The following is a 144,179-nucleotide window of genomic DNA, read 5'->3' on the forward strand; positions in this document are numbered from 1 at the left end:
AAGTATAAACATCTATTACTGTAGAGTATAAAAAAATAGCCACTATTGATACTCTCTCTCTATTGAAGTCTCTTCTGTCTTAGACCTCTTCCATCCATGTTGGCAAAGAACAACACAGACGCTGCACCTTTAAGGCCTGCAGACTGATTGCTAATTGAAGATTTGTGTGAAGGAGTGTCAAACAGGTGCTTCAGTGATTTCATACGTATGTATGTAGTTTCTAATAGTTAGGAACAGATGGTTTCTGTTTGGTTACCATAGCTAAAACAATGGAGTTTGGACTGCTTGAATGACATCCGTGTTAACTGTTCTGCAAAAGAGTTGCAAAAATTCGAGTGACAGCAGGAGGGTTGGGTATGTTCGATGTGGGGTGTTTTCTATTTTAAATGTGTTTTGAATCTATGTACATTGTAAAATTCAATAAAAAAAACTATGAAAGAAAAAAAAGGGCAACGACCTTTTAAACATTTAAACGGATTATCACCCAGTTGGTGCTTACTGGGTTTGTTCTAACTGTGTGTGTGCAAGTGTGTGTGCTTTTTTTTCACGCACTGACTCAGGTGAAGGACTTGACAATGTGTGTGTGTGTGTGTGTGTGTGTGTGTGTGTGTGTGTGTGTGTGTGTTTTAGGTGAATATGGTATGAGATGATCACAGAGATTTGTAAGTAGACAGAAGCCACAGTCATGTTAACAAGGTCTACATGTACCGTGCAGCATGGTGGGCTGTCTAATGAAAAGCAGACTAGTGTGTGTGTGTGTGTGTGTGTGTGTGTGTGTGTGTGTGTGTGTGTGTGTGTGTGTGTGTGTGCCGGTTAAGCTGTGTACCTTAGTGAGAAGGTGTGACACTATAATGCTTATTATTCCCCAATAAACACAAGGCACTTCCTGTTTACAGACTTCATAGCAGGAAACTTTGAGGAGCTGCTGCTATCTTGTCCAGGGTTACACTGATGATTTGAAAGTTGTTAGTTATTAATGTCAGCAAATACACTTCCAATGTTTGATAGAATATAAATGATGATACAAAATATATACAACTAGTATCTTTTTTGAGAAAGCTGGACTTGCATCCTTAATTATTCTGTTAAGCACTAGCATCAGAATCAGGAAAAGCTTTATTGCCAAGTACAGTTTTTACACATACAAGGTATTTGTTTTGGTGTTGTAGGTGCATGTCACACATTCTCCTAATATAAGAAGGTTAAGAAACTCAAGTATTCAAATATAAACAATATAAGTATAAATATACAGTATATATACACAGTATGTATTAAAAATAAAAATAAAAAGAGCTGCACAGCAGAGTAAGTACAGTGGCATGTAGAGCCAGAGGTGGAGTGTGGAGAGAGTCAGGGTGGGTTCTGGGCCTTGTTAATAAGGCTAGTGGCGGATGGGAAAAAACTGTTCTTGTGGCGTGAGGTTTTGGTCCTGATGGACCTCAGCCTCCTGCCAGAGGGGAGTGACTCAAAGAGTTTGTGGCTGGGGTGGGAGGGATCAGCCACAATCTTTCCAGCACGCTACAGAGTCCTGGTGGCGTACAGGTCCTGGAGCGGCGGCAGATTACAGCCAATCACCTTCTCTGCAGACCGAATGACACGCAGTCTGCCGTTGTCCTTGGCAGTGATAGCAGCGTACCAGATGGTGATGGAGGATGGACTCGATGATGGCTGTGAAGTGCACCATCATTGTCTTTGGCAGGTTGAATTTCTTCAGCTGCTGCAGGAAGTACATGCTCTGTTGTGCTTTCTTGATGAGGGAGCTGATATTCAGCTCTCACTTGAGATCCTGGGAGATGATAGTTCCCAGGAAGTGGAAAGACTCCACAGTGTCAATTGTGGAGTCACAGAGGGTGATGGGGGCAGGTGGGGCTGAGTTCTTCCTGAAGTCCACAACCATCTCCACTGTCTTTAGAGCGTTGAGCTCTAGGTTGTTTTGATTACACCAGGTCACCAGGTGGTCAGCCTCCCACCTGTAGGTGGACTCGTCACCATCAGAGATGAGTCAGATGAGGGAGGTGTCGTCCGCGAACTTCAGAAGCTTGACGGACTGATGACTGGAGGTGCAGCTGTTGTGTACAGGGAGAAGAGCAGAGGAGAAAGACGTGTTTCCCCAGCTTCACATGCTGCTTCCTGTCAGACAGGAAGTCAGTGATCCACCTGCAGGTGGAGTCAGGCACACCTAGCTGGGAGAGCTTCTCTTGAAGCAGAGCCGGGATGATGGTATTAAAGGCAGAGCTGAAATCCACAAACAGGATCCTGACGTAGGTTCCTGCGGAGTCCAGGTGCTGGAGGATGTAGTGGAGGGACAAGTTGACTGCATCGTCTACAGACCTATTGGCTCTGTAGGCAAAATTCAGGGGGTCGAGGAGGGGGTCGTGATGTCTTTGAGGTGTGAAAGCACCTGATCTGCATTTTGTTTACTATATTGACACATTTGAATCACAGTCTTAAAGCTGCAAAGCTGTAGCTCTGTAGAGCATGGTTTCAAAATGTCCTTAATGTCACTCCACACATCCTTTAAAAATAAACGTTGGGTTCAGTGTCTTGCTCAAGGATACTTTGAAATCTAAACGGTGTAAAGTGAGTGTTAAAAGAGAAAGAACACAGATAGGACGTAATGGTACATTCAATTACAGTTGGTAAGCTGGTGGTGCATATATTGTTATTGATAAAATACCTTTTTGTCATCTAGTGGTTCTTTTTGTTGTGTAACTGTAATTGACTGGTAAAACAAGTTTTGTTACACGTGTTACATTTTAAATAAATAATTTTTATTTGACCATATGGTCTTAGCTATAAACAAGATGTGCTCCAACACCATTTTAAAAGTATCGTTTTAGGATAAAAACGAAACAATACCCAACCCTACTCTTGGTCCTCCACATGGTGACTAGACACCAGTCCTATAAAGCGAATGAGGAAATAGGAGAATTGTTTCCCGACTCTGACATCTGACATTTTTTGTTTTGTTTTTAATGTCGTGATACAGGTCTTAAATTTAATTTATAATGGTCTTAAAAAGTCTTAAATTTGACACGGTGAAACCTGCAGAAACCCTGTTTTTGCAGCATTATGATCAGGGAGGACTCCACACCATATTAGTGTGGGTCGGACAACAAGACAAACATAAAGGTCTAAACCTGGTAAGAAGATGCTGAATAGGAATCTAAAACTGTCCAGTGATTTCTCCTGTTTACTGGCAGGAACAGGAGGAAGGGGCATACATGAGTTTCCCTCCCCAGGTAACCTTACCTGACCCTGAGGAGGGAGCTCTCCTCCTTCCCTGCCCATGCACCACACACTAGCTTCTCCATTAGCTACAGCAATAGTCCTCCAGCATCGCTCCTGCCATTTGTTGGCCCTTTTGTTGTGATACCTACTTAAAATTTCAAAGCGGACAGAGCCTTCAATGAGACATCTGAAAACTGAATACTGGTTTTATGTGTCAATGCAATGCACCTCCCCCATTTGGCATGCCATTCATACGCTCTCCATCTCTCTCTCCCTCTCTCTTTGGCCCCAGCTCGCTTGCTCTGTGTAGGTATCTGAAAAAGGGAGAGAGTAAAGCAGGCGTAGGGTGGGACATGAATGGTTGACATGGTTGGGACCAGAACAATAAGTGGAGTCGGGAAATCAAAGGCTTTAATACAGGGAACCAGGTCAAAGGCATTGCCATGCTATTAGTGCGTGTGTGTGTGTGTGTGTGTGTGTGTGTGTGTGTGTGTGTGTGTGTGTGCGTGCGTGCGTGCGTGCGCGTGCGTGCGTGTGTGTGTGTGTGTGTGTGTGTGTGTGTGTGTGTGTGTAAAACAGTTAAACTCTGAGGTGTCATGTGCATTTGACTTGTTTATGGAGGACTCTTTCTGTTCTAAGACTCTAAATTGTTGTCATTGTTATCTACCATTGAGAACCTTGGGTACAAATGCAAGCTCATTGTGCTAGTGTTTGGTAGTCTAGGTCATGTACATAGGCTGGCGATCCGTGGACTTTGCATTGGGTAGCTATCTAAAACAGGGGCCAAACAGTTGGCAAAGTACTGTTCAATCTCAGCAACTATAGAAAGCATGTTTATTTGGAAAAGGCGATGTTTCCTGTACCCTTAGAATTGTATAATTCATAACAATGTGCTAATCTGTTTTAATCTGTTGGATCATTCAGGAAATTTGAATCCTAATGAAATTTGACTTGAATCAAATAAAGTGTGTATATATATATATATATATATATATATATATATATATATATATATATATATATATATATATATATTAGGGCTGTCAAACGATAAAAAAAATTTAATCGTGATTAATCGCTGAATTTCTATAGTTGATCGCGATTAATCGCATATTTTATCACATGATTAAAATTCTATTATTTTTCATTTCAGAACAGGTTTTAAGTACATATTAACAATCGAAAGCAATTTTTACCAGTGTATCTTGATTGGGAATCAAATGAATGCAAAGAAAGTTGCTTTATGAACTTGATTTTAAGATTTGTAATTATTCATTTACTGTAAACAAAAGAAAAATGTGTGAATCTGTCATTATTGCACAATTCCTCCAAGTACCTAACTAAAAAACTAAAAATCCCTATCCTTACCAGAGTCAATATAGTGTTTAGTAACTCCTAAATAATTTTGATTACTCACTGGCGTCCAGTGATCACTGGTTAATGAGACAGTGTTTGCAGCACTTTGCAGCTGTTTCAGTTAGGCTGCTTTCTCCGTGTCGTACAGGCTGTGTATCCGTGAAAACTACTGTCCCCCATGACAGCAACAAGACAGGTCAGAACATGCCAACCGTAGTACGTCTTTAACACCTGAGTCCTCTACGATGCTGACAGGTCTGCAGTTAGTTGCCACCGGTTTTGCAAGAGCTGTAGTAATTTTTTGGGATTTGATTTCATCCACAGGTCGGCAAGTAGCACTCTCCAAAATAGTGCTTTGCCTGAGTGGGTAGCATGCTAGCGGCTAGCATCAACGTTAACTGTACTACTATGCTTAGCTCCGTAGGTGGTAGCTCAAGCTTGACATGCTACGGTGATATTTTAATTCGGCTTTACACAATGTGCATATGGCTTTCGACTTGTCTACGAGCCGTCCGGGAGTTTTGGAAAATAAAAAGCGCCATTCTAGATTTCATTGCTGCTGTCTTTCTCCATCATGCCTGCAGCCTGCAGCAGCAGGATGTGTTACGAGGAAGTGGCAGCTTGATGATAAGTAACGGTGCTGCAAAGGGTCAAAATAGTAGCCTGTTAGGCCGAGTGAAGTGTAAAATAAATTAATAAATGCCGGCATGCGATTAATGCGATTAAAAAAATTAATCGCATTGCGTCGGCCCTTAATCGCATCACGATTAACGCGTCAACGCTGACAGCCCTAATATATATATATAAAAATGTGTGTGTGTGTGTGTGTGTGTGTGTGTGTGTGTGTGTGTGTGTGTGCGTGTGTGTGTGTGTGTGTGTGTGTGTTTGTGTGTCTGGGCCAATCATTGCTTTCACAGAGCAGCTATGTGTACCAGATCGTCCTGACTACTTCCTCTGGCTGATTACTGACCAGACACAGCCTCAACTGCCATGTGTGTGTGTGTGTGTGTGTGTGTGTGTGTGTGTGTGTGTGTGTGTGTGTGTGTGTGTGTGTGATTAGGGGGAAGACTTTTTAAGGCCTGAGGCTATTCACAATGCCACGGAAGGCTGACATCAGTTTCAAATGTGTGCATGTGTGTGTTCCATCATCTTGGCCTCCCCCTCCAGCCATTTTCTTCCTTAGCCCTCTGTGAAACTCATGCTCTGCTCATCCACTGGGCCACATAATGAAAAAAGACCCCAAAAAATCCATGCAAATTGGTGGAAACAATCTATATGTGTGATTTGTCCATTCTGTGTTTCAGCTTATCTTACAGTGCACATCTTACATACATCTTAAGGTCTCAGCATGGTCTCTGTACTAAACCGTCACCTCTGGGACTATGAGCTCACTGTCCACAACAATTATTGTGTACATACGTGCGCATGTCACGCTTGTGGGAGTTGCCACTCTGAACAAATCTACAGCAACCACACAATAAGGCCGCCCTTAAAGTCAACGTAAGCAACAAAAGTCGCACATGGTTTCTATTTGTTAAAACTTTCACAATGACTGCATGTTCACAGCACATTCTTCTACTTGCTTCCTCAGGCTGCATTCACATAGCATCTGGTAGCTCCGGTGATTTGCCGCAGGGTTGTGCAGCGGTGTGAGTGTCACTGAAACGGCCCATTTTTAATGACGTCCTGTTGCGTTATTTAACCCCCCAATGTGACACAAGTAGACTTTATATATTTAACAATTATTGTTTTGCGTCAGTTTGTTTTTATGAAATCGACATTTTGAAGGCAGCTTCATTTCACAAAGAAATTGAGAAAAAATAGAGAAGGGACTGTGCTTTGTGCTGGAGCGTGTTGCAGGAAACAGTCAGTTGTTCCACAAACCCCTGGCAGTTCAGAGCTTGTGTTTGGTGTTTTAAAACATTCATGTGGCAGTGATAGAGGCAGTGATGTTTCCTGTTTCCTGTTTCCTGTACAGGACTCTCACAACGCCCCAAACCACACTGACACGGCTGATCCATGCTTACATGATTGGCCACTGAAGTGTGACCTAGCGTTTCTCCAAAAGGTGAATCCGTCTCATCTTTTCGATGCAGGCCACTGCGTTTTTTCCAGCACCCCCCTTGCCCCCCCTACTGCTGCAACCTAAACACATTACCCCCATTCCAAATAAATTGGAAGACTTGTGTTTTCGCCAGACCGCCAGAGGAACGTCTGCCACTATGTGAAACATCTATGCATATTTATAACATAATATGTAGAATTCAAATTCTTTGCACTGAAATGTCAAGAGTTGGACCTGAATCGACCAACAACACTTCTGAATACCCATTGGTTTTCAGCTAAAAGAAGTGGTTTGGGGGTTTAATTACTCTTTAAAATGGTGAAACCGCTCAGTGTCAAGATCACTTTTTGTGTGTGTAGTGTTGGGCAAGTTAATTGAAAACAGTTTACTACTCATTACACCAGAGTGCGATTTGTGATCTGAAAGCAGATATCATGGATAGTGCCACTCGGCGAACCATGCCAAAACACTTATTTTTTAACTTTAATATCCACTGAAAAATTATCTCAAACTGAAATAGCACAACATAAAACACAGCGCTTTCAAGACGGAGAGCAGAGTTCACCTCGCTGCGAAAACAGAATAGGCCTACTTTCAACCAAGGAGCGCTTGTTCGTTCCTCGGAAGTGTTTTAATCCAAACCACAAACTTTATCCTAAATTGAACTGTCATCGCTGTATGACGCTCCCTTTTTCTGGCGAAACTCCACTACTACGGCCCTGAAAGGACCGCCATCTGGCATTGCCTGTAGCCGGCTCAAAGTCACCTATTTGCGGCTAAACAACTGCTGCTGATACGTTTATGTATTGTAAACATATTCTCCCCTTCTGGTCTACATATCTAGACTGATATATTCTCCAAAATAACCTCAAATGTACCATATGCTAACATTTATTCCTGTCTTAAAATTAGGTTTATTTTAGGAGATTTGCTAAAATAAAATCGCATTTCTTTTTAAAAGCCTGTAATTATCTGATGGTGGCTGCACTCTTACAGCTGCCCCTGTGATTCTCTGAATGAGTTGATAGTATATCACATTACATGGTCAAGCTATGTTTGAGACGTTGAGATGTTAACAGATACCGTTAAATTGAATATCTTGTAAAAACCATTTGATTCTGCTGGTAAAATCGTATTTACACAAAGATCTCCTGTTTTTGAAGCATTTAAAAAAATAATTCTAATTGTAATCCCCTCTCACACACTCTTACAACACACTTTTATAAGACATCCATTCATTTTTCATATAATGTATTTGGATTATTTTACTTTGTAATTTAAACAATTTGCCTTTATAGTAGTTTATATCCACGACGTTCCACTTCCGGGATTGCTCCGGTGCCGCAGGAAATTCCGCCCGATGTCACTCTTTTCGGCCGGATGTCCGTTACCTTCCGCTTTCTTTGTGTTGGCATTTTAAACTCCGGTGGATTTATGAGGACTATGGTTAACTGCTCCTCAGATCTCTGCAGGGTAAATCCAGACAGCTAGCTAGACTATCTGTCCAATCCGAGTTTTCTGTTGCACAACTAGCACAAACCTTTAAATGTAATGTATGTAATGTTCCCAAGATGATTGTGATTGGTTTAAAGAAATGCCAATAAACCACAGCACGTTTTTCTTCCATCCCAGAATGCTGTGTGGACTAGCCAGACCTTCCTCTGCAGCGCTGTTTAGGAATGGTAGTATAATGGTGGCAGTCATGTTCTCTGATGTATTGTAATGAACTGATATCATGTTCTACATATGTTTGTTTGAACTTTTGCATTTGATACAGTGGGAAAAGATTGATTTAATATATAAAAAATAAAAAGCTACTTGTTTCTTTACATTTCAGCGGTGTAATCAGACGCACGCAGGCGTTAGTGTATAAGATGGCTTTCAAGTACACATGTTGAGCTGCATAGAGCTCCATTTGCAAAGGTGTTTTATGAATGCCGGCTGGCATATTAAAGCTAAACTAAAACATTGAATGGCAGGGAAAAAAGGGGAATCGGCTGTCTGTGTTGATCGCGTGCGGAATGTTTTGTTTTCTTTGCTGTGGTGGTAAAGATGTTCAGCGGCTCCAGTCAAAAACAGAATGCTCTTTTCTTCCTCTTTGGAAGTTTTGGCAGTGCCTTTCCTGGTGCACTGTGCTGATTACCATACAGCACCACTAGTTACACATGACAGAAAGAAGTATGACATTACTGAAACACATTACTGGTAATGCTTTACAATATTTATATGTCATGTTCTGATTTTGTTAAGTTCTGTTTGGGAGAAATTTAGGTTGAAAAGAGGTGTCAACACATTTGTTTTGACCACAGGTGTCTTGCCCTATCACACTTAGCTGTGGTGGTTGTTGCTTGCTTCTCCCATCTCAGGTAATTATTTGAAGTAATTCAATGGCAGTTCTCTGGTTTATCAGTGCTACACTGCAGACTGGAGATTTGTCTGACCTGTGACAACCAGAGTGACAGCTGTATGGGTTAAAGGCGGTCACACTGGAGTAGACCCACATCCTACTCGTGTGTGAAAAGGAGTTTTGCTCAATAAAAAGTAATCAAAATGTGTAGGGTGATATATCTAAATGCGCTTTATCTAAACGCGCTTGGTCGGGACTATTGGCGTCACTTTTGACGCAGTTAGATTTAGGAAAAGATGGTGGGTGGGCTTATAAAAGGTATGTTTACGTGGCACGTGGGACAAGAACGGGACAGTTGGGTTTAGGAAAAGAAGAACGGGACAAGAATGGGACAATTGGGTTTAGGAAATGAAGAATGTGACAGTTGGGTTTAGGAAAAAGTGACACGCGGGACAAGAACTCTGGGCGCGCCCAGGTTCAATTGGCTACCCTACATATCTAAAGCTACAAGCTATTATGGCTAGCTTGACATGGAAAGGATGTCATGTCCGCTAACTAACCATGGCCAGATTTAATATTACATATCCACAGCCCTGGCTCTCGCTGTCTATCGAGGTTTAACTTAACCAACTAGATAATTTCTGCTTCCAACAAATGTTGATGAAACTGCAAATCCAATCTTCCTTGAAATACCCCCCCCTTTATTTAGTGTTTAACAACGCTTTAGTTAAGTGTGTGAATAAAGCTTTAATTACAACTCTGGGAGTTAACATGAATCTAAAGATCTCCATTTGATCTCCAGTTGATCTAAGTTGATAAGGAACCAGCATCAAGGTATTCACTCAGCTTGTACACTGCTAATCCCTCTGTATTATCCTGGCTTTGTGTGTGTGTGTGTGTGTGTGTGTGTGTGTGTGTGTGTGTGTGTGTGTGTGTGTGTGTGTGTGTGTGTGTCTGTGATGTGGTTGTTCCTTCTCTATTAAAATGTGTTTCTAAAGTCTGCAACATAACGAGTGTATGGTAGTACATTGACAACAAAAGCAAGCACAAAACAAAATCTGCAAGTCAACATTTAAGAGCACACAGGGTACATCAGAGCAGAGTTAGATATCAGCGTGCAATCCCAATCACTCATGTGCGTTTCTGAGTCTGCTCACTCTGTTTTATCCAGCTGTTTTGGCTTCTGAGCACTTGAGATCACAAAAGGTTTGCTTGCCAACCACTTTGACTAGCAAGCTGCAACAAGACATGTCTTTTTCAAAGGCTTTTGAAGATTTTTAATGCTCTGTAAGGGCGATTGGCGACCATATGACTATAAAGGACAACATGTGATTTACATAATTTGTTAGAAATGTTAAGGATGATTTTCATTTGCACTCCTGCCACCTAAAAATATGCAAAAATTGCCTGATGTTACTATTTGTTACACGTTACACAACATAGGTAGGGTAGAAATTTAGGGTGAACAACATTACTAATCTTGAAACCTATTTTTGTTATAGTATGCTCTATTAGAGTTCACAGAATAACCTTGAGAGACATTAATAACATTAACATTGTGGAAAAGGGCCATGCCTTATCTCACAATGTTAAATCAGTGCAGCTTTTCCCAGTCGAGAACTAATTTTTGCAATTATTCCAACACCATATAAATGCAGCACAAACGCCCCATCTCGCAATGTTAACTGTAGTTAATAGTTAGTAATTTGTGTATCCGCCCCGTGATATAGATACACTCAAAAATATAAGGCTCTCTCATAGACATTTTGAGCTATTCATGCACACTTTCCATAAGTCTGCATTTCATAGCGTTGTTGCGTTGAAACAAAAGGGTTACCAGAGGGAAGTCCAAAAGTGTTAAAAAAAAATAAAAAAAAGATAAACAAGGAGGACTGACATGTTCATCCTGGCATATTAAATTTATACAGAAACACTACATGAACAATGATTTAAGATGGTTCATAAAAACACATTCAAATCAGAGGAATAGCATAGGCTATATTTCACACCTAGTTTATTCATCAACCATTTCTTTTTAATTTTGGTTGATGATGCTGTTTTGACAAAACGAGTAAATAGATTTTAGATTAAGATTATTTGACAATTATCTTTCGCCCACTCTGTTAGGCAAGAGCCTGGAAGACGTTCAAATCTGGTGGCTCAAAATGGTATAATTAAGAATGGGATAGCACTTTGCAGCGACATATCACTTTACCTTGATGGCGCTAAAACATGTTGCGTATAACTGTGGGTTTGGACTTTTTACTTTATGTACTTCATGTTTTATAACTTTCTTCATGGCCAAAGCACTTAAGGTATCTACCCCTGGTAACACTGTGTTTTAACATCACAACACTATGAATTGTGGTTCATTCCCTCAGGCCAAGTCTGCAGAGATGCAGACTTATGAAAAAGGATGCATAAATGGCTCAAAATGTCTGCGGGAGAGCCCTCATGCACTTACAAGTGTGATAATCCCTGTTGCTGGCTAAAATGTAGTTCAGCCTGTTCTTATGAAACACAAAGTCACCTATTTTCGGGTAACTGAACAACCAACTACCGCTGATACAACGGAGGTCTGTAGCCGGCGCCACCTGTAACGAAGCTCTGTAGCGGCTTAAACAACTAGCAACTGCCGCTCGTCGTCATGGAGCGCGTAGCTAGCCGGCGTCACGTGACCACCCGGTGTCACTGACCACCCAGAGTCACGTGACCACTCTGCGTCACGTGACCATCGGGCGGTCTTCTGATTTCGTAGGATATCATACGTTTTGGTGTGCATACATTTCCCATACGATATCATACGGACCCGTTCATGAGAATGCGTTGTGTAGTTACACCATTCCTCTTGCCTGTTATGTAATCTGTTATGCTCATGATTCTGTCCTCCCTCATGCACAAATCTAATTCTGCTCTCTCAAATCCGTGCACTCTCAAAGTTCACGCTCAAATTTGTTTTGTGCTCTCTGAAATCGTTTGTCGTCAAAATACTTCCATACTGGTTGTGCTCTGTGTGCAAAAGAGTGTGTTTGTGTGTTTTTCATGCTTATGTGTCTATGTGTTTGTGTGTGCATGACAGTGCTTTGTGTGGACGTTCATGTCCTTCTTGACAGTTTCCTGTTCCATTTTAGACCACATCTGACTCCTTTTTCCTTTAGAGAAAACATTCTGCCTCTTTGAAACTGATTTGAAAGGATGTGTTCGTTTGTTTTTTTGGGTGCCACCAATATACTGTCTGATACAGTAATGATAGCTACCAATATCTTTGATATCTATCTAATATCTATTTCTACATTTGTGTTAATATAAAGATCTCTAGCTATATTTACATTTGCACCTTGTCAGTTTTTTCTCACTTAAAGTAAGTTTAAGTTTAACGTAAGTACATTTAAAGTAAGTAAAGTTTCTTTGACAGTACTTAGACTACAAAAACGTATTCTTGAGCCTACAAATAGAATATCTAATAACATAATTATCACAACAAACCATTCTGTATGTATGCACCCTTTTGTGAAATTAAATCTTTTTTTCAGAATCACTTCTACTTTGAGTTTTTCCGTAAACAACCAAATTGGTGTTGATTGACTAATTGATTACTTAATCAATTGAATGGCATCATCTACAGTATGTCTGATCTTGGTTTGAAGTGGTGAATATACATAGTGAACATCAGATTTATTTTCACATTCATGAGCTACTAACTATTGACATGTAAAAAACCCATATATGTATGCTCCCTCACTTTGAATATAGAGAAGTAGCTGATAAGGTTGCAAACTGGAAACATTGTTTATTTGTTATTGATGTGTCTTAAGGACAGAGTGTGATTGAAACAAAGTAGTTTGTATGAAATATCGTTTAAAGGCAAAAGAGTTTTCAGGCTGTCGTAAAAAGGCAAGACATGCTAATGGGGATAATAGTGCACTCTTCAGCTCAGAAGCAATCATGGTGTCACATTTGGTTGCACACACAAAAAGTGACATAAGTTCGATATGATACAACTTTATTGTCAGTTTACACTAAAATTCATTTTGCACCTTAGGCTGTTCCATTCAGGAAATGTACACACAGGTTGAACATACCAGTTACACATAAGGCAGCTGTACACATACAAAGACACGCCACATCAAACAAGAACACATCAAACAGTACATACCACACAGCGATTTGGGTTAAGAGACATGATAGCCTGGTGCGTTTAAATGGAAGGACTCTGAATCGCCTCTTGGAGTGGGTATCCTCTGTTTTAAAAATGCAACAGGTTGGCCAATAATCTTTGTACAAATCTACATTCATAAACTATTTCCACTGCCATAAATCATCCATTTCTTCCATTTTTGAATGAAAACATTCACTTACTCTTAGCTGGTAAATAATTTTTCATCATTTCATCATTTCTAAACATTATTTTAATAGTCGGGGGTTCAATCTTGAGCCAGTTTCTTGTAATTGCTTTTTTACTTTATATCATTGATTATATAGTTAAGTTTTAAGTTTCACTTGTACTGCAGTACACCATGACACTGAATCACTGATTTCAGGAACAAAAAATAATCTGGCTACTGGCTCCAAAAGATCTGAGTCTATGAAGAAAATAAATGCACTGCTGTACTTTCTTTCAGATAAATTCTTTGAGGAGTCCATGATAGAGTGGCATCTATCGTAGTCTATATCCTTAACGTTCCACTTCCGGGATAGCTCCGGTGCCACATGAAATTCCGCCGGATGCATGAATTTTCGCAGATTTCCGTTTTCTTCCGCTTTCTTTGATTTATGATGACTATGGTTAACTGCTCCACAGATCTCTGCATGGTAAATTGAGACATCTAGCTAGACTATCTGTCTAATCTGAGTTTTCTCTCGCACAACTAGTCCAGTTGGCTTTAGAACGTTAAAAATCCACAGAAGTACCTTTACATGTGTTTAAGTAATGTAATTAGTGTGGTAATCTGTGGTGTTTAATATACTATGGGGCTTTGTCATTCATTAGCATTATACTAACGTAGTTCCACAGGGATTTATGCTTTTACTTTTCTAATCTGTACAGAACAACTTGTTTGCTAACTATTGCTAAGGTCCTAAGGGGTATGACTGTTGATGGTTTATTGTTGATTTTGTTTAGATGTACCAAATTGTAATTTTATAAGTGATTATTGGTCGGACTGTTTAGCTAAAGCTATGCTAGCAGCAGCTGTCACTTGTTGCCAAAGCAACTCCAAACATCCTGGGCTGTAGCTGTTTAAAGCCAGAGAAATTAAACAAGCTCGTTTTTTTGTTTATGATTAATGCTTTGTTTTTCATTGATGGGAATAAATGTTCTTTTTTCAATTTTTTGTTCATTTAAGCAAAAAATTATAATAAATGTTTTATGATAATAAAGAGGCATGGTTTACTTTGTAGGCTGTGAACCTGCGTATCTGGGTCACATAACAGTGATATATAACAAAAGATGTATCCTGGGATTCATTTAAACTTTAATTTATTTGAAAAAGTTATAAATAAATAAAAATGTATTATTTCACTAAAAGAGACAATTATATTGTTAATCACAATTATTTCAGAGACAATTAATTTGGAATTGTTACAGGCCTAATTATATCCAAGTGACAGACAAAGACACAGATAAACAGCTGACATTTCTGTGTGAAAGAGTATTGATTAAATGGAAAATAAGAGGCTCTGTGTAGTGATGGGCTGGGCTTATGAGGTCTTATCCCAGAGGTCTGCTCTCGCCACCAAGTGCACAGTGGGACGGTTCAGACTGCAGTCAGGGTGGTTTGCAGGGTTTCAATTAGTGAAGCAGCAGGGAGGGCCTGTAACTTAACATGACACTGTTTGACCATCAAACACTTCTGATCTTGTGCCACAATGAACCTTGCTTCCCTTCTTCCCTTTTTTCCCATTATTGTATTAACGCCATAATGTAGTTAGTGACAAGGCAGAGATTCACGTATTACATAGTTTTTTATTGTGATGGTTGTAACAGATTTAAAAATGTGTCTAAACTGTGGAAAAAGGCAGGAGCGGTGTCTGTACGTCTTAATACATCTGGATGATGGTAATGTCTTTGATAACATCTAAGCTTCCCTCGAGAGCTTGAGAAGTTGGTGAAGAAAAGCTGTTAAGTACTGTATGAGGTTATGTTTTCAGCCCTGTTTGCAGGTTATGTCATTTAAAAAACTAAATCTTTTTTACGTGAATTTGTCCTGAAATTCTCCTTGCCCACCCCACTCTGAACTGCAGTCCTTACCACTGCTAACTCTACTGTTGACCTGTGGACATAGACTGTATAAAACATGTGGAGGACTGCAGGACATGTACCTATGACACATGATGTCACCAGACGTTTCTTTTTACATGCTAATGAGAAGCTTTACCTGGAGGGAAGCTATTACCGGATTCCCACCCATGAAATGCATGATGAAGCTGAAGGTACTGATACCTGGAATTAACCCTCTGGAATCGAGCGCTCTGCCGGCGTCAACAGGATAAAAATACACATGTATTTAGATTAATAGCTTCACATGTTTTTTAATGAAAATATTGACAGAATCCTTATATGTTACACTTTCCAATGTGTCCACTGACAAATAATGTTATTTCTTAAAATGATGTGAATTAGATAAAACAAAACTTTTCACAAAACATAGCAGGTAACATTCCATAGGGAGAGTGCAAACCTGGCCCCCCGTATTTGCATCTCTTTTCACATGCCCATTAGTTTAATGCCATGCAGCATAATTCATTTGGATACAAAGTTGCATTTTGGAAGATGGACGGCATTCTGGACAGAGATGTCTGCGCTCCACACAAGTGGGCAGATGACAACTAATGTTATACTGCCAGTACTTAATACCAACCTGTCCAGCAGGCATAAACATGTAGAAGGCGATATTTCAATCTGCTCCGTCTGCATGCAGTCTCTCTTTTTTTTTAAAGATTATTTTTTTTGGCTTTTTCTGACTTTCTTTTTTGACTGGACAGATAGGTGAGAAAGGGGAAAGAGAGGGGGAAGGCATGCAAGAAATCATCACAGGTTGGATTAGAACCCTGGACCTCTGCGTCGATGCATAACCCTCTCAATATATGTGCGCCTGCAAGATCCATTACCACTCCCATTGCCAACTGTTGGTCACAAAAAATAACAGGCATACTTTTTTTAAATTGCAAATTAATTGTATAAAACAATGGAGCAGATGTAATTGTTTCTGCTTGTTACATAACTAAGACTTCACACAATCACCTCAAGTGTCCAAAACACATTACATCACATTAGGGAATGTTTTTTACTACTCATTTTTACTGACTGTGTAAGACTAAAAGAGTCAATCAGATTAATGTCCAAAGAAAGAGGATCTCAGGTAACTACTTTTTACAACTATTTACCAGTTATTTAAAAAAAATACAATCATGAAATACATTCTACAAACGTACTTAGATTTTATTGTAGCTGAACTTGTGCTGAATAGAAAATCAAGTCATGGTACTTTATAAATACAGCTTAGATAACAATATCAGCGCATGACAAAATCATCTGTATGTCTGAAAATACCCTCAGACTTCAGAGGTTTAAAGCTTGCACTGTGATTCCAGGGTTGGTATTGCCAGATGATCTGTCCACCACTTTGGTCCAGACTAACATATCTCGAACACTGTTGAATTAATTGGTGATTTTTTCACAAACGTTCATGGAGGAGGAAGCCTACTGACTTTGGTGATCCCCAGACCTTTCACTGAGCGCCACCATCAGGTGGGCAATGTCGACTTCAAATGAAATGTCTTGACAACTACAGGATAAAATTTGGTTCTCACACTCATGTTCTCCTCATGAATTATAATAACTTAACTGTAATACCAGTCACTGCTATCCAACCCAGCCTCAACCTCCTTGCCCAGGGCTGTGAATTCTCATCTACCGGCACCTGCAGCGAATGTTGACGCTAAGTCCAAACACCACCACTCGCCACTTCGGCTACGGACAGCTATCTGTAATGGCTGCTGTCAGAATAGTGAGTAATTTTTTAATTGTCTGATGAATTTAGTTGTGAGGTTTATGGAAATTCCTAAGGGCATTACATATTGTTTCTTGGGGTCTACAGTTCTGGATGTTATGGAACATATCCCTGCTCTTATAGAGCACCGTCTGTCTGCTCACATAGTCATTGTCCATGTAGGTGTTAATGATATTAAAGGTCCCATGGCATGAAAATTTCACTTTATGAGGATTTTTAACATTAATATGAGTTCCCCCAGCCTGCCTATGGCCCCCCAGTGGCTAGAAATGGCTATAGGTGTAAACCAAGCCCTGGGTATCCTGCTCTGCCTTTGAGAAAATGAAAGCTCAGATGGGCCAATCTGGAATCTTCCCTTTATGATGTCATAAGTTGAAAGGTTACCCCCCCCCCCTTTCCCTGCTTTGCCCGCCCAGAGAATTTGGCCCGCCCATGAGAAATAGAGAGACATCATGGCTTGCAAACGAGCGAAGCATGGCAGTTGGTCAAGGCCACACCCCCACCCTCCGCCTTGCCCCCCCTCTCTCCTCCTCAATAGCATTTAAAGCTACAAACACAGAAATGGCACATCCTAAGGAAAGCTCATTGTGGGACTGGCTCTAGTGGCTGTAATGCTGCACCAAGGCTGAAGATACAGTATTAGGGGACCACTAAGGCCTATATAAAAGCATCCAAAAAGCAGCATGTAATAGGACCTTTAAACTGAAACAATCTATTACAGCTTTTTTTCGATTGCTAAACTGAAGTCACTGAACATTACGTTGGATGTCCTCTCTTGCCATGCACCTGGGGAAGAACCTTCTGGAGTGCCTTATCCATCCCTGGCAGTCCTCTGGACTCGTGTCCCGACATCCGGCACTCATAGCTTCCAAAAGAGAAATTTGGTCATGTAGTCATGTACACATTTCACCTACAGGCAGAGAAAAACTCCTCTATTGGGTTGAGGAAGGGGGAATATGGAGGCAGATACAACACCATAAATCTGCGATGTGCTGCAATCCACTCTGTGACAGCTGCAGAGAGAAAGCAACATTATCGCAGACAATCACAAAAATGTTGTTGTTTTTTTACTGGTTCCACCTGCTGGCACTAGCTGAGCGTAAAGTCTTTCTGTGTTGTATGGGCCAATGATTGGTTTGTTGCAGCACAAATGGTGATATTTTCCCCCCCCCTTTGGCCTGGAACCTCCACAGTGGCCTTCTGACCTATAACATTCCATAAATACAAATGAATGTGGTGTTTCCATTGCTTCCACCTCCTTTACGCTGTGAAAAACAGTAAGTGCACAGTTTACTGTAGTAAAGTTAGTGGTTTTCACATTTTATAGATGTATGTAACCTCATACATCATACTTGGATATATTGGTATCTTTGCTTTTTTACCCATTCACTGTTTCTCTCGAAAGGCAAGCAAAGGGTCAGTGTATCTTTTGGTGCTTCAATTTTCCTTTCATAAAACGGGTATTAAAAAAAAATATATATATATAAAATCACTAGAAAACAGAAATTTAAAAATGCCAGTCTTTTCATATTCTGAGACCGGATGTTGCATTTCCATGGCAATAGCACCAGTTTAGCCTACCAGTTTTGCTATAGCCCAAGCTGCAGTTGAGGGAAACTTGTAGCCTAACTTCCTGAGCGACTGATATTCCGTTTTCTGCACCTCTTTACATAAATATACATAAATTCGGCTATGAAATACATCATGAAATACATAATGAGGCAATACATATAAAAATATGCATTAGTCATTATAGTTCAATAGCCTAAATACATATGTTTTACTTTTATTTATTTCAGCGGACTTTTATTTTATATGTACACAGTTATTTCCGTCTCTGTTTATTTGCACGTTATATTCAAAGGAAGTTTGGTATCTCACAGACTCAGACTAAAATCAACTAGCAAGCCTGCTTGGCATCACTGCATCACAGCATATCACTATCCGCAAAAGGAAATATGAATAAAATATGAGCACGGCAGATTCGTCTGATTCCCAGCTTAGCTTGTGCGGGTACCGCCAGCTCTGCAGACGGACCAGAGTCAGTCAGCAGCAGGGACCATAGACTGTATATAGAATGGACCAACATATCCCGTTGCTCTGGACGGAGACCAGTGAAGGATATTAGAAGCACTTTTCCGGTGAGCGCTGAGCGTTACTGCGCAGCCTCCAACTGAGAGAGACGACGTAAATGTGACGTGAGCAACCTGTATGAAAGTTGTAAAGTTGTTGAAAGTCTTCTGGTAGCTGTGCCAAGAGAAATCTCAATCATTCCCAATCTTGCAGAGACGGAGAGCGTAAGGAGATAACATAGGCACAGGCTAATTATTGCTAACTAAAATGCTAGTTAACATTAGTAATTAAACTTAAACAGCTAATGTAAGTCGAAACTGCCTGTGAGCTTCTCCTGTACTATATGGTAATTCCTTTACTATGTGACAGTAAGTCCCGTGGTTATGACATAATCGTTAGCCTATTTTTACAAAAACGTCTACTACGGAGCCATAACGTGTGATACAAGGTAATGGAGCCTTTTATACATTGTCGTGTTTCTTTAGAAATAAACAATGGACAAATAAAGTCTTTAAACGCTTCAGATGTAAAGTTATTTGCTGTCAAAGTGACGTCAAAATGAATGGCAGTCAATGGGATCCTAACGGGGGGTGAGTGCTTGTTAGCATCAAAATGGCACCATAGGATCTATGCGTTCCGAGGAGAAGCTTACCCCCTTGCCAGGGACCCAGGTAACAACCTATGGTCACAGCGGGCTGGTGGCTAGCTGCTAGCTAGCTGCAGACAGAATTAAATTATATAATATATCATTATCAACCAGCAGTCTATCTTGAATCTCCTGCAGTTTTATTGCATTGTTGACAACAACCATGACAACAATAGCATTTTCATTAAAGATGCAACTGTAGATCTTTGCAGATTGGGTTGCACCCTCAACTCTGCCTCTCTAAATGAGAGACCATGATTCACAACATGGTCTATAAGTGTAGCCCTTATTTTATCGGAAATTACAGCTCTCTGTCTTCTTCTAGATCTTCCTCCACGCACCAGCACTCTCCCTGCCACTCTTCTCCCTCCACCAACCTGTCTATCTTGGTCTGTTTCCAGAATGTCTTTTTGAGTTTTCCCTTTCTGAGCTTTCCATATATATATATATATATATATATATATATAAATCCCCACTCTCCCCATCCTGGTTGGTACTTTCCTCTTCCTTAAAGCTTGGGTCCTGGGAGCCTGAGGGTTCTACATAGTATCTTAGCTTCTCAGATGTTGTTCCTGGAATTTGCTGGAGCCACTGTTCCAGTTTGGGTTTTACAGCCCTGAGTGCTTGATTACCACTGTAACCACTGTTGCTTTCACTTTCCATATATATATATATATATATTAGGGCTGTCAAACGATTACATTTTCTTAATCGCGATTAATCGTTGAATTTCTATAGTTAATCGCAATTAATCGCATATTTTATCACATGATTAAAATTCTATTATTTTGCATTTCAGAACTGTTTTTAAGTACATATTAACAATGGAAAGCCGTTCTTACCAGTGTATCTTGATTGGGAATCAAATGAATGCAAAGAAAGTGACTTTATGAACTTGATTTTAAGATTTGTATTTGTTTATTATATATTTAATCTAGTCACACATTTGAATTTAACAACAACTTTGAATGCACCATAAGGCTGTACATTACCAGTTTCATTGAACGCACCGTCTGTGTTTTTCCAACAACAGCAGCTGCAGATTGTGACATCCCGGAATCCTCTACAGTGAAATACAGAAAAACTTTAGGTAGGCTAACGTTAGCTGCTGTCGAGTATAGTGTTAACTAGCGTCATGTGCAGCGATGTTTCTGTTTCCTGTAACGTCCATTTTCAGAGCATCAGAGAGAAGTGCAGGCATATCAGTGGCACCGGAATGAGGCACTGAAATCCGCGTTGCTATTCCTGCAGGATGTGTTACGAGGAAGTATGGCAAAATAGTAGCCTGTTAGGCACGATGCAAAGCCGAGTGAAGTGAAAATAAATTAATAAATGGCGGCATGCGATTAATACGATTAAGAAAAATTAACGCATTATGCTTGACCCTTAATCGCATCGCGATTAACGCGTTAATGCTGACAGTCCTAATATATATATATATATATATGTGTGTATATATATATATATATGTGTGTGTGTGTGTGTGTGTGTGTGTGTGTGTGTGTGTGTGTGTGTGTGTGTGTGTGTATGTGTGTGTGTGTTCACTTACATGTCTGAAACAAGACAACTGCATAGGCTTGCAGCTGAAATTGCAATCAGCACTGTTTGAAATGCACCAGGCTGAAATCTATTCTGTTTTGAATGTGTGGTTAACAGTTTTGACAGCAGTGTGTTAGCACTGGAACAAAGTGCTGTAAATCCATAGTGTTGTGCAGATTGTGGTTAAAGCCATAGATAAGTGTGTAGACTTTTTAAAACTGTGTTCAAGCAATGAAAAACAAACTATAGTTGGGTGCATATGAACTGCTGCTGTGCAGACTGTGGTTAGAGTTTTGCACATCTTGCTCCAGTTGTGCCCACTGTCTTTTAGCAATCACGACAATTTTGTGTCATATCTGGACCCATTCCCACACTGAGGAAGTGTTGTGAGAAATTCCACCACTTATTCAGCCTGCAAAGCTGCTTGATGAACCTCTGCGCTGCTACTGCTGTAGGCTTCATCTGTAACTTTGATGCTTTTCGGACAAGAACAGACTTGTACAAAAAAGACGTAATTCATCCAAACGGAAAAGGCACTATGGCTGTTGACTTCCAATTTCACTTACTGCTTGATCATAGCAGGACTCGACTAATGCAAAAACCAGCTAGACCCTTCTAAACTCACCTGTTTAAAACTGACATTTTAGATGTAGATATTTGTAATAAACTGTACCTCTTTGCAATAGCAGGGTTCCTGCTGGAAATGCTTGTGATCGTTATAATTAAAAATGCAGTATACCAACCCAGAACAACCAGAAACCTGCTGGGGGCTGCGATAATAACACTTACTTTGGTTGTCTTAACACGGGGTGTCTCAAACAAATCTTTTATCTGCCATGATATTATTAGTTAAAATAATATTGACTTGTTTCTGTTAACTGAAACCTGGCTAAGTGAAGGGGACTTCATTCCCCTGATTGAATCCAACCCACTAACTTTACATTAACTTTAATAAACCTAGATCCTCAGGTAGAGGTGGAACTGGCAGTCATCTTTAGACACTCTTAACTTCTCTCTTTTGGTGACTACACATCATTTGTGCTGCTTAGTTTAGTTTTTAGAGGAAATATTCAATTGCTTTGCATTGTTATCTATAGACCTCCAAAGTCCAATGCTAATTTAGTTCTTCCAATGCTTAATCTAGTTTTCAGAACTGCTCTCTCTAATTATGCCCAAATATTATAGTTTTGATAGTGTGTGACTTTAATATTCATGTTTGCTGTCCCGCAGATCCTCTTTCTTCTGACTTCTTTAATCTGATTGACTCGTTTAGTCTCACACAGTCAGTAAAAGAGCCTACACACTCAAATGGACATACCCTAGACCTATAACTTTTAATGTGTCAATCATACAATCACCTCAGGTAGTGGACTAGTGGAGTGGTTATTTCTACTAAGTATTTAATCCAAATTCTACAACTCAGTTCTCAGAGTCTTTCCATGCATCCAGTCTTCAGGATCACACCACAGCTCCTGATACCGATACTAATAACCTCCATGACAGGGAGATGTGTTATCTACTTTCATTTCGAAATATTACAAATTTACAAATTTATTCAAGAAATTACTTTATTTTATTCTTGTCCGAAACTGTGGCCCTTCCTCCACAAAGGAAAAAGCTAACATAGGTGGAATATTCCTTTAGTGTTAGTGTTCTGGAGCCTTACCTTAGCTCACATGATACACCAGTGGATTTCTGTGCTTAGATACTGTCTGTGTGTGTGTGTGTGTGTGTGTGTGTGTGTGTGTGTGTGTGTGTGTGTGTGTGTGTGTGTGTGTGTGTTTTAGTGGGTGTGGTCATTTGTTTGAAGTTTTTTGCTTGTTGCGTCTGTGTGTTGTGAACCAGTCTGACAGACAGACAGGGAAGGACGCACAGACTGCGACAGGCCAAACAACAGGTGTGTCTTTTGAACCTAACCCGCCGCCATACGAAAGCCCTCTATACCTTGAGCCCTGTTGATTCTTGTTTTCATCAGCAAAAGAAAAGACTTCTCCTCCTTCTTGTCGCTGAGTGTCTTTCATCTGAGGGAGGGACAGACATCCCCTCTCTCTGTGCCTTTATGTCTCTCTACAGGCTCCCTTCATTGATGCTCTCATTTCTTTACTTAGTTATGACTAGGCCTTGACTCCACATCACATGTTACTAAACATCAGCCAATCACAGCCCTTCATCTCTGCTGTGATACACTATGATGGAGTTCAAGCCTGCCCACAGGGGATCAGTATTTATTTAATCATATTTGTATACAGTGGTGGAGGAAGATCTCTCAGATCTTTTACTCAAGTAAAAATGGTAATGCCAAAGTGTATCTCTTATCCCTTGCTGCTGCAACAGTGTGAATTTCCCCATTGTGGGATTAAAAAAGTATTTGTATTTTGAATCTTGAATCTTGAATCTAGAAATACTTTATAATGACTCTATAGAATACGTTTTATATATATATATATATATATATATATATATATATATATATATATATATATATTTATACTGCTGTGTAGCTTGTGAATTTCCCCCTAGGGATCAGTACATCGTAATCGATGATAAGATATCAACATTTATTTGGCCAAACAACATCAATATATAACAAAGTACATTCTTAGAAACACACAAACAACTAAAGCAGTTTCAACAAAAACTGAACATTAACAAGTAACTAGTATTTATTGCACTGCCATTTGGATTCATTAAATTGTGCACATATTTGTATTGTTCACATTCTACATTCTGTGTACTAAGTACCAGTGTTGTAGTACTCGAGAATGGTCTTGGTCTTGAGATCACTTTTTGAAGGTCTGAACTGCTTGTGCATTGTCTGATTTATGTGATTCATTACTGGGATTGGATGTAAAACTTCCTCCTTTAAATGCAACCAATAACTTGACTCATTTCTATTTTGAAATGTGTTAATGTTAACCCCCTCTCCCCGCCCCCCTTAACACGCACTCCCAACAAAGTGAATGTGGGAGGCAGAAGAAGAAGCTCTGGCCTGGCCTGGGAGATGTCAGCCAAATCGTTGGTAATAACATTTTGCTACCTAAACCATAAGGAGATTATTTGCAAAAAAAATTTTTTTAACCAAGATCAATTTGAGGAGTGCCTATGGTTAGCATTTTCCACACTGGTCTGGTCTTGACTTGGTCTCAACCCCTCAAAGACATTAGCTGCATCTCATGTTGCTTAAAATGCCTCCTTGAGTCCTCCACTTGCCTCCTTCCTCGCGTCTTAGTCCCTCCCACCGAGGAGGCACGGGAGAGACGCAAGGAAATCGTGGGAGGAGAGAGGCAACGAGCAAATGTGTTTTAAAAGGATGAGACCTTTCCTCTGAAGCGTTACATGAAATCTTCAGCTGTGTGGGTGGAGTTAGTCTATATCCTTGATGTTCCACTTCCGGGATTGCTCCGTTGCCGCTGGAAAATCCGTCAGATTTCACTCATTTAGGCCGGATATCCGTTGCCTTGGGCTTCTTTTGTGTTTGCATTTTAAAGTCCGGTCGATATATGAGGACTATGGTTAACCTTAGAGTTAGCAACTCCTTCAGTTACGCGGCTTCCGGGAAGGCTGCTTTCGTGTATCCTTGCCTATATCTCCTCGATGATCCAACTGCGTCAATGCAACACCCAACCATCGATCAATATCGGCGTATTTCATAAACACTTATTTTGACAGTCTCCCTGTACGGGTGTGTGTGTGATACTATTTCCGCCCAAGCACGCGTAGGCGTTGACCCGCGTTCACCAGAGCCATTCACCGTCAAACGTGTAGTGCATGTACGGGCGGGATGGCTAGTTTGGCTACTAGCAGCAGCATGGCTAACAAGATTTCAAAGAACAGAGAAATCGTATGCTGTTACAAGACAAGATATTAAAGGGATATTTCACCGTTGGAAAGATGAATATATCTTTAAATTGGGTCACCTATGTAGTGGAAATGTGAAATTTATTTAGAAATTGGTGCCTTCTAGGCCGAGAAAAGACAAAAAATGTGTTTTTGGCTCATGTGGATGACTCATGTGAAGACACCAAATCCCAGAATGCACTTGCTTCGCTGCTTTAGCGTCTACTCCCAAGCCACGCCTACCGTTTACAGACAGACAGTGAGACAGTCAACTCAACTTTAGTGTGTTTTATTGTCATTTCAACCATATACACGAAACAACATTTCACCATGGCTCAAGTGGTTACACAGTTGACCCTTCGCTAAGTCCCGCCCTCCTTAGTTACTGTTGCTCCACCTGTCAAGCTTTCGTGCCTGGCACGTCCATTACAGTATGTATGCACCGGTGTCAGACAGTCCCAAGGAGATAATTAGTAATTTTTGGCGAACAGGTGAAATATCTGAGAGAGCAAGACAAAAGGGACTGCAGTATGCATTCGAGGGATATATCCACGACATAATATGCAACTGATGAGAGAATAATTTCATTTAATTTTCATCAAAATTGAAGCTAAAGCCTATAGGTCATGCAGTAATGTGAGCCGCCTCATATGCTGACCATTCAAATGGGAAACACACAAATTGAGGAACAGCTATGTTCATGCACAGCAGGGTAAGTGACATTTGAAAATAATCTAATAATTATAATAATTATAAATCAAACAGTTTATCCATAAATCTTGTGGAATAAACACAAGACATTAGCTTGAACACTTTGCAATGATAACATTCTCCTGCTTATATTTTTAGCGATTAACAAATGCTGAAATATATTTTAAAGTATGTCAGTGAGCCTCCGTCTTGCCGTTAATCATCTTAAGGATGGGTTAATAACAGATGTGTATCCACTCGATTGCTCTCTGGGACATGTTTTCATGCTAATCAAATGTGTTTGGAGCTTGGAACAAGCTAGTGCAGACCGCTGATTAGCTTACAACGCTAGTATTTGGGGCAGAAAGACAGTAGCTCCCAAGACGGCGACCGCCTGAATACGTCTTTATAATCTATCTTTTTAATAAACTGTCTGTAAACTTACAAAGTTCTCAATACTTCGGTTAACATTTAGGGACCCTCATTATGCTACCGTTGAAGTTTGGTGATATTTTGAGCCTTTTTAGTGGTATAAATAGCAATTTGTTTTTACTTTCCCTGTGCCCCAAATCAGCGGTCCGCGCTAGCTTGAAAACATGTCCCAGAGAGCCACAGAGTGGGTACACATCTGTTATTTAACCCCTAGGTTCGTTCGGAATTGTCTTTATTTTACGTTCAAATATATGCATTATAAACAAAGAACCGTCATTATTTCCAAGCAACGCTGTGCTGAGTTTAGCGTGTTCTTGCCTTGGAGCAAACATATGTGTTTTTGTTAATACTGTCGACATTTAGCTAGTTGTGAATGGGGCCTCCCACACTGCTTGATCCACGCCCGGCCTTTATCCCCTTGGGTTTTAGGTTTCGGGAAGGGAAAAATTCCACCACCCCGTCCAAACTTTTAGGATACTGGGTATCGGATTTGCACAACGCTTCAGCGTACGGTGTTTCCCTCGCTCGAAAGCTTGACAGACCTCCCGCGCCTAGTTACGGTTGCTAAGCCACAAATGGCTTGTGGCGGTTTTCGGGCATGGCTTAGCGAAGGGTCAATTAAAATGTATAAAAACAACATTATATAAAAACGACATACGAAACAGGCTACATTTAGTGATATTACATGATATGCTCCGTAAAGTTCAGCTAACACATAGTTACTAGCATTAGCGCTTGGTGGGCTGTATCACCGAATATAAACACAGCCGTAAATTTCTGTGGAATGTAGAATGGTCGGCATTTCACAGTCACAAACTCCACCAGCAGTTAGCAGTTAGTTGGATACAAGCACCCCATTTCTGTACCAGGCAGTCCGTGTTAACACAACCCAGCTCCACTAGCTAGTCTTACCCGGCGACAGAGCAGCCGGCCTGGTAGCTGGATAGTCCGATACAGCAATGTTTCCACAACAACAACAAAAAAAAAGCGGTGTCGAGTATTCCGTCTGTAATAAAGCGTCCAGCATATTCTCCGATCTGTACCAATGTATCCCGGCGGTACACGTGTGCGGTAGTTTGAATGCACGTAATTGTTGTTCTAAAATTTCCTTCGGGATGAATAAATCTATCTATCTAAAGTGTTCTGCTGAGAAGCCACTACGCAAGGATTCAAGATGCTGACACTCGTTTTGGTTCGTGAATTTTCGGAGAATGCCGACAGTCCAACCCCCTATGGGTGGGTTGAAAATATGTGGAAGTAGCTCCTACTACTGGCTGTAGTCCATTGCCTCTGGGCAAAAAATCTTCCATTTCCAAGATTTTTTCCAGACCCACAATACAGAGATCTCTCATCTCAGGGGTACATAAGGGAGGGAAGCACAGTCATTCAAAAATACTACCATGTTTCTACTGATACAAAGGTTAATGCTAAATCGGTGAAGTATCCCTTTAAGGAAACACGACTAACTTGTCCGGGCACCTCAAGAAGAAGCACCGCATTGACCCCCATGATGCTAGCAGTGCCAACGTGTCTGATGGAAGCTCGGTGTCATCAACAACACCAGCCTTGACCAGCTTTTTCCCACAATCTGAACCCCAACTCCAAAAGAGCAATGAGTATCACAGTAGCCATTTCGCAAGTCATTTGTAAAGATATAAGGCCAGACAGAATTTTCGTGAGCTACCTCATACTCTTGAGCCAAAATATACAATCCCATCACGTACTTCAGTGAAACTTGCATACCAAAGCTGTACAATCAAGCTAAAGATAAAGTTAAACATGAGTTGATGAACGCAGAACAAGTCGCTATGACTGGAGATGGCTGGACATTGTGTACAACAGAAGCCTATGTAACAGTGACCAGTCACCATATTAACGCTGACTGGCAGATCCTTTTTTTGAATGACTTACACACAGGAGCAAATCTTGGAAATGTTTTGAGAGAAGCATGTGAAGAATGGAATATTGGCGACAAAAAAACATGCCCTTGTAACAGATAATAGCAGCAATATGACAGTAGCCGGGGTAGAGGCAAATAGTCACCACACATCAGGTACAATTAACTTGACCACACAGAGAGGCCTGAAATGTGCGGGTGCAACACGTCTTTTGGGTAGAGTGAGACGAGTCGTCACATTTTTTCACCTGAGCACGATAGCAACAGCAGTTTTAAAAGAGAAGCAGAAGTTGCATGGAATCCCAGCATACAATCTAAAACAAGATGTAGGCACACGCTGGAACAGTTTGTTTGATATGCTTGAGCGATTTTTGGAGCAACAAGCTGCAGTGTGTGCTTCACTCCTGGACAGGAAACTAAGGAAGGCGCAATGATGTGCAAACACTTGGCAAGTGAAAAGTCATCTCTAGGAGGAGTTCGTTAAAGTACAGTAACATGTGGAAATGGCCAAAATCGCACTAATTTCGAACTTTCAATTCAAAATGGCGGACTTCCTGTTGGGTTTAGGGGATGGTTCCAATGATTTTTGTACGTCTTGACATGCTAAATATGTGTACCAAGTTTCGTTAGTCTAGGTTAAAAGTACTGCAGGGGCTTAATTTTTAACTTTGTAGGGGGCGTTAGCGAGCCATTTTTGTGCGCCTATTCCCGAAACCCTTAAAATACGTACATTTTCACCAGACTTGATGCGACCGGCAATTTTTTTTTGAGTATGTTAAGCCCCTCAAAAAGGCGATTCATTTGACATAATAATAATAATAATAATTCCTTCAGTTTCAATAGGGCCTTCGCCGCTGTTCGGCGCTCGGGTTGCGTGATGATTATCACAGAATAAGCCTGGCTGAACACACTTATCACGGACGACAGATAGCAGCTAGCAGCTAGCAGGGCGAACTAGCTACCAGCAGGATAGAGACAGGGTAGGTGAATTTAAACAATGTCTGTGTTGAAAACGCATCTTGTTGTCACGTAAGGGCCCAGTTCATGTTGCACAGACATTTTAATTGCATTTTGTGTCTGTTAAGAGGGACAAAGGCACTCTAAAACTTGCCCCGACAACTGCTGTTTTAGCTAAGTGGAAGCTCATAGACGTAGCTGCAGCTACTCCGTGTTGACCGCACCGTTTCGGCTCGTTTTTTTTTCTATCAACTGTACTATTTATAGCGATCAAGATTAACGTAAAAATTGGCCGGAATTCTCCTTTAAGCTCCTCGGACCAGTCAAACCGCCACCACAATAATATGTGAAGAGAAACAGCCCACTCTGTCAGTCATTAGTTCACTCAGGGCAAAATCGCTGGTGCATTACTATATCACAGAATAAGACTCAGCTTTAGTAAGAGAGATAAAGGAAACTTTGGCAGGGAGCACAGTGCTACCAGGACGTGCAGCAAGTCCTCGACACACGTTATTATGGAACCCACACAACTTTTAGGCAAGACCCACCCTTCAATAGCATTCACACGCTACTATTGGCCAGGCGTCCATGCTTACGTAGGTAACGTAACCCGATTTGTTCAGGTCCTATCCCCTGACCAATCGGCTATCCTAACCTTAACCACTCAAGGTCAATGCCTAACCCCAACCAATCGGCCTGCTTCGTAGGGCAGGACTTGCCTAGAAATTATGTGGGATCCATAATAACGCCCTCAACACAGCATCTGCTTTGGATGCAAGATTCAATACGCTGCCTTTTCTATGTGAAGAGAGAGACGCAAGGCTGCAGAGCTGTGGGACCAGAAAGAAAGCATTTTTTTCTATTATAGTAATGTTTTAATAATACACTTTAATAAAAAATGTATTTATAAATTACGACATTTCTTATTGGTGAAATGCTTTCCATTTAATCGTGAAAACAAAAGTGAGCACACAGATAGGTTGGGAATGGTCTATGTTCATAATTAAAAGATCATCACAGGCTCCTTAAGTTAAGCCATAAAAACCAATTGCAGTTAAATGCAATGTGGTACGTATTTATTGTTTTTATTCTTTGAATTAACAATGAATTGTTTTTCTTTTATAAATATATCTAATATAATATATCTGTAAGAGCTCAAAAATAAAATGGTAAAATCCTATTTATTTGTTTTTTGTGAGTTAATATAAATGTAACAGGTTGTGTGAAATGATATTGTCTCATATCGATCACAGGACTCTGAATCGAATCAAAGTCGTATTGCAGCAGACTTTGGGATATCGTATTGATGTCCAATGAATTGATCTAATATCGTATCGTGATGAAACAAGCGATTTACACCCCTAAGTACATGATTAGAATTCAAACTGAATAGCAGTGCATTTGTGATATATCAAAACTAGTGCTGTCAAACGATTAAAATATTTAATCGCGATTTATCGCATTAATGTCATAGTTAACTCGCAATTAATCGCAAACTTTTCTCTATTCTAAATGTCCCTTGATTTCTTTTTGTCCCATTATTTTTTTCTCATTTTAATGCTCTTATCAACATGATACAACGATACTTTTAAAATGGTGCCTGAACCGAAAGATTTATATATTTATTTATTTTAAAAACGAGCACCTTGTTCAATTGTATTTGTCTGTTCTGTATGTTAAAAAATATAAAACAATAAAAAGTTGATCTAAATAAACAAAAACAACCACTGGATGGGAAAAGAGTATTTTACAATAACTTTGAATGCACCACGAGGCTGGCGAGGCGAGGCTGAGTCTGTGTTTTTCAGACAATGGCAGCTACAGACTGGTGTTAGAATCCTCTACAGTGAAATACAGTCACACTTTACACCGTTTAGCTGTCAGTTTTAACCGTGTTTACTCCTGCTAGCTAACAGTAGGTTAAAGCGTTAATATCGCTAAAAATGCAACCTAGGGTCTTTTTGTGAATGTACCCAAGTCAAACTTTCGTTTAAAAGCATAATTAGGACGGAATGTGCACTTTTAAGATTTACCGTTGTGTACCCAGAGTTTACTAAAAAGAAAGGTTTTGAACAACTCACCATAGCTCTTGTTGTTTCCCGCCGCAGCCATTTTATCAGTCAAAAACAATCGATTTCCGAATGCAACGTAACAGGGAGGAGAGTAAAGATGGAAAGCTCCTAAAGCTTAGTTCCATATAAATGCACAGATTATTTTTTGTTTTGTCGTTATTGAAAAACAATATTGACCTCGTAGTTGAAAAAGGAGCCTCATATAGAGTCCATTCATTCGCACTCGGATATCGACTTGTTTTGACTGCCGAGGTGGTAGCGGCCGGAAACAACAAGAGCTACGGTGAATTGTTCAAAACCTTTCTTTTTAGTAAACTCTGGGTACACAAACAATGTTGTCAATGCTTTCGTTAAGGTGTAGAGCCCCTGGTGATACTTCGAGCAAAGTTTCATGTTGTGTCGAGCCTTCTTAGTGTTTTAAAAATAGCTATTTTGAGGCAAGCATAAAAATGCCGCTAGGACTCCCATTCAAAAGACCATTTGACCGAAAAACTAAATAGCGTCCCGTGCGGCGATGTTTCACTTCCCTCTAACGTTCATTTTTCTGAGCATCAGAGAGAAGCGCAGGCATTTAATTGGCACCTAAATAAGGCACGAAGTATGCGTTGCTATTCGGTCTGGTAGATAACGGTCATTAAGGCACCGGTGCCGTATTAGCACCGGGTCTCGGACCCCCCCAAATAAAAACGGGTTAAAATGGGTTTGCGTTAACGCCGTTAATAACGTGTTTAACTGACAGCACTAATCAAAACATAATTGAGAATGCTATGTGGTTGTATGGGAACGTCACTTTTAGGAGATAGGGCTGTCCTGGCTGTTGTTGTCAGTGATACTGATGCTGCCACCAGCAGCTTTAAATTCATGAATTACTTATTATGAGGCATTTAGACACTTCTGTTTTTGAAGATGTCAATTTGGGTGGCTAGGTGGAGGATGTGGTGGAGCACAGCCGGAGGTCTGGTTGTCAGGAAGCTCAGGATCCAGTCGCAGAGGGCGGTGTTGAGCCCCAGGTCTCTGTGCTGGATGAGGAGCTTGGAGGGCCAGGTGGTGTTGAATGCTGAACTATATGAACAGCATTCTCGCAAAGCTTCTGTGCCACCTAGCTCCAGAAAGTGCTGCTGTTCTTCAGGCCACACACATTTTACAGTCCAGTCAGTGTGTTTTCACTGGAGCTGCTGGAGCTGCCTGCTGTGTGCATTTGAACGTCTCCACGTTTTATTGCCTTTCTCTGGGTGGGATTCTTCTAGACTGACAGCAGCAGAACACACTGAAGTAAGAGGAAGGACTGGGGATGGGCTTCAACTCATGTAGTACCAAACTCTGTTGTAAAGTTTCTCTTCTTACAAGTTGAATTCATCAACATTTATTAACCTGCATTGGGGATGTTTTTTAGAAAGAATAATCATCACTTCACGTTTTCATTATACTTTCTTAAAGTGCATGGACAGACAGAAGTTTTTCCATTTTGCAGTTTACGTTGATCCTATTATCATAACTTCTCCTTCAAAAACCTTCAAATGAATGAATTTAAGAGGTGTTCATATATCATTCTAGAGCTGCTATAATCAATATTTTATATTATAATGGATCAAATGACTATTTGTAATGTGCGGCCAACTCTTTCTGCTCTCATCAGCAGCCGGCAGCTGTTGACTGAAAAAGTTGTGATAAACTCACTATCTGCCCAGCATAAAACAATGGATTGACACATTTAGCAACAAGCAATTTAACACGTCGGGCTCATGTCTAAATATGCACCCAAGTCACTTTTATGTTAAACAATTCTTCTATAATACTGTATGGTGGCCGAGTGTTACAGCCATTTTCCACTGGGCGTGTCTGCGCTGCATTCTATCTGTGTTCCGATTTTGTTCCGTCCTCCGCCACGCGCCATACCACACCGGGAGCATCTCAGAGTCTTGCTGCCCGACTCGCAGATTTTATTGTCTCTACAAGAACTTTACAGAACAATCACATGTTTATTAAACTAATATCTACCTTCCACTCCAAGCACTCCTGTAATTAAACTCGCTGGCTCGCGTATCTTCTTCACGCACGCTTCTGGGACGGGACATGGCATGGCTGGTGGGTGGCTGGTGGAAAATGCGTTCCGTAGGCGCCGCGGGAATACAGCGCAGACACGCCTGCTGGAAAATACCGGTTACATACGGTACTGCTGAATGGATTAATTGTGGTTTCATCAGTTCATCACATGCTGTCTCTGCTGTTGTAACTTGGTTCAGGAAGCTTTTTCTGACAGCTTCAAGAGGAGAAAGTGGCCCTCAGTCTCTATTTGTGCTAATGAACAGTGTTTACAGCTTTCCAGTGCTTACAATAACAGCCCGTTTCCATCTCCAGTTTATTGTCGCAGAGTCTGTACATTGTTCAAATGTGTTTCTGTTTGGGCTTTTTAATGCTGATACTGTATTGTTCTAAAGAGCATTCTCTTTTCAATAAACATTCTAATTTGGTGATTGATTTTCTTTTAATTTGCACATATTCAATGTATCGTATGTTTTTTCCATTGTTTCTAGATGTGTTTTGGAGAGATGATTGAGTTCTTGGTTTTTGAGCTGCTAGGTTTTCTGGATGATTACTTAGCAGTGGTCTTCACTATTTTTTCATGAGAGCCACACTGATAGGACAAAGTCAATAGGAGAACGACTTTTACCGCAAAGGCATCATGTCTTATGCTTATCAATCTGTCATCCCTAAACATACAATATGCAATTTTTTCTACATTAGCCCTTCATGTATCTAACCATCCAAGAGCACATTCGGCGTTAAGAGCTGGAAACAAAGCCCAAACTGGCAACTCCGCAGTGAGTCAGTGTTATGGACGAAAGGGCAGAGCAAGTACTTTTCTAGTCTATATTTCTATCTTGTGATGCCGCTGTTTTGGGTATTTTTTAAATATAAATTATTTGTAATAGCGCAGACTTCGGGTAATGTTATAGCCCTGCTTGTTTTTAATGTTTTTGTGAAATATCGGTACTGCCTGATCATAGCACCGTATTATTTACTGCCATGCGAGCCACAAATTAAAGCTTGGTGAGCTGCGCAGAGGCTGTTGTGATGGTAGGATTCAGGATCCCCTGGAACTGGATCGCTCTTATAATCATGTGGAGAGACAGAGGGAATCCCCCCACAGGTGTGGTTTGGGCTGTTTCTGTGGACCTTGAGGATGTTGTCACTACCCGATATGAGTCAAGTGCAGATGTGAGTTGCGCATTTAAACTGTTTACGTCATAACGCCAAGGGATCCGCTAAACTTGTCTCATTACAAACAATAACAGAAGATGGAAATCATTTCAAAAACGTTTTAGCTATCTATGATTGTTTGATTGCTAACGTTGGCTCAAAATGCCATTCAACAGCCTTTGTTGTGTTTGATTGCTATCTTGTAGCCAGCAGTGAACAAACTTTGTTATGTAGGTCCATTTTTATTGTATTGACATTACAGAAGTCTCTCATTAGTTATTGTAGGCTACTTCAGTCTCTAATCTAGAACTGACATCAGGGATCGCAGGGATGTCGCAAAGTGATGCATGTGCAACTCACATCTGCACTCGACTCACGTCGGGTAGACATTTTTCAATGGAAGTTGTGTTCCAAGATGCCTGCCACTGGTTCATTAGAGGGCTCCACACTTCACTTTCATACATGAGGATGGGTTGAACTACATTTTAATTGGAAACATAGTTCTGTATATATATATACCCCCCCCTCTCTCTTGCCCGTCTTTGTATTTTTGAACTCCAGTATTTTGAAAGTATTTCTCATGTCACAAAAACCACTGAAAGTGATTGTTGTGTTTTGGACGTTATTACCATGCACTGTTCTATAACTATTTCTATTTTTACTGTCACAAATTATAATTTTTTAAATGGCAATATAACCAAATTCACGCCAAATAAAAACAAAACAAGTCTGCCTTACTTTTACATCTGTTGTCAGGTAACAGAACAAACTGTATGGAATAGCTTAAACTTCAATGAAGTTGATACAAATCTTAACCTCATGTTCATTTTTGAGTAATGCAAAATAATCCCACTAACTTTACTCCATGGCAGTTTCATATCATCAACAGCTGTGCAAACAGAAATTAATAAATCCATTCCTCTTGTTTTGCCTTTAAGGCTTTGGAGGTCAGTTAGCTCCTCTGTAACGTTCATGTCATCATGTCAACCCCTATCAAAAATATCAGTAGCTATCCAGTGTCGGATGCATTTGTGCTTTCATCGCAGGCTAATTAAAAATAATCAAAAGTCACTCCCTGTCCCCCAATTGGCTCTGAATATCTGATGATTTGTCCTCAATTCTCCGTGCCACAGTATTACGAACCAGGCAAATATTAGCAAATTCTTGCTTGTTCTCAGGGCAAATATTCTCCACCATTTTTATGACACAGTCTTTGATAAACGTACCCTCTGTGAAAGGTTTGCCATGTTTGGCGATTAACATGGCCACTTCGTAGCTCGTGATTGGCCCCCTGGGCCAGACTCCAAGTGTCCTGTTACAGATGTTTAACTTGGGAACTTGGGAAATGCTTTCTGCACACGTAACGTCTTTAGCTTAGTTTTAGGATCCCACAGTCTTTCCATTCTCCCTGCTGAATCCTCACAACTGTGTCCACTGTGTCTTCCTGAAGGCTCAGTTTTTCGGGTCAACACCACATAAAAACTAAACTAAGTTATGGGTTCTTTACATTGTTGGTAGTGAATATCACTACACAGCAGCCCAGATTTGTTTCACCTGTTTATCAGCCCTCATGTCACCTGTCTCTAGTTACCACCCTTGTTTGCTTTGTGTATTTATTAAACTTATTTAGCATCATAGCGAGGCACAGCCTTTACTCTGATCATGGGTTGTAACAACTCTCTCTAAGGCAATATTCAGAATCAGGGCTTGGGGATATGGCGTTGAAAGCTTTCAAACATATAAACAAATACACCATATAGTGGTTGTTGATCATCTCTCCAGTGTCTAAAGTACCATCCTTTTTCCTAGCGTGAGTTTCCTGGAGTTTTCAGTGTTCCTAGTTTTTCCCTATGGTTTTGGATTTTCTACTAGTTACAGGAGATACTGTTGGAGGTGCCGCAGGAGTTTGGGGTGAGGGGGTCCCTTCTCAGGGCTATCCAATCCCTGTACGCCCAAATGAGAGCTGAGTCCAGGTTCTCTGTAGTAATTTGAACTCGTTCCAGATGAGGGTTGGCCTCCTTGTGATATTAATGGACAGAATATTGAGGCGTAGTCGTGGTAGGGAGGGGTTGCGATTCGGTGGGCTAGGGATCTCATTGCTGCTTTTTGCAGATGATGTGGTCCTGATGGCATCATCTGTCCGCGACCTTCAGCACTCACTGGATCGGTTTGCAGCCGAGTGTGAAGCGGCTGGTTCGCGAGTGAGGGGACAATGCAGCGGGAGATTGGCTGGAGAATCGGAGCAGCGGGGGCGGTATTACATTCACTTTACCGCACCATTGTATTGAAAAGAGAACTGAGCTCTCGATCTACCGGTCAACTTTCGTTCCTACCCTCACTTATGGTCATGAAGGCATGACCGAAAGAACAAGATCCAGGGTACAAGCAATAGAAATATTTTTTTCTCAGGAGAGTGGCTGGCGTCTCCCTTAGAGATAGGGTGAGAAGCTCAGTCATCCGTGAGGAACTCGGAGTAGAGCTGCTGCTCCTTTGCGTCAAAAGGAACCAGTTGAGGTAGTTCAGGTCTCTGGTAAATGGTCTAGCACCATCATATCTAGAAGAGCTCTTAGTACCTTATTGTCCCACTAGAGCACTACGCTCCCAGAATTCAGAGCTACTTGTGGTTCCTAGAGTCTCTAAAAGTAGGATGGGAGCCAGAGCCTTCAGCTACCAGGCTCCTCTCCTGTGGAACCAGCTCCCAGTCTGGGTTAGGGGGGCAGACACTGTCACCACATTTAAGAATACACTGAAAACCCTCCTCTTTGATAAAGCATATAGTTAGGGAGTGAGGAGATCCAGAAATGCTTGTTACTAACCTAGCTCTGGGGAGTTTACTCCCCGGAGTCCTTATGTTTCTTTTTCCCAGCATATTTCCTTGGATTAGGATGGCATCAAGATCTTGGTTGCAGCTGTCGCCATGGTCCTGCTTCACTACACCCTGCTACGCTCTGCGGTGCCCTGCTGAACCTGCTATGTCCAGCCATGCTCTGCTGTGTCACGCTACATACTGTAATGCCCTGCAGTGCCCTGCTATGACATGAACTACTACGACTACCATTTTCTAGTCACTATTCCATTATCTTTATTGTGACTATTATTGCCACTGTTCATCTCATCCCCAACCGGCACCGTCAGACACCGCCTACCAAGAGCCTGGGTCTGGCCGAGGTTTCTTCCTAAAAGGGAGTTTTTCCTTGCCACTGTCACACTATGCTTGCTCTTGGGGGAATTACTAGAATTGTTGGGACTTTATAAATTATATAGTGTGGTCTAGACCTACTCTATCTGTAAAGAGATAACTCTTGTTATGATTTGATACTATAAATAAAATGGAATTGAATTGAATTGAATTGGTAAGGATGCCTCCTCCCTAGAGAGGTGTTCCAGGCATATCCAGCTGGAAGAAGGCCTCAGTGAGGACCCAGGACTGGATGGAGAGATTATAAATCCACCCTGGCCTGGAAAACACCTTGGGTTCCCCTGGTCAGAGCGGGTTAATGTGGCTAGGGAATAGGAAGTTTGGGGTCCCCTGCTGGAGCTGCTGCGCCCCGCGACCCGACCCCAGATAAGCGAATGACAATGGATGAATACTTGTTACCTTCGTTGATGTTTGGAGTTTTCTTTGTTACCTGCCTGTTTTCGGACTCTGTAAGCCTTTAGTTTATGAAATTATTTTCCTGCACCAGTCCTTCGTCTGCATTTGGGTTCCTCGCCTGCTGCCTGTTTCCGGTATATACTCAGCTGTACACCTTACCTTGATTTTTTTTAATAGTATGATTCAAATGAGCAAAAAGACAATAGTCTAATAAATTGCTACGTATATTACATGTTATCTTTCATAGTGCAAGCAGTCTTTCAAAGTTGTATACATTGGCAGAATTTGTATGAGGTTAAATATCTGTTCACATAACTGGTGTCTGTCAAATTCAAGTGAAGTCCATTTTATTTCTATAACCCAATATCATAAATTTGCCTCAAGGAGCTTTACAATCTATACAGCATACGACACATTCTGTCCTTAGATCCTCATCAAATTCTGGATGCTGATTATCCTCATTTTTATCTCCAAAGTTGACCCTAGTTGAGTGCTGGAATCTTTAAAAACATCAATGCTAAGAGAAATATGTAGTCAGGTGAAGAAAGATTGGAGGGAAATAATTGTGGTGATGAATCTGGTTTGGCTTGGGTAGTTTTTAGGCCTTAGTGCTGGAGGGTTCATGTTTCAGGTTGTCCGTCTGTCCCATTCTTGTGAACATAACATCTCCGGAACACCTTGAAGGAATTTCTTTAAATTTGTCTAAAACGTCCACTTGGGATTGAAGATAAACTGATTCGATTTTGGTGGTCAAAGGTCAAGCTCACTGTAAATTCACAAAACACATTTTTGGCCATACCTCAAGAGTTCCTATGCTTATTATGACATTTCACACAAATCTCTGATGAAGTGATGACATTTGATATCTAAAAGATCAAAGATCAACTTCAATGTAACATGATAATATTCTGCAAAAGCACTTCTCTGGCCATTATTTAACGCCATAACTCAGGAACAGAAGGGGAGACATTTGGTCAAATACTGAGTTGGTGACACTGATCTCGAAACTGTGGCTATTGTACTGTATAGATGTGCCGTGGGGTTAAGGATGTGTGTAAAGCATCCATGTTTCCCCCCAAAAAATACACCTTTGTGGTGACCCACAATATAGAGACATTCACTGGAGACTGCAGCTCATTTAAGTAGGGAGCTCACTGGGACGAGGGGGCGTTGTTGGGACACTATTTCAGGCTATGTGTGGTTTGTGAGTGTTTGCTGTGTAACCTGGAAGTGTAACCTGAAGCTGTAAGCTGTGGATAAAAAGTGGGAGTAAACAGACTCAATTGAATTTAACTTCTCCGTCTCGTTTGTTCCGCACTCCTACATTGGTGACCCTGACGTGAGTCGTGATCATGTCAACGGACAATATTGACAGCTTTGGGGCCAGGCCAGCTCCGGCACCAAGCGGAGCTAAGGAGGAGGCTAATGTCGGCGCTATAATGTATGCCGCAATGGTAAAGGTTTCAACACATTGAAGCCCAGTTCCAGCTGAGAGGGACAACACAGGACATTACGAAATACTTTCATGTGTATTTGGATACATTGGCATTGGATGCCTCGACAACGGCCTGGGCAATGGGGCTGCTGGAGGCTCCACTGGCTGCGGGCAAGTACGACGAGCTCAAATTGTCCCTGTTGAATCTCGGAGATGGAGAAAGCAGATCAGCTATTGACACTTAACGGCCTGGGAGATGGCAAACCGTCCGAGCTGATGGAGAGGATGTTAGCCGTTTTGGGCTCTGCAAACCCCGCTTTCCTGTTCACGCATGTTGTTCTACGACAGCTTCCGGCTCCTGTGTGCACTGCTTTGGCCAGCTCTTCCTTCTCCTCCACCAAGGATTACTGTGGCTTAGCTGTGGAGGCGGACAATATTTTCCTCGCAAACCGACAGCAGTTTGTGCATGCGCTGCTTCCTGCACAGACCTTCCCTCTGCCTTTGGAAGGCACGTTTGGCACCGCGGCTGCGGTGGCTGCTCGTCGCCAACGGGACAATGGACTGTGCTATTACCACAACAGGTTTGGAGCCAAGGCCAAGCAGTGCCGTCCACCATGCAGTTTCGCCTCCCAGGGAAGCGCCAAAGCCACCGCTCATTAGCAGCTGTGAGCACTGGCAGGGACAGCAAACTGTTGTTTATTAAGGACTTCTTGTCGGGCTGGCGGCTGCTGGTTGATTCCAGCGCTCAGCGTAGCATCATGCCTGCTGCGGCTGTGGATAAGATGGCCGAGGAACGTGGCCCCCCAATGGACGCCACTAATGGCACGCCTATACAGACCTACGGCACCAGGTATGTGGAGGTGTGTTTCGGCGGGCGGTGGTTTGGCTGGGACTTTGTTATAGCTGCTGTATCTGTTCCTCACCTGAGTGCAGATTTCCTGTGTGCATTTAGGCTGCTGGTGGATATTACAAACTGTCGCTTAATTAATGCCATTTCTTTTGCTACATACCCATGCATCCTGTCTAACATGCTCGCGGCAGGGGATGTGTACCAACGCCTCTCTTGCAGAGTTCCCTGACCTCACCACACTCATGTTTTCAGCAGCAGTGGCCAAGCATGGGGTAGAGCACCATATTACTACCACCAGATCCCCAGTCTATGCACGTGCTCGGCACTTCGATTCAGCTAAGCTTGCAATCGCCAGGGAGGAGTTTGCAACCATGGAGTGCCTGGGCATCGTGTGCCGCTCCGACAGTCCCTGGGCTTCTCCCCTCCACATGGTTATTAAGACGGATGGCAGTTGGCGCCCCTGTGGCGATTTTCGTCGCCTGAACAACGCCACGACCCCCGACCGATACCCAGTTCCACATATTCAGGATTTCTTTGCTCACTTGGCAGGGACAAGCATTTTTTCCAAGGTGGGTGCGCGGATACCATCAGGTACCGGTTCACCCACGGGACGTGCCCAAGACAACAGTAATTTTCTGGTTCCTGAGAGGCGTTACGACCACGTCAACGTGGACCTGGTGGGCCCCTTGCCTGCTTCCAGGGGGTTCACTCATCTCCTTACTGTGGTGGACAGGATCACCAGATGGCCGGAGGCCATTTCTCTGTCTTCGTCCACGTCTGCGGAAGTGGCCCGGGCATTCATCGGGTCTTGGATGGCCCGTTTTGGGACACCAGCTGATCTCACCTCCGACAGGGGCCCACAGTCCTGCTCATCTGGACCTGACTGAGCCGGCCCCCCTGCTTTGGTCTCCATGCCAGCTCCTGCACCTGTCCTCGTCCCTACACCTGTTAAGCGCAGCCGCTTTGGCCGCCTAGTCCGACCTCCACTGCGCTGACTGTTTCATTTGGGACTGTGGGCCTGTTATTGTACTTGTGGACTTGTGACTGATTTGCACTTTTCTGGGGGTGAATTCTGGGGGGGCCTGTGTGGTGACCCACAATATAGAGACATTCACTGGAGACTGCGGCTCCTTTAAGTAGGGAGCTCACAAGTCTTCATTACATATATTATGTAAGTCTGCAACTTGACTGGTTGGTGGAGGCAAACGACTGCAAGGCGGAAATTCTAGTTTACTCTGGGCTGATTCACAGCGACCACTTCTGCTAGGCAGAATCAATGTTAGCTCACGGTGGGTTGTTGATTTGCAAACTATTGCTAATGCTGTAAAGCCAACCAATTGGGAACAGCCATCACAAACAATAGCAAACAGACAAGGATAAACTGACTTCTTGAAAACAGCAAACAGTGAAACAGCAAAGCTAACGTTACTCCAGTCCATAATAAGGACAAGAGCCCTCATCAGTTTTCATTCATTCGAAATCACGGAGGTTTCTGCAACGTTAAAATGCTTCACCGATGTTAACAAGGCTCTTCCTTCTTTCCCAGTAATACAATTTTCATTTTTTTATTTTTATTCTTCCTCTTTTGCTGTTTCTCTAACAACTCTTCTTGTTGATAACTCCTGGCCCCGGCTGCTGCCTCCCCCCATCCCCTCGCCCTTATCACTTACTTGCACGCGCCGCCTATTGCTGATTGGCTGGAATAGAGTTTTGTGGCTCTTGTGCACCTTTCTGTTTGTTTTGCATTTAGAAAACACAGAAAATAGAGAGGTAGGTGACAGTGAGGAGATATTCACTGAATTTGACAAAAAATGTATTGGATTAACATCGCTTACTACACCTTTAAGACCCACTGGGATGGGATTAACATTACAGGGAGAGGTGGGGACTGAAAACTTCACTGTGCTCCTCGGTAATTTGACACATGGTTCCGGGCAGCATTTTAACCATGGTGAAATTACAGGCTATGGTCCGTAATAGACATGGACATTCAGCAGAACAAAGACAAAGGAAAAGACAAAAGCCTTCCCAAAGGAAAATTTCACACTGAGCTGATAAAGAAAAGTACAAAAGTCAGAGACCCACTTTTAAACACATACATACAGTACATGACAGGAGGACAGGCACGTGCACACATAGACATCAAAAGGGGCTTGAAGACGTGCCCTTTTTCTTCCTCGAGAGAAAGTGCCCTTTTTTATTTTTTCTATTATAATTATAGCTTATATTCCTGTTTGCACACAGCTTCCCTGCCAAACACATGTATTTATTGAATTAAAAAATGCAAATATTAGGTCGGGAGGTGATACTTTGTCGAGCCCCTCTCTCTCTCTCTCTCTCTCTCTCTCTCTCTCTCTCTCTCTCCGCGATGTGTCACCTCGCGCCCCGCATAAACACACAGACACACACACACAGAGGCAGGAGGGCAGGCAGGCAGGCAGGCAGGCAGACAGAAAGCGGCAGTCCCTTCCAGCTCCTACCCCAGAAAGTTTTTCTTGGCTTGTGTGGAGGTGAGTGGTGATGAACAAAAGACTAAGCAGCCAGTGCCTCAAGTTTACAGCTAATTAGCCAAAAGACAAAACAACTTCTGTCTTGCTTACATGAGCTACTAGCTTGTGTGATAAGTTAGCAGAGGCATCATGGCCATACAGGCTAATGTACTGTACTTAATGGAGACACTCCAGGTGAACAGCTACAGAAAAATCACACAAAACGAACATAGGGGTTAATAACAGATGTGTACCCACTCGATCGTTCTCTGGAACATGTTTTCATGCTAATCGAATGTGTTTGTAGCTTGAAACAAGCTAGCGTGGACCGCTGATTAGCTTACAACGCTAGTATTCGGGGCACAGGGAAAGTAAAAACAAATCGCTATTTATACCACTAAAAAGGCCCAAAATATCACCACACTTCAACAGTAGCATAATGAGGGTCCCTAAATGTTAACCGAAGCATTGAGAACAGAAGTGTACAGACAGTTTATTAAAAAGATAGATTATTACCACCTGAAGTGACGGAGGAGGGAATGGATTTAAAAGACTTGAGTTGAATGAACTAAGTGCGTCCAGAGAGGTAAGATGTGAACCAGTCTAACGGAGTGTGGATGATGCCGATGGAAGATAGCCGGTTGAGGAGGGTGGTGTGACAGATGGTATCAAAGGCTGCACTCAGGTCGAGGAGGATGAGGATGGTGAGGAGTCCAGAATTATTGTTAAGACCTATTGTGGGATAGGTGAGAATGGAGTTGAGGGCAACTGTTTTTTCAAGGATTTTGGAGATGAAGGGTAGATTGGATATAGGACAGAAGTTGTTGAAGTAGGAGGGGTCGGCACCAGGTTTTTTCAAAATAGGGGTAATGGCAGCAGTTTTGAAGGATGTAGGGACAGTTCCAGTGGTGAGAGAGGAGTGGATGATAGCAGAAATGAGGGGGACCAGGGAGGGAAGGCAAGCTTTAACAAGTTGTGTGGGGAGGGGGTCAAGTTGACAAGTGGATGGCTTGGATTTCTGGGTGAGTTCTGTGATTTCTGAAATATCGGGGCGCTGGAAGGAGGAGAATGAGTGTGTGGATGGGTAAAAGTCGGCTGAGATGCTGAGGTGAGGGATTGATCCAAGGTGCTGGTGGATGTTCTTGATTTTTTCTGTGAAAAAGGACATAATGGAGTTACAGAAAGAGGTTGTATACAAGTGAGGGGGGGGAGAAAGTCCTGGGGGTTGGGTGATATTGTTAAGTAGGGAAAACAGTGACTTGGAGTTTCCTTTGTTAGCAGTGATTATACTGGAGTAGTAGTGGGTTTTGGTGCTAGCAATGGAGTGCTTATAATGTAAGATGTGGTTATCGTACATTTCTTTGTGAATAGTGAGACCAGTTTTTCTATGAAGACGTTCAAGTTGCCGACCTTTGGCTTTCATGAGACAAAGATCGGGGGTGAACCAAGGGGCGGAGACGGAAAAAGAAACAGATCTGGTTTTTAACGGAGCAAGGGAATTAAGAATATTATGGCGCCCAGTGTTGTAATGAGAGACCAGATCATAGGGGGTGGATAGATTGTGAGTGTCAGGGAGGCAGGAGGAGTAGATACTTGAAGTGAGAGTGGCGGGGTTGATATTCTTTATATTTCGAAATTAAATAAGGTGTGGTATTTTAGAGATGGAGAGAGTGAGTTTCACTGTAAATGAGAGGAGAAAGTGGTCAGTTATGGCGAGTTCATCAGCTGTAAGGTCAGAAAGGGTGACACCAGAGCAGCAGATTAAGTCCAGAATATGTCCTTTGGAGTGTGTGGGAAAAGTGGTATGTTGCTGACATCCAAAACTCTTTAAGCAGGAGGTCTTTGAAGAAGTCTTTGGTGAGAGGCAGATTGATATTGTGTGGATATTGAAATCGCCCAGCAGTATTATGTTTGGTGAGAGAGAGGATAAGTGGGTGAGAAAAGCAGCAAAGTCATTTAAAAGTTCACTGTTCGGTTTAGGGGGGCGGTAGACAGTAGCAATGATGGTTGGAGTGGGACCAGACAACTTGCAGACAGCAGATTCAAACGAGCTGGAGACAGGCACAGACACCGGCGAAACTTTCCACTTCTCTCAGTAGATTATCGTGAGACCTCCTTCCCGGCCGGAACCACGGTGTTGACAGATATAAACAAACCCACTAGGAGTGGATTCATTCAGCTGAGAAAAGTCGTTGGGCTGTTGCCATGTCTCGGTTAAACAAAGAAAGTCTAGCTTACGATCAGAGATGAAGTCCTGGATGAGATGTCCCTTGCCTGTTGGTGAGCGGATGTTGAGCAGAGCGAAGTTGAGTGAGGTGTTGTCACAGCAGGTGGTGGTGCTAGCCGACTGAGCTAGGTGGGCTAACATGCTGTGGTCGACAGTCCGGTTGGTGGAGCGTGGAGGGCGACGAGAGCTGGACCAGATGGACTTTATAGCTGTTGAGCTGTTGTGGTGGAAATTCAAGCGGGACCCTCGGTGGATGTATCTCCGGCGGGGCTGGAAGGCGATGTCCGAGTGAAGGTGGAGAGCCTCCAGCGCAGGTCCAGGCAGGTGACAGTGGACGGTGACCAGAGCAGGTCAATGGCCGTGTATGGTGAGCAGCGGCAGCAAGCTCTGCCAGCGTTCACTTGTCGCCCATGACAAGCCATGACCAACTTGCATCCTCCGGTCCTCAGGCATCATGTCAGACTCCATCCCCGTATAAAACAAAATACGGCGGAAAGATGACATGAAAATGAAATGAAAATGCGTAGCTATATATAACTATTGAACTTTGCCAATTAACTGAGTATGAAAATCAAACAAAATGATCAATGCATTTGCAAAAAAGAGTAAAATTACTGAAAATAAACAAGCCAGACAGAGCGCCGTCAATCTCGCCAGCATCCCCGTTACTAGGCAACAAAAAAAACGTTTATCTAATGGTAGAGTATTTGATGCTATCCTGTGTTCCATGCAGTCTTTTCATTCATTCATTCAAACCTTTATTTAACCAGGATAAAAAACTCCTTGAGATTACAAATCTCTTTTACAAGAGTGTCCTGGCAAGTGACAGCAGCGTGGTTTCAAATAAATACAAAGACAATAACAAGTAAAAACATAGACACACTTTCACTCATCATATTCAAACAATAATGTCATCATAAAGAAAAATCTGGGTCCTAAATCAATTTAAAAACAATGACAGACAGACTGCCTTTCTGCAAGATCCTTTAAAAAGCCTTTACAAGAATAAAAAGAGACCAACTCCTTCAACTGTAGTTCATTCTGAAGCTGATTCCATGCAGATGAATCTTAAGGCTCTATGAAACACCGTGTCCAAAGCATGAAGACACTGGGAGTCTGGCCATCTCCTCCTCCTGTGCTCTGTAGCGGATAATGTGACGGTGAGACAGCGGCGATTAAATATTAAGATCAATACTTGAAAATATTCCGAGCAGGGGCACCTCCAGGAATTTTGGGCCCCATGACAAAAAAATCTAATTGAGCCCCCTCTGCACAGTTGTTGTCACCACATCTCTAGGACCTAACCGTCTCATCAAAAGCTTTACATAACTCTAAGGCTTGCAACTGTCTTGCTTATTGTAGTTCAATACTAGTACTAGCACAATATTTACTGCTGGTTATTTGTACATGCATGGAAGTCTAGTATGCAGTTCACTATTTGATGCAAGATTAAAAGCAACCATAAAAAATGTGCTGAAGGCCATCTTTTACAGTCTCAATGTATTTCTATTGTAAAATTTGACAAAATGGAAAATTCTCTTAACAAAATTATTATTATTAATTATTATTATAATTATTAATGAAAGACAGAGAAATCCCCACAGACTCCCTGCAATGATGCTAACTGTCATGTCATTGAACACAATGTTGCTCACCTCCTTCACTGGGACAGAGAGGGGCACAGTTAGGGAGAGACTGGGGTGCTGCTGACTCATCTGTTGTTAAGTCTGCTAAAAGGTGCAGGGACCATGATTTAATATGAATATCTTGCTAAACGTTTCCCTGCACTGATTAAATGGTGATTAAATGTAGGCTAACACTAGTCTGTAGCTAGGTAGCTTATTTCACTATGGACATTAAGCCAACAGGTTAATACCACTCACAGAATATAGGCTACCCACCTTTCTTGGTGAAAAACTAAATTACAGTTTGACACCCTTTCCTTTGTCTTTCCTCCTCTCTTTTCTCTCTTTCCTTTTTTGAAAACCAGATTTTGATTTAATGTTACTTGGCAACATTATGGTCACTGTAGTTCTGCCGCATCTACTGACTGCAACTAAACACTGTCACTGAGTGCGCTACGGCAGGACCAAACCATTTCATGCAGATACAGGGGGATGGTCTGTCAATATGGATGTTTACTTTTTGGTCAATGGGGATATTTAACTTTTACTGCCAAAAACAAGTAAAAACAAAGAGATCATTAATTTTATTATTATATTTGAAATATATACTGAATGATGATGGTTTAATACTTTAATATTAGTTTTTACCTATTTTTGAGGCCCTTGTCAGTTACGGGCCCTTGGAATTGTCCTAACTTTTCCCCCCTATCATTACGAGTAATCGTTATTCCCACATGTACTTTCTGCAGTCTGACATCAGTTCACCACCTCACCTGCATCTGCATTGCCAATTCCCATTGTCTCCAAAATGTCCATACGCATGGGTCAGAGTTTGCGTGGAGGACCACACATTCTCCTGTCAAGTTTTATTTTTAATTTTTTTTATAAATCACAACCGTTGCGTGGGAAGTGGCGTACGCACATTTTCAGCTCCATTTTTTGCGTACGCCACATTTATAACTGAGACCCCAGGGCTTGTGATGTCAAAAAAAAAAAAACACCTACACTAAAGACAGGAATCCAGTCCCAGAGAGTTTGTTTGTGTTACGAATGAATGTGGTGGAAAGTGTAGAATTAGTGCTAAGCCAGGAAGGGCAGTATGTGTGTGTGTTAGTCTTTATTTAAGAACTGTACTTCTTTAAAAAGTCGTTTTCTTGTTTAGAATTGGTCTAAAAAACGCACCAAATTGTTGGAAATGTAAGACAGAGGACGGCTAATTACTTCATGTCCTATGGTCCTGTGATAAGGTCCAGGAATTTTGGACTGGGATAAATGATTTGGGAGCCAGGTTCCATTCAGCCCAAGATTATTTGTTGGGAGATGGGTCAATCCTAAACGGGATGAATAAGCACATAAGAAGCTGGGTCCAGACTAGTTTAATGATAGCCAGACAGATTCTTTAAAGAGGTTGGATGAATGAAGGGGTGCCGTCAATCCAGGAGTGGCCTTTGAGATGGCTAGAGTGGCAGCGTTTGAAAAAAATGTCATATAAACGGTTTGCCAGATTAGATGTCTATACTAGAAAATGGGGAAAGTACCTGAGCTTTCTAGAGGGCTCATAAGAAGCTTTGTGCTGGGGAGATATGTGTATAATGGACTTATGGTGTTGTAATTTATACATATGTTTATTTGGCTTATGGTTTATTGTCTATGTTGTTACTACTTTGTTGAATGGTCTGGAATATTGTATTTACTGTGTTATCTTTTCTTTATTTGGGGGAGGGGGGTTGTTAGTATATTCACAACATTCCACTTCCGGGATTGTTATGGGCCTCTGAAAATTCCACCGGATGTCCCTCCTTTCAGCCGGATGTCCTTCATCTTCCTCATCTTTCTTTGTGTTGGCATTCTAAACTCCAGTTTATTATTGTTATTTATGAGGACTATGGTTAACTGCTCCTCAGAGGAACTGAAGAAACTACAGAAATTAAGCGATTAATCGCAAAAATTAATCGTTTGACAGCCCATATGTATGTATGTATATATATATATATATATATATATATATATATATATATATATATATATATATATATATATATATATATAGTTAATCACAATAAAAGTTGTTTTCTGACGTGTGTGAACATATCATAGATGTGCTCTTTCAGTAGGTAAGATTCTTTCAGAAGGTTCAAAGATGTTCCAGCCTTCTTTCCAATTGCCACCAGACAAGTATGCCTGTTTGTTTTTTTCTGGTGTGTCACGTTCGACGTCATGAACGAGAAACAGGTGTTGTTAACTTTTCCTGCTACAGCTTTCTTACAAAAAACTGCAAACTGCTGTTTCACACATTCACTTGATATCTTCGCTAATAAACGTAAACGCTCAGATCGAACACACACACACACACACACACACACACACACACACACACACACACACACATACACACACTACATACTGGCTCTGCTATTCAACACAGGGTTAGTAAACAGTAGAAAGCTGCATGGAGGCCAGTGGAAATGTTACCGTGGTTACTTCTTTTTTATATGTTACTTATTTCATGTTCAAGCGCTGCTTAAGCAGAGACGGACAGAATTTGTGACCAAGATGACAGAAGTTACCGACAGAGCCGTCGCGTGTCACAGCATCACGCCGGAAAAGGGCCGAAAATGAGCATATCTACCCGGTGTTCCCTGTTGCCGATTGGAGCTGGAGCCGATAAATAGCCGTGCCTACTGCAGAGTCATTTGACCCGGGAGTGAATGCCGATTGTAACCTTTCTAACTGCAGACAGAAGCCAGATGTTAGTGGGTGTAACTAGGGTTCTGGCCAGTGGGAAAGAGTGTATGTCAGTTCTGGCAACAAGTGCTACATTTAAATCCTTTTTTGCAGTCAGTACTCCAAATGATCTAAAGTGAGCATGCAAACCTATAAGATGTAGGAAGAACATGTGATGTAACATATTTTTATTTTATTCACTGTTTGAAATTGCAACCAAGTAGGTATAACAGAGAAAAACTATATATATATATATATATATATATATATATATATATATATATATATATATATATATATATATATATATAAGAGACATATAATAAAATATCAAATAGTATCTAAATAATGTATAAACAATAAATAGTGGGCTGTCTGTTGGCTGATCTGATATCAATACTTGATAATGTTATTGGTGTACCGACACTGAGACCGCCATTGTGAATAAGAACTTGTTCTTAATGTAAAAAATAAAGGTGAAATAAATAAATAAAAGCATATGTTTACCACACGTGTGTGTGTGTGTGTGTGTGTGTGTGTGTGTGTGTGTGTGTGTGTGTGTGTGTGTGTGTGTGTGCGTGTGTGGCCCTGTAGCATTCAGTCAGAGGCTCTCTTGTTCTCCCCTAATTGATCAGCAGATGGCATTGACAAATGATGAATAGGTTGGACATGGTACACCCCTCTCACTCTAAACACACACACACATGCACGCACCCACACACACAGCGGCGCCCCTCTTGGTGTCATCACTCTTGTCCTACAAGACTCCTAACACCCCAGTGGCATGGGAGAGTGAGCGCATCAAACCACAGAAGAACAGCCCTCCTCGCTTCACTGAGACACAGAGGCTACACAAAGGCATGAGAGAGAGAGAGACAGCAAGGAAGAGGAGATTCCTTACATAGCTTCCCATTTGTATGCACGGCTGCCGTCAGAGAAATGAAGGTATCCCTAGATATCCCATCCCTCCCTGTCCTTTCATGTGGCATTCAAAGGCAGCTCTTTCCTCTTTGGGCCTATTGAGATGCCACCACCTGTAACTGGATGCAAAGTTTTCTTTCTTTTGTACTCTGTCTCTCTCTAACACACACACACACACACACACACACACACACACACACACACACACACACACACACACACAAACTAAGACTGTGATAACGTGAGTAAATGAAAGAGGGAGTCACTGAGTAAAAAGGTCCACATCTGCCTCTGACACACTACACTACGCAAGAAAGCCGAAGAGATCAATTCATTTCTACGGTCAAATCAAAGTGCAGTGATTGTCTTCTAAGCATGTGGCTCACTGCAGCAGCACTACAGAGGGGACGTCAGGTATCATACGATAGCTTTAATAAATATTACATCATAATAATACAATTAAAAAACCACATACATGAAATACATTACATTAAAATTACATTAAGAAAATCACATTATGTTACTGTACTATTTAAATACAGTTGATCACAACTTCAGTCTTATTTTGTCATTTCTCACGTACTCAACAAAGCAATTATCTGGGGACACAGAGACATCATCAGCATAAAGAAGTCATCCATCCATCCATCCATCTTCATCCGCTTATCCGGGGTCGGGTCAGATAAAGAAGTTAGATATCACAAAATCAGATAAATTGGAAACAAGCCAACAGTTCAGTCAGACTCCCTGTCAGATCTAAACCCTTTCATTTGGAGGTAAAACCAAAATTGAGCACACCTGAAATCGGAACGATGAACGGACAAATTGGATGATAATTTTACCGCTAGCCTTTGTTTTCTCTTCCAAAGAAGCTTTTACTAATCAGAAGCAATGACATTTCCTGGGGGCATTGTTCCTTTATTTGACAGTTGACAGTGTAACATTGTTGGGGGCAACTTGTATTTGATGGGGAGAAATTAAGATCAGGAGTTACATGAAACCAGTTCAAATACTCAAAAGCAGCATTCTGCACCTAAGGTCCACAGGCAGTTAAAAACATTGGCATTTAACGTTAAAACACCTTGTCATAGAATGTAATGCTGGGTTTTGCAGAATTGTCCAACATCAACTTTGTTGTTTGGTTGACAAATGACCTATTTTGTCATTCACAATCAGAATCAGCTGTATTGGCCAAGTATGCATACACATACAAGGAATTTGACTTATTTTCTACATAAAGATAAATATATATACAGATAAATATATATTAAAGCTGCAAGCAGCATTGGACCGGCCCTCATGCCTCTGCACACATCAGGGTTACTGGCAGACCTCCTTGCGACCGTGCATTTGCGGCACTCAGACACTGCAAATCATCACCAATGAAAAAGGAACTCCCTGCTGAGTTCAGTGATACCTCACACAAGACTCTACGTCATACAGTACGTGGCCAAAGCATAGGGGTCGGGGCAAACCTTTACCAATAAAAAAGTAAGTCTCTGTTGAGTTTATTGATACCTCACATAAGACTCTACCTTAAACGGGTCACCAGTTATAAAAGGGGCGTGGCTTAAGCATATGGGGGCGGGCCAAACCATCACCAATGAATAAGGAACTCTCTGCTGAGTTCAATGATACCTCACACAAGGGTCTACATCAAACGTGTCATAAGTTATAAAAAGGGGCGTGTCTACAGCATAGGGGGTGGGTCAAACCATCACCAATCAAAAAGAAACTGCTGAGTTCAATAATACCTCACACAAGACTCTACCTTAAATGGGTCACCAGTTATGGAAGGGGGCCTGGTTTAAGCATAGGGGGGCGGGCCAAACCATAAACAATGAAGAAAGAACTCTCTGCTGAGTTCAATGATACCTCACACAAGGGTCTACCTTAAACGGCTCAGTATCACATGTAGACCACACATTATAAGTTTCATGTAAAACGGATGATGTTTGTCATATAAGGCTTATTTCCTGTTGCGCTATGACCAAAAGTCAATTTTGGCTTATAAATGTCCTCAGTTCTGGACCCTTGTCAATCGTGAGAAATTTTGGCCAAATTGGACAATGTACAACAACTTCTTCCTTCATCGATAAATGCTCAAAATGGCCGCCATGCCACGCCCACATCGTTGGACGAAAAGTTTTGCTTTTAATAACTTTTCATCGTTAAGGTCTTTAGATGACACAGACCAAATTTGAAGTCGATCTGATGAAATCTCTAGGAGGAGTTTGTTAAAGTATAGCACCTTGACTTTTAGGCCTACTTCTTGTTGCCACTAGGGGGCGCTATGATTTTGAGTAAATATCGGCCTTTATATGTCCTCAGGGTTGGACACATGAATCCTGAAAAGTTTCGAGCCAATTGGACAATGTACACTCAAGTTACACCCACTTCCTGTTTCGATGGCAAAACGCACAAAATGGCCGCCCCGCCACGACCATGCCCTATGACAAAAAGTTTTTCTTTTAATAACTTTTCATCTCTAAGGTCTTAAGGTGGCACAGACCAAATTTGAAGTTGATCGGATGAAATCTCTAGGAGGAGTTCGTTAAAGTACGACGATGTGGAAATGGCAAAAATCGCACTAATTTCGAACATTCAATTAAAAATGGCTGACTTCCTGTTGGGTTCAGGGTATGGCTCCAATGGGCTTTTTTGTACGTCTTGACATGATACATATGTGTACCAAGTTTCGTTAGTCTACGTTAAACGTACTGCAGGGGCTGAATTTTTTTAACTTTGTAGGGGGCACTAGCGAGCCACAAAAATCCCAACCCATGGCCCTTTGCTGCATGCCATTCCCTCAAAATAAAGTCAAAAGCCAAAAAATAATATATATGGAAAATACGATGGTGTTGGCGGCACAGAGGTCCCCGGGGAACACCGGTAGAAAATAACCTTATATCGAAAAGCCAAACATATTACACACATATCGCCATCGGTATTTCCGTGGCTATTTTGCAGCAGAACCGCGGCTTTTCCCGGAGCTTAGCACCGCCCAAGACAATTATGATTGGTTTAAAGAAATGCCAATAAACCAGAGCACGTTTTTCTCCCATCCCGGAATGCTGTGGGGAATAGCCAGACTCTCCTCCGCAGCGCTGTGGAGGAAGGTCTGGCAAAGCGAGACTAGTCTAACCCTTGATCAGCACACGTCTGTTTTCAGGATTTTGTGAAGGAGTTGACATCTGAACCTGTGCTGCTCTCTCTCCTCATCACCCAGGGTCTCCCACAGTTCCTGTGGGCTGGATGCTAGTAATGAGGTGGCAAATTACTGTCTTAAAGTTTGATGGAGAGGTCTCCCGCTGACATCCTGACACACACACACACACACACACACACACACACACACACACACACACACACACACACACACACACAGACACACACCCCGCCCCCCTCAGGGCTGTCCTCGACCCCCTGCTAACTGTAAAACAACAATGCTCCAACTCTTTATTGATGAGACAGCTGTGGTTTTCACTGACTTGCCATTTTCCTCCAGGCGTTTGAAGAATTGTTCTCCGTTTTCACAGGACGGCTGATTGACATTTCTCCAGGACCAGAAACCCTGCATTTAAACCACAGACGAAGAAAGGGGGCGGACATCAGGAACAGGTCTGAAAGGTATAAATTAATGAGTTTTACCTGCTTTTAGTTGTCGTACATGATGCAATAAATGTCCACAAAATATGTTGGTCCAGTCATATTTTTATTATGAACACGTCATTTAAGGCTAATTCAAGAATAAACCAAGGTGAATAATGTTGAACGTTTGATGTTATCAACTGGAAAAACATGCAGTGTATGATTTTCGACTTAGGTTGTTGTATACAGTTTTATATGTTATAATATTTGTTTTTATTACAAGAAAATGTAGTGGTATAAATCAGGAAAGAAAGCTGTATCAGAGCACAAGCAGATGATAAATCATTTGATTTGATGTTTTGACTTACATAGCAAGATTACCATAATGTGGAAAGGAAAGATAGAGCAGAGGTAATCTCCCTTTTACACCAGAAGCCAACTGTGACTTAAACCTTAGCTTATAGTGTCCTCTCCTATAAGTTACAATTATAAAGTACAATTATAGCTCTGAAACAAAAAGGAAGACGCTAGTCCAGCCTTAGCACGAGCAAACAGCACAGAGAGAGTAAGATCTGATTTCTAAAGCGAAATACATATCCTCACAAATAATGCATCATTACACAAGCTGTGTGCACTTCAGCCGAATATGGGGACAACCGGCTAGGGTTCAAAACACCTGACAGCTCCCCCTCCCCCCCTCCTATCACACAAAACCAACTACATGTGCCTACACATCACGACAGCCTGCACACTGCCAAATAACCGTGAGACACACACTTCAGACCGTGGACAGTGAACAGCGATCACCGCATTTTGGAACCAACCACCACAAACAAGCAATATTATTAAAGGTATGTACAGACTATTACAAAGTAATCCCTCTCAATCATCACGTACTAGAAGTGTGTTCTGGTGTCTGTTTCTGCAGAGACCCTGGCCTCTGCTTGGATTCTCTTTCTTTTTCTTTTACTGTGTGCGGGACGTTTCTGGCTGTGGTCAAAGAGGCGGTTTCACTCCCAAACGCCACTTTGCCCCTCAGCGTCTCATACCGACACAACTTTTACTGACACAGAAACAGAAACAGACAGGATAAAGCTCTGCATTCACTCTGAATCTGCAAAACGCTGCAAAACAATATGAGAAGAGCACAGTGGCCTTCAGTAAATGTGAATAATGTTGATAAATGTACAGATGAGCGGGTAAGTCTGCATGAAGACTGTTTTCCCAAGTAAACCTTAACATACAAAACAGTGGCAGCGGCAGCCAGAATAAAAACCAGTTATCATGGTGGCCAATAAAATTTAAATAACTTACCCAATGATGATCGTATTACAAGGTTCATGTGTTTGCTGGAGTTGAAATGCCTCTGAAAAGCCTTAGTTTTCTGCTCCAGCTCGTAAAGGTCTCTTTTTGCGATTCACTCACTTTTCATTAAGAGTTAATTTTGATAACAGCGTAGATAAATACATTTGCAACAATGTCCTCCTCAATAGCAGTACCTTTACTCCAACAGGCTAGCTAACTATAGTTTATCGGCGGTGCTAGCTTGTGATTTCACGTCCCAAATTGTAGTAAAGTTAGCGATAACACAGCCCGCCCATTTAGAGTAAAGATATGATTGTCATGTCATTTGAAATTACTCTCTCATTGAAAACTAGTGCTCGGCCCTCTGTAAATGTATAGCTGGACCACCAATCACAGCGCTGTAAGCATAACATCTTCTCCCTAGCAACTCCAGAGGCAGCAAAGTTCTGATAGGCCGACAATTCATTTAACCCCTTACATTCCAACGCAAACTGAATAAGCAGGTTTGAAGGGGTGATTTCCTCAAAAACGTTTTGTTTAGCTGTTGTCAAATTATGAATTGATAAAATAAAACTACAACTGATTTAAATACTTTAATTGATTTATTTAAATTATTTAATAACTGACTTTTTAAATAGTCTTTTTTGAGATAAAGACATGGCTTTACACTGAGACTTAATACTCCACTAGACAGTACAATTATTCATACTTCATAAAACGTACATGAATGTGTCACACGGCAGAGTTTTTGTGTTTGGTTATAGTTTTGTGCAAGTATGCTGAGCTCCCTCACCTTTTTGTTTTTTATATAGAGTTTTGTTGCAGACATTTTATCTCTCCTTTTTTAATGTTGTATTTTAACCTGTTTTTGTCATTTGTTCCCTTGGGTCACACTGCTCTCCCATGCATAAAAGAACCTGTGCCATTTTAAAGTAAATTATTTAATGTATTTTTAATTTAGAGTTCCTAGTCTCTCTAAAACTAGGTGGCGTCGGGCAACACATTTTTTTTTAAACTACTGTAACCCTGCCCTCGCCACAAATGCACTTTTGCTTACACACAGCATTAATGTATCAACCTCCTGCACCAACCAGTGGGACTCCTGAACACAAAGCAGATAACTCTGTCCCTGTATTAGTATCCATCAGGAGGCATGGCATTGTTTATGGATATGATCATTCCTTGGTGTCCTCTCCCTCTGCAGCACTGCTGGGCTTCCCATGGCATTCATAAGGCAGCCTGCTGTCATGGTTAACACAACGCCTTCAGTAGAATGACGTTCCCCATGCTCTGGTGCCTGGCAGCTAGTGCTTCCCCATCAAACCCAACTGCTGAGAAGCCTGTGAGGGATCATGTCCTTGTCTCTAATGTGTCTTCTAGTGGCTGAGAAGAATCTGGCATATGGGGGGAATAACATGAATATCTGTAAGTCGAAAAGAGACTCACACCCTTGTCGGGTCAACATTGGCAGTTACCATTCCAACTTTTTAAAGGGTAATTCGTTTTTTTCAACATGGACCCTATTTCCCCATGCATATGTGTAGAATGATGTGAACAGAACTCTTTGAAATTGGTCCAGTATTGAGCGAGAACGCAGTGAACCGAGCTGCAATGTAACCTAATGTGGCAACTGCGCACACTTTTTTTTTTTACCACGACATGCTCAAATTTTTAATTAGTGACTTCCTGTCCGAAAACCCTAACCCGGGGGTTCGTGTCCCGCCCAGCACGTTTCCTAAAGTCGCTTTCTTCTTTAACCGTCCTGTTATTCCCGCATGTCACGGAAACGTAAGCCCACCCACGACCTTTTCCTAAACTCAACCGTGCCGTTCTTCCCACGTGTCACGGAAGCGTAAGCCCACCCACGACCTTTTCCTAAACTCAACTGTCCCGTTCCTGAGTGTCATGGAAACGGAAACCCACCCACGACCTTTTCCTTAACGTAACTGCGTCAAAAGGGACACCAATAGTCCCGACCAAGCGCGTTTAGTTAAAGCGCGTTATATGAAGCTAAAGGAGACTTTTAGCGTCAATAACAACGACAAAGGCACCTGACCAAGCGTCCGTATTTTATGAGATGGGCGTGTCTGTTGAAACTACAATATCGATCTCATTACACTGGTATTGATCAATATCAATACCAATGTTGGTATCGATATTATCAATATTTGGATCGATCCACCCACCACTAGTGGACAAAAATCGAGGGTGCTCAGTTGCTACATTAGGTTACATTGCACCCTGGCGATACTAGACCAATTCAAAGAGTTCTGTTCACATCAGTCTATTAGACATAAATGCATGGGGAAATAGGGTCCAGGTTGAAAAAACCCTGAAATTACCCTTTAAGAAGGCATCTTGAAGGATCTTTGGATGTTGTAAAAGGGATCACTTTGACTCTATTCCCACCTGGTATTAACATATAATCTGTATCTTGATATCTGTTCAGAAGAAAATGCATATCAATGCAGGTGTGAATGGACCTGTGATGGAATCTGATCTGCATGTGGCGGTGCTTTGGCCCTCACTGGGATTAGATCTAAGCCACATGTAAATGCAATCTAAACAGTGAATCCACCATCCTAAGATTCAAAATAAAATCTGCCCAACATGTTTAAAGGTCATCTTCCTCATCATCCTCCTCTTCCTGCTCACTCTAGCTGCCTGTCAACAAGCCCCAGACAATACCTTCCCCAGTACAGGACAGAGACGCTACAACATGCAAGATGAGGATCACGCCAGCCTCGCCTTGCATGGGTCTCTGTAGCTCTGCCTGCCACATATGGAGCTCACAATGTGGGCACAATGGACACCAATGAAATTCCCCATGATCAAACATCATTATGTCTATCATGTATTCTGATACAGATGACATGACCATGGTTAGTGCTCTTTTATTCATTGTTCATTCATTTATAGTATCAAATCATAACAAGAGTTATCTCGAGACACTTTACAGATAGAGTAGGTCTAGACCACACTCTATAATTTACAAAGTTCCAACAATTCCAGTAATTCCCCCAAGAGCAAGCATTAGCAGTGGCTAATGCGACAGTGGCGAGGAAAAACTCCCTTTTAGGAAGAAACCTCGGCAGACCCAGGCTCTTGGTAGGCGGTGTCTGACGGTGCCGGTTGGGATGTGATGAACAGTGGCAATAATAGTCACAAAGGTAATGTAACAGTGAGTACAAATGGTAGTCGTAGTAGTTCATGTCATAACAGGGCACTGAAGGGTGTTACAGGTTGTAGCGTGGCACAGCAGAGCATGGGTGGACGTAGCAGGACGCAGTAGGACACAGCAGGACGCAGCCAGACACTGCAGGGCATCGCAGAGCGTAGGGCCACAGTGACAGCTCCAACCAAGATCTTGCAGCCATCCTAATCCAAGGAAATATGCTGGGAAAAAGAAACATAAGGACTCCGGGGAGTAAACTCCCCAGAGCTAGGTTAGTAACAAGCATTTCTGGGACAAGGATGCACACAAATGGAAAGAGAGAGGAGAGAGCAGCTCAGTGTGTCACAGGAAGGAAGGAACTTCCCCGGCAGTCTAGAACTATAACAGCATAACACAAGAGAGACAGGTTAAGGAGAGGAGCCTGGTTGGGCTAGAACTCTCCCCAACCGGATCGGGCTGTACTGGCCTGCCTCCCTCTACTCAACTCGCTCCCTAACTATAAGCTTTATTAAAGTGTTTATTCTTAAATATGGCTGGTATCTAGCTGGTTCCACAGGAGAGGAGCCTGATAGCTGAAGGCTCTGGCTCCCATTCTACTTTTAGAGACTCTAGGAACCACAAGTAGCTCTGAGTTCTGGGAGCGTAGTGCTCTAGTGGGACAATAAGGTACTATGAGCTCTTCAAGATATGAAGGTGCTTGACCATTTAGAGCTTTGTAGGTCAGGACAAGAATTTTAAATTCAATCCTGGATTTTACAGGAAGCCAATGCAGAGAAGCTAATACAGGAGAAATATGATCTCTTTTCTTAGTTCTTGTCAGAACATGCGAGAGTCTTAAAGGACTTATTTGAGCATCCTGATAGTAAGGAATTACAGTAGCCCAGCCTGGAAGTAACGAATGCATGGACTAGTCAGCATTGTTTTGCGACAGGATGTTCCTAATTTTGGCAATGTTACGAAAATGAAAAAAGGCTGTTCTTTTTTAGATGGGTGTTGAAGGATAAATCCTGATCAAAAACAACTTCTAGATTTCTGACAGTAGTGCTGGAGGCCAGGGCAATGTCATCCAGAGTAGCTATATCTTTAGATAATGAAGTTCGGAGGTTTTTGGAGCCCAACACAATCACTTCAGTTTTGTTTGAGTTTAACATCAGAAAATTGTAGGTCATCCAGGTTTTTATATCGTTAATGCACACTTGAAGTTCAGCTAACTGACTGGTTTTGTCTGGCTTGATTGACAAGTATAATTGGGTGTCATTTGCATAGCAGTGAAAGTTAATTGAGTGTTTCCTAATAATATTGCCTAGAGGAAGCATATATAAGGAGAATAGAATTGGTCCAGGCACCGAGCCTTGAGGAACGCCATGGCTAACTTTAGCGTACCTGGAGGATGTATCGTTAACATTAACAAATTGAGATCGATCAGTTCTAGTCTCTGTAACAGGATGGTATGGTCAATAGTGTTGAATGCAGCACTAAGATCTAATAAGACAAGTATGGAGACAAGACCTTTGTCAGCAGCAATTAGAAGGTTGTTAGTAATTTTCACCAGTGCCGTCTCTGTGCTATGATGCTTTCTAAATCCTGACTGAAAGTCCTCAAATAGACTATTCCTATGTAAAAACTCACATAACTGAGTAGCGACTACCTTCTCAAGGATTTTGGAGAGAAAGGGAAGGTTAGATATAGGTCTATAGTTGGCTAAGACCTCAGGATCGAGGGTGGGTTTTTTCAGAAGAGGTTTTATCACAGCTACTTTGAATGACTGCGGTACATAACCTGTTAATAAAGACAGGTAGATGGCTTAGCTGAAGAGACGTTTAGCATTAATTGTTGAAGGTCTATAGAAAAAAGCAGTCTAAGTATATGTCAGGTCTTGTTGTTCTTTCTAGCACTCCTGCGTTTAAAGTGAACCATTAGAAGTTGAGGGCAAAAGGTGATGAATTTTATCTCTAATTGTTATAATTTTATCATTAAAGAAGCTCATGAAGTCATCACTACTAAGAGCTAGAGGAACAGATGGATCTGTCAGCCTGGCTACAGTGCTGAAAAGAAACCTTGGGTTGTTCTTATTTTCTTCTATTAGTGATGAGTAATAGTCTGATCTGGCATTTCTGAGGGCCTTCCTATAATTTTTCAGACTGTCTTGCCGATCTAAACGAGATTCTTCCAGTTTGGTGGAACGCCATTTACTTTCAAGTTTTCGTGAGATTAGTTTTAATTTGCGAGTTTGGGAGTTATACCAGGGTGCTAGTTTCCTTTGCTTCGTCATCTTCTTTTTGATTGTCTAAAGTTGTCCTTGTCGTAGGCAGGCCGTAGCACCAAAATTATCAATTTGGGAGGGACTAAAGTTAACATAAAGGTCCTTTTATATTGTATGTTATATTAAAGCACGACATTGAGTTAAATGCTGTTGGAATATCTTCCTTAAATTTAGCTATAGCACTGTCCAATAGGCATCTAGTGTAGAAGCTTTTATTTAATTTCGTATAGTCGGATAGTAAGAATTCAAAAGTTATTAAAAAATGGTCTGATAATAAAGAATTCTGTGGAAATACTATTAAATCTTCAATTTTGATGCCATATGCCAGCACAAGTTCGAGGGTGTGGTTAAAACAGTGCGTGGCCTTATGCACACTCTGACTGAAACCAATTGAGTCTAGTAGTGAATTGAAAGCAGTACTAAGGCTATTGCTGTCAACGTCCACATGGATATTAAAATCACCTACAATAAGTATTTTATCTGATTTTAGGAATACACATAAAAAAACAAAAAACTAAAAACTCTGAGAATTCAGATACAAATTCAAAATACAGGCCTGGAGCTCGGTAAACAACAAAAAATATAATTGGTAATGTTTTCCATATTGGATGTTGAAGATTAAGAACAAGGCTTTCAAACGAGTTATAATTTAGTTTAGGTTTAGGATTAATTAACAGGCTTGAGTGAAATATGGATGCAACTCCCCCTCCTTGGCCTGAGTCTCTAGGAATTTGAGTATTATTATGACTGGGAGGAGTGGCTTCATTTAGACTAACATATTCTTCATGGCCCAGCCATGTTTTGGTAAGACAGAATAGATCAATTTGATTATCTGATATCAAATCATTTACCAATATTGCTTTAGAAGACAGAGATCTAATATTTAATAGTCCACATTTGATTCTCCTATTCTGTTCTATCATTGCAGTGGTTGTTTTAATTCCAATTAGGTTGTTAAGTATAGCACCTCGTTGGTTTACATTTGATTTAACCGATCTCAGTCGGGGGACAGACACTGTGGTTATGGGATTATGAATGGGTGGCTGCTCCAAATGAAGCACAGAGGAGCGTGTAGCGCTGTACCTCTGATTACTGATATTATTGATTATAACTGGAATGATATAGCTGGTCTGTGGGTTAGCAGAGTTATTTGTAAAGGAGTGAGAGCTTATGGGAGAGTGTGACTGGGAAGTGTGCTTGTGCGTGTGTTTATGGGGTGCAAACAGTCAATCAAAGGTTTGAGTCTGCAGGGCGCGCCACAGATTTCCACATAGCATCTGGCTGCCGCGTGTATTGGGATGAATCCCATCTCTGCTGAACAGGGAGCCACGTTCCCAAAACAGATAAAAATTGTCAATAAAACCTATCTTGTGGATGTTGCATGTAAGCTGGAGCCAGGTGTTGAGGATGAGTAGTCTGCATACTCCGCGACCTCGAGATGGAAGTGGGTCCGAAATAAAAATCAACTTCCCAGTGCTTTTTAAAGCTTCAATGAGAGTGTTAAAGTTTTTCTTTGTGTGCTCACTCTGCAGATAGGACATGTCGTTATGTCCACAATGGACCACGATGCGTTTAATAGAGGTTGGGAGTGAGGGTATCAGGTCCACAGCTTTAGCCAGGATGTCTGCAACTTTGGCTCTAGGAAAGCAGTGTGTGACAGCATTAAAAAACCGTATATCCCGGGTGATGGAGTCACCAATAATTATTGTGGTTGGGGGGAAGAGCGGACGAGAAGTGGGGGGGTGTGGTTGGCCGGTGACGGGAACGAAACAGTATCGGTTTCAGATGGACAGGGAAAAGAAGAAGAGGAAGATTGCTTACCGGGAACGTTGTCATTTGGCCGGTCCAGGCAGCAGAGGCCACCGGACCTTCTGACTACCGCATCCCTCAGAAGTGTTCGCCGCGAGGCAGCTGTCCTCTCCTGTGATGACAGCTGGTCAGTCGGCTTTGAAGCGGGGCGAGCGCGGGGAGCCACATCGGCCGCTACCGGGGGGACATTTGGCTTCGACACGGCATCGAAGCGACTGGAGAGGCTGAGGGCAGGGGGCGATGGAGCCCTACCAGAGGCTCTCTTTCGGCCGCAAACCACCTCAGTCCAGGATGACCTGGTGGCCGGTGTCGAGCAAGAAAGATAGACGTGGGCAGGCAGATGGGTCCCATGGTGCAGTATCCTGGAAGGCCGCCAAGAGAGTTGAGATTTGGAGCGATTGATTATGAGCAACGTCCAAGTAGGCGGTTAACAAGGCACCTTTGGTCTTTAAGTCCTCGGAAAGCTTCCCTAAGGTCAGCAATTTCCTTGTTTGCATTCTCAAGCAACGAGGAAATCCTGTGGGGAAGTGGGGACTCGCCAGGTTTAGAGGTAGCTATGCAGCTGGCATTAGTTTTAGCCAGTTGGCCTAGTTTTGATAAATTAGCTGAAGCTAATGTTTACTACACGTAGAAAATGTGCGGTCCTCCACGCACAGGTACGTCGATTTGCATAGATGCTGGCTCTTTCTAGACACTAAAGACTACCAGGGGGCTAAAATGAAACAAAAAACTAAGCAACTAGTACAATATAATTCTCAAAATACTATTTTCCTTCGTCTGTCTTCTCTTCCTCCACACTCTCACACTGCGTTACCTTCCGCTTCCGGTTCCTCACCTCTAGTAGATATCGATGACGTTTCATTTCCAGGATTGTTCAGGTGCCGCCAGAAATTCTGTCGGATGTCCTTCACCTCTTTCTTTGTGTTGGCGTTCTAAACTCCGGTGGATTTATGAGGACTATGGTTAACTGCTCCTCAGATCTCTGCAGGGTAAATCCAGACAGCTAGCTAGACTATCTGTCCAATCTGAGTTTTCAGTTGCACGACTAAAACAACTTTTGAACGTACACGTTCCACCAAAACAAGTTCCTTCCCCGAGGCTATTTTGCAGAGTCACCGTCATTGTGCCTGGGGCTTAGCACCGCCCAACATGATTGTGATTGGTTTAAAGAAATGCCAATAATCCAGAGCACATTTTTCTCCAGGAATGATGTGTGGACTTGCCAAACCCTCCTCCGCAGCGCTGTGGAGGAAGGTCTGACAATGCGAGACTAGTGCTCTCCCTATCGTCCCTACATGTGATGATGCTTTCAGTTAAAAAAAAAAGAACACTATCATAATTTCTATATTGCAAACAGGATGAGAATTGGGTGCTGCAGTGGAGTGTATGGTGCATTGCTACTTTAATAGTTTTTAAGGTATGTGGGTCAAACGATGTGTCATGAAATCAAAATAAGCTGTTTTGATAAGATGCTTTGACCCCCCAGTGAGCATTCTCATGGGAAAACTAACACCTCACTTATTTTTTCCTCCCCCTCTTCCTTCTACTCCAATAAAGAAGAGCGGGCTGGCAGGTCTGTTTGATCCCCATGCCGTGCTATCTTCAGTTTTCTCCATTCAGCCCGTATGGACGGGGATCAGTGGAGTGGACCGCCCGTCTGCCCAAAGGGACAAAAGTCCCCCTGCTAATTGCTGCCACATCAAATGAAGAGGGACATCCCAAATAGAAGCCCTCAGACTGATGGAGAGGGGGAGAGGGAAGAAAAAGGACAGCGTGTTATTCTTAAAGCTGCTCACTAGTTTTACTCAGATTACTATAACACCAGCTGATGAAGTCTGCATATATATGTCATAAAGTTTGATCTGGCTACACCGCTTTTATACAGTATTCTGGGATAGGGGGAAAAACACTGGCTTGTTTATTTCTTTAATCCAATCACAACCATCCGCAACGGTGCCCTTGCAAAAAAGATAGCAAAGATAGCGGAAGGGGAGGGACGTCTGGCCTGACATGTCAGGCTTTATCGCAGGTCTGTACACCAGGCTATTACGCTGTCCACCAAAATTAGTGTATAATAAGCAGGTTATTTTAACACGTCTAAACCTACTAAAATTAGGCCATAGCCTCCTTTCCCATTGCCAGCAGACGAGTATGCCTTTCAGATTTTTTTCTGGTGTGTCACGTTTGACGTCATGAACGCTCCGGGAAACAGGTGTTGCTAACTTTTCCTGCTACAGCTTTCCTATACAGTGCACAAAACTGCAAACACTGTTGTGTCACTTGATATCTTCGCTAATAACATAATGCTAATAAATAATAGACAGATTGCGCATGCACGCACACGCACGCACACACACACACACACACACACACACACACACACACACACACACACTACGTACTGCCTCTGCTATTCTTCTCTTACAACACAGGGTTAGTAAACAGTAGAAAGCTGCATGGAGGCAGGTGGAGATGTTATCGTAGTTAATTCTTTTTCATTCATCTGTTACTTATTTCATGTTCGAGCGCTGCTTGAGCAAAGAAGGACTGATTTTGTGGCGAAATGACAGAAGCTACCGACAGAGCCGACGTGCGTCACAGCATCGCGCCGGAAAAGAGTCAAAAGTAGGCGTATCTATCCAGTGTCCTGTTTCCATCACTGGCGATCGGAGCTGGAGCCGATAAATAGCCGTGCCTACTGCAGAGTCATTTTTCCCGGGAGTGAATGCTGATTGTAACCTTTCCCACTGCAGACAGAAGCCAGATGGGAAAGTGGAATATGTTTGCTTTTGATTATGCTAACTTCTGCTTCCTGGTGTCCTCTCTCCTCCTGTGACCCGTAAACCATTCCCTCTCCACCATTACGAAGGATCTACAATCCCTTAAATGCACCAGAAATATGAAAAAATGCTTTAGTTTAACCTATCCAACACTATAATGAAGTGGGACCATCTGCAGCTTTAAAAACCTATTTATACATTAGCACCTCATTCTTAAATTTTACTGTGGAAACATGACTACATTTTACTGATGTTACTTTGTTTCCCTTTGCTTAAGTGGAGTTTTGCAACATTTCCATTCTTACTTTGCTTGTACGGGATCTCAAAAGGTTTTCTGCCATTGTGCTCTTTTTGTATTAAAAAAAAAAAAATGGCAGCAGTGGTGAGATCTAAAGGGAAGGTTTTTAATCCATTTTTATCCCAGATCCGAAGTGTTGAATCCAGATATTCAAATTAATTCAATTTTATTTATAGGATCAAATCATAACAAGAGTTATCTCGAGACACTTTACAGATAGAGTAGGTCTAGACCACACTCTAAAGTATGTTGTGGAGTTGATTAATGGTTTAATGAAGTCCCAATAATAATACTAATGTCATTATGTGAATAGGATTTTAGTGGTGGGTCCATGTGTTTCTTTTGTTTTATGTTTTTTGGAAAAGAGTTGGAGAGACATTCCCAGATTAGTTCTGCCCGTGCGACTGCCTGCTATGTTATTGGGGAGCAGATAGCAGCTGACTGACTGCCTGTGTGACTGGCTGCCCCCTTATTGTCCTCCAGCAACCAGGAAGATCAGTGGACCAGGACCCAGGAACAAAAGGCTTGGAGCCAGTACTCTGTGTGTGTTTGTGTGTTGGTGTGTGTGTAGCTGTCACGGCCCAGTGATGTAAGTGTCTCTGGGCCCCGGTCGGGTCCCTGCACCACACAAGGACAGAAAGAGAAAAAGCTGTCACTTCAGAGGGCCCTTTCAAAACCTGCATCACTTTAGAGCAAACAGGCCCCGAAAGTCACAGTCCATAGTCCTCCGAGCAGTCAAATGGTCGCTGCTCACCTTCTGCATAAAATGATTTGAAATGCTTTCTTAAACTTCCCCCTCCCACCCCAACATCAGCCCTCTCTCCCATCCAGTCCTTTCTTTTCACAACTCATGCATTCCTGTTTTCCAATTGTGTTGTCTTTGTATCCCAGCGAGGCTTTGTTGGGGCCATGGTTGGCTGTTGAGGCCAGCAGAGCAGTTTCAAAGTGTTTATTGATGTGCAGTCTCTGCATGATGTTGGATCTTGTTGTCAGAGGTCACAACCTGTTGGTGTTCCGGTGTGGTCAAAGTAGGGCTCACATCTTGATCCATAGCGGTGGGTCACGCTAGGCCTTTGAAAGCAACAAGGCAAACAGATCTTTTGGACACTGGCTCATCCATCAAGCACACCTTAAGACTGTATCAGCCAAGCATGCAGTGCTGTCACTCAGGAGTAAGTAAGCTGTTGGCGGCAGGAAGCGAGGAGCTGCTGTAAATCAGTTGGTCAGAGCAACCTGGGGGCCACCCCTACCAGGGGTCTCCAGCTGGATCTTGGATCACAATATCACCCTGGTAGAAAATTGAAATACAATTTTGATAAACCAATTTGTGTTTATGATTTATGAAATACTGCAGTTTTAATCTTTCAGGCCTTTAACAATGATTCAAGTTAAACACTGTATAGACAACCTATGAAGAAGGGGCTAACCCTTTCTCACTCCCAACGTAAAATACTGACGCTTGGTCAGTGTCTCTTAGTGTCAGATACGATGCAAAAATCACCCTTCAGCGTATGTATAGAACGCATTGGGCAGAGCAGCAGCTCAACCACAGCGCTGTAAAATGACGTAGTATTAAGAGAGAAAATGGTAGAGAGTAGTATGAAAGGCTGCATAAGGAGGTTGGTTGGGGTGGTGGATGTGTCAAACAACACAGGACTTTCACCCAGGATACCGGGGTTCAAGTCCCATTCTTGTCCCATGTGTTGTCAGACACATACTTTTTTTTTTTTTTGGGGGGGGTTTCCGCCTTTAATTTGACAGGACAGCTAGGTGAGAAAGGGGGAAGGCATGCAGGAAATTGTCACAGGGCAGATTCGAACTCTGGACCTCTGCGTCGTGGCATAAACCTCTCAGTACACGTGTGCCTGCTCTACCCACTGAACCAACCCGGCCACAAAACGTACATTTTATAACCCCACCCACCATCTTTTCCTAAACCTAACTGTGCCGTTCTTGTGCCGCGCGTCAGTCAGAATGGCCCGACCCAGAGCGTCAAAAAGTGACGTCAAGACTCATGGCGCTAAAGGAGACTTTTAGCGTGAATAACAAACGCCAAAGGCACATGAGAGTGAGAATGTGTTGAAGGGGTGCATAAAGGGTTACACGCTAAAAAGGTCAGGAACCACTGAGCTACTGTGTATATTTAAGGAGTCTAAGCTTCAGGCCTTTGGGCTGCCATCAACTGTTAGGGCCTTTACAACAGTCAACATTTGGGACGACACATTGTAATGCTAAGTTTATATTCCACTTGGAAGCTAGAAAGGCTAACTAGCCTCTACTCAGAAAGTGGAAGCTAATCAGTCTAGCTTGCTCACATTAGCACTGATTCCCACTAGATGTTACTTTTTGCTTAGTTATGTTGTTATGTTCGTCTCACGTTATTCTCTATTCTATTCTGGTTGATATTGTCGGCTTTAGTAAATGCAAGTCATAAGTCACAGTCCTGATTGGTTCACTACTCAAAGTTGGTAAAACATGGCCACATTTTGAGGAGAATTAATTTCTCCAAGCTCAGTCAAAGTATTCCAAACTGGTCAGATATTTGCTAAAATGTAGGAGGAAAGTGATCAGAAGCAGATCCTTACAGCTTCCTGTAAAATCCAAAAATGAAATTGAATTTAAAATCCTTCTCCTGACCTACAAAGCCCTAAATAATCTAGCACCGTCATATCTAGAAGAGCTCTTAGTACCTTATTGTCCCACTAGAGCGCTACGCTCCCAGAATTCAGAGCTACTTGTGGTTCCTAGAGTCTCTAAAAGTAGGATGGGAGCCAGAGCCTTCAGCTATCAGGCTCCTCTCCTGTGGAACCAGCTCCCAGTCTGGGTTTGGGGGGCAGACACCGTCACCGCATTTAAGAATAAACTGAAAACCCTCCTCTTTGATAAAGCTAGATAATAATAGATAATAAAAGTAGAGGGAGGCAGGCCAGCACAGCCCGATCCGGTTGGGGAGAGTTCTCGCCCGACCAGGCTCCTCTCCTTAACCTGTCTCTCTTAGTTATGCTGTTATAGTTCTAGACTGCCGGGGGACTTCCTTCCTTCCTTTGACACACTGAGCTGCTCTCTCTTTCCAGTTGTTTCCATTTGTGTGCATCCTTGTCCCAGAAATGCTTGTTACTAACCTAGCTCTGGGGAGTTTAGTCCCCAGAGTCCAAGATCTTGGTAGTAGCTGTCGCCTGCTGCTGCACTCCCTGCTACACCCTGCTACGCTCTGCGGTGCCCTGCAGTTTCCTGCTGAACCCTGCTGCATCCTGCTACGTCCAGCTATGCTCTGCCGTGCCACGCTACATCCTGTAACGCCCTGCAGTGCCCTACAGCTATGCTCTGCTGTGCCACGCTACATCCTGTAACTCCCTGCAGTGCTCTGTTATGACATGAACTACTATGACTACCATTTGTAGTCACTGTTCCATTATCTTTATTGTGACTATTATTGCCACTGTTCATCACATCCCCAACCGGCACCATCAGACACCGCCTACCAAGAGCCTGGGTCTGCCGAGGTTTCTTCCTAAAAGGGAGTTTGTAAATTATAGAGTGTGGTCTAGACCTACTCTATCTGTAAAGTGTCTCGAGATAACTCTTGTTATGATTTGATACTATAAATAAAATTGAAATTGAAATTGAAATATTCACGTACACAAAATTCTCACATCCGCTGTAAACAGGAAGTTAGAAGACAGAAAAAAACTCACCTCCTATAACTTTGATCACCCTCCCCTTTTTCCAAATGCTATTTTCTACACTCCTTTACACCTTGCCCTGCTTCTGTCAAATTAGCATCCATGATATCATCTTCATATTGCCAAACGTCAGTGATCTTAAATGACAACATATTTGAAATTCTTTCTTTCTAATATCTGGGCATGGCAACTGGGCCACAGAAGCTCAGTCTGTGGCGTCTTGGCTTGGGAACTGGAGGGTTGGTTTGGTGTCTATCCTTCTAAGAAGATCTAAATTAATAAACTTATTTTAAAGATTTGGTGCTCTAATATATGGTAAGCCAATTTTGTGGGTCCGATGGCAAAGCACGATAGGTGTGACTGTAATGTGACTTATTACTGTATCACCAGGAATGCTGTAAATCTAGAGCTTCAAGAGAAATTGTGGCATTTGTTAAACCTGGGTCAGTTGTAGCTATTTTTGTCCTTCATGACACACACACTCTTCATTTATATCATATATTTCAATGCGTACACACTTCTACATACAGACAAAAGTGTGGGAAAAGGAGCATATCATTGAGTGTAAAGTACACCACATCATTCACAAGGCTCTGCTGCCTGGAGTCTTCCCCTCCTTCCTGCCTGTTGTTTGAGTGTCTACCAGCTCGTTACACCTGACTGTCCTCATCAGCTCTCATTGTCATCTCATCAGGAGTTAGATCTAATGAGGCCCGCCGCAGTCTAACCTCTGACCTCCCTGCGCCCAATCAAGCTTTTCTTTTCTCCCTCCTCTTCTTTTAGCCTTTTGGTCAGACACAACACAAAATTAAAGAAAATAAAAATGGTGACAGAATGCTTGAGGATAAAGAGGGAAAGAGCCAGATGCTGTGAGGTGGATACAACTTTCCTTCAAAGTAATCTTTTTTGACAACATTAAATGTATTAAAGGTTAACAAAAATGTAACACTGCTGGTGCTTCTACTGCCAAGGTTTTGTTCCAAAGCATTATAATGTGCATTTAAAAACCTAACACATTTTCCGGTTTCATAACGGAAGATGTGAACAAAAACCTCTACTAAGACAAGGAAAAAACAAACCTTTGAGAGTGAAAGATAGCTTCATATTTCTAGTAGGGTGATGGTGAAGGAGTAGGGGTGGGGGCGGGCAGCGGGGGTCACATTAAGGGTGGAGGTGAAGATTAGGGGGCAACAATGAGTTAAATGTTCCCCCGCCAGACCACGTAGAGGCCGAAGCATCCCCCCGGTGTCCATAATTTGTCCAGAATAATTGAGTGTGTGTATGTAGTGGGGCTCAGGCCGGCTCTCTGGTAGCTGGAGGTGAAGGGGCTCTCCACACAGAGTGGAGGACCCTCGCTGTCACACAGGAATCTGAAGAGACCTCCCAGGAGCCCTCAGCGATGAGACCCTGCCGCTCCATTTATTTGGTGATATGGGGCCCACATGGACAAATGGCTACCAAGCTGCTTACATCTACAACATCAGCAATGATATGAGCACTTTTAAATATGATGTCATGCATAAAAACGGTATTAACTGAAAGGAAATGAATTGAGATGAAATGAAAGCGATAGCACATTTTAAATCTATTACTTTATTTTTACAATACTGGCGTACAACACTTAAGACAAAACATTTGTAATTTAAAACACAGGCATATCTGATTTCTTACTTTTTACAACTTTGTGTCCAAGAAGTCCAAAAGTCCAATAAGACATTGGAGACAGATGGAGGAGGAGGCTGCTGTGTTGTAGGTGGAAAGACAACAAATAGTCCTAAAATGAGACACACCACAAGTGTTTTAGACTGCTGAATGTTCATAACATCAACTTGTTGCTCAGCCACTAAGTGTGAATTGAAATGATGCACTGCCATCTGGTGGCAGGACTGTTGAACACAGGAAGGATCACTCCTGTGATTGACAGGTTTCCATGGATACTGGACACTGTGGTTCCAGTATTGTGATGAAAACTGTTTCAGGTGAGTGGCATACTGATGTTTAGCCTCAGTTACAGGTATTTTGTATGGCATTAAGTTAGAAATCTTCCATAAACTTTTTTTTTAAAGAACTATTGGGCCATTCTAAATAAATATATATATATATATATATATATATATATATATATATATATATATATATATATATATATATATATATATATATATTTATTTTTCTGCAGGGTGAAATAAATTTATTTTTTATTTACAGAGAAGATGTAAGATGAGATAAATTATCCTTATGCAGTTAAAGCTGCATTATGCAGTTAAAGCTGCACTAATCAATATGTTACTTTTGGGCATTTATGACCTTTATTTGATATATCAGCTTAGACATGAAAGGGTTAAGAGATGGGGGAACAACATGCAGCGAAGGGCCGCAAATTGGAACTGAACCTACGGCGAAGACTGAGCCTCTGTTTGGGTGCAAGCTCTACCAGGTGAGCTACCCAGGCATCCCCACTAATAATTTTTTTTTATACTAACAAAGGATCAAACGAGTGACTGTAAGGTGACAGGTGTGTCTCGTAGTGACAGTAATAATTGGATGCATTTTAACAGCGATCACATGAGCAGTGTCCCTGCAGCCCTGTCTGAGCAGCCATGTCTCCTGGTGGACCTCCTGTATATGCTCTTTGTTTATTATAACTTCATATGTTTATGTCACTGGGGTGAGTAAGTCATTTTATTAGCAGAACTTACAGTTGTATTTTTCAATTGCTAACAAGCATCTGTCAATATTGAAGCCACTTTTTAAAAACTTCATACAGTCTGCATTACCAACACACATCATGGCCAAACAGAAGTTCATCTCACATCCAAAACTCACTCAAACCACCAAAACTCTTCATACATGTCTCAACATAAGCAAAACACTGGCAACACCTCCCACTCAGAAAGCAAACATCGCCACTCAGAACACACTAACACCAGGGAGAATTACCTAAATGATAAGCTTTTATTTTTGAAGTTTAAATGATTTCATTATAGAATAAGAATAACACCTTTCACTTTGACTGTACTAAAGTGTATGGAACAAGAATAAATCAGAAATGTGCTTTAAGGTATATCTTGTTTTCTATATCTATGAATATAGTAATTTACTTGTGAAAAATAAAAAGTTGAAAAAAAAACTAAATACTTAAATTCCAGAGCTCCACTAAAAAAACAGCAACCATCAACAACATGTAAACTATAGTATAATGACTCATACTGTTCAGCACTGTGAGGGTTCCTCCCTCTCTATATTTGGCCACAAGTTCTCATCAACATCACATCTTCTGTCTTTTCTTTCAGCTGAAATCAGCTGTTTGGAATGATTATTACTTAATTTTATTGTAAATATTCTGCAAATATTTCTATACATTTCAATATGGTTACTGCAGAAATGTGCCATCATTCTGTTTTCAATGTGTTTCTACAGTAAGAGATATCAAAGTCGTGTGTTACATACACATGATACATTGTATTCTGCAGGTAGTGGAGTATGAATGAGAAAAGAGTTCATGTTTTTTTTTTTTAAAGCAATGAAAAATGATTGTCAGTTTGATCCACATAGACGGCTGTTTCTCTGACTGTGTGAAGAGTTTTGACAATGTGACTTTAGTTTGGACCGATGCATGTTAGCATTGGAAACAAACTGAAGTAACCTCTAAAGACATTTCTTGACAAGTCATCTTCATCTTTTCATCTGAACAAACCGGGCAAATAACACAATCCTGTTTGTGTTTGTTGAGCCTATCAGAGCCCTGCCCTTCACCTGAAGCAGGCTATCATATGGCATTATACATCCTATTTATGTTGAGCATAACAGCATGAAACACATACTCTCCCTTCTGATGACATAAAAAGAGCAGATTCTTTTGAAGTTGTCTGTTTGCTTTGTCTATCACCTCTCGGATAACCTAGGACCTCTGTGACATAGGCAGGTTACTCTAGTTCAATTTCAACCAGCCATGCAGGAAACATGGGAGAGTTACATGTATTAAGCTACCTATATTACAAAGAGTGGGACTGCATGAAATTAATGAAGCACAACATTTTTGACAAAGGCCTTAGTGGAGGTCAGGGACCTGTCCGTCTGTGTGGAGAATGCACAGAGGCAAAGAAATAAAGTCCTATGTCTATTGGCCGAGAGCTCGCTAACCCTAAACCTAACCCTAACCCTAGCCAACGCTACTTCACCTGCAGTGCTATTTAAGATTTCAAATATGTCGAAAATCTGTGATTTTCTACCTAAACATGCAATAAATGATTCTTTTGGCCCTTTGGGGCACAGCGGGAACAAGCTGTCAACACAACGCTGACATATCAGCTTTTATAGGTGCCCTGTAGAGTTTTCTTTCAAACACAGTTTCTGTTCACCAAAAGTCGGTGTGTACCCTTGAGGTCTAACTAATGTGTACGTGCATCCTCGTGCACATGCATGAGACAAACAAAACAGGGACTAACTCATAAAAAAACAGCAGTCATGAAAACAAAATGATGACTGGTGTGTTAACTGCTTGCCAAATTAATCAGAGCACACAAGGCCAAATCACCTCCTGAGTTATCTATTGGTTGCTGACAAGCATTTAAAACGCTATTCTTTAAACAGAGTCCGACGCAGTCACGCCACATAAAATAGGGCTGGACCGATACTGTTTTTTCAAGGCCGATACCGATTATTAGTAGTTAATGAAACAGATAACCAATATTTGGAACCAATATTCATTTACAGTAAAAATGAAAATCTTTAAGTCAAAATTAAGATTTTGGAATGTTACATACTCCAACACAAAACTTTGTTTAAATGCTTTAAGCAATTATTTAATAAATTAGAAACATAATACCCAGTAAAAGATAGTCAGATAGTGTTGTGGGCAGGATATTAAGTCAGACTCAGTGGTGAGTGAAACCGAAGCAGAGGGACAGACACAGAGCTGTAGCCGAGCAAAAGTAGAACACTTTTTAATTCATTAACTTCATCGGTTATCAGGCAAATAAAACGCTAATACAGATGATCTGCACACTGCCAAAAAACAGACCGATAATCGGCCAGGGCCAATGATCGGTCTATCCCTAACATAAAACACACCGAGACTACATTTACCTCCAGCTAACTAGCTAACTTCACGGAGAACAATGAGGGCAAAACAGCATCACCGCTCTGTTTGAACCAAATATTCTCTGGCTAGCTCAGCTAAAATCACCGGATCTGCAGCCCGTTACGGTATCGTTCACTGCCGGCCCACTTTATCCCCTGAATATATGTGATTCTGTATGATATGGGACATGCTGAGTGAATGTAATGTTACTTAAAATGTTTGGTATGACATAGATTTGTGTTGTAATAAACTTTGGCTCATCAGGTTTGTTCCATTATTCATCAAAGTGAAGGTTGACCAGAAGGTTTCCACATCACAAGTTACTTAGTAGCACTAAGACCAAACTCCTTTCTGCTGCCCCAAATGACCCATCGCCTCTATGCCATCCATCAAATGCTAGCTATGGTCTTTCCTCATGTCCTGTACTGTACTGAGTCAGTGACATGGGGCAGCTGTAATCAGTTATCTGTTGGAGTCTGGCCAGCATGCACTGCTGTGGTGCTAAAAGTGAAAGTCCTTTGAAAACAACATGTTGCTGTTGTGAGGTTTTTAAGTCATTAACGTCACCAAGTCCTAGTAAACACTGTATGGTACCTTATGGTCTATATAGCCAGATAGTGGACACTTGTGAAAGAATCTGAAGGTGTTCACTAGACTGAGATAAATGTGAGATCATCTTTGATTGACAGTTGAGGTTATCCCTGCTCTTTTTTTAATCCTCACAATGACCTTGTATTGACACCTTATCTTTTCTCTGCACTCAGTACATACAAACAGTGCCGTGCAGCTGCCATTTGCACAGCTGTGTTGCTCTTGACTCCTGCCAGTGTATATCAGCCCACACAGTACACAACCCATCACACACACACACACACACACACACACACACACACACACACACACACACACACACACACACACACACACACACACACACAAATAGAGAGAGAGATAATGTAGTTGTACAGGACGGACCACAGCAGCCCAGGTTTGTTGTCATCTGGGATACCAACACACTCCCATCGCGTCAAAAACGACGCTTGTTGATGTGCCTTTGGTGTTGTTTTTGACGCAAAACGTGTCCTTTAGCATCATATTTATAAGCGCTTGGTCGGGACCCTATGCTTCACTTTTTGACGCTCTGGGTCGGGACGTACGTTTAACTGACATGTGGCACAAGAACGGGACAGTTAGGTTTAGGAAAAGATGGTGGGTGGGGTTACAAAATGTACGTTTTAGAATTTTAGCTTTAAGAATGGGACATGAACCCCAGTCTCCTGGGTGAAAGTCCTGTGTTGTTTGACCCATCCACCACCCCAACCTGCTTCCTTAGGAGGATTTTCGGTCTTTCATACTACTCGCTACTGTTGTCACTCTTAATACTATGTCATCTTACAGTGCCGCGGTCGAGCTGCTGCTCTGCCCGGTGCGTTCCATACAGACGCTAAAGGGAGACAAGGGAGACCCTGACCAAGCGTCAGTATTTGACGAGTTGGGAGTGAGAGTGGGTTGGATGTCAGGCAATTATCCTGGAAATGTGCTTTCGTTGATCCAGACTACTATCTGAGTAACCCCTTCAAGACACGTGTGGGGTGATTTTTTTTTTATAACTAACCCCTAATTATATTTAGGCTATTTAAGTTGTGCATAATTAAGGATGTTCCACTTTGAGTAGTCTCGCTTTGCCAGACCTTCAATTACAATCGTCATTGGCAGCGCTAAGCGCCAGACGGAGCAACGGTGCCTCTGCAAAATAGCCTCGGGAAGGAACTTGTTTTGCTGGAACATGTTTACGTTCAAAAGATAATTGCAAATTTAAATTTGAATATGTTTGTAACTCTTAGTGTATTTTGAATTTTGTCATCTACTTAGTATTGACATCAGATTGTAACATCAAAATAATTATTACAGTATGTTTAATGTCTTTATAATCTGTAATAATGCTGAAAGGTCAATACACTATAAACTATCAAGTATTGTGAAAATGACCACAGGTGTTGTATGTGTCTCCACCCACTGAATGACCAGTGAGACTTTGCCTCAGAGAAGTGTTTGCAGAACTAAATCATTGATCTGTGTTAATGTACCTTATGGTCCCATATCCCAACGCTGCAGCTGTGTTTTCACAGCTGTTAGTGAGAAAACAGGACTTTATGGGGGCTCAGCGACATAACATCTCCTCTTTCCTGGTAGCATCGATATATACCACAGCTGGACTTAGAACTGTTGAGGACTATTTGTCTTCAAAGGCTACACCCTATCAACAGGGCTCATGTTTGCTGTCAGCCTCCTCTCAGAGAGAATACCAGTCTACAGACAGGTTTGTTCAGCAGATTCTGACGCCACTGCAGAAACCTCCATTCATCGTTCCACTTGTCTTACAGCGCCCTCTGCTGTTAGAATGACAGATTAAAATGATTTTCATCAAATTCCAAAGTACTATAAAGCAGGGGTCTTCAACATTTTTTAGCATTAGAGAGCAAGGATTCCTTACCATATATATTGTATAAAATGGAGTTGCAAATTAAACTGGGCGTACAATAAAGTGTAGGGCGGCCTAATGCCTTTACACATACCTTTTAATGGTGCATACAATACTAAGCTATTAAAACAATAACTTAAAATATTCATATAGTTATACATCATGTTTTAATGTTAAATGTGGAACAGTGGATCGTTATGGTTTCGTTATGGCTATCATTGGGTATAAGCCTATCATCAATGTTGTGTAAATTAAAAAAGATTTATCTTTAAAAAAAAAAAAATTAAAATTAAAAATTATTAAAAAAATAATAATATGTTGGATTCATGGTAATGTATATTTCCAGACATATATATATATATATATATATATATATATATATATATATATATATATATATTTTATTTTATTTTTATTTTTTTATTTTTTTTAACTATCCCCCTGCAGCAACTCTGAAGACCCCCTAGGGGTCCCAGACCCCCAGTTGAAGATCTCTGCTATAAAGTACTTTAAAGCTGTAGTATTTTGCCATGTAGGATCAGGGTAGTTGTGCTGATTTGGAGAGACTTTTCACAGAGCTACTGTTGTCAGACCTACAAGAAATGGCCGAGTCTTGTGCTGCTGGGAGTACTTTGTAGAGCTGAAATGAACAAAAAAATGAGGATAACATAAGACATGAATTGTTTCAGTTATTTTTAACGCCCTAACGCCGGCTACACAGTGGATGCGTGGCGTGAGCGTGGCGTTTTCTGTTGCGTGGCGTTTTCTGTCTTTGCACACCAGAAACGTGTCTGCTGCTGCTAGCCTTGTCTGTACACATGTATGTTTCCCATTGATAAACTGCACTCAAGCACTTCATGTTAAACATAAATATATACTGATTTGATTACAGCAAAGACAACGTCGGCAGTAGGCCTATTGACGGCAAAATAGGCTACAGAATATTTCGTGCAATATTTGAAAAATTATAATTATATAAGCCTATATATTTTTTAAATTACATTTATATCTGCATTTTTGTCAAAACCTAGAGACTTTTAAACATCAAAATGTCATTTATGAAATGTATTTGTGTCAAAATTACATATAAACATCTTTTCCTATTATATTTTGAATGTAAACGCTTCCAACACGCTTGCGTGTCGGGTGAAAAAAATGTGTCGGTCCTATTTCTAGCATGCATGCGTTTTCGGCGCGGCCTGAGACATGCGTGTTTAACCTGTTAACATGGGAGCCAAAATAAAAACGGACACGCCACGCAGCTGACGCGCTCACACCACGCATCCAATGTGTAGCCGGCCTAGAGATTTCCTTGTTCCAGCTTATCAAATGTGAGGATTTGCTGCTCCTCTTTGCCTTATGTGATAATGAACTTAAAATATTTGAAGGTTTTGGACTATTGGTTGGTCAAAACCACTTTGATGTTTTATAGACCAAATGCTTAATCGGTTAATTGAGAAAATAGTCGTCAGATTTATTGATAATGAAAATAATCTTACTTGCAGACCTACTTATTTGTACAACTATGCCACAAATGCATCAGAATTTAAAATTATATATAATATTTATATTATTTATATATTACAATATATTTAAATAGCCTACATTTTCGTATTGGTTACCTGTTTATCCATTGTGGGGCACATTCAAAGAGCCGTATTTAACTTGTTACAGACAGCGGTTTATATCAGTCAAAGTGGATGTCTAAGGTTAAAAACATTCCTGACCAACATGGGATATTTATGACACAATTGTGAAGATATGAGTCCAGAATACATCAATGTTCAGGTTAACCTTTGACCCACAGATATGGATCTTCAGAATCTGCATGATGAGGCTTATACTGTAACAGCCCTCAGCATAATAACAATAGATTGTTCCAGACTGATTTAAACTTTTGTTTTTAATAATGCTTCCCTTTTTACTAAGCCCTGCTTCCAAACATTTATTGTATGTGCTCATCATTTATTTCCAATTTCCATTCGTTTTAAAGCCAATCACAATCAAAACTACAAATAAGAAGAAACAATAGCAAGGGCGGCCCCCTGCTCGGCCGTCGAACAACTTTCCAACTGCTAGAATGTTCTATGGACTTGTGCACGTGAGCAACTTGACACTAAGCAGTAGCACCATTAGATATAGAACATTGTTTGAGTAGCACAGCCTGGAAACTCTGGATACACCGGGGTGCAGCCGCTATGAGTGTGTGCAGACTCTGTGACTGTTCCCCTCCAGACAGCCAGGGAGCAGCACTGCTCTGATGACGGAGGAAGCAGTGCCGGCTGCCTGCTGGAAATCCATAGACAGTATGTGGAAATCGGTAGAAACCCATAACCATACGGTAAGCAGTTTGTAGCGGTTAGCAGCCAGCATTTTAGCCTACATCTCTGCATCTGGCGCATAGGGCTGTAAACACTGTTTTTACAGAATAAGATTGTAAGTTAAGTGGAGATGGCTGGCGGCTCTGAAAATGAAGATCTATTTGACACTATTCTTCTGGCGGATGAAAGGTGAGTTTTCTGGCATTTGAATGTGGTCTTGTTATGTCTCTACTGGTTTCCACACTAACTGGTTTCCGTATATTGTGTTTACCTAACAGCAGCAGTTGTTGCTGCCTCTCTCGCCAGATTCGTCACACAATCACAAATACATTACTGGCGATTTTTAAATCTCTTCCCAGATCTACTGCGGCGAATATACCGTGGTAAAGTTGTTTTTATATTGGTCATTGGATATTCGACACATTCGAAAAATCTATTATGCGGCTTGCCATTTTGACCTATTCATGTCAAAATACTTCTGATGAACTCAGCTAACCCCCCTACACATAACGCAAAGCTTCTTTTTTCAAAAAAAACATCCTTTGATTTTTTTAAATATTTTTTAATGTAAAAAAAATGCTATAGATCTTTTATGCGGCCTGACCTTTTGACCTATTCATGTCAAACCCCTTTTGGTGAACTCAGGTAACTCCCTAACACACAACACAAAGCTTCTTTTCTCAAAAAAACATCCTTTGATTTTTTTTAAATATTTTTTTATTATTTTATTTTATTTTATCTTTGTAGACCCAATTTGACTCATGCAGAAGATGGTTCCAAGATCTCTGTACTCCAGCAACCGGAATGGTACATGTTCCAGAAGAATTGTTTCAATGTACACTGTGGGAAAAACAATAAATAACTAGAACTGCAAGCAGTAATGCACGGGGAGTGCGCGAAAGTGGGACCCAAAGCGTAATGGTGAGGAGGCAAACGTCAGTAAATATCGACGTGTGAGCCGCAAGGTATGTTGCCGTTGCAAATATTCCATTAACATTGATTGAGTAGAAGGGCCAAAACTGGTCTACGTTGGCTACAGCGCCCTTTAATGGCCGATCTTCAGAAAATGTGTGGGGGACCCCCAGAGGGTCATAGCAAACTAGGATCTAAAGTTTCGTGTTCATAGCATTTATTTTGGTTGAGATATGTCAAAGTTGGTGTTTTCATAGTTACCTACACAAATTTGTTTGTCATAATTTGCGCAATTTTTGTCTAATAAAAATTCTATAAAACTAAAGGATGGGTTTTTTGAGAAAATAAGCTTTGTGCAATGTGTAGGGGGGTTACCTGAGTTCACCAAAAGTGGTTTGACATGAATAGGTCAAAAGGTCAGTCCGCATAATAGATTTATAGCATTTTTTTACAATACAAAATATTAAAAAAATCAAAGGATGTTTTTAAAAAAAAAAAAAAAAAAAAAAAAAGAAGCTTTGTGTTATGTGTAGGGGGATTTAGCTGAGTTCATCAGAAGTATATTGCCATTGATTGGTCAAAAGGGCAAGCTGCATAATAGATTTATAGTATTTTTTACATAAAAAAAATTTAAAAAATCAAAGGATGTTTTTTTTGAAAAAAGAAGCTTTGTGTTATGTGTAGGGGGGTTAGTTGAGTTCATCAGAAGTATTTTGACATGAATAGGTCAAAATGGTAAGTCGCATAATAGATTTTTCGAATGTGTCGAATATCCAATGTCCAATATAAAACCAACTTTAACATGGTGGCGAATATGATGGTATAAATGAGCACTACATCACAGCCACATACAAAAAAGAAATTTAAGAAAATATAATGATTGCAAGATTGTGTCGAGGTAGTTTCGATCTCACAAGGGCAAAAACATATAATCACCTGTTAACAGCAGCTCTAAGCTGTGAGCTACGAAGCTCATGGATTTTCTGCTTTCCAGTCATGTATTAATTAACTACGTCAGCACCCAGGTAACATGTCTTGAGTTGATCTGAAACAACTGGTTACCTGGGTTTAGTTTAGAAAATACCAACGCAACGTATTTCACGTTTCTTTCCTCGCGGCTACGGCTATATTGACCACTGTAGCCTACATTACAGCCCCCTACGGCACTACACAGGCTATGGTAAAAAAAAAGTTTTTTAAATAGTGACGATCTAACTCAGATAAAACTGTAAACGTACAGTACGAGCCGAGCGAGCCACTGAGCCAGGAAAAGTTGAATACAAGTGGTAATATTCTACCCACAAGTTCTGAAGGCATAGACGTAATGATTTACAGTAAAGCTTCATTTTGTGTAGACTAGCTATATTGAGTAGTAAAACATACCTCTGTGTTTGCAAAACGTGCTAGCAATACAGTGTTATTTGAGCTTGTGTGTCTATCGAATGATTCTATCCAAAGCTATGTTCTAATCATAGACTGTTAATATTTACAGTCTATGGTTCTAATCAAACTCCAACACAGCATAACGTTATTTAAATTATTTAAGGAGCATTGAGCTCAGGCGATATGTTTCTCTCTGGGTTCAATAAGTGCGCCCCTCATGGACACAAAAAACACTGCCTAAGCCCAGGGTAACAAGTTGTTTTAGCTTTTCATGTGGCTCAGTGTTAGCTTGTCCGAGTTATATCGTCACTGTTTAACAGCATTTATAGTGATTTGTGTAATGTTATAGGGGCCTTAATGTAGTGATAATATATCCTTAGCCGCGAGAAAAGAATCATGATAAATACGATAGTGTATTTTCGAAGAGTAACAGTTTTCTAAAGCCTATGGGAGTAACCAGTTGTTTCAGACAAAACCAAAACAAACTGTTACTGCTTCGTTACTTGCTCCGGTTCAGGAATGGCTCAGATTTATAATGAAAGAGAGTTAATGTAGCCTAATTATGATCTTAGTGAGAACATGCAGGACTTAGGGTTGCGCGATATTGACGAAATGTGATATTGCGATATCGATTATGAATATTGCGATAAATATTATTTTCGATATTTTTAAACTTGTAAAATTACAAAAGTTACGGGAAAACGCATCAAAAATAGATTCATAACAAATTAAACAAGTTTTCTTACAACACAAGGTTTATTTCAACTGACAATCATATTGGACTGGTACATAGGGTTGCAAAGGAGTGGAAATTTCCAGAAACTTTCCATGGAAAGTTAAGCTGGGGAATTTTGGAAACTTTCCCAGCTTAAACTTTGGAAACTTTCATGGGAATTAATGGGAAATTATGGGAATTAATGGGAATTTACGAGAATTAACTGGAAATGTTGGGTAATTCATACAAACTCCATCTTATACAAACATAAATATAAACATTTTGTTTTGTAATAAGCAGACAGGCATATACAGTTTGTACTTGACTGGATGTAGTCCTTGGGCTCAAATGCAGTACTGTCTTCAATCTGTCTTCAATCAGCTTCAATCTGCTGTAGAATGTTGGATTCTAGAAATGATCTGTGCAGTGGGTCTGGCCTCAATAGCCCTGCAGTAGGCTAAGTAGTAGCCCAAACCATTGACCTTTAGCTTAACATATGAAGGTAGCTAGCATGCAGCCTTTGATTTACTGTGGTTATGGTTATATGCATGCTAAGCTAACCATCAGCGCTGTCTATTGTTTCCAGCCTATCAAGAACAAGTGGGCTATACAATTAACACACATAGGTAGGTTAATAGCAATGGGTTATGTATCTCTCTCCCCCCTCCACTCCCGTATTTTAAAAACTAAATGTTTGCAAGTATGTAGTAGCCTATACTGATTACTGCGTGCGTGCATGTCATTGACGAATATAGGGAGGACATTCAACTGAAGTTGCATTAAATCAGGTTGTTTTAACCAAGATTATGCTGCAATATGGGTTTTTTTCCAACTACATTTAAGTTCCCTGTTATAGACTAACAGTATTATAACTAGCAATATTAAAAATATCCAGTTTATTCCCATTAATTCCCATATATTCCCGTTAATTCCCATGGAAAGTTTCCAACTTTGAAAATTCCCGGAATTTTGCAACCCTACTGGTACAACATGAATGAATAAATAAATAATGACCATGTCTACAGAACAGGACATGTTTTACTGGTTGTGCAGTATAAACTAAATAAATAAAGAGAACAGGACACAACTTTTTTTTCGCTTCTCTGATTCGTTACATTTTTTTGTCTCTATCTATTTCTTCACTTACACTGTCACTCTATCGAAATATGCACACACGTGGTACACTCCATAGGGTTTGTCACGTAGTGGACCCATGCGCTGACATATACTAACATGTGCAAGTGGCATGGTAACTGGCCAATGAAACATGATCATTATAGAGTTTCAAGCAGGCTCTAAATCGAACACAACTAAGCCACACAGCCAACGAACGGGACGCAGCGCTCCACAAAATAAACAAAATATTGCATACTTATTGCGACACTTTCGATATATTGCGATAACGATATTGAGTCGATATATCTTACACCCCTAATGCAGGTTATTGTAAAATCTTTTTTGTTGTTTGTGTAATTATCACATTTTCATTAAGAAGAGTGACCCATACATATGCATGATAAAACATAATTAAATAAAAAATAAGTAAAAGTGTGTACACTAAAAAAAGAACACACCAAATTGTTTGAGATACACATACTGAGATACAAAATACAAACTCGACTAAAATTTGTAGCCAATTACAGCATTTAATTTAATTTGAAATGTAATTTCAACACTAAAACTAACTAAATTATTAACTGTAGAACTCACTTTGATGACACTGTTCAAGCAATTAAATGCAGCTTTTTAAAGGAGACCTATTATGCTTTTGTTTTTTTCTGTCATATCTACTGTTACAATGTCGGATGTTCATAATAAACATGGCCAAAGCTTCAAATACTAGCTAGCTACATCCATCCATCTTCGTCCGCTTATCCGGTATCGGGTCGCGGGGGTGGCTAGCTAGCTACGTGTAGATCTATAATACTCAATAATGTTTATTTCATAAGGTCTTAACCCTCATGTTCTCTTCCCGTCAACCATAGAAAAAAACACTTTTGTTATCCCGATCTCAATGTTTAAGTCAAGGCTTTTGTGTTATTCAACATTTTGGTCACTTTTTTTCCGACGTTCATGTCACTTTTTCAATGTTGTGGGTGCTTTTTCCGACGTTTTTGACGCCTTTTTTTTCCATTGGTTGTTTTTGTTGCTTTTTCCAACGTTTTGTCCTGTTTTTTTTGTTTACATTTTCAGCGCTTAGACCGATTTCATAGGGCCCTACATTAAAGAAACAGGCCTGCATGATGTTGAAACCTGCCTTCAAAGGGGGTGTTTTTTAAATCCACATTCAAACACACAACGGTCCACAAGGGCTCACCCCCATCCCAAAGGTGGAAAAGCACAACCCTCGTTGTTCTGTGGCTGTGACTTGCATTTTAGCACATGCTGTATAGCGTTCTATCAGCAGATGCCGGCAAAACGCCATTGTCCTGTCCATTAAGTCAGTGCTAAAAGAGATTTAAAAAATTTGACTTTCTGAGTTTCCAAACAAGCCGCCCCACCACAACTGTAGTTTAAAAGCATCTTAAAAAAAAAATTAAGCCTGGTGGGCCACCAGGCTTTAAATACACTGGGGAAAACCCTGTTGCCCATTGTGAACATAATGTCCATGGCTAAAAAAAATGTTTAAGTGGCAGAATCATGGTTTCTTATTTTTGAACTATTCCTTAAATAATGCATTGTTCAAGTCAGGTCTATAATAGGGCTGCGCCTATCGATTATTTTAGTAATCGAGTATTCTACCGATTATTCCATTGATTTAATCAAGTAATCGGATAAGAAATACTTTTGTTTTATTAAAGGACAATAATATACAATAGTTTGGTATAATTTCGGGAAAAAGCAACATTTTTATTGCCTACATTGCTAACAATATCATCTCTCAAAAAACTAAACATTAAGTGCATTTAAGTGCCATATTACATTGTTTTTAAAGAAAACATTTTCTGAAATGCAATAACAACCTCAAACTAAGGCATACATTAAACATACATAAACATTACCGTAAGTTGTGCGACTTAACTTTCAGAACTACACATTTCAACCTGAGACTGATCTGTATATAGGCCTATAAGTATACAGGTGCTGGTCATATAATTAGAATATCATGAAAAAGTTGATTTATTTCAGTAATTCCATTCAAAAAGTGAAATTTGTATATTATATTCATTCATCACACATAGAGTGATATATTTCAAATGTTCATTTCTTTTAATTGTGATGATTATAACTGACAACTAATGAAAATCCCAAATTCAGTATCTCCAAAAATTAGAATATTACTTAAGACCAATACAAAAAAGGATTTTTAGAAATGTTGAAGTATACATGAAAAGTATGAGCATGTACAGCACTCAATACTTAGTTGGGGCTCCTTTTGCCTGAATTACTGCAGCAATGCAGCGTGGCATGGAGTCGATCAGTCTGTGGCACTGCTCAGGTGTTATGAGATAGTGATAGTGGCCTTCAGCTCTTCTGCATTGTTGGGTCTGGCGCATCGCATCATCCTTTTCACAATACCCCATAGATTTTCTATAGGGTTAAGGTCAGGCGAGTTTGCTGGCCAATTAAGAACAGGGATACTATGGTCCTTAAACCAGGTACTGGTAGCTTTGGCACTGTGTGCAGGTGCCAAGTCATGTTGGAAAATGAAATCTGCATCTCCATAAAGTTGGTCAGCAGCAGGAAGCATGAAGTGCTCTAAAACTTCCTGGTAGACGGCTGCGTTGACCCTGGACCTCAGAAAACACAGTGGACCAACACCAGCAGATGACATGGCACCCCAAACCATCACTGACTGTGGAAACTTTACACTGGACTTCAAGCAACGTGGATTCTGTGCCTCTCCTCTCTTCCTCCAGACTCTGGGACCTTGATTTCCAAAGGAAATGCAAAATGTACTTTCATCAGAGAATATAACTTTGGACCACTCAGCAGCGGTCCAGTCCTTTTTGTCTTTAGCCCAGGCGAGACACTTCTGACGCTGTGTCTTGTTCAGGAGTGGCTTGACACAAGGAATGCGACAGCTGAAACCCATGTCTTGCATATATCTGTGCGTGGTGGTTCTTGAAGCACTGACTCCAGCTGCAGTCCACTCTTTGTGAATCTCCCTCACATTTTTGAATGGGTTTTGTTTCACAATCCTCTCCAGGATGCGGTTATCCCTATTGCTTGTACACTTTTTTTCTACCACATCTTTTCCTTTCCTTCGCCTCTCTATTAATGTGCTTGGACACAGAGCTCTGTGAACAGCCAGCCTCTTTAGCAATGACCTTTTGTGTCTTTCCCTCCTTGTGCAAGGTGTCAATGGTCGTCTTTTGGACAGCTGTCAAGTCAGCAGTCTTCCCCGTGATTGTGTAGCCTACAGAACTTGACTGAGAGACCATTTAAAGGCCTTTGCAGGTGTTTTGAGTTAATTAGCTGATTAGAGTGTGGCACCAGGTGTCTTCAATATTGAACCTTTTCACAATATTCTAATTTTCTGAGATACTGAATTTGGGGTTTTCATTAGTTGTCAGTTCTAATCATCAAAATTAAAAGAAATTAACACTTGAAATATATCAGTCTGTGTGGAATGAATGTATACATTATACAAGTTTCACTTTTTGAATGGAATTACTGAAATAAATCAACTTTTTCATGATATTCTAATTATATGACCAGCACCTGTATATAAGTTATACTCAACCTATTTCCATTTATATATTTGATTACAATGTCACACAGCTCTGTTACTTATGCTAGTAGATCGTTGATCAGCTGTTTCTCCGTGAGGAGAAAGAGTGAGAGAAAATGGTACGCAACAATCAGCTGTTCCGAAGGGATAGTCAACAAGTCGGCTCTTTAGATCAAATTGTGGTCACCACTACGTATTTTCTTGTCTTTGTTTTTGGTAGTTGCTGTGTTTGGTGTAGTTTCATCGTCCATACCACTCTGTGATTTACTTTTGTCAGGTCCGCTTCGTGGAATGGATGATTAAGTTAGACTCAATGTTTTCTGTTGAGATGCTGAAGCATTGACGTTATGCTATTATTGTGATAAGCTAGTTAGATTTTGCAGTAGACACTTTGTACAGAGTGTTCGTTTTAATTATGTTTGAACTGATTCCAAACTTTGGACACACTCTGTCGTTTTCTCCAGCCTGTCTCTTCTCTTAGCCCCTCACTATTTACGCTCTCTTTATTCATTTTGTAATCTGCGCCATCAGTCTTCATGGCATGTGTTCATGGATGTATTAAGAGAACTGGATACAGCGTTCAACACGAAGCCCCGTTCATTCCAATGAGAGTGCTCAAAAGCACATAAAGCAATCATGGAGCTTGGATCCTCCGCATTGACTGGCCAGTCAATAGTTTGTTTGTGTTGTCGTAGCAACATGCACATTCATGAGCTTCTCTCTTGTATCTCTTACAAGTATAGTTCATTCTCTTAATACGTCCATGGTATACGTGGCAAACTCATGAACTCGCCGTTTCATTGTCTAAAATATTCACTTAGGTTAAACATTGTGTTTTCGTTGTTCCTGATTGTTTACATGCTTATCTAAATAAACGATGGGGTCGGGTCAATAGGACATACAGTAGATATATTGTATATAGCTAGTCATTGACATCAACAGTCAACGACAATGTTCATTATAACACTTTACTTTGGCATGTATTAATTAGTAATGCTTATCAAAATAAACGATGGATGTTTTGAGAGAACCAAGGCGATGTAATCACTATGTCTGTAGTAACGTTATCTAGGCATATCTATGTATAGTGTTACCCATACAAATACACGTCAATGATGTTACATCGACGTTACAGGCTTTACAGCATACATAGTTACATCCATACATCCCTCGGATGTAGGACTGCACAATTAATTGAATTTTAATCACGATCACGATTTCGGCTTTTAACATGCGCCGTTAACGTGAACAGAAAATTGTGTTGCCTGTATCTTTTCACGGCAAACGCGCATGTGTGAAAAGCGGTCGCACAACAGCTGATATGGCATATTCCTTCATAGTATCCTTTAATAAAGGAGGAATGTAGCACAATATGGATGTATTGGCAGGAATGTAGCACAATATGGATGTGAAAGCATCAAAATAATCGTGATTATCATTTTGGCCATAATCATGCAGCCCTACTCGGATGTATCATAAGATAATACCATGGATGTACTAATAGAACACATTACCATTAGCTATATTCATTATTACAGCTACAGGACCTCGGGAGAAGCGTCACATGAGCATGCGCAGTGCAGCGCGGGTCTGCTCGCGTTCATTATGCGCGTACATCATGCGCGGTCATCATGCCTAGTTCAATAACTCTGGATTCGGCTACTAGTGAAAGTTAAAAATGTTAAAAACATGACGTTTTAAACAAGGACCCTTTAAGTGTTCGGGCTGGTAAGTTGATGTACCCCGAAATATAGAGGTTTCTTTCACCATGCAAAGTCTATGGGAAAAGTCTTTCTGGGCCAGAGGGGTGCAATTCCACCATTGGCTGCTAAGCCCATGGTTGCTTTAAGACATGGCACTGTTCCTGGGGACTTGCATGTGTCGCCAGCAGCGTCAGCCCGGTGTGCGACAGTAATAATCATCCGTGCGGAAACACAGTCAGTGATACAACGTTGGTAACACTGATTAAACGAAGCTTCGAGGCAAATCATTTTGCATCGAGGTTTTTTAGTAATCAAATTATTCGAGTTACTCATCGAATCGTTTCAGCCCTTGTCTTTTATACAAAATATATTAACATTTGATCCAGTAAATATAACCATAGATTAACAATTTGCCCTGATGAAATTAAAATGATATAGTTAAGATTTCATTGTAAACATATTTTGCACACTCTCATGTGGATCTCATGGTTTTGCAACAGCATACTGACATTCTGTTTCTGATCTGTTAGGTAGTAGCTGAAGTATCAAATCAGTCAGTTTTGGTATCGAGTATCGTGATACTATACTTGGTATTGGTATCAAAATCACTAACATCAAGCTAAGTCAAGCTAGGTCCTGAGGAGTTGTAGCATTTATGCACTGACAAATAGCCTAAACTGTACACATACTGCACTGCCACATTCACAGCTTTAACTTACTACTTAATATTCACCACCGTCTCTCACACACACACACACACACACACACACACACACACACACACACACACACACACACACACTGCTACGTTTACAACTAACTGCTAACTTCATACTCACCTTCACACATGCTCGCTGCCTCTTTTTCTCTCTCTCTTTGCTCACTGGCTTACATTATACACACATATGAGCTAGAGATGCACCGATTTATAATTTTCTAGGCCAATTCTGATTTCCGATTTTTCATTGAGTTTGACCTGCCGATACCGATTTTAGCCGATTCCGATTTAATTTTTTTCTAACCACTTTACAGCACACACAAATATTTTCATTATTTTCTATCTTTTCTACATTTTACATTTTGCATAGAACATAGAATTTTTTTTTTAACAAATAATCGATCGCTATAAAATAGAACTATATAAATTACTCCCGGTGTGGGAAATTCACACACATCTAAAGTGCAATGTTACGGAAGAACCATTTCCTTCTTTTCACATCAAATATCCAACAAAAAAAAGTGATATATTTAGGAAACTAAACTTCTGTATGAAAACAGGGAAAACGGGTAATGCATTTGTACAAAAGGCCGTCTATAAGCAGTGATTGTTAGAGTGCATGTCGGAGAATAGCGCGGACACGCGCTTCACACCATGAGCGGGCACGTGTGCCACATTTTATGTGCATTATTTACATGCAACAGTAGTTATACTACATTAAGATAATTTAATTAATAGTGGGTTTATTGTTATTATTTGCTAGCCTATATATAATTCCTATGCATTGTGTATGGTAGCCTTTACAATGTTATTTACAGCATTTGACCGGCATAAAATTGGCATATGTCAGACTGACTGGCCGGTCGCTGGTCATGGCCGATCACGTGAAAATCGGCATCAATCGGTGCATCTCTAATATGAGCTGAAATATTCCGCAAAGGAGTTAGCTACTTGTTGTGTAGCCTAACATATTTTAGTTTAAAAATAATTCCCACATGCTTAGACCTGGCGGGCACTCAGCAACATTACATAAAAACCATTGAAAACCAATATCATTTGTCCAGGAGCTTATCGATATTATTTTGGTACGGACCAGTCTGGAACCGGTCCCAGTTTAGGATTGGTTCTCGATACCCATCCATAATGATAACGACAGGTGAATTTGTAACCAATGTTTACAAAGTTTAAGTAGTTTGTATTCCTCTCGCCAAGCATCATCCAACATATCCCAAAAATAATAATAAACTCAAGTCTCAAGCAACAACCATTGAGAAAGGGTGTGATTGTTTTTCAGGTTCCGAGGGGAGGGCTACCGGGAGGGATTTGATAAAGGGACCCGCCGAGGACTGCAGGACGGTCGCAGACATGGAGCCGCTCATGGGGCAAAGCTGTCCACTGAGGTGAGTTAGCACAGGGACTCTTCTGCTTTATTCTGCCATATATGGTTATATGTAGTGTAGTGCCTTAACATTACCCGTTTACCCATCACACCAGACTGTAGATGTGTCAGTTTATTGTTCATTTTATTTTGGCATAAGTACCAACTGCACAGAACTGACATAATTTACCAGACACCCCTCTGCATCAATAAGTTTAATCTAAACTTTAATAAGAACTGGTCACTATGACCCTCCTATGTACTGTATGTGACCATTAGGTTAAATACATGGTCAGTTAGACAGGGTAGGCAGCCTGTTAGCCTATTTAATTTAAGAACAAGTTGAGTTGTGTTGCTTTGAAAGCATTCAGCCTCTCAGGATTGTTTACAGTCTTTTCTCCTCTGACTGACAGATTTCCTTCTATTATGGGTTTGCCGTCACATGGAAATGTCTCCTCCAACATAATACAGATGTCAAATCAGGGTATGGTCTCCTCAAACAAGATGATTGTCTTGCTTAAATATTTACTTCAGCACTCTGCTGGATGACTTCAGATTTTTTAATGGTGAGAGTGTCCTATTTGATAGTTTTGTGTCTGTATGTGTGTGCTGTCAGGAAGCGTATGAAAGTACTGGAGGCTCTCCTGGGTTTGATCCAAAACTCCCCTCATGATGATCCGCAGTCTGAAAAGCTACAGGAGCACATGGAGAGACTTCGTGCCAAGTTCAGACAGGTACTCCATTTTCTTGATATTGGTATTAGTAAAGAATGTCTCAAATCAATCTGCAGGTTCAGGATCAACCACTGTGGTCCAGGTATAATTTACATTATGAAATGATAGACAGAGACCACTGAAGATATATTAAAGTTAATTTTACTCGAGAACCCAATGAGGAGGCCTTCTACGCACTATGGAATAATACAGACAATGACCTAATGAAAAGCTCTCTACAGCAGCTTTTGTAATACAACGTAGAATGTGATAATTATGATACAAGAGTTGGTGTCGTCAGTTATTTATCTTGTCAGAGTCGAAGGACATGCAGTGGCTCCAGATATCTTGTTTAGAGTATTCAGTATAATATTATTCTATGCAAACAGTTTAATAATAACAAGAGAGAAAGTATGTAAATCAAAATTTCCCTAAACATTCCCTACTTTTTTAAACGTTTGCATCCTCAATAATACACTACTAAATGAGAATATGAATATGTGTAGAACATTGTGTAAAATTCTGCACCATTTGTTGCATTTACATCAACATTAAACATTTTTAATCAGATGTTGATCTCAATCATAATCTCTGTGTTAAAGTTGTTTGTGAATCTGTAAGACATGAACAGATACATTATACACTGCAAACAGTTTCTGTTGTTCAGGATCAAATTTAATCCATGTAAAAAACTTTTCCTTTGATCAAAATGTATGTGTATTTTCAGAATGTGAGTCTGTGTACCACTTAACTTCACAATGCGTCAGATGTGTCAGATCAGGACGGTCTCTCGCTCCCCCCCTCCTTCTCTCAGTCCGTCTGCTGGCCAGTGGTCCGTACCTCCAGATAGGATTGAGTTTCTTTTTCTTTGGTGAAACGGGCCTCGGGGTCTAATGATTGACCCTTCCGGAGCCTTCTCATTTCAGCGTCATCAGTTCATCACAGAATGTTCATCAATGCTTTGGGTAGGGCATGTGGACCTTGCTACTGGCTCTTTGGTTTGGCAAAGTGCATCTCCAGATGCTGAAGTCACAACCAGACGGCTAGCACTAGTCCACCATCCCTTTCGCTGTGGGCTGAGAACCGTAGCCAGACCACAAACCTTTATCGTGTCTAACTGTGCTGTGGTTTGAGGTGCTGTGATGGTGGTTGTTGTTGTTGTCTTCTGGTACAGTTTGTCACCGGTCCTGCAGCTGGAGGGGGAGTAAGATGGACCTGATCTCTGACACATCCGAGGCACTGTGTGGCACAAAACAGAACTCCAAGAAGCATTATTTGTTCTTTTTATCAGTATTTATCAATTGGAAAAACTTCTACTTATTTTAGTGAACATCAATAATTATAAAACAGCATTTCTTTCCCTCATTCTGGTTTAACTCTATAAAATCCATACAAATTGTGCTGAAAAGGAAACACTGGTTTTGGAAATTGTTCTCTTTTAGGCCTCAGTTTATCTTAAGGGTTGTGTTTTTGCAAATGATGTGAAAACTTTATTAAACACCTTATTTATTTAACACCTTATTTATTATTGCTACTATATCCCTCCTGTTTGAGGCATGACAAAACTCATGACTTAATAAGCAGCATATATAAATAATCTGTTTTAGTGGTTTAGCCATTAACACTGTCCTGTGTTACACAGCAAAACCTGTATAAAAGCAACAAAAAAATTCAATAAATCATTTCTTTAAAAGAAAAAACAAATCACCAAAATAAAAAGTTTTCAATATCAATAGTTTAAACAATTTGTAATATAGCAACTCAAAATACAAACAAAGTCTAAAGTGCAGCTTTACTGAAAAACTCACTAGAGTACAATATTAAATGAACTGCTTTTAGGATGAAATCTCATATCAACCTTTATTGGTTTCAATATAACCAATAAACTAAGACGAATGTTGTTTATTTTATTTTTGGGTTTAGTTTGCAATACAAGTAATACTAATTGCTGTCTGGAAGTTCTAAAAATCATAAATGAAAGTTTTTAGGATCACAATATAATTTATAACAAAAATGTGTATCAAAATCATTGCTGAACCTTCCACATGCACAACTCCTGTGTGTGTGTGTGTGTGTGTGTGTGTGTGTGTGTGTGTGTGTGTGTGTGTGTGTGTGTGTGTGTGTGTGTGTGTGTGTGTGTGTGTGTGTGTGTGTGTGTGTGTGTGTGTGTGTGTGTGTGTCTGTTTGTTTGTTATCTGGGAAGTCCCTAACCTTGGCTGTTCTCTGTAAGGAAAGAAGGATTTCTCTAGTTTTGCATGTAACACACTGTTTTTCTATTTCTGATCTATGGCATCCTTGATTTAAAAAAAATCTTGTTACATTATGGTTAGTCAATTCAATAAGGTTTAACAGATAGGCATAGTGGAAAAAGTATTCAAATTCTTTGCCTAGGTAAAAGTACTAATTCCAAACTGTAAAAATGTTTCTGTTACCAGCAATATTCCATTAAAAATATTACCTAAGTAAGAAAAGTATCATAAAAATATGTACTTAAGGTATTAAAAAGCAATATAGAAAAGTCCTCGCATTTTTTGAAAACTGGAAATGATCAAAGCAGTTCTGTCAATCAATTAAGTGATTTAAGCAACTCATCATTTCAGTTGGATTTGTAACCGTATGTTTTGTTTACAAAAATCACAATTTGTCTTAACCAAAATATGTCAGATTACAACAATATCCAAAAGCATTTGACAAAACTGCTACTGACTTTTTTTTATCTTTTCAAGAAATTAGTCATCCTAAAAATGACATAATTTGTCTTTGAAATCAAAAATCAACTGTTTGTTTATCACCTATACAAGATAAGAAAGATTATTATATATTATTATATATATATATTATATTTAGCCCACACTGGGGAAATTCCCTAGTTACAGCAGCTCAAAATTTCAATCATAAAAATATATTTAGTCTTTGTCAGCTTTATTTTTACAACTTATAATCAACTGCATTTTAGATTTTTAGCACTTTACTTTTGTATTTTCACAAAAATCAGCTTTTGGCATTTTGAAAAAAAACATATTTACTCCATTAATAGGAAAATTATCATTTAAATATCTCTCAGATAAAGGCAAGCAGTAGGTCAAATATAATTAACTTCTGAGTGAAAGTAACTGTTAAATTTAACTCCTACACAATCCATCTATAGGAAACACATTATCTTAATTCAAAAGTACATTTAGCTCTCTAGTAGCTCTTTAGTCTGTGAAGCTTCTATGTGTGTGCGCTACAGCAGCTCAGTGACAGTCTTCTCAGACTCCTCACTGGGCATGCCTGCTTGTGAAGTCTGAGCCAGTTTCTCATAGACTGTCATCCTGTGTACTTCTCTCTCTCCATTGCTCTTGCTCATTTAACGGCTCTACGTATTATATATTATTATCTTTATAGTATAAAAGTATTATCTCTTACGGTTTATAAGATTTATCTTTAACTTATATTATAACTTACTTTTCGTTTAAGTTTTTATCTTTAACTACCCTCCTGAATTACTTGATTTCATTAAGAGCCAGGTAGCATGTATGGAGTTCACCCCAGCTGCGTACCTTGTGTAGTGAATCTCGTCACTGGAGACACTCTTATATTAATCAAGCAATTCCCAGTTTATAATTACCTCCTTTTTATTTTTTATTTTTCTCTACAGAGTCCTACTCTGTCTCTTGGAATAGCGAGCTCCTTTAACGTGCTGTACGGAGTTCCTGTTTTACCGCAGCCTCCTCACACAGGCTTTGAACTAGTTGTCATAAGACCATTAGATATTTTTATTACCTTTACCAGACATACCACTCATTTTTGCTTTGTTTCTCTGATTGTCTTGTCACTAGGTAAACACCAACCAGATATTCACCTGCAAGTTGTTAAGTTCCTACAGTGGCACTAAAGAAAGACAATACCCTAGCGAAATCAAAGTCATCATCACCGTTTTGTCTAAATAAGTAGTCTTTCTGGTCAAGGAAACACAATTTATCCCGACTAGATTTCTTCTCTGCTGTTCTAGGCAGATCATTTTATTTCAGTAGTCTTCCCACAAGACAAGGGACGTATTGTCCTTTTCCTATCGACCTACTTGTTACTTATTCGTTTCTCTGATTGTCCCATCACTAGGTAAACACAGTTATATTCTAGGCATTAAAGACACCATCACCGTTTTTAAACAAGCAGTCTGTCCGGATAGAAATAAAATTGATCTCACCTAGGTCTGTACAGCAGCTTTTGTAATACAACGTAGAATGTGAAAATCATGATACAAGAGTTGGTGTCGTCAGTTACTTATCTTGTCTCCCCTATCTGGTCTGAGAGGGCATGTATGCCCTATGGAACACACCATGCTCAGACAAGGACATGCAATGGCTCCAGTTATCTTGTTCAGAGTATTCAGTATAATATTATTCTATGCAAACAGTTTGATAATAACAAGAGAGAAAGTATGTACCGTATTTTCCGGACTATGAGTCACACTTTTTTTCATACTTTGGCTGGTCCTGCGACTTGTAGTCAGGTGCGACTTATATATAAAAATATATATAATTTAACATGTTTTAAATGTTATTTCATGCTGTAAACATTACCGTCTACAGCCGCGAGAGGCTGCTAAAGACAACTGAGAAAGAAAAGAAACTGCAGGCGAATGCAGGTAGTAAAATACGCAGCCGAAAACGGTAATCGAGCAGCAGAACGAAAGTTTGGAGTGAGTGAGAAACTTGGGACTGACGAAAAGGTTAGTTTTACTGCAATGAAGAAAACAAAGAAAGCTAGTCGCGCGCTGAAATCAAGATGGCCAGAGCTGGAGGAACGAGTCCACAGGTGGGTGCTTGAACAACGTGCTGCTGGAAGAGGCTCGTCAACAGTGCAGTTACGTTAACATACCTACCGTATTCAGCCCCTTGTTCTGTGTGCTATTGTATAGTTTAATAACTTGCCTTTCCAGATTAAATGTCTGTTCTTGGTCTTGGATTTTGTGAAATACATTTCTAAATAAATGCAACTTATAGTCCAGTGCGACTTATATATGTTTTTTTCCTCTTCATGACGCATTTTTTGACTGATGCGACTTATACTCCGGAGCGACTTATAGTCCGTAAAATACAGTAAATCAAAATTTCTCTAACCGTCAAGTTTTAGTCGACTAAAAGTCTCGTCATTTTAGTCTAGTTTTAGTCAAAAGAGAACTCAAGGTATCTTAGTCCAGTTTTAGTCAAAACATTTTAGTCTTTTTTTAAATAAATTATTTCTGAGATTATTTCTGATAAACATTTCAGTCAAATAGTGTTTCACACATCTCAAATATTGGGTCATAAATGTCATAATTACCTGACAAAATACACTTGTTGAATGCAACTTTGTTAAACGCGTCTGGTTTTATATAGCCTCTTCCTTCATGCAAATACAATCGTACACAGACACATGTTAGATAAGCGCCAGGTCTGCTGGGCTCTACAGCACGTTGTTTTGTTGCCAGCGGTTGTATACATTACTCCGGCCATTCTGCAAGCTGTTTAAGAGTGGCTTCACCAGCAGCCAGGGCACATCGCTAAGCGCTGCAGCGGCTTTTGTAGCAGGCTGAACCGGGCTTCCTCCCTCCCTTCCTTCCCTTGCCAGGGGCCAGGGCACATCGCTACGCGCTGTAGCGGCTTCTCCAGCAGGCTTCCTCCCTCCCTCCCCCGCCCGGGCCACATCGCTACCTGGATGTGTGACAGCTAGACGAAAAAAAGGGGACACGCAGAATCTCTAGATGAGCCGCACCCGTGCCTGATTGAACTGCGCTTAGTTAGATAAAATTGTGGGGGGAAAAATACTGGGAACCAAGCACTTGGCCTGTTTGGAGACGATTGTAGATGAAAATGAAGAGAGATTTTATCTTAGTTTTTATTTTATGCAAAACATTTTAGTCTCGTCTTTTTTCGTCAACAATAATGCATGTTAATTTAGTCTTAGCGTTTTTGGACATTGGTGCAGTCTCATCATCGTCTCGTCTTAGTCATGGAAAAAAAGGTCGTTGGCGAACATATTTAGTCTCGTCTCGTCTGACGAAATTAACACTGTCAAACACACCGTGAAAACACTGGTTTTGTAACCTGCAGTTAAGCAATATTACACGCAAGCGCCTCGACCCTAGCTGCACACTGTCGTGCCAATAATGATGTTAAATCAAGCCCTCAAGTGTAATATTGCGATTATATAACAATGGTTACCAACAAAAAAAGTTATAATCAAAGTGTATTCATATTGTGGGGCAATTTGCTCTCAAAATAAAAAAAAGCAACAGACGATTTCTAGTCCCTTCCTGTTTAGTCAGCCAGTCAACTTAAGCTAATGCTTTGTAGAGATTGTGGGATTTCCCAAACTGAATAATTACCGCAAATATAAACACCACACTGCTTTGCTAGCTCTGCCCTGTTACAACAAGATATCTGCTGAAATTTTTTTTTTTTTCCATGGATAGATTTAGATACTAAAACGTCCGAACTTTGAACAACAGAGACAATTTCCTGTCCCTTTTTAACTTTAGTATGTTTAATGTTAACCAGCAGCTAACTTAAGCTAACGTTAGCTTTGTAGTGATCGTGGGACTTCCCAAACTGAATAACTGCTGCACATACAAACACAAAACTGCTTTGCTAGCTCAATCTTGTTGTAACTAAGATATCTGCTGACAAAAATAATTTTTCCATCGACAGATATAGCTCCTGCACGTCCGCGAAAATCACATTTAGCAGCTATTTTCTAGATAGCGCACAGCTGATCCAAACATATCCAGTGAAAGTTGACTTCAGAGCGTTGTAACAAATAAGTCGTTTAATCCGATGAATCACTTTATATACTAGTTGGAGAGCTTTTGTGTGTTCCACTGAGGTTCCTTCAATACTTACATGAATACAAATGTTTTGAAACAGTTCTTTAATTCAACTCCGTAATGTTGACAGAGAAATGGCTGAGTGGTATTTTAAGTGATGCGCCAGGTGTGCTCAAATGGCTCTGGGTGTGCTGTTATGCTGATTTGAGCACGTTCTAAATGTCTAGTTGACCAATCAGATTGTCTGGTCGGATATACTTGTTGTATAATTTACATTAGCCTCCATGCAATATGTTTATGTTACTGTGTGTTGTCTATATTTTCTAGGTTAGTATTATAGACTTTATATAAAGATGGACCACGCATCTCCACTCCATGCTGCCACTTTCCTGACTGTTACTTTGCTGCTACATATACTAAACATGGAATGAACGATTTGCACATTTAGATAGTATTATAGAAGATATTCATCTTACCTCTATGCTGAAGCCAATACTTACCTGTTGCGGAATTTCTCGATAAATCCCAACCACGTTTACGAAACCCTCTACAGAAATGCTGCTACTTAAAGGTGTTATATGACATTTGGAACATTAAAGGGATAGTTTGGATTTTGGGCTGGATTGGCAGGAGGGTCAGCCCTATAAATGCGAAGGTCTGTGAGGTCACCATTAGCTGCTGCCCCGTCCACAGCAGGACATTGCTGAGCTTCCGTGTCGGTACTCCTGCCTGCTTCTCCAAACTGGGGGCGTGCTGACCGCCATCTACTGTAGCTAACACACTGACTATGGAGAAGTAGCTCATACAACCACAAAACATCTGAACTATTCCTTTAAGATAGCTGCAAACACATATTTGCTATGTAAGGATATAGTGGGATAATGGTGTCCTGAGCAGAGAATGAAGTCACTGTCCCTCTGTGTTTGTTGTAATCTGAGCTTCTGTGTTCTGTTTTGGTCAGTCAGTCCCTCCTTTTTATACTGCTTGTGACGACAGAAGTGAGAGCTGTGTGGAGGCAATCCCATCCCAGACTCTGAATGATGTAAATAGCACCTTTTAATGACCTACACTGCTGTTTTACCTTTAGGTAAATGGTCGCTGCTGCTGCAAACCTGCTGCGTTCCCTACACAGCCTGTGTAGTCACTCACTAAGTTTAAATACACATAATATTCCGGTTTGTGCCCTTATTCCTATTGAAAGTGATTCCATTAGTATTGCACTAATATTCCCGTTTACATGCAAACTATTGGCTGCTTGGTTTGTGTACAATCACCATAGCAACACAAAGAGCTGACCATAAGCCATAAACTCTCAAAAATTGCAGTAAAAACCCTGATTGAGACGCAGATTCTGAATGTACTGTATACATGTCCAAAGAATGATTCTAAAACCTGAATAATACCAGCATATCCCACGTCTTAATCTGAAAATGCTAAATTCGGGGAAAGGCCTCATTCAGAATATCTGTTTACATGACCTGTATCATATTGGGAATAACAGTGGAACATCAGTGTGCGTGTAAACGTACTTGCGGTGTTAGTGGCAGTATGGGTTAGCAGGGCACGTATTGCACACCAGCTAACCTCTGTCTGGTATTATCCAGGTCTGCTCTATGCTGAGTGTCCCGGCTGATTTCAATGATTACATCAAAACTTGTGAGGGGACTTCTTTCTGAACCCAGCCTGATGGGGAGGAGGTGCTGAGACCACTCTGCATCCTGGACAGAAGACAGCGAAGTCCTGTCCTGGGATTGGTCTGCAGTGGATTCATTTCAGCGCCTGCAGTGTGAAGCAGGGACTGCATCAGTTTGACAGTCTTCTTTGAGATTATTCTTTGCCTTCACATTATGGTGGGAAGGTCTGACATGTAGGAAAGTCCACGGCCCACATTAAACTGGAAAATCTGAGGAGACGACTGCAGCCATTGGAATGGAGTCCCAGTAAGAAAGAAATGTATGGTTATGTTTCTTGTTTGACTGTGGTAAATGAATGGATTTATTGCAGTGATGTTGAAGCAACTGAATTGAAATCAAACAAAGAAACAGAAGCAAAAGACACCAAAATAAAATCTTGGAACACAATTTGCTTTTTGGTGTCCTATGTGTCTGTATTCTTTTACTGAACTACTGTGACTAAATAATAGAAGCAACTCATGAAAGTAACTAACTGAATGACCAAACAGAATTTCCCCAAGAGGGATTAATAAAGTATATTTTCTCTTCTGTGCTTAAGTCATTTTCACTTTGTGCTGCTCTGTACTCCACTACACCACTATCATACAGCTGTTTAGTTTGCAGAAAAAAAAGATTTAACACAAAACATCTGAAGAGCTTCAAAAATAGGATGCAGTGTTACAGATTTAACATGCAACAGGGTTCACTCAGTGTCCAGTTTCTTAAGGCCACCAAGCTAAAACAAATGCATTAAACCTTACCTTCATGGAGGTTATAATGTCCATTTTGTGTTTTAAACCGTTTCATAGAGGTGTTGATTCAACTTGAATCACTATGATCATTTTGAAGTTTTCCACCGAACTCTACGCTTGCACTGCGCATGCTACGCTGGTCGACGTAATGTAGGTGGACCGTTCAGTGCAGTAGGCTGTGAGAAAGTGAAAATGGAACTCGCAAGCAGAAATAGCGCCGCCCGGCAGCTCGAGTCTGAGACTCGGACTTGAGTCACACTTAAATCGTACTGTTTGTGCTGACTTCAGACTTGACTTGCGACTCGACCCAAAAGACTCGTCAACAACCTGTTTTCATGCAATTATTGTTTTTTAAATCTAAATGTATGCATGTATTTCTATTTTCTTTTATTGGTGCATATATGTTAGGGAAACATATGACGAGCAGCATGTCCCCTGCCCTTTGCCATAATGTGCAACGTAACGCATGCGCTATGCCTATGTGCGCACACTCACATATAAAAGAATGCATTGACGATGGTGACACCAAGTCCTCCCGGAGTTGTGCCTTTTGTCATTAGTTTTGCTTTAAATAACTTTGTAAACAGTGGTAGTAAGCGAACAGCTACATGCAAGGTGTGTGGTACCAAGATAAATGATGCCGGATCAACATTGTCGAACTTCATCAGGCATCTCAAAACGCACCCAGATAGGTCAGTCACTTGCTAATGTGAAATAGACGTTAAATTTAGCATATATATCGCCACAGGTAACAAGATAACCATCGCAAAGTGTTGTACTAATGCTGGGAACAGGCAAATTGTATCTTTATAGTTAGTAGTTGCTGAGGCTCAGACATCCATGGCGCACAGGAGGCGGGACGCACAGATCCATCTCCCCAGGAACTGTGTCGGGTGGGCAAATTTGTGATGCGTAATTGATCCCGTGGATGATTTGTAGGCTATTAAGTGAACAAGGTGTACCCGGTCCACCAAACACTGTCTTAATTCTGCACATATTTCTGTTACTGTAGTCCTATTTACTATTTCATTATTTCATCCATGCGTGGCGCAGCGGATCCGTGCGCACTGTCACCTGCCGTGGAGACGCTGGCCTCACTAACCTCTCCTCCTCTGAGTCGGATCTCCCTCACGCTGGACTCCGTTTCACTTAGCGTACTAACACTTAGAAAATAAATGGTATTACATCAGTGAGTTCAAACTGCTTATTGTGCGTAATTTGGACTGACACTGAGATGCATGTTGTTCTGTAACTGGTGTGGCGCTGCGACTATTCTCTTGATTTCCACTTCGACATTAGTCATTTTTTTACGTTACATTTAGAATATATCGTCACAGGTTACAAGCTAACCATCGCAAAGTGTTGTGCTAATGCTGGGAACAGGCACATTTTATCTTTATAGTTGTATCCATATGATGTGACAGACTTAGGTTAATATTTCACCAGGTCTGAGGGCTGTGTTAAGTAGGCCCCAATAAGTTATGCTACAACTGATTTTGATACTGTACTGTATGGATTAGTGTTCATTTTGTCAACTATTTTTAATTTAGTCTTAGTCTTGTGCGAAATGTAGCTCAGCGTAAATTCTGTCAGGGAGACTTCATTACGTTAACACTCTTAAACTGATCAGCTGGTTTTTGGGAATTACGTTTGTGTAAACCAATCATAATTGGGCACATACATTCAAGCCAATCACAGCATGACAACCATGTTTTAAATCTGTTCTCTCCCCTGCTTCTGTCAGTTGTCTTTTCAGACGAGAGTGCGACCCGCCTCCTCCCCTTCTATCTCCAGGCATCTTCAACCACGGTGTTCTCGATCTTCTTCCGGCTGACGGCACCCTTTGGCTTTTTCGTTCGGTCTTCGGTTTTTAGTCGGAGGATATGTTTGGGTTTTTCTAAACCTCTAAAATATATATATATACTTACCTTTTTTACGATGGAGTCTAATCTCCAAAGTGTATGTACCTTCTTACTTTGCACTTGTAACTTGCAACTAAACAAAGTCTCTCCTGATTGAAATGTCCTTGTTAGTTTTAGTCATATTTAGTCATTCAAATATCTTTTTTTGTTAGTCAAGTTTTAGTCGATTAAAAGTCTCGTCATTTTAGTCTAGTTTTAGTCAAAAGAAAACTCAATATATCTTAGTCAAGTTTTAGTCAAAACATTTGTCTTTTTTTAAATAAATTATTTCTGAGATTATTTGATAACCATTTCAGTCAAATAGTGTTTCACACATCTCAAATATTGGTTAAATGTCATAATTACCTGACAAAATACACTTGTTGAATGCAGCTTTGTTAAACGTGTCTGGTTTTCTGATTTAAGAGACACATTCACAAATGATGAACTTGTTCTGAAGAGTATTTTATTTTGAACCAACACAATTCAAAAGCTGGGGCCCAACAGACTCCTACAAAGGTTTTTAAAACTGGTTTTGGTTGCCTTGTGTCTCATTTTTCTTTTCAGAGCAGAAATATAATAAGTATACCCAGAAAAACTGAAAAGAATAGGCCTACTGTACGGTAGGCCTAAAATACAACCTATTTACATTCTAGGTTGGTCTTGAGAAATAACAAATGAGATTTAACAAGGCATAACAATATTTCTGCTGTTACTACAGCTGCTGATACTACATCTTACTAGAGCTGCTGATACTACTGTTACTACAGCTGCTTTTACTACTGTTACTACAGCTGCTGATACTACTTTTACTACAGCTGCTGATACTACTGTTACTACAGCTGCTGATACTACTTTTACTACAGCTGCTGATACTACTGTTAGTACAGCTGCTGATACTACAGCTTACTACAGCTGCTGAAACTTAACTGAAAAACTATAACCAAAACAGTATGCAGTTATCAGTCTAGACTTTGTTAAGCTTTAGAAAAGCACTTCTTTCTAATGTAACTCTCGCTCTGTTGCAGCGGCCACTTGAAAGGTCTCCAGTTAAACTAAAGACCGCTCTGCAAAGGCTTCGGAAGCTGGCATTGCCAGAAGGTCTAACGCTAGAGGATTGAGCAGTGGAAACATGGTGGAGCTTTGATAAGACCAGAAATCCATGCCCGATTCTTCTGGGTTTGCATGGGACAGGGCTTCTTTGTATTTTTGGGCCTTTTGTCTGATGGAGGTCTTGGAGGTCTTTGGCTGATGGGCACTAAAAAACCTGAATCTAGGCCGCTTTTGCAGAGGCGCCTCTGAGACCTCTGCATTTCCAATGTCATCATCTGTCACATCTTCCTGGTATGGTACACTGCAAGTGATGTACTCTTCAACTTTACTGAGGAGATTCTGTATGTCATCAATACCATTGTCAATCAGGGCATTTGCTGACACACTAGTGTCAACAAAACAAGCAGCTGCAGCAAGAGGAGAAAACTTGCTTGCCGACACATCCAGAAAACAGCTGAAGCGTAAATCCATGCTTGCAGACATCTTCTGTGCCATTGTAGCTACATCCCTGTAGCTCCTGGCATGAGCAAGGGAGAAGTCTGACAGGTGGCTCTTCAAGTCCAGTAGTGCAGGCACAACCAGGGAGAAACAACTCCCGGAACCCCCCCACGCCAGCAGAAACCATAGATATACATACTGACTGAGTATATACTGTATAGCCCATCTATGAGCAGACACCAGCATGTCTGAGCCTCCCAGGATGGGGGAGCTCCGAGCCAAGGCTCCGTCCACCGTCTGCCCGCTCCCTCCCTCATCCTCGGCTCCTTCCTCCCCCTCTCTCCCTCTTCTCTCTCCCTCATCCTCTGCTCATTCCTCCCCGCCTAACAGCAGCAAGCACCTGCCTTCTTTGCCTGCATCTTCTCCCTATTAACCTATAAAATGACGTGTTTTCTCATGCGGGACGGGAGAAGACACAACATCAATGCATCTCTATTATTGTGCGGGCATAAATTCTCAGAGTTTTGCAGGTGCGGGCGGGAGTGGACATACACATTGCGGGAGCGGGCAGGAGTGTAACACATATGTTGCGGGTGCGGGCGGTAATGGTCAGAAGAGCGGGATGAAGAAAACAGTCCTGCGCAGGGCTCTAATGGCCACCTTCTGCCATTCACTGGGCAGTAGGCAGTCCCAGCCCATGGTGTCAGTCACTGATGTCACATGGTCCTTTACTTCGAGTAAACGAGACAACATCAAAAAAGATCTGGTCCATCTGGTTTCACAGTCTTTGATGAGAATGAGTCCATATTGTTCCAGCAACCGTTCTGTGGCAACAGATGATTTGCGAAACTGTCTCACCAGATGCCGGACCTTGTCCAGTAGACGTTCGATTGCTTGTTCCTTCTTGATCATGTTGACGACAAGCTGAAGGGTATGGACCACATGGGGTCCTCTCCAAGGTTCCATATCTGATAGAAAGTTTAACACAAAACAACAATTATTTTCATTAATCCTACAGTAACTATTAATCTATACAATAGCACATTATCACTACATGAAATTGATTAATCAACCATATTTCAGATTCTTTTTAGATTCAATATCAAATATCTATTACAGTGAATAAGCTCTCTATAATTACAAACACCATTCACAGACTGACCTTTCGTCTGCCTCTTCCTCTTCATCACTACTATCCTGCTGGGAATTGTTCTCATCAGAACTGGTGTCCTCTTCTTCGTGGCGAAATGCAGAAACCATGTTGCTTACATTATCTGTTATAATCATGAGAATTTCTTCCTTTGGGATCCCCCATTCTTCTGTGAACTCCTCCACAAGAGTAACAATAGAATGGGCAGTGTGTGGGTGAACCATTTGCTTTAAGTTTAGGAGTATGTGTTCAGCTTTAGTGTCCTGAACATTGAAATAGCAAGCACTGACAGCAAGGAAGGAGGCTATGAGCCCCTTTTTAGTCCATATGTTTTTTAATTTGACCTTTTCAGCTAGCTACATTTGGTCCACTAGATTTGCAATTTTGGTCTTTTTTGGCACGGTCAGTCTTTTATCTATTTTTTTCCATCATGTTGATGAATTCCTCATCTTCTACTGTCTGTGGAAGGTGGGCTGTCCGGGCTACCCATTTAGCTATAGCCTCCTGTCTTTTCCACCAAGGTCAGTGCCAAAATCAAACCGGTTCTTTGCTTTTCCACACAAATAAACCTGGCTCTGGGTCAAGAAAACAGGTTCCAACTCAGCACCAACTTTGCGCTGGTCAAGAGATAAGAACCGGTTATGTCAGGTGCTAGGGGCGGGATTATCGTGACGTTTGAAAACAAAAACTTCGGGACACCATTTTTAAAACACCGGTCAGCTGTTAACCATAGACAGCTGTTAACGTTAACTTTGGACATGGACGGAAAACCAAAACAACCGTGGTCTGTGGAGGAAACCAACTGTCTGCTGGCTTTGTGGTCCTCCACAGAAATTCTAAATAAATTGGATGGAGCTGTGTGGACAAAACCCGTCTTTGAAAGGCTACAGAATGAGATGTCAGGGGGTTACCAGAGGAGTGTAGACCAACTGATAAACAAAATTAAAAAATTAAAAAAAGATTATCGGGTCCAAAAAAGGAGCTTGAGCGAAGTGGTAGCGGTGGTCGGCAAAGAAGATCCCCATATTTCGACATCCTGGACTCCATATTTGGTGACCGACCGGCATGCCAAACCACCGGGGCACTTAACTCTGCCACAGCTTTGTTAGAGGCTATAGTGAATGGAGAAAATTCCAATGCTTCAGGTTCATATGTTTCAATGTCAATATGCTGTGTAGCCAGCTATGTCTTGTTTCAATGTTATAGTCGCATGGTTAACATTAGTTAGGTGACGACAAGCAAAGTGTAGCAAGCTACCGCTAGCAAACTTAGCTGGTTACAGTAGCTAAACGTTAACGCTGTAGTAACGTTACTGTTTTAAAACCGTTTAACGGTCTGTAGCTCACTAGCTTACATAAGCCCATTGACAGCGACATTATTGTTCATGTTTTGGCACAATGTTTCTGACCGTAGTAGTGGTCTTATAGTGACTGAAAGTGTGATGTGAGATGCTAAAAACTAACTACACGCTGCTTTCCCTTTCCTGTTAAAATAGTCACGGGGATACTCCTCGGGTGCAATGATTGGGATGTGGCTTCCATCTATTCAGGGGCGGACTGGGACAAAAATTCAGCCCTAGCACTGTAGCCACACCAGCCCACATTACCACGCCCATGCAGCCCCAGCCACGGACACATCACACGTGCATTCACTAATTGGGTCAGTGACAAATAAGGGTTGGTATGATGTCCAAATCAAAAATATGCTTTAAACTTGTTAAAACAACATGTTAGATGTTTGTTTAAATGTATAGTTTGCATTTCTGTTGGTGTCATAGTATTTTATATGACATTTCTACCATTTTTAACCAATTAAAGAATCACAGTCCCATTAAATTGTCAAATGGTGTAACCACAAAAGTATTAAATAATTAACCCTCCTAAAAGTTATGCAAGTGTACTGATGAAAATAAGTTATTTATTATGAACTACCATCTCAAAGTATATTTAAATTTTTTTATTTCTAAACTTAGATAATATGGGTTTTTGTTGTACTGAGCAAGTCAGTATGCCGTAGACATTAATGTTTTCTCTCTATTCTTGGGTCAGTTGGTTTAAAATAATTTAAAATTTCATTTTTACAGTAGAGTGCTAAAATCATATTCATAGTAACTTTTTTGCACAATATCAGAATTTTATGAGAAACATTGGTTACGCCAATTGACATTTATCGGTTACACCAACTGACCATACTATCTGTAGAGAGAACCACAAGCAATTGATACATAAAACTGAATGAAAAGTCATGGAGTAAAATGATTTAGGTATTTTGTTTCATAACATATAAAAACAATACTAAATAAACGGATTGACTTCTGATTTCAGTACAATTTCTGCTTAGAATCCAAAAATAGCTACTAAGGTTAGCCTGTAGCAATTGACATCAACAGTCAACGACAATGTTCATAATAACACTTCACGTTGGCATGTATTAATTTGTAATTCTTATCAAAATAAACGATGGATGTTTAGACAACCAAGGAGATGTAATCATTATGTCGTGCTACTAGCTAGAGAGCTTTATTTTGTCAAATTTTAGAAAGAGTTACTAACCTTGACAGTTGTCATTTGGGGTCTTCAGGGCTCAACATTTTCAAAATGGCTCCAAAAAGGGTGGTTACACCATGGATGTATTAAGAGAACTGGATATAGTGTTCGGGGAGGGGAAGCCCCGTACATTCCAGTGAGAGTGCTCAAAAGTGCATAACGCAAACATGGAGCTCGGATCTTCTGCATTGTTGGCCCATGACGTCACGATGGACACGCGCACTAGCAACAATTTGTTTGTGTTGTCTTAGCAACCGGTAGCAACATGCTCGTTCATGAGCTTAGCTATCTCTCGTGTCTCTTACAAGTGGCAAACTCATGAACTCGCCGTTTTCATTGTCTAAAATATTCACTAACGTTAAACATTGTGTTTTCGTTGTTCCCAATCGCTTACATGCTTAGCTAAATAAACGATGGATGTATTTAGCTAGACAACCAAGGAGATTTAATAATTATGTCGTGCTACTAGCTAGCTAATAACTAGCGCTAGCAGTTAGCCTGCAGTTTCGTGAACAAAGTTCATCCATGGCTTCAGCTCTCATCCACATTACAAGCTTTACAGCATACGGCCCTCGGATGTATCATAGGAGAGAACCAAGGCGATGTAATCACTATGTCTGTAGTAACGTTATGTAGGTATATAGCTAGCTATGTAGCTATAGATCTTAATACAGCCATGCTAGCTACCCCTGATGTTAGCAACTAGTTAGCTAGTCGATAGCCCGCCAGTTTGGGAAATGCTAATGACGTTACATCCACGTAGCTAACAGGCTTTACAGCATACATACATCCCTCGGATGTATCATAACTTCATAAGATAATACCATGGACGTATTAATAGAACACATGGTGAATTACAACCATTAGCTATATCCATTATTACAGCTTGCTACATGACCTCAGGAGAACAGTCATGTGTGCGGGTGGGTGCAGTCCCGCGGCTCTGCTCGTGTCCATTATGCACGTTCATCATGCCTAATTTAATAATTCTGGATTCGCTACTAGTGAATGTTAAAAATGTTAAAAACGTGACGTTTTAAACAAGGACCCTTTAATTGTTCGGGCTGGTAAATTGATATACCCCGAAACAAATTATCCACTGAAATATAGACGTTTCTTTCGCCATGCAAAGTCTATGTGAAAAGTCTTTCTGAGCCATGGGGTGCAATACCACCGTTATCCGCTAAGGCCATGGTGGCTTTTAGACATGGCGCTCTTCCTGGGGGCTTGGGTTACACCAGTAGACATTCCAGAAGCTTGACTTGGTAGACATGATTCCCCATGTTATTGGAAATATTCAGAACTGACATGTTTCTCTATTATTATTTGGTATTAAAAAAAATACTTGTTTAAGATTATGCCAATGTATTTCAGAGGCTGTTTAGAACATCATTACTCATTTTTTTTCAACAACTTATATTCTTGGTGCTGCATTTTTATGGTATGATACCATTTAGACAATTCTGCCCTTATTCTCTCAATATTATCTCAAAACGTAATAAAATCAGGCATTTCAACATAGGGGCCCAAAGAAAAAGATATTTTAAAGTAAACTTTAACTTTATTATGACATTTTCACATTTTTAAAGTTATTCAAACCTCAGGGACAGAAAAAAACGAGCGGCACGTCTTTCACCCAATTACATTTGTGTACAGATGGTGAAAAAATAAAAGCAGTACCTTATGTAACAGCTTTTTTAACATTTAACCCTTGTGTTGTCTTAAGGTCAATTTTGACCCGTTTTCTAAATGTCTATATCAGAAATATGGGTTTCTTTTTAACAACCTCATTTTGATTACCCAAAAATAACACGGACGGATGATTCCACACAACGCGCTCACAAGTACAACAGAAGAACGGATCTCTACTTTCATTGAATTTGGGGGTGTTTCGTTAAATTTTTTAGCATTTGAAAAAGAAATTGAAATGTTTCGAAACAGTATCCTGACTGAACGTTGACCCTTCTGTGATTGTCCTTCCTTTAATATTAGTCTAAATAATTCATAATTTCAGCTTTTTTAACTCAAGGATTAGGTACCATTTCCATAAATGAGGTTTATTGACCATGAAATCCAAAAAGTGTAAAACTAGTAATGAGTCGGTGTTAGTGGTGTTTATACATGGTAGTGAGAAGAAGTGTAAAATGGCAAAAGAATCGCCAAAAACATTGAAAAAAGTGCCTAGAAAAAAGGGACAAAAGTGTCGACAAGTGCATGGTCCAATAGAAGACAACACAAGGGTTTGCAAGTGACTGGAAAACAATGCTTACTATTTTTTAAAGAGTGCATGTTTATAACAAATTAACACATACAGTAAAAACAAAAGAAAAATAATCTGATGTTGACACTGTACATATTGTTTGTCTGATTCTCCATATTTTCTCCATATATTCTGTTTTAACACTCTAACTCTTCAATTTTAATATGCTTGTATGTGTGATTATACTTGAACACTCTTGGCTGACTGTCATTGTGTCCATGGTTCTTCTTGCTGGTATCTGCTGTCACTGTGCTTTATTGTATTGTCAGCAGGCGTCGCGGCAGTTCACTCTTCTCTGCCACCCTGTCAATGACAACATCTGTATCCAGGGCCATAAGTATTTCCTTTTCAGTTTCCATCAACATAAATGCCTCCAAGTGATCACTGGATATGGTGGTCCTGAGTCGATTTTTTATAAATTTGAGTGTTGAGAAGCTTCTCTCACAAGCTACCTGGGTGACAGACAGGGTGAGTAGGAACTTGTACCTGAGGCCTATAACATGGTAAGCATCTGTTAACAAGTTGTATCGCCGTAAAAGTTGATAACAACACACAGCACAGTTCTTACATGTTGAACAACTTTTATTCATAATCTCTACTTGTTCTTCATCAGTTCCATCTGTAGGTATCTCTCTCACAATCCTAGTTGTGTACTCCTCCACTGCAGACTTTTTCAGTCTCTCCCATTGACTAGCGAGACTAGTCAGCTCACACTGCAAAGTGACAACAGTGGCCCGATTGTCAAAATTTAGTAAGCATGTGCTTAGTTCTGTGAGCGACGTGTTGGGCAATCCACTATCTCTGATCTCTGAGAATCTTCTAGGATCCAGATAAGCAAGGTCAGCAAACAATGTGCCATGTGTTAGAAAGCATTGATGGATGCTTTCAGTGACTGTGTCCATAATGACATGGTGTACCTTAGTCTTGTAGGCCATTTCCACGTCCCTTTCCACCTCAACCTGTGCCAACTCCCCTGACATTGTCTTCTTTTTCCTTATCCTTTTCTTAGGCAGCTCAGTTTGCACTTCCAGTTCGGTGTCTTCATCCTGTTCTTCTAGCTTGACAGTAGCCGACTGCACAAAGTTGTCTGCTGCCCTTTTCACAGAGTCAAAGTTTCTAACATTCTTTTGTAGAGCTTTTTGTGTTTCCACAACCATCCGATGCGCTGTCAGAATGTCCAATCCACTGGTTTGTAGGTACTTGGAGAGAGGAGATGTTTTCTCAAATACATACAAAAATGTTTGGGCAGTGAGGATTGTTTCATACTTGAGCAAGACCTCTTTTAACCCTCTGGCTTTGACACGTACATTTGGCTTTTGACTTGCCATCGCTTCAATAGTTGAAACAAACAATGCATTTTGTAGGTTGCCAAAAAATCCGAAGACCTTCATCAGAGCAGCATCCTTGGCCCACCAGCGTGTTTCTCCTATGGGAGAGAGCCGTCTGTGGTGAGGGTCCTGACTCTTTTTCTCCCAGACATTCATTCTTTGATAGGACTCTTGAATGAAAACTGCTAGATCATTTAGTAGTGAGAACAGTGATGCACTTTCTACAATTACTCTTGTGGTGTCTCCCATCACAAGATTCAGGACATGTGCGTAACACCACACATGTACTTGGTTTGGAGAGTGTGAAGAAAGCAAGGCAGAAAAGCCCTTGTACTAGCCTTGCATGTTTGCAGCTCCATCAGTAGAATTACCAATACAATTACTCATGTCCAGTTGTAGTGTATCAATGACTTTTTTAACTAACTGACTAAAGTACTTCCCAGATGATGCCTCACAACTGACAACGGCAACAAGTCGCTCATGGACAACATCAGTCACATAGCGGAGGATGACTGAACATTGGTATTTTCCAGAGATGTCTTGTGTTGTATCTATTTGCACGAGAACATTACAGCTTGTATAACTTCACAGCTAATAGATTTTTGAATAATGTATCGGATGGCATCTATTACATTATTGACTGTATGTTTGGAAATCAAAGTGAGAAGGGAGCCTCTGCCTTTCCCTCCGGTCTGATGTAGCCTCTTGCTCTTCTCTATGCAGTCTGCGACGTGTTCTTGCAGGCAGGTGTCATACTTGCTGATTAAAAGAATAAACTCCAAAAAATTCCCGTGATCTACAGAGATGTCCTCCAAAGTATAAGCAGCCTCAGACTGGGACCCCCTGTAGCTAAGTCCTCTCTTGCCTATCACCTTGACAACATCTTCAACACGTTCCAGCACCTGACGCCTCTTATGAACCTGCTCTCTGTGTGCAGACATTTGCCGGCCACAAAGTAAATGGTTTATGTTTGCTTTGCTGGCCCTCAAGAAGTATGCTTCTGATCTATTCCTGTGGACAAAACTTTGTTGATGCTCTTCAATTCTCTGAAGGATATGCCTCCAATCTCTCATTCCTACAATAAATGGATTGCCACTCTCTCAGGGCTTGGCATAGGCCATACAAACTGAACAATATAATGTATGCGTCTTCTCACAGTATGTCAGCCACTTCCGATTTGTGCCATCCTCACACTGAAATACTTTCTTCACAACTGCATTTTTTGACATTTGCCTGGGATGGTACGTGAAAAACAAGTCATGATCTGTTGATTTAGGCCGTGTGAACCAGTACATTTGACTATTCTGGGGGCTCTCCTGTGGGCTCTGCCTCTCCTGCGTGCCCCCCTGCCTCTGCAGTGTGTCCTGCCTCTCCTGTGGCCTCTTCCTCTCCTGTGGGCTCTCCTTCATTTGCTTGCTCTTTTTCCTCATTGTCTGGATCACTGCATGTGCTAGGCTTTGCCTCATTCTGGTTTTGAATAAATAAATGCGCTTATGAGACAATTATAGGGGACCTAATTAATAATTATGATCTAATATACAGTCAAGTTTAAATGTATCTACATGTAGACATCATTAGGATTATTATGTGCTCCCCTGTACTGTAGAGTTAATTACAAACCCAAAGTTTGTGTGTCACTGTTTTTTTCCTACCTGGCACACTCCTCCCTGTCTCTGCTAGGCCTACAGTAGCATCCTTCCTCACAGCACTGGTACTGGAAGACCAGGGGTCTCTGGCTGTACTGATTCCAGCAACATCCTAGTTAATGAACACAGTAGAGGATGTAAACATTGCAGCTAAATGTTTTCTCCCTGACTGCTCTTTACATTGAAATACATATGAATACAAACAAGTAATAGCAATAGCACGAAAGGCAATAGAATATATAGCAAAAACTATAAATAGTAGCAGCAGTAATAGTTGTGTATGTGTCTTTGTTTGTGTGTACCAATAGATTTTTACATTTTTAAATCCTTTATGATATACAATTATTTGTGAATTAAAGTATGATGAAGTGTTGTGCTGCATGTGCATATATGTGTGTGGTGTAAAGGTATGTGTGTAAGTGTGATGTGTGTGTGTGTGTGTGTGTGTGTGTGTGTGTGTGTGTGTGTGTGTGTGAGAGAGAGAGAGACACACTTGACTGCTGCAGCAGCTGAACACACGATTCAGAAAAGGGAGAACATAAGTAAGCCAGTGGCTTATAATACCTGATCTAACTATTGTATATAAGTGCCTGTAATATAAGCCTATGTGCCACCCTACGTAAGGATTACTTACATACCTATGTCATGTATTCAGTATTTTATTTTAAAATGACTAGCTAGGCATTCAATGTAAAGTTCACTAAAAATGTCTACAGTACTTTGGCTATTGTTTTAGGTTTATGACATGTTAGACTATATTGCAAGTAGCCTACAACAGTCTGTTTACCCTAAATCCCACATTATCTGCTGATATTTCAGTCATGCAATTGAGTGATTGAACAGGCTAACTATACTTGTAACAAATTATCACGAAGCAATGCCATTTTAAAATATATGGGGGTTCAATGCTAAGCTTACAACTGTTTAATACAACGTAGGTTACTGTCAAAAAACACTGTGGAGCTAACTAGAAGTAGCGTGAATTGCGTGAAAATGACTTGAGCTAGCTGTATTTTCTGTTTTCTTCTTACCTCTACAGCACTAGTGTCCTCCGCTGCTGCAGCAGCCGAATTTAAACCTCTTGAAAATAGTTTGGTTATTTTAACACATTTGTCAGCGTCGGACTTAAGAGCCCTTTTTTTTGCTTTCTCTAACCTTTTCTGCACCACCTTTTCTCTTTTTACGGTCCATCTAGCTTTTACTGACAACCAGCTTTTTTTTCGTTTTTCTCTCTCTGATGATTGACGACATGCTTGAATTTGACTGAACGTAACCTCTGATTGGGCCCATCTCGGGACTAGGCCGGCCCAACTCGGGACCAGGCCGGCCGTTGCCGACTGGCCAAATGCTTATGCCTATTTGTATATAATAAAATATACTATATATATACCTATACTCAATGCCAGTAGCCAGCTTCCAGAGAATTGCTACACGTTTTTTCACTGGAACAGACATACGGTAATTTGTGTTCCTTCTGCCCATGAGATGCCTGACTTGATCACATATGTATTCCAAAGACTACCGGGACATTCGAAATTTTTGAACAAACTGTGTTGGGGTGAAATCCGGCACAACTGTGTCCCACCAATAGTGTAATCGGTGGTATTCCCAAACAACATGTGTCCTCCTCCGTCTTGCCCTGAGCCATAATACAATCTGCAAAACTAAAAATACTGCATCATTAGGTTTGTTTACAGGTAGGCTATGGTATTGTACAGTATTACATCCAACAATAATAACAGTGTTTTTTCCTGTAAAATTAACAAAATTGCCTGTGTAATTAAAATGTAGTGTGAAGATTTTTGTTGAGATTTTTTATAAAAAAGATTGCAAAATAAAAAAAATTCTTAGTGAAACTATGTCCCTCTCCTTGGTGCAGTCACTTGTTCTAAATATATACTTGAAAACATGCACATTGTGGCAGAGTTTCCTTTATTGTTTGCTTATTTTCTTGAGTGTTTATTAAAACTATTAAACAATTGCGTAAGGGAAATAAGAAATTGGTAAGGTAGTCAGAGTTGTGTTAAAAGATTCAGTGTTTTTAAATTTCATATAAATAATTATTTATTAACTATTAAGCCTTTTTGTACATGCACGTCCCTGGCTAGCGATATAGCCTAACCGTTAAAATGAGACAGATAAGAAGAGGCATTGCAACAATGTTTACAAATATACATTGTAACGTGGCAGCACAGTTTATGCAGACGCAGAACGCTACGATTGACTGACACACACACACACACACACACACACACACATTGTTAAAATCATACGCTGGACGCTTTAGTCTTTCTACATGGGTTTAGTTAATGATCGGGCTATAATAAGCCGGCTATGTAATCGTTGACAACCGGGACAATTTCATAGTGGTTGGTTTAAACCGGGACATTTTAGCGTCCGACAGGCTTTTGTCGGGACACGCAACTCAAAATCGCGACGTCTGGTCACCCTAACCTTCACAACATTCATTTCATTACTTACAATTCCCTTTATGAGTACATGACAATACTTGAAATTGAACTATGAGCAGTAAGTTAACAGTGATGTTGCCATCACAAGCCAGCAAAAAAATATAATAATAACAGTCAAAACATGCGAGATAATTACCTTATGTATCCTCTGTCCATAGCGGTCACGAAGAGCTGTCAAGGCACGTCTTTAAATTCCAGTGTGAATTTATAAAGCCAGGAGCAAAAGTATCGGTATGTAGTCCTCCATTGTTGTAGTGATTGTCATGATGCGTTGCTATGACAACGGAGGTGCATGTTGTGACGTAGCCCTACTCTGGCTCTCAATCAAAAAATCAAACTGGTTCTTAGATAATTGGTGAGTACAACCAGCACCGAACTGGCATAAGCACCACCTAGTTAGAACCTGCTAGTGTTAGAACCAGCACCTGGTTAGCATTGGTGGAAAAGAGGTATTTCATGCGTTGGCCTCTCCTCTTTCCTGGCTGGTTGCTTGACCACATCTGGAATCTATGGTAAGAATAAATACAATGAGGCCTCATTAAATGCGTGTTTATGTGGAAAATAAATAACTTAATGACAAGCCAAGATCAAAACTGTAGGTTGACATATTTTATATGACAAAGTAAATTACCAACTTAATGCAAGTTATACATGGTATTGCACACACCATTATTGATGATATTTGGAGCAATATTACATGTAACTGTTAAACTTTATTTTCGTTACATATACATTTGCCTTTATGCCTAATTACATTTATTTTGATTATGATGTGAAGGCCCACACACACACATGGCAAAATAAGTTACATAAAATATGTTAACTGCTCATGTGTCAATTGTGTCAATCATTCTTTTTTCAAGATAGATGTATTTTAGGTTGTTAGACAGCTAGTTTAACAATCTAAAAGACAAGACTGAAACGATCACTTGCCATTACGCTTGTCTTGCAAGTATGCAAAAGCAGCATTAGCACTGAGAAGGGTTAGCCAACGTTAGCCTTTGAGATTATGTGTTTTACATGTAAATCCTATTTTATTGCTACACTATCTACACAAATTCTGACGTGAGCTATTTAACTAGCAGCCTTTATAGCATGTCTACCTTTTGATATGATAGCCATCTAACAGTTAATGTTAATGTAACCGTGGTTAGTTAAACCCCAGGTTATTTCTAATCTGTTCTAAGAATTTAGCTGTATATAATGTATTTGTGTTCTAAATGTGTCTCTCTAATTTAAAATGATAAATGTATTAATATTTTCCATGAGAAGAAAGCACCAAAAGTAGCTTCTCCTAAGCTTAAGTCAAATTACAACTTGTATATGTGTTACTGTACCTTTAATTGAAGCGGCAGTTGTTAGGTGCTGTGCATGCAAAACCGATAGGAGTGGTCAACTTACCTGGGTCCATTCTCTGCGCATTCCCCTTGACTGATGCATGGTGTGTGTGTGTGTGTGTGTGTGTGTGTGTGTGTGTGTGTGTGTGTAGATAAAAAAAGTAAGTCAGAAGTTAGAAAACTGACAGATAAGTTGAACACGTTGTAGAAGAGGCGATTGACGAGCTGCGACTTCAAGTAGGACGGCGTAGAACTGTTAAGAGTTGTAGACAATTGATTTCCCGGCTGTTTTGTCCTTCAATTGGGTCCTCAGTCCTTAGATCCTCTACCATCTTCTGCTATCATCCATCTGCATCTCCATCCTGGTTGCTACTCACCTTCGCAAAAGGGGTCATCCACGTCCACATCTCCATATATTTCGCATTGCAATACTCACCTTGGACATTCACTGTGGAAGAGGGTGGTAGGACTTTGAGTACACTCATATTTTCCCTCACTTTTATTTTTTTGTTTTTGTTTATTTTATTTTGGTTCAAAATATAAAAATCAACAAAGGTACTTAAAAGGACTGTGTATTGTGAATCCAACTTTGAGTTGATGATATAGGTACTGAAGTATTATAATGCAGTATTCACTTCAATTTACTTACCTTGTTGATATACTGTGCTGTGAAGGATTTAGGATTTACTGGGTTCAATATACCTCCTTTAAAATTGTCAGTCTGTTGTCGTGTGTGTTATTTGGGGTAGATATTGCAGGTCTAATTCACCAATTAGGCAGATAAAGCTCAGCAGTCTCCTCATCGGATCTAGAATTAAAGTCAACCCTCATTTTCCTATTTGATATTTAGCACTGTCTTCAGGTGACAGGTACAGGTAGGGGTTACATTAAACTTAAAGTGTTACATGCATAGCTAGATGCTAGGAGCTCAATCTAACATCTAACTTCAAAGTTGGCAAAGCTAACGTCGTTTGAAGTTCAAACCGACGTTAGCTTTGCCATTCGTTTTTATCCACTTCACAACTTGATAGCCAACTAGCCTGGTCTGGTATAATAGCTATAAAATATAACCTGCATAATGTATGTGCCACAACACTATAGCTAACTGGTTGATTTACAGCGTAGATGCCTAAAATCAGCATTAGTTTATGAGACTTAATTTAAGTTAGCTTACCTGAATGTGTGGGTGGTTAGCCTTTAGATGTCGCTTAAGGTTGGTGGTATTTTTCCCCAATATTGTTTGTCTGCAGTGCTTCCCGTCAATTATAATGACACATTGACTTTTTGTCAGTATCATTGTTAGGTACTCATAGGTGTACAGATCCAATTATTGGCAAATTATCAAAGAAGTTTTATCAATATTAATAAAGTTATGAATATGGTTATTAATAACTTTATCAAATCAACAAACAATCAAAACGGGGCACCACCCTGAAACTTCAGGGGCCAATATTGAACTGTGAAATAGTCTCATTAGTGGTGTTCCCTTTAAAATACAGATCTTAACTTGGTTAATCTATCTGATTCTTTAAAGGAACAAAGGGAAGGGTGAGGTTCGAGCAATGACCTGTGTATAAACCAGCAATTATTACAATAAGTACACAAATAATCACAGACAACTGCTAATTAAAGTATAGTAGAATTTATTAACTTCAAAATTATCAATGGCCAATCAATAATCCTTTGATTCATTAAAACCAATATAAGTACAACAAAACAAAGCAAACGACAGACATGTAGTGATCATGTCTCTGTGTCTGGGTGAATGTGTGTGTGTGTGTGTGTGTGTGTGTGTGTGTAAGGAGGAGGGGGGGTTGACGAAACCTGGGGGTTGCTTGGTCACGCCCAGATTAGCCGTTAACTCATTGAAGCTAAGCTATGTGTTAGCTGCACATAAGCTACATCAATGATTTAGCCTCAAGAGGGCGGAAATGGGCTGTGTTGCAACGCCACGTGACTAAGCTTGTCAGTTAGCTCCGTTAGCTCTCAGACTAACGTGTGGTTGACACAAAGGCACACACTAAACTACTTCGCTATGTGAGAGAGGGAGAGAGAGAGAGAGAGAAAGGAGGGAAAACACGATTGATAGAAAGAAAACACTTAAAACCTTGATCTCTGTGGTGGCAAAAATAATCGCTCTCTCCGTTTACTCGAGATTCTAATTTAACTAGACGTTACAGCAGAATCTGAGGTTTTGTTTAACAAGAGAGAGGGTTATTTTCCCCGCTCCTTTCTGCGGGCGCACAGCTGACTATTTCAGTAATTAACTTCCCACGGCGGGGAGTAAAAGCTACAGTTCAGTTTCAACACAACTTCAACAATATCTGGATCGAGATATATTCACAGCCAAACAGATTAATAAATCAAACGCGCACCAGTAGCGCTTATTAATCAGATCACATTAATGTCATAATATTATTATAATAATATAATTGTAGGATTTGGTATTCAGTTTCGGATTCGGCAGAATCTTAATCAGTGGATTCAGTATTTGGCCGAACCCTAAAAATCTGGATTCGGTGCATCCCTAATTAAGTACAGCGCAAAATGGCAAGACACTGTTTTTTAGGGCAGTAGGATGTTTTGGACATTTGGAGAAAATATAATCTGAGTGATAAAAATTGCCCAAATACCTGTAATGTACCCTGACGAAAGAGGGATGGAAAAAGTGATCCTTGGACATTCTACAGACTATGTAAGCAGCGAGCCACTAGAGGGCGGTGCTGTCATTCAGTGATTACACCATAATCACAAGCTCTGGCCCTTTCTCCTACACACACACACACACACACACACACACACACACACACACACACACACACACACTCATATATTTCTGTCAGAGGCACAACTACCCAGTGTACCCAAAAAAGAATTAGTGTGCCAGACATCATCATGTATGGGCTTTAAATAATAAAGGTTTATTTTAAAGTATATCAGCCAATGTAGGTCTACCATAATTATAAATAATGATATGGTATATATATATATATATATATATATATATATATATATATATATATATATATATATATATATATTTGTGTAGTCTAACTAATTGAACTCCTACCTGATGTCATCACTGGTCCCATCACCGACTAGCCTCGTGAGACCGTCCTGATCTCGCGATCTCCAGTTTTCCACTTGTAGATCAGTCTGGCATCTTGAGACAGAGAAAATTTGGAGCCGTTCGCCAAACGACCGACCAATCAGCGTTGGTTTTGAGGCGGGTTTAGGTGTGACGCAACGAGAAGCGACTGTTCAGTCTAAACAACATGGCCCACTTTAGCTGCTAGTGTTAGCAAACACTAGCTAGTCTGAGAACAGTTAACATGAATATTTGCCTCCAAGTTTGGTAGCAAATTTGTGCTTGATTCCATGGTAAACCAGAGTTATTGCATTAGTTAGGTTTTCCAGATTCTTGTCATTTATTGTATATGCTACCTTGTCTTTTCCAGTTTTCAGCTCAGCAACCTCGGTTTTGCATATTCTAAGCTAGCTGTAAACCCCCATTTGGCTGCTACATTCCCAGTGTTAGCAAACGCTAGCTAGTCTGTTAACATGAATATTTGCAAGCCTCCAAGCACAGACGTTACACTTTAAATCCTACCTGTTGCCTTTCACCATCCACTTATTTAACTGCTGTCGCATCCCTTGACATTCCATCTCCTTTTCCCTCTTTCTTTTTCTATTTTTAGCCCCTGATAGCTTTTTTGTTTTATCTATCTTTTTCCATAGACAACAACTGCTCGTACCTGCTCGCTCAGCGCTCACGGCGCCCCCGCTCCCTCTTCTATGTCAAAATTCTATGATGGAATCTTATGAGATAGGGTGCCTACTCTAGCCTGTTAGTCCTCTAAAATGTTACATAACATTGAGGAAATGCATAAATGATTTAGAAACACACAACAGCAGCTACATATAGAAAATACCCAAAATGTTTTTATTGTTTTATTATTTTTTACCATCGCTATGATGCTGCGCCGCATATAGCACATACCCACTTTTTGCACCACTGATTTCTGTTAAAGTTGAGGTGAGCTGTGTTTAACAGTCCCTCCAGGATTTTGCGATGTCGCGATCGCGCCAATTCACATAAATTCAACCAATCACCGTGAATTTGGTGCGACTTGCAATTTTGACCAATCACTGCAACTTTTCCGCACATTTGACCAATAACCTGAAGTTTCCCGCGACTTCAACCAATCACAGCAGTCCCACGTGCACTCTGAAAGCCAATGACCAAGCGGGAGTGAGAACGGGGTTGATCATTTCCTTGTTTTTGATATGAAGACGAGAAGTGTGTGTGACTCATTTACCAACAAAACATAAAGCGAAAGACCATGCAAAACATTTCAGACCGTCCTGCCAACCTGTATACATTTTAACATCAATGTAGACTGTAACAATTTCAAAGTTACTGCCATTTCAATCCTGGCTGTCGGCTCTCTGCAGCGGGTGGGGCTACTGCTCCATTCCACCCGCGACTGACGCTTGCACACACACAAACACACACACAGACACAAACAACACACACGGTGGATGCAGGAGAAAAAGGAGATGAGACGACACTATGACCTAAATTGAGGACAGCTGCACTCGTTATTGTAAGTGCAATGATAAGTTATAGTCAGTACTTTATCAAACCGTATGAATGTGTGTCCCAGAACAGGATAGGAAATTAACTAACAATGTAAAGATCAACAAGCCACTGACAGACATGTTCAAATTTTATTAATTCAATAAATTATTATTTTTTTGTCTTAAATCCACTAGCCATTTTCATATTATACCAACATTTACAGTATCCTGAGCCTTTTTGGTAAGGTTACTAGGAAAACTCAGCCCAGGATAGTTTTATTCTCCCCAAAACATGTTTCCTTTTTATTTTTAAAGAACTATACAAAAAAACAAAAACGCAACTTTTTTGCAACTTTCACTGTCTCCCGCAACTTCATTGCAACAAACAAACAAAGACATCGCAACTTTTATCACAATTTCAAAAAAAGGCCGCAAAATCCTGGAGGGACTGGTTTAAGGATAACAACAAATACCTTGGAGCAATCAAAAGAAATGACTTGAAAAGATTGGTTGGGTGATTCAGCCCTGTCTCTTTGAAATAATGTCCCATACAACTAAACTACATTCTCAATTATTTTTCGAGGTAAACATATTTTGTCTCGGATTACTTTTGTTTTTGACATATCACAGATAGATTTAATCAAAGTCCGCTTAGGGAGCTCAGGGTGGCTGTGTCAAACATACCCAGGGCTTTCACCCAGAAGGCTGCTGTTCGTGTCCTGTGTAAAACCACTTAATTATGTAACAAGCTTAGTTATTTTAACCCAAACCATGATATTTTTCTAAACCTAACGAAGTAGTTTTGTTTCAATTCCCATGTTAACCACGTTTCAAACAGTGACTGTTGCACAACGTACACCGGTTGCTGAAAAATATGTTTACCTGGGAATGTAATTAACAATGCAGTTTTGTTGTATGGGAACGTAAGTTTGAACGTAAGAGACAGGGTTGTGTGTTGATTAAGGGCACAAATACATGTTCTATGTTATGACTGTTATGGAAACATTCTGAGCAACTATAGTTTCACTTTTATTTTATCACTATAAAAAAAAGTGAAGTTACGTTGTGGTGTTCTCTCACAGCTTCCGCATTCATAATTTTCCCCGGCATTGTCCCAGCAACACCTGATTTGTCAACAATAATCCTTCATTGCACAGAAAAACCATGTGCACACACAGCTACGGCAAGTACAGTAGGCCAAAGTTGAAGCAGAATATTGGTCTGTATGTATGTATGTATGTATGTATGTATGTATATATATATATATATATAATATACATATAATATACAGTTTACAGACTGATAACCTACTGTCTACAACAGCCTGTGTAATGGCCGATTGAGCAAGTGAGTGGGTGGATTAATGACATTTCTATCATGCAGCTGGCACGAAATCGGAAGAATACAAACAACCGAGGGTGAAAAAGAAGGGTGATTTACAAGAAAACGGCGATGGAAATATCTTACTGGAAAGACGACGAGATTCAGGAATTTCTGTCGGTAAGGGTTGACGCCGAATTCTTTAGACAAATTCAAGAAACGGCGAGAGACTTTGTTGTTTATGACCAAATTACGAAGCAGCTACATGGCCGCGGTGTAATCTACATATCCTGCCTCCGGCTCTAGAGCGAGAGCACTATGGTTTTTACATAGAGTTTTACAACATAGGACATTATTTTATTAATTTATTTTAAAATGTATGGGTATGAAGACCTTTTAAAATACATGTTTATGTTGAAATAATGTGAAATAATGAGGACTGTCGCATAGTCTTAAATCACCAGCCAATGCAAGCCCTAGCTAGCTAGGTTGGCAAGGTGCTACCGAACGCTAAACAAGACATTTTTAGGTGACCAAAATGTTCAATTCAACTTTGCTGAAGTGAAAACACACGGTGAGACATTCAAAGTTGAAGATGAAAACATGAACAAAACCCAAAAACAAGTTGAGGTCTATTTTAATGTCCAGGGTGTTAGCATGGTTAGCATTGCTAAGCCTCTGTCCTGATTGATGGGTCCTAAATCATCCTCTGCTTTAATGTCTATTTTAAAATAAACGGTACCATCATTTACTAAATGAACATCATGCTGTATTGAAGAAGACTTTGAGACCATAAACCTATTATGAAAATGTTTACTGAGGTAATAAATTGAGTGAGAAGTAGGCTAATTTTCTCATAGACTTCAATAGAAACAGACTTCTTTTTGGAGAATTTTTTTGTTGGGTTTAGTAAATGCATGCATTTTGTTTCTTTTGCTGCAAAATGAATGACCCATCTCAGAGTAGCTTTATAGAATGTACGGTTTATGAAAAAAAGAAGACAGAGACATAATTGCCCTGGTACTCGTCTTCTTCTCCCTTGTGCAGGCATTTTTCTTACTTTCTTTGTGTTAATCTATATTGTTCATTTTCCACACAAGATCAGCCCAAATAGGTCCTCTTTTACAGTACTACCATATTAGTCTACTGGAAATTTCTTGGACCCAGAAATGTTGTTTCCTATGAACTTTTATGATTGAAATAGCATCTACATTGAAATTGGATGAAATTAAGCTTGGTTGCTAAAAGTTTCATTTTGGGCAAGTTAGTAATTAGCATAATTAGCTCATTTAGGGGTAGACAACGCAGGTGAATAGGCTAAAAACAGTAACTAATATATATCAACATGGAACTTCCCAATTTGATTACTGACATTAAGACAAAAAGAAAATGTATTACAAGTTTTCTTAAATGTTATGTTTAAATATTTAAATTAAGCATCATTATATTGAAAATGCGCTAATTTGCACAAATGTCCAGAACTGAAATCTGAACAGGTTTAAAAATCTTGTTTAATTTTGTTGACATATTAGCTTATAGTCAATGGTTTTTACAAAGAGAAAAACAGATAATATGAGCAATAATGCAAAGTCCACCCTTATCATACCTGCTTTGTCAACTGCTACTGTACCTCAGAAATTCTGCTGTGTCATCTAAATAAGCTAATTATGCTAAATACTAACATTGCCCAAAATGCAACTTTTAGCAACCAAGCTTAATTTTATCCACTAGGGCTGTAGATGATATTTCAATCATAAAAGTTCATAGGAAACAACATTTCTGGGTTTCATATGGGCCGTGTAGGGGTTTCCATTAGACTATATGGTCAGCTTGTGTGTAAAGGAACTTCAAGCATTTTAAATATGTGGTAACTGTATGCATTTTGTGTCAAAAGCAACAAAAAATTTGTTAATTGTGTCTACACACATGGATGTTGTGCTAAATGTGTTAAGAGAAAAAATTGTCATGGCAATCGTAAAAAACTCTAAGAAGAGAGTGTAATTTATAGGACATGACCTTCAGGTAGTTCCTGCCAATTTATATTTCAGCAATGAGAAGTGCTGCCAAATACAACACATAGTGTTATCTATATCTGTTAGTATGGATATAATGCTGGCACCACACTAACTCCAGCAGATAAAAAAAAAAACAATGATTGCAGGATGCACAATGCCTTGTGTGGTGTCAGGAGAGGAAATCTTGTTCTCACAGACGCTAAACGTTTGCTTCTTGAGTAAAAGATTATGCTTTCAGAAGGATGGACAACTGGTGACACTGCTCCTGACAAAAAATAAAGTAAATCCTGTAAGTAAAACTTTATAGCTTTAAATGCAATACATGCATTTCAATTTATCAAACAATGCAACTAATAACTGCTCAAATTTGGGTAAGTATAAATATAGGCCAATGGATACATTATTATTTTGAAAATATTATCAATATATATCATATTATGCATTATCCATATCAATTGGCTGGTCACGGTGTAGGTCTAGTCTGTTAAAGTACAGCATGGGGATTGTCATAAAGAAATGGTCCAAAATAAAATGGGAATAATCCTGTAAGAGTTGAAACTTCAGTGAGAAGGAACACAGAGAGGATGATGAGAGCATGTCTGCAGACAGGCCAACATTGGCTTAAATTAACTCATTTCCCTCTCCAAATCACCAATCTCTACTGTACACAATGTATACCTGCTGCTGTTGGTCCACACACACACACACACACACACACACACACACACACACACACACACACACACACACACACACACACACACACACACACACACCAGTAGCATCAGGAGGCACCAGAGGGGACCAAAGGGACTTTTTCAGCCTTTGTCAGTCAGCCTGCTTTCTATTCTATGTCCAAACTCACACGGACAATAACCCAACAGGACTGTGTGTGTGTGTGTGTGTGGGTGGGTGTGGGTGTGTTTGGGGTACAGTAGCAGCTGGTTTATGCAGTGTCAGGCAGCAGGTGAACGCTGTCTTCCAGTCGGCAGCTTCTGAAGGCAAACAGAAAAGAGAACGGGGGGGGGCTGGCCGAGTGAGCAATTATCAAATGAAGAATCCAAAGAAAGAGAAAAGGAATGGATTGGTTATAGCTGCAGTAAAGTGGAGGAGAGAGGAGGAAGAGTACAGAGTTAGAGGAATAATTATCATAGGAAGAAGGAAAGGAAGAGAAAAGGAGGTGAAGGAGAAGAGGAGAAAGCGGAGGAGGAAGAGCAGGAGGGAGAGGAGGAGGGACAGAGCTCTTTGAGAGAATGTAGAGGAATGTGGGGAGCAGGTGGTGAGTGGTGACATGAAAAGCAGTGGTGACAAATGCTGCCGAGCAGGCCGGCCGGCTGGCCGACAGCAGAGGAGCCTCTGAATCAAATGGTGGCATTGGATTTCACCACAAGCAGGAGGAGGGGCACACACACACACACACACACACACACGTCTGTAACGCAGTAATGTAACGCGTTACTGTTGATAACTCAGTAATCACATTACAGTTACTACTACAGTGCATGGGTTTTAGTAACTCAGCACTCATATGGTTCACTTCTTACCTAACAGATAGGACTCAAGTCTGTGATGTTGAGGGGACCCTCTCTGATTCACAGAGTGTAACATGCGGGGTGCCCCAAGGTTCAATCCTGGGGCCCCTGTTATTTTTAGTATATATAAATGACATATCAGCTGCTGTACGGTGCAAGATGCTATTATATGCTGATGATTCTGCTTTACTTTTACCAGGGTGTAAAATACATTGAAAAATACATTGAAAATACTCTTGGCATAGAACTTGAGTCTGTCAACCAGTGGCTAGTAGACAATATGCATCTCTATGCATCTGGGCAAGACTGAATCAATCTTGTTTGGTACAAAAACGAAGTTGGCAAAATCAAATACTTTAAAGGTAATGTGTAATGGGTCTGAAATTGTATCCAAATCAAGTCTTACATATTTGGGTTTAAATCAATCACTTATAGGTGAATCCATTGCAGCCAAGGTTTTAGCCAAATGTGAGTTTTTTTTTAGAAAGCTTTTTGATTTTTCTGTAAAGAAATTATTGGTATTAACTCTGATTCAATGTCATGTAGATTTTTGCTTGCTCTGCATGGTTTTCTGGGTTGACTGTGAAACTTAAAAACAAATTCCAAGTGCTGCAAAACAATGTTATTCGATACCTATTAAAAGCACCCCCGTACTCATATAGGTAGGGAGGAGTTTACAAGAGCAAGTACATCTAAGAGTAGAACAACTTAAACTGAACCATATGTTTAACATTATTAATGGTCATGCCCCCACATATTTATGCTCTAATGTAACCATGGTCCATACGCAGCATAGTCATAATACTAGGGCCAGCATCCGCTCCTGCATAGTTCCTAGAGCTGACAATGCAATTAAAAATTCTTTTTACGGACTTCCGGTCTGGCGGACTACGTGATGGCAGCATAGAGCAACAGGTCCCGATAACAATAATTAAAAGTTGCCCGATATAACTCGAATTTCATGAGAGAGGCGCAAAAGCAAGGTTTGATATTACGGGTAAACAATGCCTAAAATAATGCCCAAAAAAGACAAGAAACACGCTGAAAGTAATAACCTCGACGAAGAAGAGGATGGTAGCAGCAATATGGAGGAAGACGAGCACGTGGACACGGACTCGGAGCTAAGCCACGACGTATACCTAGGTGTTATTCTAAAAGAGCTGCGAGAATTCAGGAGAGACTCCACTCAGCAATTAAACAGCATTAAAGAAGATATTGACAAAATGAACAAAAGAGTGGAAGAAACCCAGGAGCGAATCACTACGGCCGAGACACGGCTCCAGTCAACGGAGGATGTACTGGCGCAGCTGGCGAAACTACAGGAGCAGATGGAAGCTAAATTAACTGAATTGGAGGGACATTCAAGACGTGATAACATCAGGCTATATGGGGTAAAAGAAGGAGCTGAAGAAAATGTCGGCACAATGATTTCTTTTGTGGAGAATTTATTAATGAAGGGTCTGGAGCTCCCCCCCCACTACTGCGCTACATATTGAGAGAGTGCACCGGTCGCTCGCTCCGAAGCCTCCGACTGAAGCGCCGCTGAGATCCATCGTGGTCAAGTTTTCAAGTTACAGAACTAAGGAGGACATGCTGAAAAGAGCCTGGCAGAGGAAAGGGTTTGATTTTCAAAGGAAAAGGGTACACCTGGATTACGACTACGCACCGGAGCTGCTGAGGAAGCGAAGGGAATATAAAGAGGCGAAAGCCGCCCTGAAGGAAAAAAATGTAAGATTTCAGACTCCGTTTCCGGCCAGACTGAGGGTCATCTATAACTCGGCGGAGGTGGCGACAGCGGACATGGCAGACAGGGGCGATACGGCGGAAGACACGGTAACCGTGTTAAACGTGGTAACCATGAGGATACAGGCTCCACACAAAGCCTCAAAGACTGGCTTTCCGCGCTGGGACTTCAGATAAGTAACCCTCTGCTCTCAAGGTGTCAGAAGTGCTTATAGCGACAAACAATATGGTTAAGAAGTTTATAGGACTGGACTTAATACAAGTTTTCTGGTATTTAAAGCGCCCATATTATGCTCGTTTTCAGGTTCATAACTGTATTTTAAGGTTGTACCAGAATAGGTTTACATGGTTTAATTTTCAAAAAACACCATATTTTTGTTGTACTGCACAGCTCTCTCTCACTGCTGCAGATCCTCTTTTCACTTGGTCTCTGTTTTAGCTACAGAGTGAGACCTCTTTTCTTCTTCTTCTTCTGTACTATCTTTGATTGCACTCGCACATGTGCAGTAGCTCAGATGTAGATCATGTCAGCTAGCTAGCTCTATAGACAGTAAAAGAAAGGCCGTTTCTCCAACTTCAGTCAGTTACAAGGCAGGATTAGCTGGGAGACTTCTAAATGAGGGCGCACATGTAAGTAGTTCTTTTGTAGATTATGGCGAACTTGTGTGTGTTGTAGCAGTGCTTTGCTATTGAGAATGAGGTAGCATGCTAGCGTTAGCATTAGCGTTAGCATGTTAACGCTATGCTACGAGCTAACAGTTGTGGTTAGCCAGCTCGTTTCGTGCCGATTTTGAACAGCTCACTCGGAGACTGAAGGCAGGACGCATTCAGAAACCGTATCTCACTCAAAACAGCATGGATGGATTTTTTTACAAAGTTTGTATGCGTGTGGGAGCACCAGAGACACAAAAGAACACCCCAAATCCCAGAAAAAGTGTTTTTTTCATAATATGGGCACTTTAAAGTTGGAAGTCAGATTTGCTTTATGTGTTTATAGTTCTGTTAAGGTATTGCTTGTTTGCGTTAGTGCTACTGTTCTTAGTAGCTCCAGGGGTGTAAAAGGTAAGCTATTTTTCGGCGTCTGGGTGCTTATAACATACTCAAAGACATATGATGTACCATGTATATGAAGTACCAAGTCAGTTAAAGCAATAACATATAATGTAAGGAAACCCAATTAAGAGGAGTAAGGTTTTGACAAAACTGAAGAGGGAGGGAGTGGAAGTTGCTCTCTTACAAGAGACACATCTAACAGAATTGGAGCATGAAAAACTCAAGAGATGGAAATTTAAACAGTATTCATCCTCCTGTGGGCAGGGCTCAAAGAGAGGAGTAGTGACTTTAATTTCTAGCAAATTAAACTTTGAGTGTGTATATGAAAAAAAAGATATTGATGGAAGATTTGTACTGGTCCGGGGATATCTACAGGGCGTTTTATTTACTTTTTTAAATGTTTATGGCCCCCCAGGATCAGATTGGGAATTTTCTAAACACATTTTTGGATTAGTAATTTCTGAAGCCCAAGGTATCCTTATCTGTGGAGGTGATTTTAATGTTAGACTCCAACCTGCTCTGGACTCTTCAAAACCTTGCATCCCAGGAGAGAAAAAAACTACCAAAAACATAAAATTAATGCTAGAAGATCTGGGACTTTTAGACATATGGAGAGAACTGAACCCGACCAAAAGGGACTACACCTTTTTCTCTCACCCACACTCTGTTTATTCCAGGCTTGACTACTTTTTTTTATGTTCCAAAGAGATCTGGTTAGTGTGTTCAACTGCAGTATTGGGACCATGGATCTGTCGGACCATGCACCAGTATTACTAAACCTAATACTAGGCTCTGAGAAAAAGAATACTGTTTGGAGGTTAAACACAGGGTAGCAAATCAGGAAGGACATTAAAAACTATCTGGATGACAATGACAATAAGGAAGTGTCCCCACCGATCCTCTGGGATGCCTGTAAAGCTGTACTAAGGGGGAAAATTATTGGTTACTGTTCAAATTTTTAAAAAAACAGAGGAGGGAAAGGATGGATAGGCTACAAACAGAATTAAAACAACTAGAAGACATCCATAAAAAGACACTTAATCAGGGTACAAAATGGAAATAGATAGGACAAAGAATGAACTAAATGAAATATATTCAAATGACATTAAGAAAAAGTTAATCTTCTTGAAACAAAGACAAACAAAGCCTCTTCTCTTTCCTCTACAGAACTTTGCTCTATGCTAGTCCCAAGTCACTTTACATCGTTCATCGGTAACGACGTGAGAGGAAGTTGGCGCTGTTTATTCGCCGCTTCTCCGTCTGCTATTCTCTTGTGTTCCTGTTTGTTTGTGTTCGCTGTACCCCTACCTCTGGACAGCCTCTCAGCTGGTTCCCGAAGCCGCCTGGGCTCCTCGACCGGACTGTTGCCTCGTCGGTTAGCCGCTAGCTGGCTGCCCCCCGTTCACCCAACGCGTGGCGGCTAATCCTAGCTGCTACAGTGGCTAACCCGATTGCTGACCTCCTTCTCACAGGAAACCTCCAACAGATGCGAGCCGTGACCGAGACTGGACTTTCATCTCCTCCTGTCATGCCGTGGATCATTTTGGCACTCACATCAGTCATCCACCTCTGTGCCCCTAGTCCACAGCTAACCGCTATCACGGAGCCCTCAGTCCCTCCGCTCGGCATCATGTTCAAATATTCAACTCTGCAACTGGTCGAACTCGTCAACTTCTCCATTCCATCCTGCATCCCAGTCATCAAACAGCTTGGACTTCTACGTCGACCCAGGTACATCCACAGAAGCTCTCGCTGCAAGTTTGTTTTCTTCCACCACGGACAATCCATTCCATCCATCTGGTCACCTGCACGCTCTGTCGCACCTGTCCCACGTCATCAGAATGCTTCACCCACTGGATCACATAGGGCTGAACACACCGTCAGGCTGCACAGACAACCTGGACTGGACTACAGTGCTTTCCGCACTTCACATACACTTCATCATACTCTCCAATCATTTGCAAATCCGCTCACTGTCCCCCCTCAACTGCAATACCTCCACACCCCACCGACCACACGCACTGCTAACCGGGACAACCTCAGATCTCTACAGACTGCCCTCATCCCACCATCCTCTCACCATGCCAGCTTTGCCCTCCTCAACACCCGATCGCTCAGCAATAAAGCCCCTGCCCTCCATGAACTAATCCTCGACAACACTCTGGACTTCCTCCTGCTCACCGAAACCTGGCAACAACCCAACGACGTCTTCTCCCTCAACCAAGCATCCCCCCCTGGCTACAACTACATCTGCAAACCCCGCCCCTCCCGCCGTGGAGGTGGCCTCGCTGTTATCTTTAATCAGAACTTTCGGATCACAGAACTCACCCTCCCCTCAGTATCATCGTTTGAATATCTCGCCTTCAAAGCTATTTCCTCCATCACAGTAATCCTCATTTACCGGCCACCTAAACCAAATCCCTCCTTCCTCTCTGATTTTACTGAACTCCTCACACTAGCCTCATCTCTCTCTCCACGTCTGCTGCTACTCTGTGATTTAAACATCCACATGGACTCCCCCACCTGCAAGCTGTCATCAGAATTCACCATTTTACTGGATAACTTCTCTCTCACCCAACATGTCACATTCCCCACCCATGACAAAGGACACATCCTCGACCTGGTCTGCTCCACAAACCAACCGGTGCTCGACCTCCATCCATGCCTCTTTCCCCTCTCTGATCACAAACTGATACGTTTCACCATCCCTTCTCCAACCCCATGCCCCCGCCTCCTCAGAGAAATCACCTTCCGCAACCTCAAATCTATCGATCCCCACCATCTCTCTGACCTGCTCTCCACCACTCTCCACCGGGACTCAACCCTCACCTCACCGGATGCATCACCCGCTCCAAATCCTGGCACCACATCACTCCAGTCCTAAAACAACTCCAGTGTCCTCACCTACAAAGCCCACCACCATCTGGCCCCCTCATACCTCACTGACCTCCTCTCCCCGTACCAACCCTCACGGTCCCTCAGATCCACCTCAGCTGGTCTCCTCTGCATCCAAAAGTCCAACCTCCGCAGTTTTGGGGACAGAGCATTCTCCAGGGCAGCTCCCAGGCTCTGGAACTCCCTCCCCCAAGAGATCCGCACCTCTGAGTCCCTCACCATCTTCCAGTCTCGCCTCAAGACCGATCTCTTCACCACTGCCTATCCCTAGCTCCACGCCCCTCCCCTTTTCATCTGTGCCTGAATCTTGTTTTGTTTTGTTTTGTTTGTTTGTCTCTATTATCTATACCCTGTAAAGCGACTTTGAGTTCAATTTATTATTATTATTATTATTATTATTATTATATTATGAAGCGGGAGGGAAATCAACTAAATTACTGGCTTACAGGCTAAAAAAGCAACAAGTAGAAAAAAACAATTTTCAAAATAAAGGACCCTACAACAAATTCTATACACTGTAAAACTAAAGAAATTCATCAATCATTTGAAACCTTTTATAAAAACCTATACTCTCAGCCTAGAATAGATGAAACAAGGATGGATGCTTTCTTCAACCTGATAAAATTACCAAAAGTGAACGATGATCAAAATAGGGCTCTAATCGAGGAAATTACAGATAAAGAAATTAAAAAAGCAATTTCGAACTTGAAACCAAATAAAGCTGCTGGTCCAGGTGGGTACCCATCTGAGTGGTATAAGGAAATTAAAGACCTCCTGATTCCTATCATGAAAGTCACATATGATCATGTACTCAAGACTGGCATAACTCCACCTTCTTGGAAAGAAGCGGTGATTTCTTTGATACCGAAAGAGGGTAAAGATATGCTTGATTGTGGCAGCTATCGGCCGATAAGTGTACTGAACCAGGACTATAAGATCTTCACTCATATTTTGGCAAAAAGACTCGAAAACATCCTTCCACAGATAAGTTTGGATCAGACAGGTTTTATAAAACAAAGGCAGACTCAGGACAACATTCGTAGAACGCTTCATGTTACAGAACAGTAACAGAACATAGTTAAAAATAACACCCAGGCAGTCTTGCTGAGCCTCGACGCAGAAAAGGCTTTCGATCGGGTCAATTGGGAGTTTCTATATAGAGTATTGCAGAAATTTGGATTCCATCAGACTTTTATCACGACCATTCAAGCACTATATAATAATCCAAGGGCAAGGATAAAAATAAATGGGAACATCTCAAGCTCATTTAGTCTGGAAAGAGGGACTAGACAGGGCTGTCCAATTAGTCCTCTACTTTTTGCAATATTTATTGAAGCTTTAAGCCAAGGGATTACTCAAGATAATAGCATTACAGGTATAAAAATGCTAGGACGAGAACATAAAATTTCCCTGTTTGCGGACAACATTTGAATCTATTTGTCACACCCAGGGACTTCAATATTAAAACTAATGTCTTTTCTGGATGTCTTTGGTGCAGTCTCGGGGTACAAATTGAATAGTCAAAAGACCCAAATACTTAGTTTTAACTATATGCCTAGTCAGAATATAAGCTCCACTTTTCAACTTAATTGGGACCTGGAATATATGAGATATTTAGGGGTAAACATCCCTAAAGATTCAGCAAAATTGTACGATTTAAATTTCAACCAATTAAATCAGAAAATACAGGAGGATATAAAGAGGTGGAATTTATTTCCAGTACTGAGTTTTGAGTCACGAATTGAATCTGTGAAAATGAACATCTTACCTAGAATACTTTATCTGTTCCAGACTCTTCCAGTTGAAATAAATGATTAACAATTTAATGAATGGGACAAATTACTATCCAGACTTATTTGGCAGGGGAAAAAGCCAAGGATAAAATTTCAAACTCTCCAATTATTGAAGGATAAAGGAGTACTTGCACTCCCATGCTTAAAAGATTATTATATTTCAGCCCAATTGAGAATCTTGTTTTGTTGGTGCAACTCTGAATACCAGGCGAGATGGAAAGAAATTGAAGAAAGAATATCGGGGAATATACCGATTCAGGCAAGGATAAGGGATAAAAGATTGATTAAAAACTTAATGGAAATAAATAATAAATGGATTAATTTAAGTCTTAAAACCTGGCTAGCTGTCATAAGTAAAAGCGGATTGCGGGAAGAAATAAAGATTTTGAGATGGTGCTCACATGACCCCGACTTTATACCAAATAAACTAGATATTAGCTATAAAAGATGGGTTAACCTGGGTCTCTCCTCATATTGCAACTTTTTTAATCAGAGGACAGTGAACAGTTTTGAAGCATTGAAGAGACTACATGGTTTAAACAATAGTGACTTCTTTAGATATCTTCAGGTTTGTCATCACATTAAGAGTTCTATTCCGGAGAGCCAAAAAGTATTTGAAAATGAATTGTTAAAAATGTTTATTAGTGCCTACAGAGCGGACTCAGGGCTTAAAATAATTTCAAGATTGTATAAGGGATTCAAGGAGTTAAGACGAATAGTAACATCTACATTAAACAAAAATGGGAAAGCGAAACCAGCAGTTGCATCACAGAGGGGGTCTGGACCAAATATTGTGAATTTCAATGGAAGATATCAAGCTCAATCTCTTGGAGAGTGTTTGGCTGGAAGAGTCTCAGAAGATATTTTATTTCACCTGTTCAGCAGTCTCATCACTCAGGTTCCTCCAGTTGCTGGAGAAAATGTGGTTCTCAGGAAGCAAACCATTATCACTTGTTCTGGGCCTGTCCAATTGTAAATGCTTTCTGGCGTAAAGTCTACACAGAATTAGTGATGATATTTGGAACAAAAATTGCTTTTAATTGGGACGAACTTCTCTTGGGTTTTCTACACTCAACATCTGTAAATAGTAAAACAAAATACTTGTTTGGTATTCTGAGCGTAGCTGCTAAAAAAGCAATTACAAAGAAATGGCTTAAGCCAAATGGCCCATCTATAGAGGAATGATATGACATTATTTACGAAATCTACAATGGGTACGGAAAGTATTCAGACCCCTTTACATTTTTCACTCTTTGTTTCATTGCAGCCATTTGCTAAAATCAAAAAAGTTCATATTATTTCTCATTAATGTACACTCAGCACCCCATCTTGACAGAAAAAAACAGAAATGTAGAAGTTTTTGCAAATTTATTAAAAAAGAAAAATGTCAAATGGTCATAAGTATTCAGACCCTTTGCTGTGACACTCATATTTAACTCACATGCCAGAACTCTTCCTAGACCTGGCCGTCCAGCCAAACTGAGCAATCGTGGGAGAAGAGCCTTGGTGAGAGAGGTAAAGAAGAACCCAAAGATCACTGTGGCTGAGCTCCAGAGATGCAGTAGGGAGATGGGAGAAAGTTCCACAAAGTCAACTATCACTGCAGCCCTCCACCAGTCGGGGCTTTATGGCAGAGTGGCCCGACGGAAGCCTCTCCTCAGTGCAAGACATATGAAAGCCCGCATAGAGTTTGCCAAAAAACACATGAAGGACTCCCAGACTATGAGAAATAAGATTCTCTGGTCTGATGAGACCAAGATTAAACTTTTTGGCGTTAATTCTAAGCGGTATGTGTGGAGAAAACCAGGCACTGCTCATCACCTGCCCAATACAATCCCAACAGTGAAACATGGTGGTGGCAGCATCATGCTATGGGGGTGTTTTTAAGCTGCAGGGACAGGATGACTGGTTGCAATTGAAGGAAAGATGAATGCGGCCAAGTACAGAGATATTCTGGAAGAAACCCTCATCCAGAGTGCTCAGGACCTCAGACTGGGCCGACGGTTCACCTTCCAACAAGACAATGACCCTAAGCACACAGCTAAAATAACCAAGGAGTGGCTTCGGAACAACTCTGACCATTCTTGACTGGCCCAGCCAGAGCCCTGACCTAAACCCAATTGAGCATCTCTGGAGAGACCTGAAAATGGCTGTCCACCAATGTTCACCATCCAACCTGACGGAACTGGAGAGGATCTGCAAGGAAGAATGGCAGAGGATCCCCAAATCCAGGTGTGCAAAACTTGTTGCATAATTCCCAAGAAGACTCATGGCTGTACTAGCTCAAAAGGGTGCTTCTACTCAATACTGAGCAAAGGGTCTGAATACTTTCTTTTTTAATAGATTTGCAAAAATTTCTACATTTGTGTTTTTCTGTCAAGATGGGGTGCTGAGTGAGAATGAGAAATAAAATGAACTTTTTTGATTTTAGCAAATGGCTGCAATGAAACCGGAGTGAAAAATTTCAAGGGGTCTGAATACTTTCCGTACCCACTGTATATAATGGAAAGAATTACCTTCTCTGTGAGACTAGAGAACTAGATTTGAGGAAATATGGGAAAGTGGAAAATGTTTATTGCTCCTAAATGCGATTCTTTTGTTTAACTGCTCATAATTTCATATTTTATTCTCTTTAGTATGTTATTTTCTTTTTGCCACTTTGAAGCACCCCAGTTCTGTTCATATTTGCATATTTAAAAAAATTAAATTGTAAAGATGAATCACTGTATGTTTCTATCAAACTATGTGGAATGTGTTAAGTGCTGATATGTGATTCTAAAGAGATTAAAACAAAATATATATCTTTTTACACTGGTATCATACAACCTGATCTCACAGAATTCCGTGAAATGAACACGGCCACTTAACTCAAAATCTGTGACCGTTTCACGGAATCGCCAAAAATTCTGTGATGGTCCGATGCCTATGTAAGTCAATGACAGGCATCATCCGTGGTCTACGCACGGATTCCCTGATCACAGCACGTTTCTTTCTGCCAGTTGGGCTGGGGCAGAGAAGCTGTATAGCTTTGCTATTATTGGTATTTTTAGCCCAATAACCGCTGTTTTAATCAACATTTATTCACCAGATCTTATCATGGTTTATATGTATTTCTTTTAATGTTGTTATTTCGGTCTATTTCGGCCAGGGAAGCTGGATTGCTTTGTTTATATTTTTAAAACTATAACGCTACTTCTAGCAACATGTATTTAGATGTTATCATAGTATACATTTCTTTATTTTAATATTATTTTGGTCTTATTACCGGTGAAATATTACAGTATGCTATAATACAGAACATTACGATATGATCCGAGGTACTGACACGCATTCAAAGCCGATATCCCACAATGCAATGCGGGCATTCATTCACAGAATCAGACAGCGATCAGCGGGTTTTTAACGCCAGTATCGCTTCAATGTACATATATACAATCAGTGGTTTAGTCACCAGCAACAACACGTTGCTCAGCTTTGTTCCAGTAAGTTATGCACCGTAATAACGTTTAAAAAAATCCGCGCAATACTCCGGAAGTGACGTAGTAATTACCGCACGGCGTCTGTGAAAGCTTGCTGCACGTTGTAGCCTACGTGAGAATTTGTACAATAAATATACCAATAATGAAAAAATAGTGTTTTATGCTTATGTTTGACTTATTAGCATTTGTTTTCACTTGTTCTGTTGTTAAAAACCAAAAAACTACAAAGAGAAGCATTTTTTATTTTATTTTCCATGCATCGTTATTTAAAAACGCAATTTTCTAATTTTGTGGTTGATGAATGTTAATAAAGACTAAAGGGGAAAAAAACATGAGCATATGTGTATGTGTGGGATTTAACATCACACTGCATTATTAGTTGCTTTAAATAAATGACTTTTTTTTAGTTAAATTTTTTATTAGCACCATTTATCATTCAGACATACAGAACAGATTCCACAATATGAACCTGGTAATATTGGAAGGTGCACAGAACAGAGGAACACAAAATGAGCAAATAACTTTTTAAATACTTTTTTGAAATATCAATTTATGGTAGGCCTAACATTAATTATTATATTCAGAAGATGATCCTCATATCAATCACCGTGGTTACAGCTTGTAGCCATATAGCCTTCAAAATTAAGAAGGGACAAGTTTTAGGAAGCATTTCAGGAAATTAAAAGGATAAGCAGATTGTTGCTGAGGTTTTTGTTTACAGAGATGTAGCTTTGTTTGTGTACATATACAACATGTGTTTTGGAATTTTTTTCACAAACTGAGGAGTTGGTTGTGACATGGGTCGGAGGGTATCAGAGGTCATAAATGATGAACCAATTAATTGGCTCTGCTATAGTCACCTTGGTGTCCATATGGACAACACCTTTGGCTGGAAGGCCCGTGTTCAAAGTGTGTGTGTTATCATTTAGAGTAGACACTCACAGTGAATCAGAGGGTTATGTTATACAAGGCTGCATTACAGAGCATATTCATATGTCAGAAAGCATGACAATATCTAAAAACATCTCATTTAAAGCCTTAGTACTGCCTTCAGCTCACTACTACATTCAACTGGTTTCAGTCAGAGTGTGCATAAGGCCACGCACTGTTTTAACCACACCCTCGACCTTCTGCTGTCATATGGCATCAAAATTGAAGATTTAATAGTATTTCCACAGAATTCCTTATTATCAGACCATTTTTTAATAACTTTTTTGAATTCTTACCACCTGACTATACGAAATTAAATAAAACCTTCTACACTAGATGCCTATCTGACAGTGCTATAGCTAAATTTAAGGAAAATATTCCAACAGCATTTAACTCAATGTCGTGCTTTAATATAACAGAGGACCTTTATGTTAACTTTAGTCCCTCCCAAATTGATAATTTTGTAGACAGTGCTACGGCCTGCCTACGGACGACTTTAGACTCTGTTGCTCCTCTCAAAAAAAAGATGATGAAGCAAAGGAAACTAGCACCTTGGTATAACTCCCAAACTCGCAAATTAAAACAAATCTCACGAAAACTTGAAAGTAAATGGCGTTCCTCCAAATTGGAAGAATCTCGTTTAGTTTGGCAAGACAGTATGAAAACATATAGGAAGGCCCTCAGAAATGCCAGATCAGACTATTACTCATCATTGATAGAAGAAAATAAGAACAACCCAAGGTTTCTTTTCAGCACTGTAGCCAGGCTGACAGAGTCACAGCTCTACTGAGCCATCTATTCCCCTAGCTCTTAGTAGTGACGACTTCATGAGTTTCTTTAATGATAAAATTATAACAATTAGGGATGGAATTCATCACCTTTTGCCCTCAACTTCTAACGGTTCAATGGAATTAATCGAATCGAATGCAGGAGTGCTAGAAAGAACGACAGGACCTGACATATACTTAGACTGCTTTTTTCCGATAGACCTTCAAAAATTTATGCTAAAGGTCTTTTCAGCAAAGCCATGTACCTGTCTATTAGACCCCATCCCAACGAGGCTACTTAAAGAAGCGTTATCTGTGGTTAACACTTTGTTACTAGATATGATCAATATGTCTTTATTAACAGGTTATGTACAGTCATTTAAAGTAGCTGTGATGAAACCTCTTCTGAAAAAACCCACCCTCGATCCTGAGGTCTCCAACTATAGACCTATATCTAACCTCCCTTTCTCTCCAAGATCCTTGAGAAAGTAGTCGCTAATCAGTTATGTGACTTTTTACGTAGGAATAGTCTATTTGATGACTTTCAGTCAGGATTTAGAAAGCATCATAGCACAGAGACGGCACTGGTGAAAATTACGACCTTGTCTCCATACTTGTCTTATTAGATCTTAGTGCTGCATTCGACACTATTGACCATATCATCCTTTTACAGAGACTGGAACATTTAGTTGGCATTAAAGGAATCGCACTAAGCTGGTTTAAGTCCTATTTCTCTGATCGATCTCAATTTTGTCAATATCAACGATAAATCCTCCAAGTACGCTGAAGTTAACCATGGCGTTCCTCAAGGCTCAGTGCTTGGATCAATTATTTTCTCCTTGTATATGCTTCCTCTAGGCAATATTATTAGGAAACACTCAATTAACTTTCACTGTTATGCGGATGACACCCAATTATACTTATCAATCAAGCCAGACGAAACCAGTCAGTTAGCCAAACTTCAAGTATGCATTAGAGATATCAAATCATGGATGACCTACAATTTCCTGATGTTAAACTCAAACAAAACTGAAGTTATTGTGCTGGGCCACCTCCGAACATCATTATCCCAAGATATAATTACTCTAGATGGCATTGCCATGGCCTCCAGCACTACTGTCAGAAATCTAGGAGTTATTTTTTAATCAGGATATATCCTTTAATGCCCACTTAAAACAAACCTCTAGAACAGCCTTTTTTCACCTTCGTAACATTGCCAAAATTAGGAACATCCTGTCTCAAAACGATGCTGAAAAACTAGTCCATGCATTTGTTACTTCCAGGCTGGACTATTGTAATTCCCTATTATCAGGATGCCCAAATAAAACTCTTAGGACTCTCCAGCTAATCCAGAATGCTGCAGCGTGTGTTCTGACAAGAACTAAGAGGGGAGATCATATTTCTCCTGTGTTGGCTTCTCTGCATTGGCTTCCTGTAAAATCCAGGATTGAATTTAAAATCCTTCTCCTGACCTACAAAGCTCTAAATGGTCAAGCACCATCATATCTTGAAGAGCTCATAGTACCTTATTGTCCCACTAGAGCACTGCGCTCCCAGAATGCAGAGTTACTTGTGGTTCCTAGAGTCTCTAAAAGTAGAATGGGAGCCAGAGCATTTAGCTATCAGGCTCCTCTCCTGTGGAACCAGCTCCCAGTCTGGGTTCGGGAGGCAGACACCGTCACCACCTTTAAGAGTAAACTTAAAACTCTCCTCTTCGATAAAGCTTATAGTTAGGAGTAAGGAGTAAGGAGTTGCAGCGTTCGCCTAGACCGGCGAGGGAAGGTGTGTAGCCACAGTTATGACGCACCGCCTCCCTATCTCGGCTTCTCTTCATGGAAAGCTTACTATATTTAGGGTATGAGGAGTTGCAGTGTTCGCCTAGACCGGCGGGGATGGGTGTTTAGCCATAGTCATGGTGCACCCCCACCCTATCTCTGCTTCTCCCCATAGAAAGCTTACATATACTTAGAGAGTAATGAGTCGCAGCATTAGCCTAGACCGGCGGGGGAAGGTGTGTAGCCACAATCACGGAACACAGCCTCCCTATCTCCCCTTCTCTGCAGCTCTTAGTTATGCGGTTATATCAACTTGTTGGCAGTTGATAACAACACACAGGCCGAAACACAAACAAAAATTCCGTCACAGAACGAAAATTTCAAAAGGAGAAAATACTGGCATTTGCATTGTTGTCAGAAAAGATAGTATTTCAACTTAGCATGTTTCCTTAATATTTGATGATGCATTGGGGTCATTTGGGGATTTATTACAGTAAATATATTACATATTGGACCTTTAACTACTTGAGGTCAATGCCTAACCCCACCAATCGGGCTGCTCGCTCGCCCAGTGGAGAATGGCAGAACAGATGATGAAGAGGAAGACTGAGAAAGAAACCTCGCAATAAGCTCAATCTTGTGTGGGAATTTTTTTATTTATATACTTACAAAAGAGGGTTTTATGTCTGAAATGTTGTTCTCTGTGATTTTTGTTTGTGCCTCAGTGTGAGGTTTGGTTGACAAGGCACCCATATGTTTGTTGTTGTATATGCATGTACACATGTACGTATTAGAACATTTCTAATAAATATATTAGAAATGTATGTATATATTTTGATGTGTGGTGAGCGTCTGGTGTCATATGGCTACCGTGCATCACTCAGGAGGGTGGTACACATTGGTGGTGTTAGAAAGTAGCTCTCAGTATGTCTGTAGCTTCTTTTAAAGATTTTTTTTTGGGGGGGGCTTTTTCCCTTTATTATGTAGTGACAGTTGATAGACATGAGATGGGGGATGACACGCAGCAAAGGGCAGCAGGTCAGATTTGCACCCGTGCCACTGCAGGACTTGGCCAACATGGGGCAAACGCTCTTACTGGGTGAGCTAGAGGCCACCCCGTGTTTGTAGCTTCTTACTAAATCTCTGTGGTTTGAAGTTAAGTTTTTATTATGTCTGCTTTATTTTACGTTTCATGTTCGCTTATAGGATTAGTGTTAAGTTACTGCATTACGCTGCTTCATGATAAAAGCTTTTAAATAACAAAATCATGGGGGACTTTTATTGTGAAGAATATACAGGAAATTAAACCTTTTCACAGCCGCTGCTTTGACCATTCAGTTTGCCGGCTGTGAAGATAATAGACTAATAAACAACAAAAGTAGACGACATAAGAGCAGGAATGTCTGTAGTAATATTCTACATATTGGTGAAGGGATGTTTTATGAAACTAAAAATAAGGTTATTGTAACCTGCAGGTGCCTTTTCAAGGCAACAGTGGGGCACAGAGCGCCAGACAGCCAGGGATATAAGAGCAGACAGCACCGGAACAAAAACACTGACACATCAGCAACAGTATGATGATAACATCTAAAACACACAATTCACCCAGTGGTTTCTGTGACATGAGAAATACTTTGAATGAATACGTTGTTCCGCTCACATTAGGCGGTCCTTAATGTGGCCCAGGACACATTCCTGTACACACTGCTATGAGAATGTGGACACATTCTCCAGACCACCTCCAAATGTGGTTTTGGTTATCAGATCTCAATGTGTCCTGAGAATGTTTTCACCTGTACTTAGAGCTGTCAACTTGTGATCCGATCACTCAGACCCCTGTTTGTGATTTGTTTATCTTGTGCCCTTCCCTCACAGTTTTGAAGGGGTCTATATATTAAAGTTTGCTTCATTTTTTTTTTTTATTAGATAGTGACTGGATAGACAGGAAAGGGGGACGTGAGAGGGAATGACACGCAGAAAAGGGCCACAGGTCGGACTCAAACCTGGGCCACTGCAAAGGACTCAGCCTACATGGGGTGCACACTCTACTGGGTGAGCTATAGAGGTCGCCCCAAGTTTGCCTTCTTATTTCTTATAAAGCTTTGTAGCCTTATATTGGTAGTTGTTTTCGGTATGCCATGAGTTATTTCAGTAATAATTCATATTCATGTTTTTGTCATTTATTAATTCCTTTGTATGGTTTGGTAGTGGTACAAAGATATTGCAAATGTGAGCAAAAGAAGAGCAAACAATCAGCATCCTCAATCCCAGAGTTCTGTTCTCAAAGTGCAGCAGCCCCCCCACCCACCCACCCCCTCTGCAGAATGGATCCTGGAAATACTTGCCTCTGTGTTTGATGTGGTCTGCTCAGTAATGTCTCTCCCTGCTCTCAGACCACATACACTTACCTGTGACAGGACCAGAATAGTTTATCACATGTCAAATAAGTGTGAGTTGGTTCAATGAGGAGCCACCGGCTTTCCCGTTTCAATGCAAACTGCCATGTTAACACGCAAAGTCACCAGCCAGTATCAGCCTAGGAACTGATTTCACTTTGACACTACTGCTCCATAAACTGTCTGGGGCCTCCATTACTGCACATACCAATGTAGATTTTTAAAACTGCTCCTGGAAAAAATCATTCCAACTTGAATCTTATTTCTGTCACGTTGGCCATTGTCTCAATTTGTTATTATAATAATAAGAAGAAGAAGAAGACATACTTTAATGATCCACAGGGGCATTGCATTTTTACACTCTGTTATTACATACCACACACACATGCACAAACAGGACCTATACATGCACTAATGGAGAGATGTTGAGATAACAATGTATTCACCATAGTAATGGTACATCTGCAATCTGCACAATATCAATCACTTTGACAAATAGAGATTCCCCCAGTGTACAGCAGGTGTGTTACTTCCTCCTTTTTCTCATACAGTGGCTTCCTGGATGCAGGTCTGCTGGTCGCGTTATTATGGAACCCACGATAGGCATTCACACACTACTATTGGCCAGGCGTCCATGCTTACGCAAGGTAACGTAACCCGATTTGTTTAGGTCCTATCCCCTGACCAGTCGTTTATCCTAACCTTAACCACTCAAGGTCAATGCCAATCCCCCAAACAATCGAGCTGCTTCATAGAGCGGGACTTGCCTAGAAGTTACGTGGGATCCATAGTAACGCGTGCTGATCACAAGGGTCTGGTGTGCTGGTCACATGGGTCAGGTGTGCTGGTCATATGGGTCAGGTGTGCGAGCCGGAGAGAGAAGAGCAGCATGCAGCAGAGCATATTGGTCTCTGTTGTAGTTATGTTATGTCAGGATCTCAGATATTACTTTGACCAATAAAAACAATATCCAAAACAACAACAAAAAGAATATTGTAACAAGCCAGAATCCTTTATATTGGATGTTTTTAACTTTTTCTCAATTGCATATCCACTTGCCTTTACAGCAACATAGCGTGGTATTTTTTGTAATTCGGCACGCCAACAGTACTTCACTTCTACACCACTGTTGTAAATATGGACAGCTGTTAACGTGCATTGGTTATCATTACATTACCGATGATCAAAAACCAGTGAGTCCACAACTTTACTAGTCTCGCTTTGCCAGACCATCCACACGCTGCGGCACGGAGGAGGGTCTGGTTAGTCCACACAGCTTTCCTGGATGGGAGAAAATCCTGTTCTGGTTTATTGGCATTTCTTTAAAGGTCACATATTATGCTTTTC

General features: G+C 40.7%; 1 protein-coding gene and 2 pseudogenes across 4 annotated transcripts; 2 read left to right on the plus strand and 1 right to left on the minus strand.

Moving 5' to 3' along the window:
• Positions 1-58,815: 58,815 nt before the first annotated feature.
• On the minus strand, positions 58,816-65,226 carry LOC144521709 (uncharacterized; annotated as a pseudogene).
• Positions 65,227-78,994: 13,768 nt separating this feature from the next.
• lto1 (LTO1 maturation factor of ABCE1) lies at positions 78,995-102,716 on the plus strand. Of its 4 annotated transcripts, none has more exons than XM_078262458.1 (6): positions 78,995-79,200; positions 79,759-79,818; positions 90,412-90,517; positions 90,909-90,979; positions 91,112-91,229; positions 102,168-102,716. In XM_078262458.1, the coding sequence occupies exons 1-6, from the start codon at positions 79,142-79,144 to the stop codon at positions 102,255-102,257; spliced, it is 504 nt and encodes a 167-aa protein (XP_078118584.1). In that variant the 5' UTR covers positions 78,995-79,141; the 3' UTR covers positions 102,258-102,716. The 4 variants fall into 4 exon arrangements, with proteins under 4 accessions (XP_078118584.1, XP_078118756.1, XP_078118673.1 ...); XM_078262547.1 differs by lacking the exon at positions 102,168-102,716 and adding an exon at positions 99,603-100,224 and having other exon boundaries at positions 79,000-79,200; XM_078262630.1 differs by lacking the exon at positions 79,759-79,818 and having other exon boundaries at positions 78,997-79,200.
• Positions 102,717-127,005: 24,289 nt separating this feature from the next.
• On the plus strand, positions 127,006-140,395 carry LOC144521716 (uncharacterized; annotated as a pseudogene).
• The last annotated feature ends 3,784 nt before the right edge of the window (positions 140,396-144,179 follow it).

Source organism: Sander vitreus, chromosome 1 (assembly GCF_031162955.1).
Source record: "Sander vitreus isolate 19-12246 chromosome 1, sanVit1, whole genome shotgun sequence".
In the NCBI taxonomy this organism is placed as follows: domain Eukaryota; kingdom Metazoa; phylum Chordata; class Actinopteri; order Perciformes; family Percidae; genus Sander; species Sander vitreus.

Bases quoted from the DNA above. Each gene is read 5' to 3' on its own strand.
- lto1 (XM_078262458.1), top strand. From the start codon at position 79,142: ATGGCTGGCGGCTCTGAAAATGAAGATCTATTTGACACTATTCTTCTG. The intron at 79,201-79,758 runs GTGAGTTTTCTG...TTATCTTTGTAG, and splicing joins ATTCTTCTGGCGGATGAAAG to ACCCAATTTGACTCATGCAG. The intron at 90,980-91,111 runs GTATGGTCTCCT...GTGTGCTGTCAG, and splicing joins AATACAGATGTCAAATCAGG to GAAGCGTATGAAAGTACTGG.